We start from the raw sequence: 121031 nt of genomic DNA on the forward strand, positions 1-121031 counted from the left end.
CAGTATCAGTTATTGCTTGAGTTTATCGATAATTGTGGATATGCTTATATTACAAAACCCATGTTAAAGTTGTTAATCTTGAGAATTGTGTAATTATCCCCTGTTGTGTTAAATGGTCTCGTCTAATACCTTTATAAGGAAAGGGGCAGATGGTCTGGTTGAATCTGTTTCTCTTATAAGTCCTGTCAAGTCATTTCTGTTAGTTTGATGTTGTTTCTCTTTGTTTTATGTCTTGTCGTCTGGAGGAAGAAATAAATGATCAAGCGTCTATGAGTTGAGCTTGTGGATCACTTACCTTGACGTTGGTTCTCTCACATGCACATAAGAGTCCACACTGGAGAAAAGATGTTCACCTGCACTCAGTGTGGAAAACAGTCTCATACAAAGACCGACTGGCAAAGCTCATAAGAACTCACATTGAAGAGCGTCTGTACTCATGTGTTCAGTGTGGAAAGCGTTTCAGACACAATAGTGCGCTTACTGTCCACAAGAGAATTCACTGGAGAGCCCAAACACATCTTCAGTGGAGGAAGATTACCCAGTTAGCCTCAGACGTCTCACCCACGGGCCGTTCATTCAAAGCCATCATGATTCCCAGACCTTCAATATGTGCTCACATTCTGGAGAAACACCATTTATCTGTTATAAGTGATAAAACATTTATTTTAAATAAACAGAGAAAACCATGCAAAGCCTTTTTGTGGAATATGTTTTTTATTGAATGACGATGGTAAGAATTGCTAGTAAATCCATAATGAAGAGAAGTGAAGTGTTTGAGTGTGGTGTGAGTATTAGAGGCAGTTAAGCAGCATCACATAATCCATACTGGAGAAAGAGCGTCACTGGAGAATAAACTTCATAAGTATTCATATAGTGAAGAGTTTCACTCAAGTGTGTCATGTTTGGTGGCTCCTCCTCCTTCACAGGTAACTGCAGGTGAAAGTGAAACTATTACAGCAGGAGCCATTTTACAGCAAAGCCTCGTTCAAGAAAATAAATCATAAACAAGCTAAAAACACAGTAAGTATAAACAGCGTCATGTTTATTCAGTAGATTTAATATCGTCTTGATCTGAACATCACATTAAGTTTATTGGTTGAAGAACTGTCTTGAATATTGTGTTGTTTCTGGAATCAGGAAGTGTGTTTATAAACTCAAAAAATTCAAAGTGACGTTTTGAAAACTTAGTTTCTCTGTTAAGAGCAAATGTGAAGCTCAATGTTGTGGACGGACTGATGGGAAAGAAGTGTGTATTTCTGAGATGACACATAACACATCAGTATTTTGTTTACAGGTTTGAGATTAACTCTTTATATTCTGACACTGTGTGTTCATCATGAATCTCTCCAAAGAGACCAAAAGGTGAGAAATGAAAGATTTTAATAAACTTAAATGTGTTATTATCTATAGTTAGATGTGTTTTGGTCTGACAGATGTTAGAGTTTGTATTTAATAACTTACTTTAGTTTAAATTGTTTCAGTTTAGTTTCATTTATTATTTGTGGTTTTATAATATTTAAAATGTAAAGACATTTACTAATTATTTTGTTATGAATTATATTGAAATATGTTTTTATCATTTATATAAAGTATTATTATTGGGTGAAATATCTCATTAATACAAGTGCTTTATTGAAAAATGCATAAAACTGAACATGAAGTAAAGTGTTGTAATGTTGTTTTAGTTTGACTGGTGGAGAATCTCCTAAACCCAGCTGTGTGTCCATGAAGAGTGAAGCATCAATGGGTCAACCACTTAAATTCAGTTCAGGAGACTGTGATGATCCAGATGTGAGGTGAGAACAGTCTGATGGTTTAGACGAGTAAATCACTTCATCAGTCTTTATTCTCTGATCTGAGTCTGTGCTGTTGATGTTACTGCAGATATTCACTGAACACTTTACTGACAGATACACACATTAATCCAAGTGTTCACTGTATGAAACACATATTTCATTTATTGTTACATTACAGAAACACAAAAAATGTCTCAATCAAAGGGAAGCACATGGAGTCTGTTTTCCAGGTGAGTGTATGTGCACGCTAGTGTGTGTGTGTGTGTGTGTGTGTGTTTGTGTGTGTTTGTATGTGTGTCCGTGTGTGTGTGTGTGTGTTCGTGTCCGTGTGTGTCAGTGTGTGTTGGTGTCTGTGTGTGTGTGTGTGTGTGTGTTCGTGTCTGTGTGTGTCAGTGTGTGTGTGTGTGTGTGTTCGTGTCTGTGTATGTCAGTGTGTGTGTGTGTGTGTGTTGGTGTCTGTGTGTGTGTGTCAGTGTGTGTGTGTGTTGGTGTCTGTGTGTGTGTGTGTGTGTGTGTGTGTGTGTGTGTGTGTGTCTGTGCGTGTGTGTGTTCGTGTCTGTGTGTGTCAGTGTGTGTGTGTGTGTGTGTTCGTGTCTGTGTGTGTCAGTGTGTGTGTGTGTTGGTGTCTGTGTGTGTGTGTGTGTGTGTGTGTGTGTGTGTGTGTGTGTGTGTGTGTGTGTGTCTGTGCGTGTGTGTGTTCGTGTCTGTGTGTGTCAGTGTGTGTGTGTGTGTGTGTGTGTCTGTGCGTGTGTGTGTTTGTGTCCGTGTGTGTGTGTTCGTGTCTGTGTGTGTCAGTGTGTGTGTGTTCGTGTCCGTGTCTGTGTGTTCGTGTCTGTCAGTGTGTGTGTGTGTGTGTGTGTGTGTGTCTGTGCGTGTGTGTGTTCGTGTCTGTGTATGTCAGTGCAGGGACATGCAGAGGAATTTTGAGGGGCAGTTGCTCTGACCTGAAAAAGGGCAACCCCCCCCCAAAAAACACAACAACTCACAGGCTATATGAAGGACTGAGAATAACAGGGTCTTTATTAAAATATATATAAAGAAGTAAAACACTGAAATACAGCACTCAATCACCTTAATGAGTACTAATAATAACACAGAAAAACATGACTTGAGTCCCTACATCAATATCCCCATCAAAATGCCTCCCTGAATCATGTCTCCCTCTCCTGAATCCGCCTCTCTTTAGTGGGCATCTTGGCTTCAAACAATACCCAAAATAGTGATAGGATTTATGCATTTAACCATTTTGAATAAAATAATTAATGTGAAGCATTCCATCATTCATTCTTCTTGCTAAAACGAAACGTAAGAAACTAACTATCAGCAGACATGTAGCTTAGTTTGCCTAATGCCTACCTACCAAAAAAAATAGTAGCCTATTATTTAGGCTAAACGTGTCAATCATCAAGGGGTCAGTTGTGGCCTGGGGATTAGAGCGTTGGGCTTGTGATCAGAAGTTTTGCAGGTTCAAATCTCAGTGCCAGCAGGTCATGACTGAAGTGCCCTTGAGCAAGACACCTTACCCCTGATTGCTCTGCAGTAATGTGTCACTGTAAAAAACTACTTGTAAGTCGCTTTGGATAAAAGTGTCTGCCAAATGAATAAATGTAAATGTTTGTTATACATCACAAACTCACCTTTTCTGACAACGTAATGGTGTCCATTTCCATAACACCAAAAAGGAGGACACTCAGCATTTAGTGAGGCAAGAATAACTGCATCTGTTGTACTCGCAACTACAATTCAATTGTGTGCATCATATCGATGGTCTCATGATACAGTGATTCTGAAACAGTCTACTCTATTCATTGCCAGACAATTCTTAGAAAAATTATTTGACCTGAAGATGTTCCTGCAGCTCGTTGGTTACTTTGTTTCTCAGTGCTACAAACGTCCACTTCACAGCGACCTCCATGAAAAGTGTCTCTACAGCCTTTTTATATAAAGTTGTGCTCTTTTGTCCATTCCGGATTAAATGAGGTCTGAAGTTTCAGCAAGTTACCGTTATGATGTGACGAAGTCAACATGTGGACTCCACTTCCACGTCGTGGAGGCTTGTTTACGTTTTTAACCAATGATATATCAGATATTAATTTGACACCTCTTTCAGCCAATCATTTGTTTGACCGGAGATCTTACGGCGTCAGACGCGATGCTGCTGCGTCCCAATAAATGTTCTAAAGCGGGTTTTGTTTAGGCCGATTCAGCACAACTCCAAAAAGAAGGACAAATGAGTGTCCGGTTTGAGTTTACCCCGGACGCCCTAGACAACGCTGAGTCGTATCACCCGATAACCGTGACAATCTCCTTCATGCAGGATCAGCTCAGGTGCCGGTCGCGTGCAGCGCTGCAGCCACGTAAACAGAGTTTGCCCTTCCCCTTCTGACTTTCACTTTGGTTGCCCGAATATGGAAGTGAATGAGGCTTTGCGTTTTTTTTATCTAGACGTATGTGAAAAACAGCATCCATTGTTTTATTTATTTATTTTCCACCTTGGAAGGGCAACGTGAGTCGAGAAGGGCATATGGGAGGTTGCCCGGGCAACCTGAGTAACCCCCCTGTGCACGTGTCTGTGTGTGTGTAAAGTTGAGAAATGGAGGCGAAGCAACTACTGTGTAACAACCATGTATATATGAATATGAATAAATAGTTTTATCCCAAAATATGTTTATAAGCCCAAAATCAAAGCTGTATGTTTAAGGGGCGTTTCATGAGATTCTTTTACTGTCAGTCGTACTGCAGCTTTACACAGATTACTGTTATTATTACTGATGATTCTGAAACATGTTTAGATGTTTAGTTTCAAACTGATTCATTGTAGTAAGAAGTCACGATCATATTGATTTGAAATTGATCTCAGTGTGTTATCAATGCTGATGTGTATTTGATGCTTTGAGAATCATTTGAAGGCAAAATATGAATTAAAGAAAATATGATTTTGTTTGTGTAGTTTTGATGTGTGTTTACAGTGTTTAAATGTGTTACAGGTTTCATGAAATGAGGTTCAAGCTATTTAGAATAAAACTGTGTTCACTACAATGAGCATTAAAACCATTTTCTGCCCTCATAAGAAAACTAAATCATGTGTGTTTGAACAATGTTTTCAGGAGCTTGAGCACAAACTCATCTCTCTGATGAAGAAAGAGCTGAAGATCTTCAAGAGTCTACTGAGTCCAGATTACCCATCATGCTCTGAGAGAGAAGAGGAGGATGATGAAGATCAGATCAGAGTCAGAGAGATGTTTCTGAAGATCACACTGAACGTCCTGAGGAAGATGAAGCAGACAGACCTCGCTGACAAACTACAGACCAGTAAGAGCTCTCAGTCATGTGACTATGACATCACTTTACCTTCAGACGAACAGACACAATGTCTGTATTTACTGATGATTATTAGTAAAAATACATTTACAGTTAATAAATCAACACAATAGAACCATGAAGCTTTTTGTGTTCATCTAATGTCATGATCAGCAAAATCTTAAAACACTCTTAAGGTCAAATATATAAATGTTTTCTAATCGTAAACATGTATTTTTATTTATATTCTCTTTGTTTATCAGAATTGGCCCCTTTATACATGAAGAAACACAAATCCAGACTAAAAGAGAAATTCCAGAGAATGAATGAAGGAATCTCAAGTCAAGGAAGCTCAACACTTGTGAATGAGATCTACACAGAGCTGTACATCACAGAGGGAGGGAGTGAAGACATCAATAATGAACATGAGGTGAGACAGATTGAGACGGCATCCAGAAGATCAGAGACACAAGAAACACAAATCAAATGTAATGACATCTTTAAAGTCTCACCTGAACTAAACAAACCCATCAGAAGTGTGCTGACTAAAGGAGTCGCTGGAATTGGAAAAACAGTCTCTGTGCAGAAGTTCATTCTGGATTGGGCTGAAGAAAAAACAAATCAAGATCTTCACTTCATATTTCCACTTCCTTTCAGAGAACTGAATCTGATCAAACAGACAAATATCAGTCTGATGGATCTTCTTCATCAGTTCTTCACAGATACAACAGAACGGAGATCGACAGACTTTGATGATTATAAAGTTGTGTTTATCTTTGATGGTCTGGATGAGTGTCGTCTTCCTCTAGATTTCTCAGAGAATCCGAGTTTGTTTGATGTCAGAGAATCAGCGTCAGTGGATGTGCTGCTGACAAACCTCATCAAGGGGAATCTGCTTCCTTCTGCTCTGATCTGGATCACCTCTCGACCAGCAGCAGCCAATCAGATTCCTCCTGAGTGTGTTGATCTGATCACAGATGTACGAGGATTCAATGACCCTCAGAAGGACGAGTATTTCAGGAAGAGAATCAATGATGAGAGTCTGGCCAACAGAATCATCACACACATGAAATCATCCAGAAGTCTGTACATCATGTGTCACATCCCAGTCTTCTGCTGGATCTCAGCCACTGTTCTCCAGAGAATGTTGAGTGAAGCAGAGAGTCCAGCACAGATCCCCAAGACTCTCACTCACATGTTCACACACTTCCTGATGTTTCAGATCAAACTGAAGAGTCAGAAGTATGATGGGAAATGTGAGGTAGATCTTCAGCAGGCTAGAAAGAGTCTTGAGTCTCTGGGAAAACTGGCTTTTCAACAGCTGGAGAAAGGGAACCTGATCTTCTATGAGGAGGATCTGAGAGAGTGTGACATTGATGTCAGAGAAGCGTCAGTGTACTCAGGAGTTTGTACTCAGATCTTCAGAGAGGAGTTTGGACTGAACCTGGGGAAGGTGTTCAGCTTTGTGCATCTGAGCGTTCAGGAGTTTCTCGCTGCTTTGTTCAAGTTTCTGTCATTTCTTCAGCAAACATCAGAAAACTTCAGCGGATTGAGATCAAACATGAGGGATTTACTGAAGAGTGAAGTGGACAAGGCCTTACAGAGTGAGAACGGACACCTGGATCTTTACCTCAGATTTCTTCTGGGTCTCTCACTGGAGTCCAGTCAGACAATCTTACGAGATCTGATGACACAGACAGGAAGAAGCTCTGACAGTAAACAGGAAATAGTCGAGTACATTAAGAAGAAGATCAGAGAGAATCTCTCTCCAGAGAAATCCATCAATCTGTTTCACTGTCTGAATGAACTCAATGATCATTCTCTAGTGCAGGAAGTACAAACATATGTGAACAGAGGAGATGAGTTTAGTTTTACTGGAGTCCGTCTCTCTCCTGCTCAGTGGTCGGCTCTGGTGTTTGTGTTACTGAACTCAGAAGAGAAGCTGGATGAGTTTAATCTGAGGAAATATGATCCATCAGATGAAGGTCTTCTGAGGCTTCTGCCAGTGATCAAAGCATCCAGAACAGCTCAGTGAGTCTTTACCTGCAGTTTCACCTGAACATCTAACAGTCCACATTTACATTTACATTTAGTCATTTCGCAGACGCTTTTATCCAAAGCGACTTACAGATGAGGAAACATTAGAAGCAATTATAACAACATAGGCAACAAAATACATAAGTGCATCTAACTAGTCCATTAAAGCCTAGCAAAGTATACAAAGCTAAGAATAGTGAGGTTAGTAAGTGTGTTTTTTTTTTTTAAAGAAGGAAAGGGAAGAGAATTAGGAAAAATCAATCAGCGACGTGTTGACGGAAGAGATGCGTTTTTAGGCGTTTTTTAAAGATGGCAACCGAGTCTGCTGATCTTGTAGCAGCTGGTAGATCATTCCACCAATGTGGAACAGATCCAGTGAAGGTACGGGAGAGTGACTTTTTTCCTTTTTGGGATGGTACCACTAGTCGTTGTTCCTTTGCAGACCACAGTGATCTGGCAGGAACATAGCGAGTGGAGATACGATGGTGCAGATCCGGTGTTGGTCTTGTAGGCCAGGAGCAAAGCCTTGAACTTTATGCGGGCGGCAACAGGGAGCCAGTGTAACCTGATGAAGAGCGGAGTTACATGCGCTCTCTTCGGTTCATTGAAGACCACTCTTGCCGCCGCATTCTGGATCATCTGGAGAGGTTTGATTGTGCAAGCAGGAAGTTCACACAGAAGCGCATTGCAATAATCCAATTTGGACAGGACAAGAGCCTGGACTAGGACTTGCGTAGAGTGCTCCGATAGGAAAGGTCTAATTTTCCTAATGTTGTAGAGGATGAATCTACAGGACCGGGTGGTGCTGGCAACATGACTTGTGAGGTTAAGCCGATCATCGATTACCACTCCCAGGTTTCTGGCTGTGCTGGACGGTGTAATCGTTGATGAGCCTAGTTGAATGGCAAGGTTGTGGTGAATCTTTGGGTTGGCCGGGATCACAAGCAGTTCCGTTTTTGCAAGGTTTAGCTGCAGGTGATGATCCTTCATCCAAAGCGAGATGTCACTCAGGCATGCCGCGATGCGAGCAGCGACCGTCGGATCGTCCGGTTGAAATGACAAACATTACTGTAGTTAATGTCCTACAGAGACACAATAAAACATGATGGAATTGTTCACTGCATCTATAGAGTGAGAGCTGCTCTCTTGTGGCTTTTTTCAGATTTTCATTCATTTGTTTTTTATTTATAATTGTCTGTCAGGGTTCAGTTCTTGCAGTGATTCTCTATCAGGTGCAGATGTTGCTTCAGCTCTTGTGCAGATGATTCTAATTGTTCAAACATTATCTCTTGATGTGTTTATATCTTCACTGTTATCTTGTTATTTCTCTCTCAGTCTGAGTCGCTGTAATCTGACAGAGAAAAGTTGTTCATCACTGGCGTCAGTTCTCAGATCAAACTCCTCAAGTCTGACAGAACTGAACCTGAGTCTCAATAATCTGAAGGATTCAGGAGTGAAGCTGCTCTCTGATGGACTGAAGAATACAAACTGTAAACTGAAGACACTAAAGTAAGAAAATCCTTAAAGCAATAAAGTTAAACATGTGTATGTATTATGTAAATGAAGGTCTTCATAAGTTTATCAGAATCATCTTTATATGTAAGAGACTCAACAGTGACTGTCAGTCAATGACTCTCTGTTGATTCAGATTCATACAGAATTATCACCAAACTGAGATCATTTTAATAACTAACTTCAATATATTAAACTATTCATGATATTATTGTATAATGACAGTGATTTACAATCATTTAATTTATTACTTGTATCTTGTAAAAAGGGACATAATAATATTGAATAATTTTACTATTAATTATTGTCTAAATGTTATTGTCATTATTTCATTTATTTTCTTCTCTCTTCAGTCTGTGTTACTGCAGTATTGGATCTGAAGGTTGTGTTGCTCTGACTTCAGCTCTGAGATCAAACCCCTCACATCTGACACAACTGGATCTGAGAGGTAATAATCTGACAGATTCAGGAGTGAAGCTGCTCTCTGATCTACTGAAGGATCCACACTGTCAACTACAGACACTACTGTGAGTTGTAGTTGTGAATATTTGGTTTTGTAGCAATACTTGTGGATAAAATAAATCTGAAATGTCTTAAGATAATGAATGTGAGGAGTGTATTTTAATATCTGATCTCTCTGATGTATTACAGTGTTGAAGATAACAATCCTCTACACACCATGATGTTGCTACAAGGCCAATAAGCAGATCACAGCAGGCATCAAAGTTTGTTTTGTTCTTGGACAGGAAAATCTGTGCTGGGAAATCATGTCTGTTCGCTGTCATGATTCTGCCTTCTCTTGTCTTGATTTTCTGGTCTAGGGGCAGAATCATGACAGACTCACGTGTTTTATGTGGAGAGAAGCATGTTATTGTCAATCTGGATTTAATATGGATTCTCTCCAGTCTCGTCATTTGGCCCCGCCCCTCTCGTTCCTAGTATAGCTTTCCTCCTCTCATTACCCACACCTGCCCATCGTTATTTCCTTTGTTAGTCTCGTTATATAATGCCCTCTTGTCTATTGTCTTGTGCTCGTTTGTTGTACATGTTTTCTTACCTGTACTTGTCTCCATGCCTTGTCCACGTTACGGTTACAGTGTATGTATTCCCTAAAGTAGCTTGTTTGTTATCCTGTCTGGTTATTTTTGCCCCCCATGTGGGAAGTGTTTGTTTTCAGTTTTGTATTCTAGTTTATTCAGTTTTTCCCCCCATAGTGGGTTTTTGTTTTGTGATTAATATTAAAGCTTCTGTTGACCCCTTCATCCTCGCTTGCTGCACTTGGGCTCTCCCACCACGTTCACGACAGTTCGCTGTACTTTTAATATTTAATATTGCTTTCGGTTGCCAGGAGCTTTATCCAAACCACATAAGCTTGTTTCAAATATAATACGTTTATTCATTTTATAAAGCTGTATAACAAAACACGTCTTTTACTAAAATTAACCATGTTATCGTTTCGTTTTTGGTTTCTTTTCTAACCAAAGTTATATTTAGTATTGTACATGTTCGAGGAGACCACAAATGCATCAAGAATCCGACTGAATGAATGCATGAACATGCACAGAGACTTACAGATAACAAACCCTCATATCTCTTAAAATGTGTTTTCTAAAGCTCTACTGTTAATGTAGAAACAATTGTTTTTCAAACCTCCCTACCCCTTACCACACACTTGACTATTAAACACCTGCAATTTTTTGCTGAAAGTATATGCCTGTATGATCTAATATGCAGAGGCGGACAGAGTACACAGCTTCATTACTTGAGTAAAAGTAAAGATACCCCTTGCTAAATTTTACTCAAGTAAAAGTACTACAGTCAGAAGTCTACTTAAGTAAAAGTACTGAAGTACTTGTTATTAAAAGTACTTGAGTAACAAGAGTACATTTTCTGAATATTGCATTACTACTGCCACGGTGCTTAAATTTATGTACAGAAACGTCCTACATGGAGTTATGAAAAATATTAATGTTAATACCTTGGAGAATGTAAAAGGAATTGAAAGTCAAATGAATAGAAATGTTATTCTGTATGACTAAATATTTTCTAACATGTTATAATTAATATTAATCTCTTCAAATATGCGCACCATTGAGAAGACGAGAATGAATGTTTTATGAGTGATGATTTCTATTCAAAATAACGAACGTCACAGATTCATTATTTTTCACTCCTGGCATGAATTAAGAAATTAATGTCACTGCAAACCAGTTTAATCATAAACACAGTGGTCAAACATTGAAGCTGGAGACAGTTCAACAAACACTATTGTAATCCTGTCTAGGCCAACTGAACTGTTACATGTAAAGAAATGTAAGGAAGTTTATTTCAATGTACGTATCTTGACATGCTTCCGACTTCTTTTGTTAATTCTGCGCAGAGTTTCTTTCTTAATCTGCGGAATAGTTTTATATTGTTTGAAATGTGATATAAGTTAAAAAAAATTGTTAAGATTTGAGAGAATGGGCCTTTAAACTTTACTAAATAAAAGCATTTACAAATCAGCTGTCACAATTGCAATTAAACCTAAATAAAAACGATATGAACATGTTTTATAAACACAATTATTGAATATAGACCTACTTGTTTATTTATATACATTTTTCATGCAGAATGACATGTTTTTATAATGATGATCATGTAAACGCTGTTCATAGTTTTAAACTATGACGATCTCAGTAGTGTTTTTGACGACTTTAATGGATCTTTCAGTGATGCTGTTTCAGCACATGAGATGAATAAGAAAGGAATTAATGTAGAAAAAAACATAAGCGCTTTAACAAACTTCTTCGCTCATTGTTGTGTGTGAGTTTGCTTCTTAAACCCAAGTATAATGTGTAGGCTAAGCTTGCTTTTATCAACAAAAACACGTGATGCAATACGAACACGAGTCACGAGAACCATATCATGTAAGACATTAATATAGACAGGCTGCTTACTTTTGCTTTGCGTGAGGTAAAATTGGCTTGTTCTGTAATCTACTTTAGAACCGATCACGATCTATAAGATTCGCTTGAGAAGTAGACTGTGGATGTCTTTGGAATCGATCACGCCATAAAATCATCAGATCGCAACACTAAACAACAGAGAACTTGATGCGTACTCGATCAAATACACGATACTATATACTCGCGGACGCGGATTCCGTCTGGCCCTGCTGATAGGCTCCTCATCGTGCGCCTGCGCAATACAATCACGTGTGAGTGGGAAACTAAATGTTGAGGGTTTTTAGAAGTAACGGCCACTTCCGGTTATGGATAGAAATGTAGCGGAGTAAAGAGAACAATATTTGCCTCTCAAATCTACTTGAGTAAAGTCATGAGTACTCCCCAAAAATGATACTTGAGTAAAGCACAGATCCCTCAAAATTGTACTTAAGTACTGTACTCGAGTAAATGTACTGCGTTACTGTCCGGCTCTGAATACTATACAATACTCAAAGATCATTTACAGGACAGATACCAGCTCTTTCCATCTCTGCCTTAAGGAGATGTGTCTCCATCTGCATTTTTTTCTAGTTGGGTAAGCAAGATTTGTTGTTTACCATATCTCATTAGATGTGACATGGTTCATATATGCTTGAAATATAAAGAAATTTATATATCATCAGTAAACATTGATTTTGTGATCATTCATGTAAAAAAACTTTATTTTGTTCGAAAAATCACAACTGAATCCACCCTTCTGATGGGATAAAGATAATCCTGTTTTTTAGATGAAATAGATCCCAAACTTGCTCAAAGTTTTGAAAAACCCAAAGGGCAGGTTTGATCCAGATCAAATGTAAAATCGGATTACATGATCTGATCTTAGTTCAGAATCCCTCTTTTGCTTTTAAAAACCCATTTCCAAGATTTGATCCAATTCGTGAACCGAAATCACACAGGATTACTTTTGAAAGACTGGGCCCAGATGTCAATCCCCCTCATCACAGATTCATAGCGGACTGACTTTCCTTTTCATTACTGGATATAATGTTGTGAGGAGGCTTTTCAAGACCAGAACACTCTAAACACTTTTATACGCAAAATCTTGTCATTTATGAATTTCATAAAGTTCTGATCATATATGCATACTAGTGTCCTAGACCTTTCTGACAATATATAGTTTGTTATGATAAGATAATAATTTAAACTAAATATTGAAGTAAATGTACGTGTACCGCCAGACATTGAGCAGCACATAAATGTTTCTTATTCACACTCTTGTCATTTATGAATCAATTACTCTTCTTACATAAATGATTTGATAAAACAGTGATGAAATATTTATTTTAGAGTCTTAGACCTTTCTGACAATATAAGATTTGTCACAATAAGAAAATAATCCACATGCATAATATTGAGCTTCGTGTTAAAACACCGACAACCTTTAGTTTGATGTGTTCAGATTGTCATGTGTATGTGCGCCATCTTGTGGTCATTTTCAGTATTGAAGTTTGCGCAGTGTTGAGATTTAGATCGCGAACAAACTTTGCTTTGAGAAATATAAACCTGTAAGTTGATTTACTATCTGTAAGCGTTCATAGGTGAAGTGTGCAAGGGCAGGATTGTAAAGGGAAATGTCCCTCACATAAACTTTCTGTAACTGGTAAAAGTGTTTCTTGTTTGTAGTTCCGGGGTGACAAAGATCTGAGTCCGGACAGGAGCAAGGAACTTATGCGATCTTGGTTCCGCCGGGACGAGCCATCTACCGATGAGCCGGGGGGAGAATTCAACAACAGTTTCTCAAGCGATTGGTTTTTAAGCCGATAAATCCAGTATAAATTATTGATTGAGTTTATCGATAATTGTGGATATGCTTATTTTACAAAACCCATGTTAAAGTTGTTAATGTTGAGAATTGTGTAATTATTCCCTGTTGTGTTAAATGGTCTCGTCTAATACCTTTATAAGGAAAGGGGCAGATGGTCTGGTTGAATCTGTTTCTCTTATAAGTCCTGTCAAGTCATTTCTGTTAGTTTGATGTTGTTTCTCTTTGTTTTATGTCTTGTCGTCTGGAGGAAGAAATAAATGATCAAGCGTCTATGAGTTGAGCTTGTGGATATCTTACCTTGACGTTGGTTCTCTCACATGCACATAAGAGTCCACACTGGAGAAAAGATGTTCACCTGCACTCAGTGTGGAAAACAGTCTCATACAAAGAGCGACTGGCAAAGCTCATAAGAACTCACATTGAAGAGCGTCTGTACTCATGTGTTCAGTGTGGAAAGAGTTTCAGACACAATAGTGCGCTTACTGTCCACAAGAGAATTCACTGGAGACCCAAACACATCTTCAGTGGAGGAAGATTACCCAGTTAGCCTCAGACGTCTCACCCACGGGCCGTTTATTCAAAGCCATCATGGTTCCCAGACCTTCAATATGTGCTCACATTCTGGAGAAACACCATTTATCTGTTATGAGTTATTAAACATGTATTTTAAATAAACAGAGAAAACAATGTAAAGCCTTTTTGTGGAATATGTTTTTCATTGAATGACGATGGAAAGAATTGCTAGTAAATCCATAATGAAGAGAAGTGAAGTGTTTGAGTGTGGTGTGAGTATTAGAGCCAGTTAAGCAGCATCACATAATCCACACTGGAGAAAGAGCGTCACTGGAGAATAAACTTCATAAGTATTCATATTGTGAAGAGTTTCACTCAGCAGGTTCCTGGAGAGACGTCACACTACTGCCTACATGAGGAAGAACCTTTAGCGCAGGGGTCACTAACTAGTGGACTTCGGTCTGAATGAACTTTGATATCATCTGACTGTTGAACAAGCCTGTCGTGCCTGAGCCATTTTACAGCAAAGCCTCGTTCAAGAAAATAAATCATAAAGAAGCTAAAAACACAGTAAGTATAAACAGCCTCATGTTTATTCAGTAGATTTTATATCGTCTTGATCTGAACATCACATTAAGTTTATTGGTTGAAGAACTGTCTTGAATATTGTGTTGTTTCTGGAATCAGGAAGTGTGTTTATAAACTCAAAACATTAAAAGTGACGTTTTGAAAACTTAGTTTCACTGTAAAGAGCAAATGTAAAGCTCAATGTTGTGGACGGACTGATGGGAAAGAAGTGTGTATTTCTGAGATGACACATAACACATCAGTATTTTATTTACAGGTTTGAGATTAACTCTTTATATTCTGACACTGTGTGTTCATCATGAATCTCTCCAAAGAGACCAAAAGGTGAGAAATGAAAGATTTTAATAAACTTAAATGTGTTATTGTCTATAGTTAGATGTGTTTTGATCTGACAGATGAAAGAGTTTGTGTTTAATAACTTACTTTAGTTTAAATAGTTTCAGTTTAGTTTCATTTATTATTTGTGTTTTTATAATATTTAAAATGTAGAGACATTTACTAATTATATTTTTATGAATAATATTAAAATATGTTTTTATAATTTAAATAAAGTATTATTATTGGGTGAAATATCTCATTAATACAAGTGCTTTATTGAATAATGCATAAAACTGAACATGAAGTAAAGTGTTGTAATGTTGTTGTAGTTTGACTGCTGGAGAATCTCCTAAACCCAGCTGTGTGTCCATGAAGAGTGAAGCATCAATGGATCATCCACTTCGGTTCAGTTCAGGAGACTGTGATGATCCAGATGTGAGGTGAGAACAGTCTGATGGTTTAGACGAGTAAATCACTTCATCAGTCTTTATTCTCTGATCTGAGTCTGTGCTGTTGATGTTACTGCAGATATTCACTGAACACTTTACTGACAGATACACACATTAATCCATGTGTTCACTGTATGAAACACATATTTCATTTATTGTTACATTACAGAAACACAACAAATGTCTCAATCAAAGGGAAGCACATGGATTCTGTTTTCCAGGTGAGTTTGTGTGTCTGTGAGTGTGTGTCTGTGTGCGTGTGTGCGTGTGTGTGTGTGTGTGTGTCTGTATGTCTGTGTGTGTGTGTGTGTGTGTGTGTGTGTGTGTGTGTGTGTGTGTGTGTGTGTGTGTGTGTGTGTGTGTGTGTGTGAATTGAATATGAATTAAAGAAAATATGATTTTGTTTGTGTAGTTTTGATGTGTGTTTATAGTGTTTAAATGTGTTACAGGTTTCATGAAATGAGGTTCAAGCTATTTAGAAAAAAACTGTGTTCACTCAAATGAGCATTAAAACCTTTTTCTGCCCTCATAAGAAAACAAAATCATGTGTGTTTGAACAATGTTTTCAGGAGCTTGAGCACAAACTCATCTCTCTGATGAAGAAAGAGCTGAAGATCTTCAAGAGTCTACTGAGTCCAGATTACCCATCATGCTCTGAGAGAGAAGAGGAGGATGATGAAGATCAGATCAGAGTCAGAGAGATGTTTCTGAAGATCACACTGAACGTCCTGAGGACGATGAAGCAGACAGACCTCGCTAATAAACTACAGACCAGTAAGAGCTCTCAGTCATGTGACTATGACATCACTTTACCTTCAGACGAACAGACACAGTGTCTGTATTTACTGATGATTATTAGTAAAAATACATTTACAGTTAATAAATCAACAGAATAGAACCATGAAGCTTTTTGTGTTCAACTAATGTCATGATCATCAAAATCTTAAAACACTCTTAGGTTTATACTGCAGAATTAAGGATTTTCCTAATCGTATACATTTATTTTTATTTATATTCCCTCTGTTTATCAGAACTCGCCCCTTTATACATGAAGAAACACAAATCCAGACTAAAAGAGAAATTCCAGAGAATGAATGAAGGAATCTCAAGTCAAGGAAGCTCAACACTTGTGAATGAGATCTACACAGAGCTGTACATCACAGAGGGAGGGAGTGAAGACATCAATAATGAACATGAGGTGAGACAGATTGAGACGGCATCCAGAAGATCAGAGACACAAGAAACACAAATCAAATGTAATGACATCTTTAAAGTCTCACCTGAACTAAACAAACCCATCAGAAGTGTGCTGACTAAAGGAGTCGCTGGAATTGGAAAAACAGTCTCTGTGCAGAAGTTCATTCTGGATTGGGCTGAAGAAAAAACAAATCAAGATCTTCACTTCATATTTCCACTTCCTTTCAGAGAACTGAATCTGATCAAACAGACAAATATCAGTCTGATGGATCTTCTTCATCAGTTCTTCACAGATACAACAGAACTGAGATCGACAGACTTTGATGATTATAAAGTTGTGTTTATCTTTGATGGTCCGGATGAGTGTCGTCTTCCTCTAGATTTCTCAAAGAATCCGAGTTTGTTTGATGTCAGAGAATCAGCGTCAGTGGATGTGCTGCTGACAAACCTCATCAAGGGGAATCTGCTTCCTTCTGCTCTGATCTGGATCACCTCTCGACCAGCAGCAGCCAATCAGATTCCTCCTGAGTGTGTTGATCTGATCACAGATGTACGAGGATTCAATGACCCTCAGAAGGACGAGTATTTCAGGAAGAGAATCAATGATGAGAGTCTGGCCAACAGAATCATCACACACATGAAATCATCCAGAAGTCTGTACATCATGTGTCACATCCCAGTCTTCTGCTGGATTTCAGCCACTGTTCTCCAGAGAATGTTGAGTGAAGCAGAGAGTCCAGCACAGATCCCCAAGACTCTCACTCACATGTTCACACACTTCCTGATGTTTCAGATCAAACTGAAGAGTCAGAAGTATGATGGGAAATGTGAGGTAGATCTTCAGCAGGCTAGAAAGAGTCTTGAGTCTCTGGGAAAACTGGCTTTTCAACAGCTGGAGAAAGGGAACCTGATCTTCTATGAGGAGGATCTGAGAGAGTGTGACATTGATGTCAGAGAAGCGTCAGTGTACTCAGGAGTTTGTACTCAGATCTTCAGAGAGGAGTTTGGACTGAACCTGGGGAAGGTGTTCAGCTTTGTGCATCTGAGCGTTCAGGAGTTTCTCGCTGCTTTATTCAAGTTTCTGTCATTTCTTCAGCAAACATCAGAAAACTTCAGCGGATTGAGATCAAACATGAGTGATTTACTGAAGAGTGAAGTGGACAAGGCCTTACAGAGTGAGAACGGACACCTGGATCTTTACCTCAGATTTCTTTTGGGTCTCTCACTGGAGTCCAGTCAGACAATCTTACGAGATCTGATGACACAGACAGGAAGAAGATCTGACAGTAAACAGGAAATAGTCGAGTACATTAAGATGAAGATCAGAGAGAATCTCTCTCCAGAGAAATCCATCAATCTGTTTCACTGTCTGAATGAACTCAATGATCATTCTCTAGTGCAGGAAGTACAAACATATGTGAACAGAGGAGATGAGTTTAGTCTTACTGGAGTCCGTCTCTCTCCTGCTCAGTGGTCGGCTCTGGTGTTTGTGTTACTGAACTCAGAAGAGAAGCTGGATGAGTTTAATCTGAGGAAATATGATCCATCAGATGAAGGTCTTCTGAGGCTTCTGCCAGTGATCAAAGCATCCAGAACAGCTGAGTGAGTCATTTACCTGCAGTTTCACCTGAACATCTAACAGTCCACATTACTGTAGTTAATGTCCTACAGAGACACAATAAAACATGATGGAATTGTTCACTGCATCTATAGAGTGAGAGCTGCTCTCTTGTGGCTTTTTTCTGATTTTCATTCATTTGTTTTTTATTTATAATCGTCTGTCAGGGTTCAGTTCTTGCAGTGATTCTCTATCAGGTGCAGATGTTGCTTCAGCTCTTGTGCAGATGATTCTCATTGTTCAAACATTATCTCTTGACGTGTTTATATCTTCACTGTTATCTTGTTATTTCTCTTTCAGTCTGAGTCGCTGTAATCTGACAGAGAAAAGTTGTTCATCACTGGCGTCAGTTCTCAGATTAAACTCCTCAAGTCTGACAGAACTGAACCTGAGTGACAATAAACTGAAGGATTCAGGAGTGAAGCTGCTCTCTGATGGACTGAAGAATACAAACTGTAAACTGAAGACATTAAAGTAAGAAAATCCTTAAAGCAATAAAGTTAAACATGTGTATATATTATGTAAATGAAGGTCTTCATAAGTTTATCAGAATCATCTTTATATGTAAGTGACTCAACAGTGACTGTCAGTCAATGACTCTCTGTTGATTCAGATTCATACAGAATTATCACCAAACTGAGATCATTTTAAAAACTAACTTCAATATTAGGGCTGTGCAAAATTATCGATACAGCTAACTATTGCGATAATTTTTTTCACGATAGTGTATCGATAGTCCAACCTATAGTTTCAACACCTTAAATAAGTCATGTTTTGAACGGATTTAAAATGATGTTTCATCGCATAACCATTTTTTCCGTTCCTGTTGATGTCGCTGTGATTCGCTGTCATACGGCTAATGTTTCAAAAGTAAGCGGGTGCGAGAAAGCAAATGGCGTTAAGTAGATTCATTCATATAAGATCACCAACAAGCTTCCGTATAGCTTAGCTCGTGCAAAGAAAATAACAGAGTCGGTGGTATATTTTATTTGTAAGGATTTGCGACAGTGTGGTTGAAAACCCCGGCTTCGGGCATATGGTGAACACTATGTGATTCCGACTCGCGGGCAAATAACGGACGCAGAAGTACCCAGAATTTACGAAGAGGTAAAAACAAGGGTAAAAGAATCTCTTAGCTCGGCAGAGCGAGTGGACCTGACTTGCATTGCATGGACCTTGTCAGTACACGATCCGTTCCACCTGCACGATCCGTTTGCGCATGCGCACAACGACGTTGTAGAAACCGCTCTTCTTCTTCTTCTTCTTCTTCTTTTTATATGGCGGTTGGCAACCAGCTTTTTGGTGTATTACCGCCACCATCTGGACTGGAGTGTGGATCAAATGGTCACCCTACACTTTCCTAAATTCTTTTAAATAACCCAGTTACCTTCAAAAAAGAAAACAAAAAGGAAAAACAAATTTCACCTGATTCTCTTTGCAGTATATCATTCAAATTTAATTCTGGATCATCTGGATTTCCCCAAGTTGTGAAATAAATCTTTGTCTGGCTTGATGGTACTCAGGACAAAACATAGTTACATGCTCTATGGTCTCTTGACTATTACAATATTCACACATTCCATCAACATGCTTTTTCATGGTAACTAATGTTCTGTTTAATCCTGTATGTCCTAGCCTCATTCTGGACACCACATCTTCTTCTTGCTTGCTTCTGCATGTATTCCTACTCCTCCCCACCTTTCCTTGAATACTATGCAGGTGTCTTCCAGACTGTTCGTTATCCCATACAAATTGCCATTTTTCATTTATTTTAGCTTTGATTATACTTTTGACTTCAGCTTTACTGTATTTAATATTCAACTCTATATCAGACTTCCCTGCTGCTTTCTTTGCACATTTATCTGCTAATTCATTACCTCCTACACCTATATGAGCTGGTACCCATATAAATGTAATACTAATACCAGACTTAAGCAGATTGTTGGCTAATTGCATTACCTCATATACTATGTCCTGTCTAGACTCAGAGTGACAACGTTTAAGGCTTATTAAAGCTGAGCTAGAGTCTGACGCAATCACAGCTTGCTTGGGTCTATTGCTCTCTATCCACAATAGGGCCATCCATATTCCTATAATTTCTGCTGTATATACAGCTAAATCATCATTGATTCTCTTTCCAGATTCAATGTTTAATTGAGGGATAACATAAGCAACTCCCATTTTCTTATCAGTCTGCTTAGATGCATCAGTATATAAAATGACTGCTTCTTTATATTTGCTCGCAATGTAACTCTGGACCCTGTAATGATCCACTTCAACATCCTTCTTTTCCTCTAATAAGCCCAAGTCTACTGGAACCTCTGCCATCAACCAAGGAGGAACAACAGGATATGCCACTGTAGGGCTTATCTCAAGAGCACTGATTCCCATATTTATTACCTTTTGTTTTATTGTCCAACCAAAACTTTTAATAAGGTAACTCTCTCTCTCTTGACACTGCCATAAGACTGATTGACTCATGTGTTTTTCACTATGACCCCTTAGATTTGTCCAATACACAAGAGACAGCTGGTCTCTTCTAAGATAGAGCGGCAGTAGAAACCGCTCACGCGCAAATGATAATTTTGTGTTGCGACCATTTACGGCCCTGCACGATCTGTTCCACGCTTGTGCAGCTTTGTTTTACTTTGTTTATATTTTTTACTGTTAAATAAAATGAAATACTGTAATGTTTCCTCTGACTTTGTAGTTTGTAGTTCTTTCTTCATGTAAATTAATATAGTCTAGTTAGATACGTGTTATTGTTCCTTATTGGCTTTCTGTAAACGCCATTGAAGGGATTATTTTACAAATTTAGATTAAATGGAAAGATATATTAGCCTATTTAGACCCATACTAATAAATTACTACATTTAAAGTGAACTAGTAAAGTGAACTAGTAGCAGATTTTAATTAAAAAAACGACACAAACCGTCTTTGACAAAATATTAAATACTGGCGTAGGGGGCATCATAATGGAATTATGCTTAGGGCACCAAAAAGTCTAGCGGCGGTGCTGAGCATAAACATTGCGGAGTTACTGAAAACTGCACTGGTGGAGTGGGACATAAAATAGAGGCATACTGACAATTTCAGTTTTATGAATGAATTTTAATGTTCTTTGTTTTTTATTAACAACATACTGAAAAAAATATGTTTTTTTGTGGCATTTGCAATTAAGTGTTTACTGACTAAATATGCACTTTAAACATTTCCGTATATGTTTGCTGTTCAGTAACACTGTGCAAGCAAGATGACAAATACCTCTTATAAATAGCTTTGTTAAAAAAATCGAATGGAATCTTTTGTGTCTGCAGAGTTATCATGATAATGTGATGAACATACCAGAATACCATAGATTGTACACACCAACATGTATTTTTAGCTCACTCTTAATTTATTTAAAATAAATTATTGCAATATATCGAACGTTTGTATCGTATCGAATGTATTGTGATATATTGTATCGGGACCCATCTATCGTGATATGTATCGTATCGTGAGGCCCTTACCAATACACAGCCCTATTCAATATATTAAACTATTCATGATATTATTGTAAAATGACATCGATTTACAATCATTTAATTTATTACTTGTATCTTGTAAAAAGGGACATAATAATATTGAATAACTTTATTATTAATTATTGTCTAAATGTTATTGTCATTATTTTCTTCTCTCTTCAGTCTGTCTGGTTGCAGTATTGGATCTGAAGGTTGTGTTGCTCTGACTTCAGCTCTGAGATCAAACCCCTCACATCTGACACAACTGGATCTGAACTATAAAAATCCAGAAGATTCAGGAGTGAAGCTGCTCTCTGATCTACTGAAGGATCCACACTGTCAACTACAGACACTACTGTGAGTTACTGATCAAATTATCATTTAGTTATAAACGATTTTGTTTAATTCAAGTGACTGTCGATTATTTTTGCTGTTTCACTCTTGTTCTTGTGTAAATTTGATGTAGTCACTTTACTTGTATTATGTTTTCTCTTGGATAAACTCATTGTTCTTGTATTAAACTTATGTGTAAATCTCTCTGGATAAAAATCAGTTCCCAATTAATAAATGTAATTATATTATACAGAAGGTTTCTCTACATTTACATTAAGTTAATATGACATACTGTTCTTGTGTTTCTGGACACACACACATCATGTTTTACTGAAGTTCACTGTCACTTATAGAATTTTTCAAGCTTTCATTGAAATGAGATCCACTTGTTTTGTTTATAAGTGTCTTACTAACATTGTGACTCACTGTTATCTTGTTATTTCTCTTTCAGTCTGAGTGTCTGTAATCTGGCAGAGAAAAGTTGTTCATCACTGGCATCAGTTCTCACATCAAACTCCTCAAGTCTGACAGAACTGAACCTGAGTCACAATAATCTGAAGGATTCAGGAGTGAAGCTGCTCTCTGATGGATTGAAGAATACAAACTGTAAACTGAAGACATTAAAGTAAGAAAATTCTTAAAGCAATAAAGTTAAACATGTGTATGTATTATGTAAATGGAGTTCCCTTTCGAGAGCGGTCACTTCGACATTGCGGAGAACCGCATATGAAACTCCTCCTCTTTTCCACTTTTCCTTAAGTCTTATAGGACAACGCCAGTAAAAAACTGGCCAATTGTCACAAGACATGCAACAGTATGCAAATACTGATGGATCTAGACAGTATAAATACGGTGCATGTGACGACAATACCTCAGAATCTTCTTTTTCACGCTGCTATCGTTGAAGACGCAACTGGATACTTCTTCACCTCATCCGATGGCTTCATTCTGTCATCTTTGCGCGGGCCCCATTGGCCCGCAGGATACTCACGAGCACTGCATTGCCTGCCTGGGCCTCGCTCATGCGGAGGATGCACTCTGCGAGTCTGATTGCGCGCACTGTGCGGATCTGCCGGTGCGTGTTTTGAGGACTCGCAGGAACATCGCTCGTGGACTCATAGGGTCGAGGCTCACCGCCGGGCCCCCGTCCTCCGCCTTCCATCGCGAACACCGTTTCCTTCGGCGTCGAGGAGGACAATGATTCCATGTCCATATCAGCTTCGGACAAGGACTGGGCAGGATCGGAGTGAGATCGTCCCGATCCGGAGAGCACCCCGGACCTCCACGAGGAGTTCGTCAGGGTTCTCGAGAAGGCCGTAAGCGAGCTCGACATCACCTGGGATCCACCTGAGATGCCGGCGAAGAGTAAGCTCGACTCCTGGTACTTTCAGGCGAGTCGCCGCCAGGCCACGTCGAAAAGGAGTTTGCCGTTCTTCCCAGATGTCCACGAGCACGTGGTGAAGACGTGGTCAGCACCTCAGTCGGCGCGCGTTCACGCTGCTACGCCGGCCATGTTCGCCCACGTGGTCGGGGCCGAGGCCCACGGTTACGTGATAGATCCAACTGCGGAATATGACTTGCCGATCTTATAAATTAGAGTCTGGTTTCACTAGATCTCTCTCCTTCAGGAACTTATTAAATGCAGGAATATCAACTCCGTTGTGAGTCGATACCTAAACATAGCTACCAGGGAGATAAAGAGCTGAAGGGAAGAACAGCAGGCAGGAGAAGAAGTGACTTTAAATAAACTGAAAAATAATTAATTGAATCATTAATCATTGTGCTGTAATGCTCAGTCTAGGATTATCAAACTTAGTCAGACTAGAAACATATTCAATAGGTGTTGTTAACCATGCCAGATAACAGTATCAAAATACTGTCTCCTGATGTTATTATGAACCTTGAGATGGAGACCATTGGAGACTCATATCAAGTCAATACAATTCCTAACGAGGTAAAACAATATTGAAAATAAGGACGAAATGAAACAAATAATATGAATAAAAGTGAACCATAAAAGAAATGTATGAATACATGTGATAAATGAATAATGTAACGAATGAGATAAATGAAATAGAATAATTAAATGAAAGTTTCTATCCAGATCTCAACTGAAGTTTGCTATGAAAGGTAATAAATACAGTAACATTTGAGGGCAGTGATGTATGTGACTAATAAATTGTAAATGAAGTAACAATCCCTGTCTAATAAATATTCCTGCAATGAGTCTTAGTGCACACTTCTTGTTTTTCTTTAGTGTGATGTGGCTGGTTTCAGACTACTGGACTCGATCCACATGTGATTGTCTTCTTAATCAATTAGTTATGAATCCATCCAAAATGATATTCCTTATACATTAGATTCCCATCTACCCTGTGTACATTTAAAATGATGAAACGGGATGAGACAAGCTAATAGGTTCATTTTGTTTATTTTTATATCACACACGCAAGGACAACGCAGTTTCCACGTTTAAACGATTGAGATAAATTCACAGGTCAGGCAATCTAATGTGTATCAAGGATTGCTTAAGTAAGATCTGACGTAGAGCTTTCAGGAACGAAAATGTGCGGCGCTTCGATATCAACAGAGATGAAGCTTTCATCTAGCTCCTCCTCTCTGGATGTGAACTGTAGCTCCTCCTCTCTGGATGTGAACTGTAGCTCCTTCTTTCTGGATGTGAACTGTAGCTCCTCCTCTCTGGATGTGAACTGTAGCTCCTTCTTTCTGGATGTGAACTGTAGCTCCTTCTTTCTGGATGTGAACTGTAGCTCCTCCTCTCTGGATGTGAACTGTAGCTCCTCCTCTCTGGATGTGAACTATAGCTCCTCCTCTCTGGATGTGAACTGTAGCTCCTCCTCTCTGGATCTGTAGCTCCTCCTCCCCCATTTGCTCTGCAGCGAGCACCACATGTGTAACGTGTGAAAGTGAAACTGTTACAGCAAAAGACATTTCACAGTGAGAAGAATCGCCATTTTTATTAAAGAAGAAAATACTGTGAGTATCACATTTATTCAGTAGATTCAATCGCCAGTTTTACTTAATTAACATCGCGTTTATTGTTGTGTGTTGTTTTTTGTATTAGCACCTATTGAACAGCAGCCGCTGTTTCACATTCAAAGTCCAGAAAAATGCTCGTGTGAGATGTGTTTGCCAAATGAAATCAAGCATTTAAAGTTTAAATATGCTCTTTCTCATTTAGGATTCAAATTGTGTATTTTGCCAGAATATTTAGCATTTATTTTTGTCTTGTCTAATTTAGATAAATTGACAGATTTCCAGATGTTTAAATTGCACTAAAATGTTTAACCCTTGCCTGTCTTCTTGAACTGTGATGTGAAATGTTGTTTTCTGTTTTAAAACAAGTTTAAAATGAGCTGAGGACCAAAACTGGGGGTTAGAGCGTTGGGCTTGTGATCAGAAGGTTGTTGGTTCAAATCCCAGTGTCAGCAGGTCATGACTGAAGTGCCCTTGAGCAAGGCACCTTACCCCTGATTGCTCTGCAGTAATGTGTCACTGTAAAAAAACTACTTGTAAGTCGCTTTGGATAAAAGCGTCTGCCAAATGAATAAATGTAAATGTCTTGTCTGTGAACTTCCTCTGTGATGGCTCTATCAATTCTATGCATTTGTGTTAGGAGTAGGTGTTGTTAAATAAATATTGGATGCTTTGAAAGTCGTTGCTTATTTATTTTTTGTGACTATGTAGTGGATCAATTTTGCCAGATAATACTGATGCCGATGTGTTTTGTTTTCATAACGTCATGACTGAGTGGTCTTGACAAGAGTGCATTTGTAGTTCTATGAGCATTTGCACATCTGTACATCAAATGCACTTGACGGAAGTTAGTTATTGAAATATTGAGTATATTGACTGTATTACTGTAATTTATTCTGTATTTTGCCAGATTATGGTGATCCTGGGGTTGTGATGATGGGGCCCTTGAATATTGTTGCCCAGGGTACAGTGAAGTGTTAATCTGGCCCAGACACCCCCACCCCCCCAGACAGACGGTAGTCTGGGCTATTTATTTGGAAATGGCCCCGAAAAGAAAGCAGGAGTCAGGATCAGAGAAAAGAAAGAAGAAACTGCGAGATGATGCCTGTGAATCACTTGCAGGTAAGTCCATGTTTAATCAACTTAAATTCGGGAAATGTGGATGTGCTGCTTCTGATCGTAATGCGCCTCGAATTTGCTGACGTTCATGTTGGATTAGATTAGATTCAACTTTATTGTCATTACACATATACAAGTACAGTGTAACGAAATGTAGTTTAGGTCTAACCAGAAGTGCAATTAGCAAGTGCAGGATATACAGTTAGAATAAATGCAGAATACAATATTGAGAAAATATTATACAGTGGGCATGGATTAAGAACATATTTACAGTAGGTATGTTCTATGAAAATATGACAGTAGGTATGTACTATGAACAATATATACAGATGACTATATACTATGAACATTAACACCATGAACCTTAATGTACAGGTGGATATGAACAGATAATAATTTAGACTAAGCAATAGTGCAAGTGACTTAAGTGTGCATAGATTATTGACATTAGCTGTTAAAGTTGCAATGCAATAAGTGAGCCAATGCAGTTGTTGATGTAACAATGCAGTGGATGAGTTAAAGCAGTTATTGAAGTTACAGTGCAATAGATAAGTTAGTGCAGTTATGAAAGTGGTCCATTAGTGCAAATGAGCATTCAGTTAAATATTTCAGATGTGCAAGTGAGCAGTATAGAGTGCAAATGATGCTGTGCGTGTGTAAACAGTCCATTAGAGCAGATAACAAGTACTGGTGTGTACAGTTCAGTCATGAATGGCAGCCCTGTAGTGCAATGTAAACGATGTTATAGCAGCATTGGAGTTAAAGGTAAGAGATGTAGTGGAATCAGTGGGGGGCAGAGTTCAATAATGAAACAGCTCTCGGAAAAAAGCTGTTTCTTAGTCTGCTGGTTCTTGTCCAGAGGCCCCGGAAGCGCCTACCGGAAGGCAGGAGAGTAAACAGTCTATGAGCGGGGTGAGAGGAGTCCTTGAGAATGCTGCAAGCTCGACGCAGATAGCGTTTCTTCTGGATGTCCTCAATGGCAGAAAGTGTAGTCCCTGTGATGTGCTGGGCTGTTTTCACCACCCGCTGCAGTGCCTTGCGCTCAGCAACAGAACAGATCCCGTACCAGACTGTGACACAGTTGATTAGAAAGCTCTCTAACGTGCAGCGATAGAAGTTCACCAGGATAGTTGAAGACAGTTGGTTCTTCTTCAGTGTCCTCAGAAAGAAGAGACGCTGGTGAGCCTTCTTGACCAGGCATGAGGTGTTGGTGGTCCAGGACAGGTCCTCCGAAATATGAGTACCCATGAACTTAAAACTGGAAACACTTTCAACAGCCATCCCATTAATGTGGATGGGGTCGTGTGTGCCTCCTTTCGCCTTCCTGAAGTCCACGATGATCTCCTTTGTCTTGGAGGTGTTAAGGAGCAGCTTGTTGTCTGAGCACCATGTCTGAGCACCCTGTATGCAGTCTCATCATTGTTGCTGATGAGACCAATCACCATTGTATCGTCTGCAAACTTGATGAAGGAGTTAGATCCGTTCACAGGCCTGCAGTCGAGTGTGAAAAGGGAGTAGAGAAAGGGGCTCAGTACGCAGCCCTGTGGTACACCTGTGTTGAGGGTGGTGGTGGTGGAGCAGATGTAGCCTAACCTAACAAGCTGAGGCCTGTTCGTCAGGAAGTCCATAATCCAGTTGCAGGTAGGGTTGTTGATGCCTAGGTTTCCACGTTTGACGATTAGCTTGGAAGGGATGACGGTATTGAAAGCAGAGGTGAAGTCTACAAACAACATGAGTGCATAAGTGTCCTTATTGTCCAGATGTGTGAGCACGGAGTGCAGCGCCATGGACACTGCATCATCTGTGCTCCTATTGTTGCGATAGGCAAATTGGTATGGGTCCAGTGTGGGTGGTAGAGAGACCTTTAGGTGTGCCAGAACCAGCCGCTCAAAGCATTTCATAACAATGGGTGTGAGTGCTACAGGGCGGTAGTCGTTCAAGCACGTTAGGTTGTTTTGGAATGATCACAATGGAGGTGGATTTAAAACATGCTGGAACCACTGCTAAGGCGAGGGACAGGTTGAAGATGTCCGTGAAGACCCCAGCGAGCTGCTCGCACATGCCCTGAGTACACGACCAGTGATGCCATCTGGGCAAGCAGCCTTGCGCCCGTTGATCCGGCTTAGTGCAGTGTGAACATCAGTGGAGTTAAGGGTGATGATTGGGTGGTCAGCAGAGGGTGTGAGCTTGGTAGCGGTTTCCTTATTGTCTCTCTCAAAGTGAGAATAAAAGTCGTTAAGTTCGTTCAGAAAGACGGCATCGGTGGCTATGGGGCTGGAGTGGTTGGGTTTGTAATCACTGATGGCCTGGATGCCCTGCCACATGCGTCGAGGGTCAGAATTGGAAAAATGCTCCTCTAGCTTCAGTACGGGGTGATCTGCTTCTGGGTTGTGACACTATCAATGGTGGAATTGATGTAGTCCAATACAGAGGAGGTGTAACTGTCGATGTCCGTGTGAGAGCCACTGGTGGCCTGAGAAGCAAACAGACTCCAGTCTGTGTGTAGAAACCTTTCCTGGAGTGAAAAGTCTGCCCCCGCAAGCCACACCTTGATGGTCTTCACTGATGGCTTCACACGATTAATGAGAGGTGAGTACTTGGGGGTGAGGAACAAAGAAAGGTGATCAGATTGACCCAGGTGGGGGGTCGCAGCGTAAGCTTCAGCCATGTATGTGTAGACATGGTCCAAAGTTTTGTTTCCTCTTGTGTGGCAGGAAACATGCTGGTGAAATTTAGGGAGCACTGTCTTTAAGTTTGATTGATTAAAATCCGGTGTGTTGTAGCCCGCTAACTCAATAGCGTTGTCCGGTATCCCGCCGTGTAGCCATGTTTCCGTGAAGATTATACAACACAATACAATACAGTTTTATTTATATAGCATATTTAAAAACAACTTGCATTGACCAAAGTGCTTAACAAGGCCAAAAGATATAGAATACAAGCACATAAGCAACATAGTACATAAAAAGAAAAACATTTTCTGATAAACTAATGAAAAAAGGCGTTTTCAAAGAGGATTTAAAAAGTGACAGAGTTTGTGCTGATCTAATATAAAGCAGTAAGCTATTCCACAGCTTGGGTCCATAGGCTGAGAAAGCAAGGTCGCACCTATTTTTTAGTCGAGTTCTTGGGACGGAATTTGGGAATTTGAGTGCCCCGATCTCAGTGATCTTGACTGAGATACAGGGTGAAGCAATTCAGATAAGTACTGTGGAGTCTGATTTTGTAGTGACTTTAAACTGAACTTTAAAATCAATTCTAAATTTAACCGGTAACCAATGGAGCGAGATCAGAACTGGTGTGATGTGGTCAAATTTACGGTTCCCTTTGAGGAGGCGAGCAGCTGCATTTTGGACTAATTGTAGATGGGTGATGCATTTCTGTGAAGCACCAATGTATAGTGAATTACAGTAGTCCAATCTGGATGTTACGAATGCATGCATGGCAATCTCAAAGTGCTAAGCAGACAAGAATGGCTTAACCTTAGCTAAGAGACGGAGGTGAAAGAAACAGGATTTAACCACAGCACTAATTTGCTTATCCAATTTAGAGGTAAATTAAATGTGTTCAAATTAAAACGCTGAAGCTGTTTAAAAGATGAAATGTGCAGCTTAGCTGTGGATGACTGGTTTAAAGAAGTGTCTAACACAGTACTTTTATTGCAGGAACAATCAATCTCTCCAGAGAGTTTAAAAGGTGAGATGAGTAAAATATTTTAATATACAAATTTGTCCTTTTTAACTGTAATTGCGAAACGTGTTACATGTGTTTGGTTTGTCTGATAGCTGTCAGAGTTTATACTTTAAACTACTTTGTGAAGATTCACTTCATGCAAACTAATTCATTACAAATTAATATTAGTTTGTGTGGGGAGGGGTTTCTTTGGTTTTCTTTATTGTTTGTATTATTAAATTCTCTTTAGATAAGCAGGGTTCATATCTCACTATAGCACTGAATTACAGTGATTAATCTTACTGTATCACTTGAAGAGGGATTTTAAAAGGTTGGACTACATACAGATTTAGTTTTCTTGCTTCAAACAGGGATGCACAAGATTTAGCCAAATTTATGCATAAAATATATAATATTTAATGTACGCAATATAGTTGTACTTAAACTATTATAGTTCAACATATTTGTATCTTGGCAGAAATAACTTTTAACTTTATTTTTTGAATATTTTTTGTTGATATATCCTATATTTATTCTAATATATTATACAAATTTATCACATTACTGATAAATTGCATAAACTCATTATATAAATGTTGTTTTAGTTTGACTGGTGGAGAATCTCCTAAACCCAGCTGTGTGTCCATGAAGAGTGAAGAATCAATGGTTTATCCACTTCACTTCAGTTCAGGAGACTGTGATGATCCAGATGTGAGGTGAGAACAGTTTAGACGAGTAAATCACTTCATCAGTCTTTATTCTCTGATCTGAGTCTGTGCTGTTGATGTTACTGCAGATATTCACTGAACACTTTACTGACAGATACACACATTAATCCATGTGTTCACTGTATGAAACGCATATTTTTAGATTAGATTAGATTCAACTTTATGGTCTTTACACATATACAAGTACAGTGTAACGAAATGTAGTTTAGGTCTAACCAGAAGTGCAGTTAGCAAGTGCAGGATATACAGTTAGAATAAATACAGAATACAATATTGAGAAAATATAATACAGTGGGCATGGATTATAAAAATATTTTGCAGTAGGAATGTTCTATGAAAATATGACAGAAGGTATATACTATGAACAATATATACAGATGGCTATATACTATGAACATTAATGTACAGGTGGATATGAACAGATAATAATTTAGACTAAAATAGTGCAAGTGACTTAGGTATGCATAAATTATTGACATTGGCTATTAAAGTTGCTGTGCAATAGGTGAGTTAATGCAGTTGTTGAAGTTACAGTGCAGTGGATGAGTTAATGCAGTTACTAAAGTTACGGTGGAGTATACGAGTTAATGCAGTTAATAGGTTGCAGTCCAGAAGATGAGTTAAAGCAGTTTATAGGTTACAGAGCAGTAGATTAGTTAATGCAGTTAATAGGTTGCAGTCCAGAAGATGAGTTAAAGCAGTTTATAGGTTACAGAGCAGTAGATTAGTTAATGCAGTTATTGAAGTTACAGTGCAATAGATAAGTGAAAAATATTTCATTTATTGTTCAATTACAGAAACACAACAAATGTCTCATTCAAAGGGAAGCACATGGAGTCTGTTTTCCAGGTGAGTGTGTGTGTGTGTGTGTGTGTGTCTGTGTGTGTGTGTGTGTGTGTGTGTGTGTGTGTGTGTCTGTGTGTGTGTGTGTGTGTGTGTGTGTCTGTGTGTGTGTGTGTGTCTGTGTGTCTGTGTCTGTGTGTATTGGGGAGATCTAGGACTGTATGTTATTTTAGGTGGATTCGCTGGAACACCTCATCCACACAGACACTCCCGATTAGAGAGCGAGACTGGACACAGTTGACGTGGCTTTAATGAATGAATTACCACTCCAAATTACACACAGCACGATGTTTACTGTTTGAGCCTTTACATTGATCTGTACTGGTATATGCAATGAACAAATATAAATAATATATATAAGGAAGTGTGCTAACTTAATGAGCACATTTTAGCTTGAACTTAACATCATATAAACATCGCTACAAAATAGCGTTAACTTAAATATGCGCCGAATATCGCCCCTTCATTTGCACATCAAAATAACTAATATGCGATCATTAACGGATCGTAATAACCCACCAAGTAAGTCTTCTCCCCGACTTGAACCTCGGCCGACCGGACATGACCGTCTGCACTCTCTATCACCTTGACAATCCTCCCAATAGGCCACTGCGCTCTCGGAAGCTGGGGATCGACGATCATAGCGACTGTGCTCTGAACAAGGTCGTTGGTGGGCCACCGCCACTTCTGCCGGACTTGTAGTGAAGGAAGGTAATGCCTAAGGAACTGAGCCCAGAAGTGGTCCACCATCATCTGACAGTGGCGCCAGCGTCTTCTTGTGAGGGTGTCAGGAGCGTAAGAGACTTGGGGTAAGGAGGCGTCCCGCCGTCCCATCAGCAGCAGGTTAGGCGTCACAGGATCCGGATCAGCTATGTCTGATGAAACATAGCCCAAGGGCTTAGCATTGAGGATGCTTTCAACTTCGATTAATATGGTGAGGAGGACGTCTTCATGGAGGGATTGCGTGCCGATAACCACCTGGAGGGCTTTCTTGACGGACTGTATTTCACGTTCCCAAAACCCACCGAAGTGAGGCGCCGCTGGTGGGTTGAACTGGAACTTAATTTGATGGTTGGCAAGTCTCTCTTGTAGATCTGGGACCATAGCTGCGAACCCCTCTCTAAGCTCTCTCTCAGCCCCTCGAAAATTAGTCCCTTGGTCTGAGAGTATCTCAGCGGGGGTCCCTCTTCGTACTATGAACCTTCTCAATGCCAGGAGGAAAGTGTCTGTGTCGAGACCAGCCAGCAGGTCTAGGTGGACACAGCGTGTCGTGAGACACTTGAAGATCACCCCCCATCGCTTCTCGTTCCGGCGTCCAACCTTGATGACATATGGACCGAAACAGTCCATTCCTGTAGAGTAGAATGGGGGCTTTAGGAGTCGCAGACTGGACGGAGGAAGGTCTGCCATCATGGGAACCGAAGGCTTTCCTCTCCATTTGGTGCACTCAGGGCAGGTTCTCTGATGTTTTTTCACAGCCTGTCTCCCAGGTATAATCCAATACCGCCGCCTGAGTTCTGACTCTGAAAAGGCCCGGGTGCAAAGACTCTGTCAGGGCCCGGGTGTAGCAGACGTGCGTCCGCATCTCTGATGAGGAGTCTTGTGGTAGCATTGCTGGGATCAAGTACGACCGGTGGATGTCAGTAGGGCCGGATTCAATGCGCCTAAATCGACCTCCAGCTCGGATAAGGCCAGACTCTAGGTCTATCTCTGGAGCGAGTGAACTTAAACTGCTGCTAGGGGAGACAGGCCTATCGGCCTTCAGGCACTTGACTTCTTCAGGAAAGCTCTCTGCTTGGCTGGACTTCAGCAGGTGAGCCTCGGCACGATGGAAATCAGGAGTAGGGGATGATGGGTCTGCGGCCGGCCCGTGAAGCAAATGGTGCGTAGCCTTAACCAGATCCACCCAGTTGTTGAACAGTGAAATGTCAGGCATTGGGTCTGGAGGGCATATTCGCGTGAGGCCGCAGAAGATGGTCTGCTTGAGCTCAGAGGGATCTGCTGAGTTGACAGAATCTGGAGCTGAAGGCCATCTGCGCGATGGAGAGCGGAGGAAGGCTGGACCTTGGATCCATCGGTTTGGGGCAGCCAGTTCGGCTAGGGTCTTACCCCTTGTTAAGTTGTCAGCCGGATTGTTTTCTGTATCCACATACTGCCAGATGTGTGAAGCAGTCAGGTCTTGGATCTCGGAGACCCTGGTCCCAACAAAGACCTTGAACCTGCAGGACTCAGATGTCAGCCAGGTCAGGACTGTAGTTGAGTCAGTCCAAAGATAAGTCTCAGTGATTTTTAGAGTGAGCTCTCGCTGGATGAGGGATGACAGTTGAGCTCCAGTCAGAGCTGCGCAGAGCTGTAAACGTGGAATTGACTGTTGGCGCTTAGGGGCTAATCTCGACCTAGCCATGACGAAGGACTACTTGAACTTGGTTGACCGTCGTGGCAAGACGTTCCGAGGAGTCACAGAAGACGTGAAGAGTGTACTCTGTAGCTTCAGTGGCAGCTTCCAATGGAGCGTATGTTCGGGGAATGCACACACTTGCCAGTTCAGGAAGCTCTCTCTCCCAGCTTGACCAAGCCTCAACGATCTCTGGAGGAAGGTTCGGGTCATCCCAGCTCCTCTTCTTTGCCCACAGCTTCTGAACGAGGATATTAGCTCTCGTTGTGTAGGGGATGATGATCCCCAGCGGGTCATATTGCCGGGCTAGCACCTTGTAGACATGGCGCATGGTGAGCGTTTGACTCTCGGGAGGCTTAACTCGGAAGCCATGTCGGTCAGTTGGACAATACCACCGTAAGCCCAGTGCTGGCTCTTGTGGGTCGGGGCTTTTCTCTGCCAGCCATTGCTCTGCACTCTTGGCGCGGGCAGTAGAGGGTAGATGGGCGACGACAGCTTGGACGTTGCTTGCCCATTGCCGAATCTCAAACCTGCCTAAAGCGAGAACCTGCCTCAACTTGTCGATAAGAAGCTTTGCCGACCTAGGTGTTGAGAGGCTCTGCAGGCAGTTGTCCACGTAAAAACACTGCTCAATGGACTGCAGGATGTCCTCATTGCCTTCCACATGGTCCCTAGCGTGTTTTTGCGAATGTGGTGCAGCAGAGCTGCTAGTTGTCCCAAATGGCAGGACGCACCACTGGTAGACCTCAGGTTGCTGCTCCTGTTTGAGGCTCCTCCAGACGAATCTCGGTAGAGGCTGGTCATCAGGCAGGAGACGAACCTGGTGGAACATTGCTCGGATATCCCCAATTATGGCCACTGCATACTGACGAAAGCGCAGGAGGACACCGATGAGAGATGGACCGATGGTGGGACCTGCTAGGAGCTGTTCATTAAGTCCAAGCCCGTTGTAGGTGAAGGAGCAGTCCCATACAAGACGGTGCTTGCCGTTTTGTTGAACGAGGTGATGGGGTATGAACCACTACTCATTGGATGCCTTTGCCTCGTCGTCACTGAGCTTGACAACACAGCCTCCGTTGATGAGCTTTTGGATCTCGGCCTCGTACTGTTTAGCTAGAGCTGGATCTCTTCGTAATCACCTTTCTGTGCCACGAAGAAGGGGCATAACTGCTTCAGGTGTGGCTTTGAGTGGTGGTGCACCTTTGACACGGAGAGTGGGGTGGCGTAGCGCCGTATGTCACCCACCTTGACTCTTTCGGTGTGTGTCTCAAGGGTGTTTATGGCTTCTTGGTCCAGACGGGAGCGGACTGCCAGCTTCTCGTTTCTGAACGGAAGGATGTCCAGTTGCCATAGACGTTCGACATGTTGGTAGAGTTCATCTGGTGCTGGTGTGAGGGAGGTAAAGTAGCAGGAAGCAGCAGTAGAAACCGTACTTTCTGGACCTTGAAGTGCCCAGCCGAGGCTTGTGTGATTGCCTTTAGAACCAATTCTCACTGGCTGTTTAGCTGTGATCAAGTGTGTGCAATCTGCGCCAATTAGTAGCAATGGTTGCACTTCACTGAAGTCTGAGAGTGGGAGGCCCTGTAGATGCCCATAAAGTCTCTGTAAGGAAGGCATAGGGTAGGATTGCTCGGCTAGAGCTAGTTGGCCGGCTGTATAGGCATCTTTTATGAGGTGGCGCTCTCTCGGGTGTGCTTGAGAAGCTACATAGAAAGAGACAGACTCACCAGCAAGATGGGCGACATCTTGACGGATAGTACGTAGAGTGAGGGTCTCTGCTTCACCTTTGAGGCCTAGATGTTGGCCAGCAGCTGGTAGTAGTATTGTTCGTTCAGCCCCATCGTCCAGAATGGCATAGGTCTTCAGTGACTTGCGGCCGTGACTTATTATAATGGGCACCACCTTGAGATACACCTTTCTTCCTTGCTTGGAGTTGCTGACTGTGACTTGATCACGTGGAGTGATGAGGTAGACACTTGAGTCTGACTTTGCAACGTTGTGTAAAACGCTCAGATGAATCTCTTGACACTCGCTGCATGGTTTCTTTAAGGTGCAGGCTTCGGGTTGGTGGCTGGTCCGACCACAGTTACGACAGCGCTTACCACGTTCAAGCCATTTCCTGACGTCATTTGCTGAACGCTGTACAATTTCTGTGCACTGTGACAGATAGTGCTCTGTGCTCTTACAGAAGAGACATAACTTCTTGTACTTGGGATTATAGCGGGCTGCCTCCGCAGGATGACTGTCATCAGCTTTAGGTTTGTCAGAGCCATGATAAACGGACACAGACTGCCCTCGGGGCTTGGAAGCCGGAGCGTGTCTGTCTCTCCTCGAGATATGGGGCTCTTCAGGACGGTGGCATTGTGCCATTTTTGCAGATAGTCTTTGAGCTTCCGCCTTAACTTTGAGCCAATTAGCGAGGTCTCTAAGGCTGTAGGGGTTGAGTCGACTCGTGTTGAGACGGCCTTGTGTTTGAAGATGTTCTACAAAACTGTCTCTCATGTGCTTGGGCAGCTTGCTACGCAGTTTGTCGACATGACCGGTTGACATTATTTCCATCCCACTGGGTCCCTCTAATGAAGTGAGCATTCCTACCAGTAGGTCGACACTGAGAGCAAAACTCTGGAAGCCTTTGGTGTCTCCGGATTTAACATCAGGAGCATTTAAGATTGCAGCAATCTCACTTTGTGCGAGCTGATGTGATTGTCCATGCTGGCGCTGTAATGCTTCCATTGCAGCCATGTAGGGTTGGGAATAATGTCTGCAGGACTGAGCGATTAGCTTAGCTTTATCCAGGACTAGGTGCTCCATAAGTACACGGTACTTGTAGTACTCTGAGAGCTCTGTGTGAGGGCCAAGCAGGTGGTCGAGTGCCATCTTGAGGTCGGTGAATTCTCTCTCACTGTCATGGACCAGCTTTGACAGTTCAGGTACCGGAACAGGCTGCTTCAGCGGCTGGAAACTGTATGGAGACTGCGGAATGGTGTTCTGTGGTGGGAGAGTGTTGTATGCCTGGAGAGACAGACTTGGCATCATGGGCACTGTCTGGTAGACAGGCTGCACTGCAAAGGGAGGCTGAGGCTGTAGAACAGGTTGTAATGGCGGATCTGGCTGGTAGCTTTGGTGTGCAGTGATAGCTGATGGAGTTGCGTGTTGACGCCCCAGGTGCAGTGCTGGTGTAGCCAGGGGTTGGCATGTTGGCGTTATCACAGTTGGAGAGGGCTGGTATACTGGATAGGCTGGAGCTGTAGAACTGGGCAGGTATTGGACTGGCATAGGTGTAGCTGGGTCCCTATGCTGGACGTTTATAGATGTAGTCATGGGATGCATTATTGGATAGGCTGGTTGGTACAGTGTAGATGCTGTTGGCTGGACTGCTGCAAACTGTGAGATAGATGTTAATGTTGCTGGAAGGGACTGGGTTAGAATGTCCTCTTTGCCATAGCTGTGACTGGGGCTAGTGGTTATAGCTTGGGACAGTAATACTGGGCTTGTGGTGCTGGCAGTAAATGCAGCTGGCCGCATGCTGACTGCTGGTGTGCTTACCCAGGTTGTAATATCTGGCACTAAGCTTGGGTTCGCCTGTACTAATTGCGGTGAGGCTGGAGAACCTGGCTCACTGAGGCAGTAGTCTGTGAAGGTGTGGCTTTGCCAGCTGCACTCACTTAGGGCAGCAGATGGCGGCCTTCCACACACCGTTGGTAAGCTTGGATATGCGCTAACTTGTGGTGCTGTGGTCCACTGGCGCACCTTATCGACTGCTGCTGCTGGGAAATGACAGGGCGGGGGCTCGAGTGCCGAGAGTAGCTGGCCACCTGGAGTAGCAGACCCAGTCTGCAGGCTAAGTGACTGCAACTGCTGTGCACTGGCACTTAAGTTGTCATCCTGATGAGGAGCAGTATAAGGCATGAGGGACTGAGGAAGGCTGACCTGATAGCCCTGAAGGTAAGCTGGTAACTGCCGTGGGCGTCCTCTTGCTTCACTTGTAATAATTGATGCTCGCATTGTGCCCATTTTGCTGATATGGGTGAAGTAATTCGGCTCGAAGGACCAATATTCGGGAGATCTAGGACTGTATGTTATTTTAGGTGGATTCGCTGGAACACCTCATCCACACAGACACTCCGATTAGAGAGCGAGACCGGACACAGTAGAACAGCTGACGTAGCTTTAATGAATGAATTTCCACTCCAAATTACACACAGCACGATGTTTACTGTTTGAGCCTTTACATTGATCTGTAATGAACAAACATAAATAATATATATAAGGAAGTGTGCTAACTTAATGAGCACATTTTAGCTTGAACTTAACATCATATAAACATCGCTACAAAATAGCGTTAACTTAAATATGTGCCGAATATCGCAGCTTCATTTGCACATCAAAAGAACTAATATGCGATCATTAACGGATCGTTATAACCCACCTTTATCACAAACGCAAACAGGCATCAATGTGAAAATAAACTAAGCATCCGCGAAAGGCAAAACATAATGTTTCCAAGGACCCCTTAGCTGCCCAGCGAGGTGCCTGATGTAAAAACACTAAATTCAGCACTGCATCATTCCTTCACAATAAAATAAAACAGTAATAGGGAATTTACAACAGTGTGTGTGTCTGTGCCTGTTTTTCTTTTTTTTACCCCCAAATATGTTTATAAACCCAAAATCACAGCTGTATGTTTAAGGGGCGTTTCATGAGATTCTTTTACTGTCAGTCGTACTGCAGCTTTACACAGATTACTGTTATTATTACTGATGATTCTGAAACATGTTTAGATGTTTAGTTTCAAACTGATTCATTGTAGTAAGAAGTCACGATCATATTGATTTGAAATAGATCTCAGTGTGTTATCAATGCTGATGTGTATTTGATGCTTTGAGAATCATTTGAAGCCAAAATATGAATTAAAGAAAATATGATTTTGTTTCTGTAGTTCCCTTTCTGTCGGTCTCTCGACGTTGTGTCGAAGCCGACAGATGGGGTTCGCCCTTGAGAACCAGTCATCTCTGACTATTTTGAAAAGGCCAATGAAATTTGGCGAATGAAATTTGCATGCCGGGCCCCGCCCCCGGAAATCCGGGTATATAAGGGGAGCCGGCGTGCTCATTCATTTACCTTTTGTTCTTCGGAGCCTATGCATCGAATGACTACGACAGCTGATTTCCTGACGTGGTGCAGCGGATTGTCCCTTCCGAGCGATCATCCCCCCGGCGTTTCAGCAGTTCCAGAGGTGTTTCTGAAAGAGATATATTCTAAAAGAGCAAATTTCTAAGCGTGGCATGTCCCGCTGCTCTCGTGGTTGCGGTTCCCTCATTGAGGAGGGGGACGGACACGATGCTTGCGTCAGGTGTTTGGGGGTCCAACACGCTGAGGCAGCATTCGTGGAGTCATCCTGCCCGCACTGCGGGCAGATGGCGATACAGAAGTTGCGGTCACGGGTGGCTGCGCTCTTTTCAGAGCCAGCCACCACCTCGTCTGCTTCCCGCTCTGCGACCGCGGTGGCCACAGCCCCGCCGTCAGCAGCGGCGAGCAGCTTGGGTGGCATGGGGATTTCCGTGAGCGTAAACCCGTCAGCCGATGGCTCGCGGACCGTTCACGCCCCGACTCGCTCGTCTGGCCGTTCCCAGGAAGGCGGTTCCACACCGTCTTACTCCTTCGTCACGCAATCGGACTCGATGCGTGACGACGATGAGATGTCCCTCGCAGCATCGGAGGGCGACCTCCTGGCATCCGACCCTGACGATTCCTTCGAGCCGTCTCCGCCCGGAGATAGAGTTCAGGAAAAGGCAGACGTCGAGATGTCAGCCATGCTCTATCGGGCCGCCGCGAGCATCGGGCTGCAGTGCACCGCACCGCCCACGCCCCAACGCTCGCGGCTGGATAATTGGTACATCTGGTCCGAGCGCGGCTCCAAGCCGCGCACGCCCCCTGTACCTTTTTTCCCCGAGGTGCATGAGGAGCTCAGCAAGACTTGGAACGCCCCCTTTTCGGCTCGTTCCCGTCATGCTGACTCTGTCGCCCTTTCTTCCCTCGATGGCGGGGCAGCTAGAGGCTACGTTGATGTCCCCCAGGCTGAACGTGCAGTCGCGGTGCACCTGTGCCCGCAGACGGCGGCCACCTGGAGGTCTCGACCTAGACTCCCGTCCAAGCCGTGTAGGGTTTCGGCATCGCTGGTGTCGAAATCCTATAACGCTGCTGGACAGGCTGCCTCAGCTCTTCATGCCATGGCCATCCTGCAGGTCCATCAGGCCAAGGCACTGAAAGAGCTCCACGAGGGTAAGACCGACCCAAAGATTATGCAGGAGCTCCGCGCTGCCACCGACCTTGCCCTCCGGGCAACGAAGGTGACAGCGCGAGCTTTGGGTCGAGCGATGTCCACACTAGTGGTCCACGAGAGACACCTCTGGCTAAACCTTGCGCAGATGCGTGAAGCCGAGAAAGTTCGCTTCCTCGATGCTCCCATCTCGCAAGGAGGGCTGTTTGGTGACACTGTCGAGGACTTCTCCCAGCAGTTCTCGGCAGTGCAGAAGCAGACGGAGGCCATTAAGCACATCCTGCCCCGCCGCGACCCGACCGCCTTTCGGCCGTCGAGGTCCCGTGGAACGTCTGCCTCCCAGCAGCCCCGGCCTTCCTCTTCGTCAGCTCCGGCTACGGTGCCCCCTCCTCAGGCGGCCCCCCGGAAGAGGACGGACAGGAAGCGACCACCGTCTCGTCAGCAGCCGCCGCGGAAGCAGAAGCGTTCCTGACGAGCCGGACCCGGCGAGATCGAGATCGGGCCCGACCCCAGCCATTCCATCGCTGACGGGTCGGAAATGGACGGTCCCTGCCCCGTCCCAACATCTGCTAGGCCCTTTTCAGGGCCTAGCGCCCACTTCCTCACAAAAAGAGCAGTCTCTCTCTCTGGGTCCCCCTTTCAGCCGCACTCACCCTCCGCAGGACGGTGTTCGGCAACTCGACGTTGCGTTGTGGCGACACGCAAGGCCGAGTATAAAATTGCGCAGCCCTCAGCACTCTCACCTCGACGGTGCGTTGAGCTGCGCCGCCAGGCAGGCAAATCAGCGGAGCCGGCCCCCCCACGAGGCGGGGCCGGCACCGCTAGCCCACGAACCGCCCTCCCCAGGGGCGATGAAGCAGATCGTACCTCTAGTGCCCCTGTCGCAGTCTTTGAGTGCTTGGTTAGCACTCACCAGACCGTCAAGGTGGCTGGAGAACACGATCCGTCTCGGCTACTCGATCCAGTTTGCCAGACCTCCGCCCAGGTTTCGGGGCATCCTCTTTACCTCGGTCAGAGGCAGAGATGCTCCCGTGCTGCGGGAGGAGGTGGCAACCCTTCTGGAGAAGGGAGCGATCGAGTCCGTCCCCTCGGCCGAGATGTCCAGCGGGTTCTACAGCCCGTACTTCATCGTCCCCAAGAAAGGTGGAGGGTTGCGCCCCATTCTAGATCTGCGTGCCCTGAACAGGCACCTCCAGAAGCTGCCGTTCAGGATGCTCACGCAGAGGCGCATCTTGACGTCCGTCAGGCGTCAAGATTGGTTCGTGGCTATCGACCTGAAGGACGCGTACTTTCATGTCTCGATTCTCCCTCGTCACCGGCCGTACCTACGGTTCGCTTTCGAGGGGCGAGCATATCAGTACAGGGTCCTCCCATTCGGTCTGTCCCTGTCCCCACGTGCCTTTACGAAGGTCGTGGAAGCCGCCCTCACTCCCCTCAGGGAGAGAGGTGTGCGGGTACTCAACTATCTCGACGACTGGCTTATCTTAGCACACTCGCGAGAACTGTTGTGTACACACAGGGATCTGGTGCTTCGGCACCTAGACCGTTTGGGGTTACGGGTCAACCGAGAGAAGAGCCAACTCTCCCCTGCGCAGAGTTCCTTTTTTCTCGGTATGGAACTCAACTCTGTCTCCATGACGGCGCGGCTTACGACAGAGCGTGCACAGTCAGTGCTGAACTGCCTGAAACTCTTCAAGCAGCGACCAGCGGTCCCCCTGAAACTTTTTCAGAGGCTCCTGGGCCACATGTCGTCCTCGGCGGGGGTAATTCCCCTCGGGTTGATGCACATGAGACCGCTGCAGCACTGGCTACAGAGACGAGTTCCCTGGAGAGCGTGGCACACAGGCAGGAGGTTGATCGTCATTACACCTCTCTGCCGTCGTATCCTAACCCCGTGGTCATCAGTGACCTTTCTACGGACTGGCGTCCCCATGGGGCAGGTCCCGAGGCGCGTCGTGGTAACGACCGACGCCTCCTTACGGGGTTGGGGTGCGGTGTGCAAGGGGCACACAGTGTCGGGTCTCTGGACGGAGTCCCAGCTGTGTTGGCATATCAACCGCCTAGAGTTGTTGGCTGTTCTGTTGGCACTGAGGGGACTACGGTCCCTCGTGCAGGGCCAGCACGTACTGGTCCGATCAGACAGCACGACTGCCGTAGCGTATATCAACCATCAGGGGGGTATACGCTCACGACAGTTAACGCAACTTGCCCGACGCCTCCTCCTGTGGAGTCAACAGGTGACGAAGTCCCTGCGTGCCACTCACATACCGGGCGACCTGAACCAGACAGCCGATGCGCTCTCTCGTCAGTCGACGCCCCGTGGAGAGTGGCGACTCCACCCCCGTGCGGTCCAGCTTGTTTGGGTGCAGTTCGGGCGGGCACAGGTGGACCTGTTTGCCTCCCTGGACACCACCCATTGCCCGCTTTGGTACTCCCTGACCGAGGGCCCCCTCGGCACGGATGCCCTAGCGCACAGCTGGCCACGGGACAAGTGGAAGTACGCCTTCCCCCCAGTGAGCCTCATTGCACAGGTCCTGTGCAAGGTCAGGGAAGAGGAGCATCAAGTGGTACTAGTTGCGCCGTACTGGCCCAACCGGACTTGGTTCTCGGAGCTAATGCTCCTGACGACAACTCCCCCCTGGCCGATTCCCCTGACGAAGGACCTTCTTTCTCAGGGGAGGGGCATGTTGCGGCACCCGAGACCAGACCTCTGGAACCTCCACGTCTGGCTCCTGGATGGGACGAGGAGATCCTGAGTGGTCTACCCCCCGCGGTGGTGGAGACCATCACTCAGGCTAGGGCACCTGCCACGAGGCGGCTGTACGCCTTTAAGTGGCGCCTCTTCTCGTCTTGGTGTTCTTCTCGCAGAGAAGACCCACGGATTTGCTCGGTCAGGCACGTGCTGTCCTTCCTGCAGGAGAGGTTGGAGAGTAAACTCTCTCCGTCCACACTGAAAGTGTATGTAGCCGCTATCGCCGCTCATCACGAACCAGTTGCTGGAAAACCTTTAGGGCAGCATGACCTGATCATCAGGTTCCTCAGGGGCGCGAGGAGGCTTAACCCACCTCGATCGCGCTCCGTACCCTCTTGGGACCTCAATGTGGTCCTGGCGGGCCTCCAGAGGCCTCCCTTCGAGCCCCTCGGGGAGACCGATCTTTCTCATCTCTCGATGAAGACGGCTCTCCTGACGGCGCTCGCCTCCATCAAGAGGGTGGGGGATCTGCAAGCATTTTCCGTGTCCACAGAGTGCCTAAATTTCGGGCCCGGTGATTCTCACGTGATCCTGAGACCTCGGCCCGGCTACGTGCCCAAGGTTCCCACCACTCCCTTCCGGGACCAGGTGGTGACCTTGCAGGCGCTCCCCACCGGGGAGGAAGACCCAACCCCGTCCGTGTTGTGTCCAGTACGCGCCTTGCGCCTCTACGTGGACCGCACGCAGAGCTTCAGAGGCTCTGAGCAGCTCTTTGTTTGTTTTGGAGGTCAGCAGAAGGGGAAAGCTGTCTCCAAACAGAGACTGGCGCACTGGATCGTGGACGCCGTCACGACGGCGTACCGATCTCAGGATTGCCCGTGCCCGCTGGCAGTGAGGGCGCACTCCACCAGGGGTGTTGCCTCCTCGTGGGCACTGGCTCGGGGCGCCTCTCTGGCAGACATATGCAGAGCTGCGGGTTGGGCTACGCCCCACACCTTCGCGAGGTTCTACAACCTCCGCGTGGATCCGGTGTCAGCTCGAGTCTTGCAGGATAACACCAGGTAAGACCGGCGGCCGGCAGGGCGTACGCCTGCGACAAGCGCCAGCCCCCCTCTTGGGGGGGGTCAGTGCGCAATCATCTGCCTCCCTTCTTTCCCCGCGGGCGAAGAATAGGCATTCCATCCATCACTAAGCACTCAAGGCAGCGGGCTGGGCGGAGCAGCCTGCCACCTTTGGCGGGCACAAGTTGAGTTATCTACGTGTGACTCTAACCGACCTCAGTGCTCCAGACGTGGTAACCCCCCAGCAGGGTGGTTCCGTCTGAGATTCCGTCATGAGCTGTTCCCCCGGAACTCGTGACCTTCCCCGGGTGAGCATCCACCCTGCGGATTCTCGCACATACCTCCCATGAGTTCTTCCCTGCCGGTAAGACCATGCTGTTTCTCCACTGTATTCCCCCCGAGGGTGGGAAGTGGTCTCCGTAGCGCACCTCCCACTTGAGGGAATAGCGCTTACCCAGTGGTCCTAAGGCCGGACGGCTCTCGCCATTGGGGCCGTCTGAGTTGACAGAGGACAGGGGCTACCCATCTTTCTTGGAAGCTCTGGGTCCCCCTGTCTAGCTACTGGAAGGTTACAATCTCGCGAGAGCGCTTCGTCTGACTCGCCTAGGCTGGCCAACGTCGCTTCGCTGGAGATTGTGACGCGACTATTGCCGTGGCGTTTTCCATAGGAACCCCATCTGTCGGCTTCGACACAACGTCGAGAGACCGACAGAAAGGGAACGTCTCGGTTACGTATGTAACCTCTGTTCCCTGATGGAGGGAACAAGACGTTGTGTCCTTCTTGCCACGACAATAGCCGTCCGCTGCAGCAGTCACGAGATGCTTTTAGGCTCCTCAGCACACAAGGTAAATGAATGAGCACGCCGGCTCCCCTTATATACCCGGATTTCCGGGGGCGGGGCCCGGCATGCAAATTTCATTCGCCAAATTTCATTGGCCTTTTCAAAATAGTCAGAGATGACTGGTTCTCAAGGGCGAACCCCATCTGTCGGCTTCGACACAACGTCTTGTTCCCTCCATCAGGGAACAGAGGTTACATACGTAACCGAGACGTTTTGATGTGTGTTTATAGTGTTTAAATGTGTTACAGGTTTCATGAAATGAGGTTCAAGCAATTTAGAATAAAACTGTGTTCACTAAAATGAGCATTAAAACCTTTTTCTGCCTTCATAAGAAAACTAAATCATGTGTGTTTGAACAATTTTTTCAGGAGCTTGAGCACAAACTCATCTCTCTGATGAAGAAAGATCTGAAGATCTTCAAGAGTCTACTGAGTCCAGATTACCCATCATGCTCTGAGAGAGAAGAGGAGGAAGATGATGAAGATCAGATCAGAGTCAGAGAGATGTTTCTGAAGATCACACTGAACGTCCTGAGGAAGATGAAGCAAACAGACCTCGCTGACAAACTACAGACCAGTAAGAGCTCTCAGTCATGTGACTATGACATCACTTTACCTTCAGACGAACAGACACAGTGTCTGTATTTACTGATGATTATTAGTGAAAATACATTTACAGTTAATAAATCAACACAATAGAACCATGAAGCTTTTTGTGTTCATCTAATGTCATGATCATCAAAATCTTAAAACACTCTTAAGGTCAAATATAAATATTTTTTCTAATCGTATACATGTATTTTTATTTTTATTTGCCTTTGTTTATCAGAACTCGCCCCTTTATACATGAAGAAACACAAATCCAGACTAAAAGAGAAATTCCAGAGAATTTATGAAGGAATCTCAAGTCAAGGAAGCTCAACACTTGTGAATGAGATCTACACAGAGCTGTACATCACAGAGGGAGGGAGTGAAGACATCAATAATGAACATGAGGTGAGACAGATTGAGACGGCATCCAGAAGATCAGAGACACAAGAAACACAAATCAAATGTAATGACATCTTTAAAGTCTCACATGAACTAAACAAACCCATCAGAAGTGTGCTGACTAAAGGAGTCGCTGGAATTGGAAAAACAGTCTCTGTGCAGAAGTTCATTCTGGATTGGGCTGAAGAAAAAACAAATCAAGATCTTCACTTCATATTTCCACTTCCTTTCAGAGAACTGAATCTGATCAAACAGACAAATATCAGTCTGATGGATCTTCTTCATCAGTTCTTCACAGATACAACAGAACTGAGATCGACAGACTTTGATGATTATAAAGTTGTGTTTATCTTTGATGGTCTGGATGAGTGTCGTCTTCCTCTAGATTTCTCAAAGAATCCGAGTTTGTTTGATGTCAGAGATGAATCAGCGTCAGTGGATGTGCTGCTGACAAACCTCATCAAGGGGAATCTGCTTCCTTCTGCTCTGATCTGGATCACCTCTCGACCAGCAGCAGCCAATCAGATTCCTCCTGACTGTGTTGATCTGATCACAGATGTACGAGGATTCAATGACCCTCAGAAGGACGAGTATTTCAGGAAGAGAATCAATGATGAGAGTCTGGCCAACAGAATCATCACACACATGAAATCATCCAGAAGTCTGTACATCATGTGTCACATCCCAGTCTTCTGCTGGATTTCAGCCACTGTTCTCCAGAGAATGTTGAGTGAAGCAGAGAGTCCAGCACAGATCCCCAAGACTCTCACTCACATGTTCACACACTTCCTGATGTTTCAGATCAAACTGAAGAGTCAGAAGTATGATGGGAAATGTGAGGTAGATCTTCAGCAGGCTAGAAAGAGTCTTGAGTCTCTGGGAAAACTGGCTTTTCAACAGCTGGAGAAAGGGAACCTGATCTTCTATGAGGAGGATCTGAGAGAGTGTGACATTGATGTCAGAGAAGCGTCAGTGTACTCAGGAGTTTGTACTCAGATCTTCAGAGAGGAGTTTGGACTGAACCTGGGGAAGGTGTTCAGCTTTGTGCATCTGAGCGTTCAGGAGTTTCTCGCTGCTTTATTCAAGTTTCTGTCATTTCTTCAGAAAACATCAGAAAACTTCAGCGGATTGAGATCAAACATGAGTGATTTACTGAAGAGTGAAGTGGACAAGGCCTTACAGAGTGAGAACGGACACCTGGATCTTTACCTCAGATTTCTTCTGGGTCTCTCACTGGAGTCCAGTCAGACAATCTTACGAGATCTGATGACACAGACAGGAAGAAGCTCTGACAGTAAACAGGAAATAGTCGAGTACATTAAGATGAAGATCAGAGAGAATCTCTCTCCAGAGAAATCCATCAATCTGTTTCACTGTTTGAATGAACTCAATGATCATTCTCTAGTGCAGGAAGTACAAACATATGTGAACAGAGGACATAAGTCTAGTCTTACTGGAGTCCGTCTCTCTCCTGCTCAGTGGTCGGCTCTGGTGTTTGTGTTACTGAACTCAGAAGAGAAGATGGATGAGTTTAATCTGAGGAAATATGATCCATCAGATGAATGTCTTCTGAGGCTTCTGCCAGTGATCAAAGCATCCAGAACAGCTCAGTGAGTCATTTACCTGCAGTTTCACCTGAACATCTAACAGTCCACATTACTGTAGTTAATGTCCTACAGAGACACAATAAAACATGATGGAATTGTTCACTGCATCTATAGAGTGAGAGCTGCTCTCTTGTGGCTTTTTCTGATTTTCATTCATTTGTTTTTTATTTATAATCGTCTGTCAGGGTTCAGTTCTTGCAGTGATTCTCTATCAGGTGCAGATGTTGCTTCAGCTCTTGTGCAGATGATTCTCATTGTTCAAACATTATCTCTTGATGTGTTTATATCTTCACTGTTATCTTGTTATTTCTCTTTCAGTCTGAGTGGCTGTAATCTGACAGAGAAAAATTGTTCATCACTGGCGTCAGTTCTCAGATCAAACTCCTCAAGTCTGACAGAACTGAACCTGAGTCACAATAATCTGAAGGATTCAGGAGTGAAGCTGCTCTCTGATGGACTGAAGAATACAAACTGTAAACTGAAGACATTAAAGTAAGAAAATCCTTAAAGCAATAAAGTTAAACATGTGTATGTATTATGTAAATGAAGGTCTTCATAAGTTTATCAGAATCATCTTTATATGTAAGAGACTCAACAGTGACTGTCAGTCAATGACTCTCTGTTGATTCAGATTCATACAGAATTATCACCAAACTGAGATCATTTTAATAACTAACTTCAATATATTAAACTATTCATGATATTATTGTGATTTACATCTTTAAATGTATTACTTCTATCTTGTAAAAAGGGACATAATTTGATACATTGATGAATAATACAAATATATTAAATAATTGTTCTATTAATTATTGTCTAAATGTTATTGTCATTATTTCATTTATTTTCTTCTCTCTTCAGTCTGTGTAACTGCAGTATTGGATCTGAAGGTTGTGTTGCTCTGACTTCAGCTCTGAGATCAAACCCCTCACATCTGACACAACTGGATCTGAACTATAATAATCCAGAAGATTCAGGAGTGAAGCTGCTCTCTGATCTACTGAAGGATCCACACTGTAAACTACAGAAACTACTGTGAGTTACTGATCAAATTATCATTTTGTTATAAATGATTTTGTTTAATTCAAGTGACTGTCGAGTATTTTTGCTGTTTCACTTTTGTTCTTGTGTAAATTTGATGTAGTCACATTACTTGTATTATGTTTTCTCTTGGATAAACTCATTCTTCTTCTATTAATCTCATGTGTAAGTCTCTCTGGATAAAAACATTTCCCCAATTAATAAATGTAATTGTATTATACAGAAGGTTTCTCTACATATACATGAAGTTAACATGACATACTGTTCTTGTGTTTCTGGACACACATCATGTTTTACTGAAGTTCACTGTCACTCATAAAAGTTTTCAAGCTTTCATTGAAATGAGATCAACTTGATTTGATTATGAGTTTATTACTAAAGCTTTAGCACACTTTTGTTTTGTTATTTCTCTTTCAGTCTGAGTGACTGTAATCTGACAGAGAAAAGTTGTTCATCACTGGCGTCAGTTCTCACATCAAACTCCTCAAGTCTGACAGAACTGAACCTGAGTCACAATAAACTGAAGGATTCAGGAGTGAAGCTGCTCTCTGATGGACTGAAGAATACAAACTGTAAACTGAAGACACTACAGTAAGAAAATCCTTAAAGCAATAAAGTGTGTGTTTGTAAAATCAGTCGAGGTCTTAATAATTTTGTTTATAAACTCACTATTTTTTATAATCACAAGTGACTTTCAAGTATTTTTGCTCTTTCACTCTTGTTGTGTAAATGTGGTGTGGTAGCACTATTTGTATAATGTTTTCTCTGGGATAAACTCGATCTGCTTGTATCTAATTTGTAAATCCCTTTGGATAAAAGTTTTAATAATAAATAGAAATGTTATATATGAAAGTTGCTCTCCATTTGCATAAAGTTAAACATTACACTGTTTTGCTGTAGACACACATTCATGTTTTGCTGAGGTTTTATGTCACTCATGCTAGAAGTTAAGCTTTCATTAAAAATACATTAGATCAAATAATTTTGAGGATATATGTATTACTTAAATTTTAACTCACTGCTATTTCTCTCTCAGTCTGAGTGTCTGTAATCTGACAGAGAAAAGTTGTTCATCACTGGCGTCAGTTCTCAGATCAAACTCCTCAAGTCTGACAGAACTGAACCTGAGTCTCAATAATCTGAAGGATTCAGGAGTGAAGCTGCTCTCTGATGGACTGAAGAATACAAACTGTAAACTGAAGACATTACAGTAAGAAAATCCTTAAAGCAATAAAGTTAAACATGTGTATGTATTATGTAAATGAAGGTCTTCATAAGTTTATCAGAATCATCTTTATATGTAAGAGACTCAACAGTGACTGTCAGTCAATGACTCTCTGTTGATTCAGATTCATACAGAATTATCACCAAACTGAGATCATTTTAATAACTAACTTCAATATATTAAACTATTCATGATATTATTGTGATTTACAATCATTTAATTTATTACTTGTATCTTGTAAAAAGGGACATAATTTGATACATTGATGAATAATAATTGAATAATATATGAAATTATTAAAATATATTAAAGTATAATTAACAATATTAAATAATTGTGCTATTAATTATTTTCTAAATGTTATTGTCATTATTTTCTTCTCTCTTCAGTTTGGCGTTGTGCAGTATTGGATCTGAAGGTTGTGTTGCTCTGACTTCAGCTCTGAGATCAAACCCCTCACATCTGACAAAACTGGATCTGAACTTTAATAATCCAGAAGATTCAGGAGTGAAGCTGCTCTCTGATCTACTGAAGGATCCTCAATGTAAACTACAGAAACTACAGTGAGTTGTTGTCGTGTGAATTTGGTTTTGTAGCAATTCTTGTGGATAAAATATATCTGAAATGTCTTAAGATAATGAATGTGAGGAGTGTATTTAATATCTGATCTCTCTGATGTTTTACAGTATTGAGTGTTGAAGGTATCAATCGTCTTCACACCGTGATGTTGCTACAAGGCCAATAAGCAGATCACAGCAGGCATCAAAGTTTGTTTTGTTCTTGGACAGGAAAATCTGTGCTGGAAAATAATGTCTGTTCGCTGTACTTTTAATATTTAATATTGCTTTCTGTCACCAGGAACTTTACCCAAACAACATAAGCTTGTTTCAAATATAATACGTTTACACATTTTATAAAGCTGTATAACAAAACATGTCTTTTACTAAAGTTAACCATGGTTTTATTATTACAAGAACATTGAGAAGTCATTGGTAAAGAAACAAAGATTTTATTAATTTCATAAAGCAATTGATCAATATTTTGAACACAATATCAATGAATGAATGTACAACACAATATGATCGAACATCTCTGTTATAAATAAACTGTATTTAATCAGGCTAATAAGAGAATATAATCAGGTAAATATGAAAATAAAAATGATAATTTGATAACAGACAGAACTAATACGGCTAATATACGGCAGACGTTTGGAATGAAATAACTGAATACAAACATTATGAACAACAAAAAAGAACAAACAAGCAAAACCTCAACTTGAATCCTCACTTTCAGAGTGAAAGAGGCTGAAATTCATAAATCGAATAAAATAAATATTTTGTGTTTAACTAGCAAGATGTTTAATAAGTTATAATTTATACAATACATTAAATGAATGTACTGAGCCAGTAGATGGCAAATCGACTCCATTTATCAGTTTTCTCGGTCGCTGTGGCGCATTTCTCAGAAGCTATATTGTTATCTATCTATCGTTTATGCCATGTAGATCATAACACATAAGGCCTATAGGCCTACTGATTCAGTAGATTCATGAATGAATAGCTATATTTAAATACCCATAGATGCAAGATTATGGCAAAAATCATAATTCTTATTAATCCTCTTGATATTACAACATACTTTGAGGAAAATGCAACAACATTCAAAACAACTGATAATGAATAAATAGATTTCTGTTGTAGTCTCCAGTAACTGAAGTACGTACTTATTTTGTTCAAATAAAATGATTAAAAACGTAATTTCTGAAATAGTAAAAAGCTTAATGTACTTTGGAGGGATTGAACGATTCACTGGTTGTGTTTGAATCGCAATATATGTTTTGAACAGCAGAGGCCGCTGTTTACTGCAAACTTGTGTTCATGTTCTGGCCTCTTATGGCTCTCATGCTTGATTCATGAATTAATGAATTACGTACTGAATTTCGTCTTATATCAATTTTATAATATAAAATAATTATAATATACACAATATAATATGTTTATTTGACACAGAAGACTGTGGTAATGGTGCTGAAAAGAAAACATAAACTGAAAGAAATTGTTAAAATATGAACTAATTTTGTTACTGTTGTTTGCTCAGAAATGACCCAAAGTGTAATTTTATCGAAATGCTGCTTAATAAAACAAATACATTGTGAATAAGTATTAAACAAGTTAAACAAAATCGTGATTGTTTGTTTTATTAAATGAATCACCAAAAGAGTTTATGGCTCACAAGCAATATGTTTCTGATCCGGTCTAACAGTATTACATTAGAAAGAAGAAAAATTATATATGAGCTCATCATCATTTTATTTGTTATTTATTGTGTGTAAATCGTGATTTGTAAAAGCCATAGCATTGGTAAAATATAAAACCATGGTTTTGACAATAGTGCTCAATACTCAAAATAAAAGTGCTTACTACACTTTTACCACAAAACAACATTGTTAGATTGACTATTGCACGTGCTCCGTACTAAACAACAAGAGGCAGAACAAGTGTAATTGTTTGTTGTTGGAATTTTTTTTATTTCAATATAACACACCGCAACAGCAAGTGACTTTGCGTTCCCCTCTTTATGGCCCACACTGTGTGTGGAGCCCTGATATAAAAGACCCTTTTGAAGACTAATGAAGCCATAATATGAGATTAGTGAAGAGGGTTTAGCATTGAGACAGTTTGGGTTAAAGGTCAACACACTTAGCCATCTTGAACGACAGCTTCATCTAAATGCCCCACACGGAGACGAGGAACGAAGAGAATATGGGGGTTTCATATGAGATGTTTGGGTCACACATCATTTATTCTGCTTATTAACATCATCGATGGAGAATCAGTCTTATCAAAGCGTACATTGCAAATCTTCCACCTTTCACACTTGGCGCCAATTTCAATAAATCAAGGGAAAATGTTTGATGGATCAACTGTGTTTGTCTGACAATGTTTAGCTTCAAATCGCATGATCCACAGGGCTACCAAAGGACCAAATCCCTGAATAAGCTCAGGGTAGTGCTCGAGAAAGTGGTGTTTGGGGAGGAGCCTTGAGGAAAAACTTCCAGAAATCTGTTTCGGTGCTCAGATATTAAAGTGCCAAGGTAGCAGATGCTCTGCTCAGTATGAACTGGGGCCACTGCAAGTTCCTGTCTTTTAAGGTCATTAACATCTGCCATATTTCATCATCCTCAGGTACTTTCAAACCTATTATGAGAGGCAACAGACGCAACAGACACCAGTTTTCATGTGCATTACCTCCTACAGATCTTATCAAAATGAGCAGGAATCAAATGTGGACGATTTGTTTGGTCACTCCACTTATAAGGGAACTGTTGAATGCAAGTATTGAGCTCCACAAGAGAAAAATATTTCTTCTTGATGAAGGCTTGAAATGACAACGCCAGTTCCAATGGAACGACACCTTCAAGAAGGTCATGTAACACATCTGGTGGGTAACCAGATGTTACATGAAAATGTCGAAGTTTTTAAGACATTGCACAGTTTTTTCACACCATAGCAAGGAGTGGAAATAGGACTTGACAAAGCCGTCTCAACATGCAGAGTGTGCTGCTCTTTATCTCTCCTCTGAAAAAGTCCAGATCTTACTTCTGTGGTCTGAAACTGGGACCTTTCTCTGAGACAAAATCTGCTGACATTAGATCCTGTGAAGTTTTCAACGAATCCTCCCAAAGAATGGGCCCCCAAATTATCAGCCACCACGCTCACCACAGTGCCTTTCATGATTTTTCCTAAACTTGGAATAAAAACACCATCTTTTTCCAAGCTTTGAAGATCTGTACGGAGTGGCTCTAAAACTTTCTGAAATCCAAATCGCTTTGTGTCATCTGCTTTGCACAGAATAACTAAATGAATAGAAGCTAGTTTTGATCGTGCATATGCTGTAAAGTTTCCTAACAGACGGCCGTGACTTTGTGTATCTTGCGGGAAGTTCCCAAGGGGCTGCACACTTGAAAATCATCGATATACAGAATAAGACTTAATCTGTCCTCATCTCCAGCACAAAAATAATTTTTACAGAAGTTAGATCCATCTTGGAAGGACTGGTATTGTGATGGACATCCTGAGATAACCGCTGAATGTACTTCACAGTTATGTTTCTTCAAAGTGGACTCAACAACATCTTTCAAAACTGGAGCAGATGCAGAGGAAGATAGGAACTGAAGGTCATCTACAATATGATCAATACACTTGCCTGACACATTGAAATTACTTTGCAACTTTAGAAGAAGTTGTCCAAACTTCTTCTTTACAACTTCTCTCCTGCATCAATCATCAAGTTCTGTGTCATCATCAGAGACCTCTAGATCATTTTGAAAAGCAGCAGGATTTGGGTATTTTTTCAAGACTTCAGTTTTAAAATGTTCAATGGAGTGTGTATTGTGTTTCCTGTGTTTATGAGTCGCAAACGTTGAATAAATGTTTGTACTGAAGCTGCAGTTTTTGAACACACATGTCACTACCTCGTACCTCCTCATGTGGCTTCTAAGGTGCTCAAAATATTGCTTCTCCGAAGAGAATGGAATTGAACTGCATATTAGACAACTAAATGACAGCAACTCGCTTGGTTTGTCTGATTCCATGTGGTTTCGGGATAAGTGTATCTGAAGGGCATTAAATGTTTTAAATGAACAAGGACAATCAGCATAAAGACATGATATTGATGATTGACGGCCTGCATTTCCATGTTTGAGCCTTAAGTGTTTTAATAGCTGTAGTATTTACATAACCACCTCATGCTCTGGCACCTACAGTAAACAAATGATGTACATGTGAATGCATACTTATTGCTATCTATCTGTGAAGTGTGCTGTTATAAAGTATTGCCAACTTACCTTGCATTAGCTTGAATAGAGAGTGTAAAAGAATGTAAGAAATGTTCATGTCAGAATAAAAATTGTAACAATTGTAAATACATTTAGTGATCTTACTGAAGTACTTACTGATTTACTGATACATGAAGTATGCTTACAACTAAATTTACCTTTATAATTCATTGACTGTGGTTATGCAGTTATGTAAAGTAAAAAGTAATAATTTCCCCATTAATCATTTGCTAAACTTTCCGTCACATATTTTCCTCATTTCTCTGTACGTTGGTTTATCCACATACTTTTATTTCTGAGTAGTCTCCTACTCCTCAGACTGTTTAGAAAAATCTATTTGACTCACCGCTTTTCACTTTTGTGCCTTGCACTGAGTTCTTTTGGGATCACGTCAGCTTGGGGTCCGGAGTAGAGTTCTCTCGTCCCTGTATGGGGTCAGAGCTGGATTTGCTATGTCCAGGATGATCAGTCAACCCCAGCCCGTTCTCCGTCAGCCTTGTGATCCCATACCTCGTCGTCAAATTGTTGTGGAATTTTCTTATTCCTTAAACTAGGTGAGTCAGACAAACGCAACGCACAGAGAGGCATGAGGTACTTTGCAGGCCCTGTTTTCTTCTGCACCCAGAGTTTATATAGGATTTAAACGTGACACCCCCCCCACCTTTCCCCGCGAGCAAGAATGCTTCTGTGGTCCACACAATACGTGAGGACCCCTTATCTTACTTGTGCTTTGCTCGAGGACAAAGGCAGAGTGCAATGACGCGTATACACAAAAACATGATAAACACTTCATAAACAAAGACCAACACGTCATGAAGCAAGGTTAGAAAAAAATCCATTACATTGGTTATATTAACAATGTATTTAATTTATTTACAATCCTTTGTTTCACTTTCAAAGCGGCTTAGTCTCTTGCGAGGTCTTTTCTTGTCAATCTGAGAGTCTCCATCAGATCTCCTCAGCACGCTTCAGGTATTTCATGGCTTTGTGATATATATAATTAAATGGTGAACTAAACATTTAAATATGTATATACTGTGCACACGCACACGCACACGCACACACACACACACACACACACACACAGGACCATGTTTTGTTATTTTAGGTTTTTATATGTACATGTATTATATGGCCTATTTAAGTTAGTGATTTTTTCAAGTGACCAAAAATAATGGGAATGATGAATTTTTGTTGCATCATTTCCTCATCAATTAAACATGTTAAATGTCCCGACATTTATAATAGGTGTAGATTTTCATTTGAAAAATGTTGCTGTGAGCCCACATCATGTGGTTCAGGAAGATCTCCATGCAAGTGAAACTAAAAAATATTTTTTTATACTTATATCAAACTCCATAAGACTAATGGGAATACAAATTATGGATACGGCTTTGAATACATCATGATATTAGCAGGCAACATCTTAATAACAATTGTGTTCAGGCAGTGGGATTTCATTTCCATGCATGGCTTCCTAAGGCACTGGGTCTCTGGTGTTTTCTGCTCATTGTAATTGAAGACGGAAGCATCCTGAGTAAACCTTCACTTGTCTCATTATGGTGAAATATGCCATCAACCACCATGTTAAATTGACCTCCAGATTTTTCTTGAACCCGCCAGTGTATTATTCTTTTCTCAGGATGTACTAAATTGTTCATTTGGCCACTCTGGATGTTTTTGCTATCTGTCTCATGAATTTGATTTGTTCTTGAAACTTCTGTATCACTTGCTTCACAGCAACAGCTTCCAAATGCAAACACCAAACCTAGAATAAACTCCAGACCTTTAACACGATTCATTTATGAAGAAATGATTTCACAAGAAGCTCATACCCGTCCATAAAACAGCTTTTGATTCAGCTGTCACATTACTTTTGATCATTCCAAAGAGAGGGAGCTACATATTAAAGACCTGTCATTCCTAAACCCTTCAGCCCTTTTTCAGATGTGAAAACACTCTAAATAAAGATGAGACATATTCATTATATAACCAATGTGAATACATTTTGGTAAATAGATCAAATAACCAAAAGTGTGCCTCTGTCTCAATACTGGTGGGCCTGACTATATATGTTTTGAGGCAGTGACACACACACTCAATGAAAAATATATAATTATCCATTATTGCATAAGTGTGACAATAGCCTCGACATGCTCAACATAGAGATCTGGTCACTTTCATCTACGTGATAAAAAGAGAAAAAACAGACAGACTAAATCCATCAGATGTGGCAGTGTGTTTAAGATGCTTACCTGCAAAGTTACAGTTGGGTTGGGTATCGAGATCCGGACATTTCAAAGAAACGGGGAACCGAAAGGATGCATTTCGTTTCTTTTGATCGATTCCTGACTGTTTCAGTCACTCGCGAACGACAGTTTCATCTGCGATAAGGACCTTATCTCAGAAACTGAATTGTTTGCTGATCACTTTCTGTGTGTTGCTCATACATATAATCTGAGCCTTTAACTCTTACTTGTAAATTAATTTTCAATAATTCTTCTCTTAAAGAGCTTCCAAGTCGTCTTATCTGGAAGTTCTCCATTTTTTGCCTTCTTTGATGGTTCAGATGGGGTCAAAAGCAGCCTAAAATCTTTTTGGTCATTTACACAAGTACCACAAGGCATTGAAAATGTGTAATGGCTTCTGCACTATATATACTGTATATAGTCTTTGTTTTCACCATAAAATCTAAAAATACAATATTTACATTTACATTTCCCACAATCCATTTTCTGCAAACAACAGCAACAGTCTTCTCCTCTTCAAATTCAACCACAGCATAAGTAATCATCTGGAAAATATAATTTGGTTATTAAAAACTAATTTATAGGGCATATGTGGAATAGTTTAAATTGATAAACTTACAAATGTTTGATACAAAGTTGCAAGATTTCCTTAAATAAAGTCATAATATCCTAAATGTGAAGGATTTGACAAAATCATGATTAAGATTTTACTGATTGACGGAGGTGTTGCATGATTTTCTTGTGGTGTCCCCGTTCATCATTTTCACAGGATTGAGCTTTGTCCTTGATCTGTGTGTTATATGTAGAGAAATATAATCTTGTTCTCCTCCACACTGTCAATCAGGATTGCTTGTGGTTTAGGTCAGATTGGAATACCCTCAGAATTGTTGTCTCTCTTGCTTTGCCAACATATGAACCACCAATGCCAGAGTCACAGGGGTCTGTGTAAAGGGGATCCGTCTTATCGTAGACCCTACATAGGACTGCTTGTTTTTCAAGCCCATCATCTTCAATAACCTCAAAGAAAGTCTGCTCAGCTCCAAAAACATTGTCGGGTCCTGTGCACTTGATCTTCTCCTCCACCAGTGTTGTCTTGTGAATGTTTTGCCCTTCAAGAATCCTTCTTGTAACCTGAGCCAGTGGATTTCTTCCAGTGTGGACCATTCTTTTAAGCTTCTGATTGAAGTTTTCAAATGCGAAATCGGAAAGCAGGACACCATATCAATATTTAGCTGGTAAAGTGGAGTTTCGTGTTCCCCATCATGGTGTTCCTCCTGCTGCCTCTGTCTGAAAGACCTGTCGGTACGCAACTGTAGAGTTTCCACCTGCTGAAATGTCATGCGCCCTAGCCACTGACCTTTCTGAATGCATCGGTCACATCCACAATACCCAGAGAAGTATTTTATGGATTTGATGAAGGCCTTGGCAGGTGCATCACAGATGATGCAGTTCATATTTACTGGGAAGTGTTTTCCGTTGTATCACAGACCCTCTTTCTCCAATTTTTGTATTTCCTCAACTGTGTCACATAAAGAGTCAAAATTGCTGGGCTTTGAATTTCCACATGTTATTGCCACTTGGATACATCAGTAAGTTTCAGATTGGTGCTACAAAGAACTGGCCAAAGGCAAGTTTTTGAACTTTTAAATAGTGGGAGGCCATCAACATTAAGTCTTAACTCCAAGACATTCACCCTTTCAGTCATCTCTACATTGAATATTTGCATGTGGTTTTTTTAAACATTTTCTCTACTCCAAAGTAGAAATACACCATTCCTGGTTTCTTCTGAATATTCACAGTTTTTGGAGTGTCAAACAAGGTTCGGGAACAGGATGGAAGATCAGTTGATCCATGTTTCCTCAGCAGTTTCACAAGACTATCTACAGCATTACGGACCATTTCATTTCCCAGGCTCCCAGATGTAATGTCACTGGCCATATTTGAAGTTGAACTATCAATAATGTCAGAATCATGATCTGAAAACTCTTCCGCAGAATCTGAATCTTCAGAAATGTGTTCTGTTTCAAAGATAGGGTTTTCAATGTCAACATCCTCCATTGGTTCATGTTCCTTGTGTTTATCTATGGCTTCCCACATATTTGTGTCAGTAGTTTCATTCTCTGTGTGGGTCAATAAAAGTTCTGCACAGTTCTGTGTATTTTCCTTAGTTCTCTGTTGTTTAATAAGTCTTTTGAAAGTAACCCATTCCCTGTCATACTCTCTGTTCTTTTTCTTCCTGTCCATGTCTTAAATTAGAGAGAGGGAGAGAAAGAGAGAGAGAGAGAGAGCATAGCGTCTAAATGAACTTAAAGTATAGTTCAGTCACACATGGAAGTCATCATGAAAAGTGTTCTTTAGACTGCTAAGAAATGAGTAGTGCCAAAATGGTTCTGTGGTATTGCTTTGAGAAGCTTTTTGTTGTCATTTCAAGCCTTTTTGCTATTGACCAAGTGAAGTATATAAGTGTTGATGAAGAATTGATTAGAACATTAGTATTTTGAACAGCTAAAAATGTTTTTTAGTCATTTGTTTAAATGTTTTGCTATGGTGTGTTAGAAGGAAACATCCAGAAGAGCTGTGGCAACGTCTCCAAGATGCTTTAAGAAACCACCTGCAATGCTGCAGTATTGTTAAGTTTTAGGCACTTGTGTAAAAATGCTGTAAAATGATGATGCTGTCAAAAACATAAATAAATATAAAATAAATTGATTATCTTTATCAATTAGTTTATATTAACTAAAATAAAATCAATATTTGGTGTGTCCATTCTATGTGTTTTATGTTAAACTCATGGGTTATTTTTGGATTTCAGCCTGAATGTTTCATACCCAAATTTAAACGCACACTATACACATACTGTGGTGTAAATAACAACATTTTAAGTCATATTCCAGGAAACCCCTCCAGATGTCATAAAACACTGTTGAAAGGGATAAACATTATTGTAAGTGTTGTCAGTCCTATGAGAAACACACAAAAATGGCGTTTTCTTTGTTTATTTCTCTGCCCCGGTGTCCTCCAGGAACAAGCGTATAGCTTTACTTGATTCCAGCAAGTGTCTGCAAATAAGAGAAACTATTTTTTTTCCCATAGTATGGAAGAGTTATTCAAATGCACCCTTGGGAAGGCAAAGTGTCCCTTTTCTTCCACTTTCAGCTGTATTTGGATACCCAATCTTTGGGTTCTAATGTCTGTTTTTGGAGTGTATGATTTTGATTCCAGCATTAGAGTAGAAAGAATATGAAGAATGAGCCCCCGTAAAACTTTTTGTTATTTATTTATATGTACCAAATATAAAAATGTATGATTATCAGGGCCGTGCACAGGGGGGTGGCCCGGTGGCTAGAGCCACTGCCCCTCTGCCCTCATCGACTGAGGTGCCCCTTTTCCCATCCCGCTCCGTTCAAAGTATTCCGCTGATTCCACTATTCCGCTGAAGGTTTTCCAGCTCGCTCCGCAGCATCACTCACAGTGTCTGCGGCACGCGCTCTCTGTCTCTTGAAACTGAGACTGAACACGACAGTTAACGAAAGCTGTCGCATTAACAGGTCGGTTATGCAAGAGACTGTGGTTGAATCTGCAAAATGTGTAATTTGGTATTATTATTTTTTTTGTATGTCGGTAATGTTTTGCTCTTGGTCTTCTACTAAGTGCCAACAACTTGTACAACATATCCACGTTTTTAGAATTAAAGTTAGCTGCTTGTCTAATCAAATGATTGTACTCAACGATCAGATTTAAATAATGTCCTGTTGTTGGCACACTTTGTAGACAATCCCCCCCAAAAAAACAATGTACAACAATGCCTTCACAAATAAGAAGACAGAGAGAGAAAGAGCGAAGGGAGGCTGTTAAAGGCAGTTCAACACTGCAAACATGGATTCAAAGCTCCAGCAAGCCAGTAGGTGAATCATCATAAAGAAGTTAGAACAGTTAGCAGACACAGTTTGTCAGTTTAATTCTTGTTAATATATTTCCCATTGTAATCACTTGTCTTAGTTCTGAATAACACATCATCTTAGGCTCTAAATGAGTTGTATATTAGCATAGTAGGCTATATAGATTAATGCTGTATGCTAATATGAAATTAAATGTCTATTACTTATTACTCCATTGAAGATGAAGCAGAGGCAGGCTCAGAGAGTGAGGGAGTGCCCATTGAGCATCAGCCAATTCAATTCAATTTTATTTATATAGCGCTTTTCACAATCTGCACTGTTCCAAAGATGCTTTACAGGGGAAAATAAGAAAAACACAAAAAAAGGTAAAACACAGTACATGAATAGTTTAACTTGTTATATAAACACCTAGTAAATAATATCTACTGTCAGCATCTCCCGGTGGTTTATTTTGCATATTTGCTTTAAGTGAATGCTTGGCTGAAAAGATGTGTCTTTAATCTAGATTTAAATTGAGCGAGTGTGTCTGATCCTCGAATAGTATCAGGAAGGCTTTTCCAGAGTTTAGAGTTTCCAGGTGCTACGTATGAGAAATTTAGTTATTCTAGATGTTATCAAAAGTCCTGAGTTTTGAGATCTTAGAGAGCGTGATGGGTTGTAGTGTGATAGAAGCTCTGTTAGGTAGGTAGGGGCTAAACCCTTTAAGGCTTTATAAGTGATTAAAAGACCTTTAAAGTCAATACGATACTTAATGTGTAGCAAGTGAAGGGTTGATAACATTGGGGTTATGTGATGGTATTTTCTGGACCTGGTTAGAACTCTAGCAGCTGCGTTCTGAACTAACTGTAGTTTGTTTATTGATGATGAAGGACAAACACTAAGTAGCGCATTACAGTAGTCAAGTCTTGAGGTCATAAATGCATGAATAAGCTTCTCCGCATCAGCAACACACAGAATATTTCAAAATTTGGCAACATTTCTTAGGTGGAAAAAGCCTTTTTTTATCTGAGATGTGATTTTGAAATGACAGGTTGTTGTCTAATATAACGCCTAGATCTTTTAATGTATTTGTTGGAGTAACAGCACATCCTTCAACTTGCAGTTTATAATCAGAAATATTCAGTTTGCGTGTCTTTGGTCCGATAAGTAATATTTCTGTTTTATTAGAATTTGGAAGACAGGAAGAAATGGAGAGTGAGGCAGCCACAGCCATGTATACAAGAGAGAAAAAGCCAGAAGACTGAGTTTTTGCTTCAGTTACAAAATCCATCAGATCCTGCGCATTTAAAAAAAAACACAATATAACAATGTGGTACAATGAACAAGTACGTTCTTTTCAGGGACAGTGGTATGAAGAACACCCCTGGTTAGAGTATGTTCTATCAAAACATCTACAATAAAGTCTAAAATGTATTTGAGCGTGTGCTGAATTCTTTTTTAATTGTATATTTTCTAATAACTGGATAATTTGTGTTAACAAGCAAACACCCCCTTGGTGCCCCTTTTTTTGGTTTAGGCCACTGCCCCTCAAAATGTCTGTGCACGGCCCTGATGATTATAAAAAATACATATAAAAACTAAGAGGCGTGGTGTAGACAACAGTAAAACTTGTTAGTGTAGCTCAAGGTCACGATAACTCTGTGTGCTAATAAAAACACAGTTTTTGACTATAGGTCTGTTACAGAGGAACTCGAGTGTCTCTGACTAAAACTATAGGACACCAAAAGTGACAATTCTGTAATTCTGTACTTGCTCTCTTGTCATTTCAAGTCTGTACGACTTTCTTTACGCTGCAGAACACAAAAGATATTTTGAAGAATGCTGCAAAACCGAAACATTGGTATCTATTGTATAGACAAGACCAATGTCAAGTCAATAGTACAAAGGTTTTTTTGTTTCCAACGTTCTTCAAAATAGCTTCTTCTGGGTTCTGCATAAGAAATGAAGTATATTGCATCATGCAATATAAGCGGGTAACTGTAAGGGACAATAGGGATTCCCATTTCCACATAATAAAACTCGACATATCATCAAACTCATTGTAATGTACCAGATATATACAGTACAAGCGTTGCAATGATTGGTGCATATAAACTGTGGGCGGTCGCAGTATAATTCAACTCTAATCTCAAAGAAATAATTGTTATTCGCCAAATTTGATATATAAAAAGTATAAAACAAATGCCTTCCCTTTAGAAGGCAGAGCCTGTATTTGATTTGATCATTTATGAGTGAAAGTGGCTGTTATGTATTTTAGTTTTGGGAGAAATTCTGTCAGAGAAAATAAACTGAAACCTGTACAGTTACAGTAATAAGACGATTTTTTACATAAAATGAAATATTTCTAAATGGGTTATCAACATTTTCAAAGAAATTTCTGTTTAAATAAAAATGTTTCCGATCTGACTGGGATATAGCAGGAGCTGAGCTGTGCGAGTGCTGGGAACAGACCCCAACTCGTTTGTGGTTGCAGCGAATAGTCCCACAGGTCCAGAAGCCTTTTTGAAGGAGATCCTGGAACAGTGATGTTCTGGTGTAAAAATGATCCACATTCAGCCTAAAGCCTGTTCCTAGAACCCTGATGTCAATCCCCCTCATCACCGATTCATAGCGGACTGTCTTGCCTTTTCATTACTGGATATAATGTTATTTCTTGTTATTTATGAATTTCATAAAGTACTGATCATATATGCATACTAGTGTCATAGACCTTTCTGACAATATATAGTTTGTTATGATAAGTTAATAATTTAAACTAAATATTGAAGTAAATGTACCGCCAGACATTGAGCAGCACATAAATGTTTCTTATTCACACTCTTGTCATTTATGAATCAATTACTCTTCTTACCTAAATGATTTAATAAAACAGTGATGAAATATTTATTATAGAGTCTTAGACCTTTCCAACAATATAAGATTTGTCACAATCAGAAAATAATTCACACGCATAATATTGAGCCTCGTGTTAAAACACCGACAACCTTTAGTTTCATGTGTACAGATTGTCATGTGTATGTGCGCCACCTTGTGGCCATTTTCAGTATTGAAGTTTGCGCAGTGTTGAGATTTAGATCGCGAACAAACTTTGCTTTGAGAAATATAAACCTGTAAGTTTATTTACTATCTGTAAGCGTTCATATGATGTGTTAATATAATATTGATTCTTTAATAAATATAAAATCATTTTTGTTAAAATATGTTCATTATGTCCTCAGTTCTATATTTATGGAATGCTGTACTGTGTGTATGCCACAAGGGGGCACTAAAGTTTAAGCCACAGACGACGCGTTTGAGTTGTTATGTTTGTTCAAGTTGTTTTACGGTATTCTTACTGATGGCTGTCTGACCGTGAGACTGATGTGTCAGCAACGAAAAATAAATATGCCAAGAGCGGCTAAAGATGATCTATCTGTCGTTTATTTTTTCCCGAACACAACGCTAACTGCAACAACAGTGTTACAAAGTTCAACAATTTTAACACCTAAATAAAACGTGTCACAAAAGTTACCGTTTGGTCTGAATTTTTTTTTATTGTAAACACACATGATATTTATGTTTTACACTATAATAAAAAACATAAAGCACTTTGTAATTTTTTTAAGTTTTAAAACATTTTATTTTAGTTGCATATCTTTTTAATATGGGGTGTGGTTTTTAAAAGGTTTTTAAAAGGTTTTACTGCAACATTACCTAATTGTTACCAAAATACAACGTTGTTAAACCATTTAATGTCTCATCAACATCATTCTCATATGACTGATATGTAATACTGTATGTACAGGTATATGTCACAATAGACAGTAATACACACAAATAAAATATAAACTAGACGAACAAACCTGTGTCTCCTTTCTGGCCTTTTTGACCAGCAGCCCCATCTTTCCCATCTCTGCAGGGGAGCCATTGTGTGCCGGTATGCTGGGGACTCCAGGATAAACATTTACATTTATGCATTTGGCAAACGCTTTTAACCAAAGCGACTTACATTTGCATGATCCTATACATTTGTCTCTAAGTGCAATCCTCTGGATCGAGCCAAGACCTTGATGTTGTTACCACCAAACTCTTCCCACTGAGCTGCAGGAAAGCTGCACAACTCTTCTCTGTCGCAGCTCATACATGCGGCCACAACTGCAGCTGGAGCAGCAGAGAGACAGCAGGACTTTAACATCACCATCTTCTGCTCACTGTGGAAATAACAAGGTTTCTGTTTAAGCAGTATTTAAAGTGTCCACACTTGAGGGAGGGATATACAATATATATATATATATTTATTATGATTATTAATTTAGTTTGATTATTAAAGTGATAATTGGCTTCAGTTTATAAAATGTTTATCAGTTTCCAAACATAAACAGTTATCAAATGATTGTTGAAATATAGACTTTTTCACATCTTGTTGTCTTGATGTGACTTCAGAAAAATGTGTAGATAGTTTCTCTCTCAACTATAATAAATATAAATAAATAATAAAACAATAACAACATACTTTAGCTTGTTAACTTTAAGTTTGTTGTTTAGTTTTTAAACCAAATAAAATGTTTGAAAGAATCAGTTTAAAGTCATATAATCAGGATTATGAAGTCAGATACAAATGTATCAGAATATAAACATTACAGCCGACCAATGAAATCACATTTACAGTAGATGACATCACTTCAGGTATTTAGAGTTTTAAAGTTGTTATTAGATTTGCATTTAAATGAAACAGAAACTAATTTATTCAAGAATAATAAAAGGTAACAACATTTTATCATTAATCAATAGAAAAGGTAGTTATTAGAAAATATAATTTAATAGATTTTTTACATTTTTGAGACAAATCTCCAAATCGTCTTCTGGTCTGAGCCAGGTTTAATAAATTATAAGTTTATGAATTAAAGAGAAAAGTATAAATATGTGAACAAATACCTCAGGCATGAAGTGTCTGTTTTAATCAACCGTAATCACTATATGAATATCAATATCTAACAATGAAGAAACATTTCTCCCTTTTTGGAAATAATCCAACATTTGATAATTTATGTGTAAAGGACTGGACATGTAGGCAGGTTGAAAAACCATATGCAGAAGTTTATTAAACAACAGTCCAGAAAGGGACGGTCAAAATACCAGGGAAGGTCTACAATCCAAATGATCAGTTCAACCAAGCAAACAAGACATATATGATTCTAAAGGATAAACCAAAAGAACAGCCAAACTATTGTCATCACATAAGACATGCAATGAATAATGATATAATGCTTGGTACACAGGTGAACTGGCAATACCATGACAATGGAAAGCATGGCCACATACAGTATACATGAGACAAATATATAAAATGTTGAGTGAATAGTAAGGTTTTAGTATTTTGGAGAGAGCTCCCCCTGGTGGTTGGATGTGCATCTGTCCCACACATACACATGTCAATAGTGCAGAAGATTGTGACACGTTCTATCAGATTTTTATTTCACATATGACATGATGTAAATCATTACAACCAACATCATCCCATTCCCCAGAATCCACCACGAGGGCACCACAGTCTTGTCCACCTTTATAGTCATCAGGCTGACCTGAACCCCACTTGTTAAAAGTCAAGAGCTGTCCATCAAGGTCCATAAACTGCCCTTCTCTTTTTCTGTCTGTGACTCCAATGAACACCTTCTTACCACTCAAACCACTGGCAACAGATAATCTTAACAAACCTTGGATTTCAGCATCATCTTTTGGCAAAACGATCGTTCCACCAGCTGCATTGCAGAACTTAATCCCCTGATCAAAACTGTCCATCATAAATGTAATATTTCTGCCCAACCCTTCTAAAAGTATTAAATCCTGAAGCCTTCTCCATCATGGTCATTTTGGCAGTTAGCTGCTGGATCTCAGATTTGAGGGACATTGTGTCACTTCCAGGATGACCTGAAAATACATTTTATCAAGATGCTTTATTGATTTATAGGCTGATATTCTGGACCACAATTTCTGATGTTTGATACCTGGCAAACCAATTAAACCATCGTGACCTCGTACTCCTCGGGGTCCAGGTGGTCCTGCTTTACCTGGCGGTCCTTGCACATCCATTCCTGTCACAGTAAAGCAAGCAAATGCCTGAATCTTTATCTATCCCTCTGAAAAACACACTTAAACTCTCACACAAACCTGGCTCTCCCTTCTCTCCTTTAGGCCCAATGGCCCCGTCTTTTCCATCTCTACCGTCTCTTCCGGGTACACCATTGTGTCCAGGTGTTCCTGGTACTCCAGCAAGAGCAGGACAGTTCAGGTTCTGTGAACTCTGAGGTTCAGCTGCATGCAACAGTCCACACTGAAGCAACAGAAGAACACCGAGGTACAGCGCCGCCATCTGCTAGTGTACAGTGGAAAAACTTCAGAAAACCTTTCAAGAACCTGAAAACAAACAATGCTTCTGGGTAGATTATTTTGCATTGATCTTCCTAAACACAACCACAAACTGGTATATTTCACTAATTTAACAATTTAGAGTAACACAACACAATAATTGTCAACTGAAGTCAAGTCAGCTTTATTTATATAGCGCTTTTTACAATGTTCATTATTACAAAGCAGCTGTACAAGTAAACATTGTAAAAATAAATTCCTCTATGCAGTGTTAATGAAATAAAACTATAAAATTCTAGCAGCCAGGCAAACTAGTGCAATGCTAGTATGCTAACGGTGGCGAGGAACCCAAAACTCCATTGGAGGAGAAACAAACCCTCAAAGGGAAACCAGGCCTAACCAGCGGATCCCAGTTCCCCTCTGGCAAAAGCTGCAGCCTCTGCACAAGCTCGACAGTGCTGCACAACAAGGTAACATAGATTATCATTAATAATCTAATAGCGGCTAAAATGTTGTAGTTGTCACGTCCTTTGTCCAGCTCAATCATCACAGCTTTTGTCAGGTCTGGGTATGGACTGTGTCCTGCCCGCTCTGGTACCCTTGGAACAATGAGACTGGCTGAGAGTAGAGGACTGTTCTGCACTCTTGAAGCATCAAATGCATCAGTTGTTATTGGAAGTGTTCCTGGTTGCGGTTGATCTGACTAGTGCAGCCTAAACCTTCATAATATTTATATTATAATAGTGTAGTGTATGCAAGATTAGTCCCCAAAGACTACAAGAGGGCCGCCGTCCTCCGGGAATGATGAGATTTAAATATACAGGAAAACTAAACCAGACACAGGTGAAACTAATGATTCACTATATGAACAAACAGAACAATAAACAGAACCTGAACGTGACACTTATAGATTATAAATGTTATTTTTTCTGGAACAGAGAAACTGTTTGATACGGCACAAAGATTTATATTTTTTGTATTGGTTTCCGCGAAATGCCAACTTCATGCTGCAATGCTGCACATTAGTCTGATTTGAAAACATATCGTCTCATAGTAAGGTAGACAGTCAGAAGATACATACAGATATTCGGTGAACCATTTAAAAGCTTGGCATACTCTTTAGACAAAATTGCACGGATCAGATATTTACTGTCAACAGCTATATTACGCAATTATATTATCATGTAAATGTCTCATGCAATTTACATTTCTTTCAGTAAACACATTATAAAGCATTCAGTATTCAAAGATGGTATTTCTTACATGACTGACTATAATAACTGTTAATTATGTGATGTGATGGAAATATCGATCAAATGAATAAGCAAACATTCACTTTAAAATATTTCAGTTTTTATGTTGTTTTATGTTTGTGTTGTTTGGTACCGTTTCATTATTGTCAGCTAGAAATAACTTTCTAAACATACCTGGTTTAATGGAGCTGAGCTCAGATGATCGCCAGTGTCAGATGCATAAAAACACAAAATGGAAAAGGAAAGAGTCTTCTAGCTTTAAGTGTGAGAGGCTTGTGGTGAAATGATGATCTAAACAAACCGACTTTACTTTTAAGATGTGCTGCTTACACAACATGCACACGTCTGAAGATAAGCAGAGCAACTGTGTGCATGGCACCACAAGAATGAGACGAGAAACACTGAATGATACAAAGCAGATGGTAAAATTACATATCAGTATTTTATGCAGTTTTTTATTAAGTCCAAAGCTTATAGCATATAGTACCACAGCGTTATGTTCTCTGACCCGAATCACAGTTTGTAAATGTCAAGAGATTCACTTCTGTGTCCACAAACTGTCCTTCTGTATATCTGACTTTTCTCCAATAAATGGATTTATCACAATGTACTGAATTTAACATTGAAATGCAAAGTGAAAAACTGACCTCTTGTAATTGATGACAATGTTTAAAGAAGAAAACCAGCTGTGCTTTATTTTCTTTTTTGTTGCTTTATTTTAGTTGATATGTTTTAATAGGCCTATATCATTTACATTGTAAATAGAGAATGTGAAGCTAGGAGCATTGCATGCTGGGACAGCACCATCAGTTTTACAGGATCGCTCTCTGCTAGGTCTTGTTGTTTTTGTTACCTGCATTGATATTGATTACAATTTGGATTGAAGGAGCCGCTTCATCCAAAAGTAAGACCAACACAAGGTGTAAAAGCAAGTTTTGTGTGCTAGTACACACACACACACACACACACACACACACGCACACACACACACACACACAGAGAGATTGTTGAAATGGAGATTGTTAAGAGGAGGTTGAAGAGAAAAGTGATTCAGTTTAGATTCATGCGCAATGAAACATGAAGATACTGAGGAACAAACAGGTTACCCACATTTCAACAGTACAGCATATACAGATCCATAAACATGAAATACTCTGTGTATGTTTGTATCGTTGTTCTGTGTCTAAGAAACACTGGCGGGGAATGGTCAGAGAATGATTGTATTTTTCTTTTAAAGAACATGAAACATCGCTAAACGAATGACGTTTCTCATTTAATTTTAGATCTGTTGGAACTGAGAGATGAAAGTGATAAACTGGAGTGAAAGAAACACGTCAGTTTCAGAAAACTCAAAATGTATAAACGGGAGAAACATCTTCTGGATGCTCGCAGATGACAGACACCTCTTCAAAAACAGAAGTCAAGAAATGTTTCACTTTTCCTGTAATTGTGAAGATGTTGTATCTGGTCATCTGTTACCGTCACATGTACAGATCCGCTGGTGCTTGCCAAAGCAAAACCTACGTAAAGAACATCTACCTAAAAATTGTAGATGAAAGGTAGAATTGCTTAACGTGAAGCTTTTTTAAGACATCTGAACATCTGAATTTTTTATAATTTTATCAAAAGATACCTTGTGGGGGTGTGAACTGAACTGGGTGTCCCTTAAAATAAGAGAACATAATAAGCATAAACCATGAGATTGTGCAATATAAATACCTAATTAAATGTTTACTTTATGATAGCAAGAAATGGGTTACAAAACCTTGACTTACTGACAGTCTGTTCATGCATTGAACTCATGCTCGACATAGAGATGGATGAACCTGTGGGAGTCTAAGACATAAATAAAATATCCAACACACGGAACGGTTCTGCACGATGGTGGAAAAGCGGTCAATGTTCGGGGGAGAGCAGGTCTACCAGTAAACATGGTTAAGATAATACAATACAATCTACCTGACAGCTCTAGAGCGCGGTGTGACTGTGGAAAGTAAAAACACAACACATAAAGTTTAGTCTTTTAGTTTAATAAGTGCAGTTTATTTCTCAAATTATGAAGCGTTAGTACCTGGTGATGTCACAGCCACTGGAAGAGTCATTCTTGGAGTACCTCTATATATGGAAAGACGTGAATTATGTGAATGTGTGTCATAACATACTGTAACAATATTATGGCCACACATATGATCATAGACAATAATCTGTGTTTACCCATTAATCTGAAACCTCCCAGGAGATGTCTGTATGGGGCAAAACACATTAACATTAAAGAATGAGTCAAGAGCGAATACAACTAATGTAAACTGATATTTCTCACCCTCCTTTGAGAGAGAGGTTTCTTGAGCTCTTCATTCTCTCTTTTCAGCTCAGACACTTGCCTTTAATAAAACACAAATAGATAAAAATGCAGTTTTGAAGTATGACGGAAATATTTCAGATATTCAACAACAAAAGAGCACCTGTAGAGCTGATCATTGACATCTTTAAGCCTTCGCTCCAGCTCTGCAGACTTGCTTCTATAGAAAGCTATGACTCATTCCTTCTGCCTTTTCTGAAAAACGGCGACCTGAAACACGTCTGAACTTTCAATAGGTAGAATTGTGTTTGCTTAGGGCTTCATGTCAGTGTGGCATTTGATAATTTCATGTCAAGTAAAAAGAAAATAGAGATGTTATTCAATATCATGTTGATTATAAATGAATCGTAATAAAGTAAATTTAATAAGTAAGGGATAATGTACAGGCAGCCGGTTGTTATTGCAGAAATAAGCCCTGACAGTATGATCAGGTATCAGGTAGGAACAGACGGCTGCTTGTACATTATCCCACTTATTACACGGCTACTTGCCCCATGAGAAACATGATGAAATATTTGATAAGCTCATTTTACTGAATGCAGACCTTCCAAGTTTACTGTAAGAAACGACATTCAAATGTCACGAACAAGCGTTTGGTTTAATCATTTGTGAATATAATGTATGTTATTATAAAACGGTCAGTTCTGGTCCTTCATTATGATTGGTTGAGCCGAGTTCCAAGCCGTAATAAAATACCCGAATTGTAACGGCAGACCCTAAATTTTAGTGTAATTACTTCATTTTATGAAACGTATGCTATGCAAATGGAATAAGCCCCATGAAGCAGTGGGTTACAGTGCATTTTATAACAACTAAGGGGGTCATATACATATATATATATATATATATATATTCATATTTAATTTGTCAAAAAAAAACTAGCAAAATGATTCGCTGCATCCGGGTGACCGTGTGTTATTAGTTTTGAGAGGTTGTTATCTGGGAATAACAGACCTGCAAATGTCACGACTGGCCAATCAGAACCAAGCGTTCCAACGGGTCGTGTAATAAGTGTCTGATAAAACGACTGATACCTGTGCGATATGATCCAGTCGAGTCTGCAGGAGTTTCACTGGATCTGTGAAATACATCTTTTCCTGCGGTTTCATCTTCACAATAATGAAAGGAATATGCAGGAAACAAAAGAGACGAGAAAAGCTGATAAATAAACAAAACCTTCACTTGGGCTTTCAACTGTTTTGCCAATTTGCAACGATTGTCCCATGATAGCAAACTACACCTGACAGACGTCTGCATTCACATCTGGAAGACATTGTGTGCTCATCTGCAATACGTCTGATGTTAGATGTCACACAGACGTCTGTAATATGTTTATCATTGAGAATGGATGTTAAACTGATATCAAGCAGATGTTTTTACACAGCAGATGTTTTCCAGATCTTTAGCAGATGTACCTGTGCTAACCGGATCCTTTCCGCACCAGGTGAACTCTGTCCATACAGCACACATAAACTCAATGAACTCTCAATAATATCATATATGGCAGTGGCTTTATCTATAGAATGAGGGTCGTTGTCAATGAATGTGTTGTTGGTTCATTGTCTGCATTTAGCATCACAACTGGGGCTGATCATTGTTCTGCTGTAGACGCAGTTTCTGGGTTTAGTTTGACTCACCTGGTCAGATATTGTCAGGTAGTTACAGTCGGCCTGACACACTCTGCACTGACCACTAAACTCTGGAAGACAAAATGTTTGTTACCCGACTAAAAAAGGTCTTAAATAAAAGTGAAAATCTGTTATTATACCAAAGTAAATCCCGCACTCACTTGTATTCATGCAGTCCTGACAGAATATATGACCACAGCTGGACACTACAAATGGTTTCCCTCTTCTCAGAAAACACTTATTACAGTGAAACCAATCCATGTCTCTGCAGGACCAACAAAACTAATTCTCATATTTACCTCAGAAATGATTTCTTATATAATCGTCGTGTAAAGGTGAATGTCGCGTGTTAACACGTAAGAATGTTTAAGTTGGTGTTTGTGTGAAGTGTTTAGCTGCAGTTCACAGAGTAACAGACCGAAACTGAAGCGAAACAAGTCCTGTCAGAACCGGCTCGACTCGAGTGACGTGTCGTTGAGTAAAGTCTCCAGTAGAGGTCGCCAACGCCTCACGTTTCGATTGCGTCATAGATCTACTTAACACACGCGGTTGTTTATAAAATGATTCATATTTCAACCATTTAAAGTCGCTCATTACTATACAAATAACTATACATACTTTTATCAAGACAACAAAAATAAGTGGAGTAAAAAATGTTGTAGTTAATCCATTTATGATTACATCATCTGGGGCCAGACACACAAAACGAAACAACAGAGGACGATCTTGTCATTCTAAGCGGTTTATGCGACCGGCACCAGATTAAACACCATCTTTGTTTTCTTAACCAAACTAAATATATCTCACAAAAGTATTATTATAATAGCAGTAAAACTACCACCCAGATAGCAATGAGTCGGCGGCCCACCGGCGGCAGTAGAAGCGGCAGAAAGGCGTAAATGCAAACGCGTCTGACGGCGCCCCGCCGGCGGCAGCCGCTATTTAAAAGCGGCAGCCGGCGTGCTACCGCCTTCGTTCCGCGGATGGCCCGCGGGCCAACCGCCGTTCAGCCGCCGTTATATTGCAGGCGGCTCTTCCGCGGCCCGTCGGCTATTTTCGTGCGTTTTGCCGCCGCTTATTGTGTATATATATATATAAAAAAAAACTTATATATTTCTAGCGTGCAGTTTATAAAGAATGAATCATCAAACCAGTCAATTTCCCATTTGGCGTTTTAATTCCACATTTCAAAGTACAGTAACTGTGTAGAGCACTGAAATGTAAATAACTGAAAAATAAAATAAAGTACTAAAGAACATGCAGGTTTACAAAAACAATGTTGTTAAAAAAACATTACAGTCAAATTAGAACACTTACAATAATTGTTAATTTAAAGAGGTCAGCTCTGGGATGAAAATAATTAGGCTACCAGTAAACATTATATCAAGTAATGAGGATATTTGGCACCAAATAATTTGAGGTATAACATCACATTTACAAGTAATTTCTAACAAAAGGATAGTAAGGTACAATGGTCTTCAGGAACAGGTCTCTAAAACATGTTTTATTCTCTACACCGGTCCAGGTTGTATTAATGGAAAGGTGATTAGAGAAGATACTCTGAAGCATTCGCCACACGGTTGTCTTTAGGTCCCTCCCACATTTGATTGCCAAAAACCGAAGCTGAAAATTCAAGTGTTACAAATTAAATTTCTCTGAAGTTTCTCATACATAAATATGTGACAGGCAGTGTACAATCTTAATTTTACTTTTTAGATTAACCTACAGCGAAATTAGCAAACTTACCAGTCGTTCCTGGAGCTCTTTATCCTGCCTCAAAGTGTTGTCAAGCAACACCAAAATCTTCCTGGGTGTCTAGGGGGAGTTACACCCTGGCAGGGATATCTCTCCAACAGACACATTGGCACTGAAATGTTGCAGCATAGTGTCCATTTTGTTGTCCATGCTATGCACAACATCACCAAACTCTCCAAGACGTCGCAGCATTAGGGTCTGATCTGCACCTACAGGGGTTCCCAGAATAAAATAATAAAGTAGTCAGTCCTGGTTCATCAACTACTGAACTATGACATTTATATCTAGGTCTACGACATGAACAGGTGGCCCCAATGGGAATTAAATCAACAACCACAGGCGTTGTTTGCGAGTTGTACCTGATTGCCCAGTGCTAGCAAACGTCTTCAGCATTGTCCCAACTTGCTTCACCTGCTCTTGAAGCGAGCCGCTGTCATCCGAAGCTACAAAATGAAAGGCATATGACAATTTTGGACCTACATCACAGACAAAAAAAGTTACATTTAAGAAAGAGTGCATGTTCTCACCTGCTTGTGCATCCCCCGGGCTTGGTTCTCCTCCCTCAGGGCTTGGTTCTCATTCTTTAGTCTGTGAAAATCTACACATATATATATTTTTTAAACAACAACTTAAGGCACTATTTTTAATATGCACACTAAGACAGAGGCCTACAATATACCTTCGTAGCTGAAAACTTCATGCTGTACACGAGATGCCAGGCGAAAGGGGCCTATAACAGAGCGACGACTTTCTCCTATTGATAATCATTGACATTTAAAAAAATGTTTGAAGTTATAGCATACATTTAATGAATTGGACTTAAGTTTAGCACAAGGTATTACATACCTCCAGCGTTTTCACCCATAACAGGTTATGCTCTGGTCAAGTTATCTGAAAGAAACCGTGAACAAAACCACATTGTTAATGCCATTTTAGCTACAGGATTAGCAGCATACAGCAAATTAAGTTTTACTAACAACATTGCTTAACCTCAGTGTGTACTGTAACAAAGGCAAAACAGCACGTGTGAGCGCACACAGTTGCTAGACACATTAGCTACTGGAATAACAGCATACAGCAAACGTATTCTTACTAACAACATTGCTAAACCTCAATGTGTACTGTAACAAAGGCAAAACCGCATGTGTTAGCTAACACTTGCTAGCAACTTTAGCTAGTGGATTAAAAGCATACTTGTTCATACAAACAAAATAATATAGACATCGTTACTTTTGTAACAGAAAAAAAACTCAACGCCTGGAAGAAACCAAGTAGCTATTTCAGAAAGTTAATAGTTATAGCGACAACTTTATAAACAACGCTAATTTAGCTCGACTAGTTAGGCAAGAACAAAGATGACTAGAGATTTTATAAAGATAAACAAAAACAACGTACAAAATGAACATGTACTTACTTAAACGATCGTAGTCGATGACTATTATCTGAAATCTGTATCTTGATCCTCTTTTCAAACAAAAACGTGTGACGAGTGATCTTCCAGGATTTGCACACAAGCAACACAGACAGAGAAATGTTACCGGTAACTTCGTCTGCTGCCCCTTTCGACCGGTGGAGGTACTTCGTTTTATGTGCTTTAACTTTCTTAACAATTAATTTGTACAGGTCGCAATTGCAAATTAATCCCTTACACTTGTTAAAGGTCAAATACATTAAAAATCGAGGTGGGAAAAAAATGAGACATAAACGACATTTCCAGTCAGTGCATAAATCAAAGAAATGTAAAAATGTTCACCTAAGTGCATAAAATAATTCGATATATTTTACATATATTACTGTACTCGCTTCAGAGTTTCAAAGTAATTTAAATGTCATTTTCCAAACCTTACTTTAATGGAATCATAGTCAAGAATCTGTTATAAACCCTACTGACTTTGGAGCAAAACAACTATAGCCTGTTGGATATAATTAACATCTAGGCTATTATGATTTTATAACCACTTTAAGTGTGAAAGGTAGTTAAAATGCTGTCAGTTTTACTCTAACTCCTGCACATGGTCGATTTTGAAAAAATTTCAAAGCGGCTTGCCGCCAGCCCGCCGCAGTCCAATCGACGGAGGCAACCGCCAGAGAAAATGAAGCAGTCGGGCCGCCGGCTGCATGCCGGCGGCATCTCGCAAGAAATGGGAGTGACGTATTCGGCGGCAAACGTTTCATCCCCGCCAGCGAGACGCACCTATAGCCGACAGCTTAGGGCTGGCGGCAAAAAGAAGTCTTGCCGATATTTTTTGCTAGCTGGGCACTGTAGTTCAGAAGACAATTACCCGCAGCGAAAGGAAACACTACACACACTGCGAAATGCACAAATGTTTGTGTGTGTGTGTGTGTGTGTGTGTGTGTGTAACATTGTGTTTGAGCTCCTTCAAGGCTCCCCCTCCGTCATTACGGTCATCAGGTGAAAGTGAAACTGTTACAGCAGAAGACATTTTAAATTGAGAAGAATCGCCATTTTTATTAAAGTTAAGAAAAATACGGTGAGTTTCACATTTATTCAGTAGATTCAGTCGCCTGTTTTACTTCATTTACATCGCGTTTATTGTTGTGTGTTGTTTTTTGTATTGAACTATTGCTCCTGTGTGACATATCGCTCATTGCTCCCTGAATTCTTCATAAGTCGCTTTGGATAAAATCATCTGCTAAATGACTAAATGTAAATGTTATTCTTGTCATTAGGAAGAGTGTTTATAAACAGTCATATGTGACTTGTTTGCCGATTCTCTTGTGAAAATACTCGATATAATGTCTAAGTGAAAGTGGAAAGATTCATTCCTGCACAATTTTTCTGGCAACAGACCAGGGCGGATGACCACAAATCTCTTTAGGTTTCAAAAATGAAGTCACAATCCAGTCCGCTATTTAAACTCTGTATTACTCCACTCCAGTAACTTAACAGAGGAAGACCTTTAGATTAAAATAGAGGTAAATTAAATGTGTGCAAATTAAAATGCTGAGTATTCTGAAAGTTAACATGCTTTTTAAATCGGTCATTATTACAGTGCCTACATTTGCTATGTTATGGTTTCAAAATATAAAGAACACTTAGAAAATAGTAATATAGTCGCCATAAATGGGGAAAACCTCTCATTGGGGACCAAGCCCATAGTATTGGGTTAAGCCCCCAATGTCTGCAACATCTGGCTCCGCCCCTTCAGTCCATGTTAGAAATGTAAAGCACAATAGGGGAGTTCAACAATAATATGAGACACTTCACTGTTTAAAAGATGAAATGTGCAGCTTTGCTGAGGATGACTGGTTTAAAGAAGTGTCTAACACAGTGTTTTTATTGCAGGAACAATGAGTCTCTCCAGAGAGTTTAAAAGGTGAGATGAGTAAAGATTTTAATATACAAATTTTTCCTTTTTAACTGTAATTGAGAAACGTGTTACATGTGTTTGGTTTGTCTGATAGCTGTCAGAGTTTATACTTAAAACTACTTTGTGAGGATTTGCTTCATGCAAACTAATTAATTACAAATTAATATTAGTTTGTGTGGGGAGGGGTTTCTTTGGTTTTGTTTATTGTTTGTATTATTAAATTCTCTTTAGATAAGCAGGGTTCATATCTCACTATAGCACTGAGGAGGAATTACATTTTAATCTTACTGTATCACTTGCAGAGGGATTTTAAAAGGTTGGACTACAGACAGATTCAGTTTTCTTGCTGGGATGTACGAGATTTAGCTAAATTTATGCATAAAATATATTATTACATGTAAGCAATATAGTTGTCCTTACAAATATGTTCATTTATAATAGTTTATCTTAGCAGAAATTACTTTTTACTTTATTTTCTGAATATTTTTGTTCATATATCCTTTATTTATTCTAATATACAAATTTATCACATTACTGATACATTGCATAAACTCATTATAATAAATGTTGTTTTAGTTTGACTGGTGGAGAATCTCCTAAACCCAGCTGTGTGTCCATGAAGAGTGAAGCATCAATGGGTTATCCACTTGACTTCAGTTCAGGAGACTGTGATGATCCAGATGTGAGGTGAGAACAGTCTGATGGTTTAGACGAGTAAATCACTTCATCAGTCTTTATTCTCTGATCTGAGTCTGTGCTGTTGATGTTACTGCAGATATTCACTGAACACTTTACTGACAGATACACACATTAATCCATGTGTTCACTGTATGAAACACATATTTCATTTATTGTTACATTACAGAAACACAACAAATGTCTCATTCAAAGGGAAGCACATGGAGTCTGTTTTCCAGGTGAGTGGGTGTGTCAGTGTGTGTGTGTCAGTGTGTGTCTGTGTGTGTGCATTTGTCTGTGTGCGCTTGTGCGCGTTTGTCTGTGTATGTTTGTGTGTGTGTGCACGTTTGTCTGTGTGTGTGCGTGTGTGCGCGTTTGTCTGTGTATGTGTGCGCGTTTGTCTGTGTGTGTTCGTGTGTGTATGTGCGTTTGTCTGTGTGTAAAGTTGAGAAATGGATGCAAAGCAATTACTGTGTAACAACCGTTTATATATAAATATTTATTAGGGATTTTTGACAGTATTCTCTTTTGAAGAATGTGTCTTTTTTAGTATTTGCTTTGATTAACAATCATTTATTTTACTTTCATTTTTTGATTTATTTTCAATATCATGTTTCATTCACAGTTTATTCTGAAATGTAGATGCTCTTCTTCAAATGATGCTTTAAAATGTTATTATTACTGATGATTCTGAAACATGTTTAGATGTTTAGTTTCAAACTGATTCATTTTAGTAAGAAGTCACGATCATATTGATTTGAAATAGATCTCAGTGTGTTATCAATGCTGATGTGTATTTGATGCTTTGAGAATCATTTGAAGGCAAAATATGAATTAAAGAAAATATCATTTTGTTTGTATAGTTTTGATGTGTGTTTATAGTGTTTAAATGTGTTATAGGTTTCATGAAATGAGGTTCAAGCAATGTTCACTAAAATGAGCATTAAATCTTTTTCTGCCCTCATAAGAAAACAAAATCATGTGTGTTTGAACAATGTTTTCAGGAGCTTGAGCACAAACTCATCTCTCTGATGAAGAAAGAGCTGAAGATCTTCAAGAGTCTACTGAGTCCAGATTACCCATCATGCTCTGAGAGAGAAGAGGAGGATGATGAAGATCAGATCAGAGTCAGAGAGATGTTTCTGAAGATCACACTGAACGTCCTGAGGAAGATGAAGCAGACAGACCTCGCTAACAAACTACAGATCAGTAAGAGATTTATGAATTTATTCCTGAGGATTATTTTTTTAATGTCATTTCCTGCATTTAACTTATTTTGTTTTCCTTTACACAACAGAATTCACCCCTTTAAACATAAAGAAACACAAATCCAGACTAAAAGAGAAATTCCAGAGAATGAATGAAGGAATCTCAAGTCAAGGAAGCTCAACACTTGTGAATGAGATCTACACAGAGCTGTACATCACAGAGGGAGGGAGTGAAGACATCAATAATGAACATGAGGTGAGACAGATTGAGACGACATCCAGAAGATCAGAGACACAAGAAACACAAATCAAATGTAATGACATCTTTAAAGTCTCACCTGAACTAAACAAACCCATCAGAAGTGTGCTGACTAAAGGAGTCGCTGGAATTGGAAAAACAGTCTCTGTGCAGAAGTTCATTCTGGATTGGGCTGAAGAAAAAACAAATCAAGATCTTCACTTCATATTTCCACTTCCTTTCAGAGAACTGAATCTGATCAAACAGACAAATATCAGTCTGATGGATCTTCTTCATCAGTTCTTCACAGATACAACAGCACTGAGATCGACAGACTTTGATGATTATAAAGTTGTGTTTATCTTTGATGGTCTGGATGAGTGTCGTCTTCCTCTAGATTTCTCAAAGAATCCGAGTTTGTTTGATGTCAGAGAATCAGCGTCAGTGGATGTGCTGCTGACAAACCTCATCAAGGGGAATCTGCTTCCTTCTGCTCTGATCTGGATCACCTCTCGACCAGCAGCAGCCAATCAGATTCCTCCTGAGTGTGTTGATCTGATCACAGATGTACGAGGATTCAATGACCCTCAGAAGGACGAGTATTTCAGGAAGAGAATCAATGATGAGAGTCTGGCCAACAGAATCATCACACACATGAAATCATCCAGAAGTCTGTACATCATGTGTCACATCCCAGTCTTCTGCTGGATTTCAGCCACTGTTCTCCAGAGAATGTTGAGTGAAGCAGAGAGTCCAGCACAGCTCCCCAAGACTCTCACTCACATGTTCACACACTTCCTGATGTTTCAGATCAAACTGAAGAGTCAGAAGTATGATGGGAAATGTGAAGTAGATCTTCAGCAGGCTAGAAAGAGTCTTGAGTCTCTGGGAAAACTGGCTTTTCAACAGCTGGAGAAAGGGAACCTGATCTTCTATGAGGAGGATCTGAGAGAGTGTGACATTGATGTCAGAGAAGCGTCAGTGTACTCAGGAGTTTGTACTCAGATCTTCAGAGAGGAGTTTGGACTGAACCTGGGGAAGGTGTTCAGCTTTGTGCATCTGAGCGTTCAGGAGTTTCTCGCTGCTTTGTTCAAGTTTCTGTCATTTCTTCAGCAAACATCAGAAAACTTCAGCAGATTGAGATCAAACATGAGTGATTTACTGAAGAGTGAAGTGGACAAGGCCTTACAGAGTGAGAACGGACACCTGGATCTTTACCTCAGATTTCTTCTGGGTCTCTCACTGGAGTCCAGTCAGACAATCTTACGAGATCTGATGACACAGACAGGAAGAAGCTCTGACAGTAAACAGGAAATAGTCGAGTACATTAAGATGAAGATCAGAGAGAATCTCTCTCCAGAGAAATCCATCAATCTGTTTCACTGTCTGAATGAACTCAATGATCATTCTCTAGTGCAGGAAGTACAAACATATGTGAACAGAAGAGATGAGTCTAGTCTTACTGGAGTCCGTCTCTCTCCTGCTCAGTGGTCGGCTCTGGTGTTTGTGTTACTGAACTCAGAAGAGAAGCTGGATGAGTTTAATCTGAGGAAATATGATCGATCAGATGAATGTCTTCTGAGGCTTCTGCCAGTGATCAAAGCATCCAGAACAGCTGAGTGAGTCTTTACCTGCAGTTTCACCTGAACATCTAACAGTCCACATTACTGTAGTTAATGTCCTACAGAGACACAATAAAACATGATGGAATTGTTCACTGCATCTATAGAGTGAGAGCTGCTCTCTTGTGGCTTTTTTCTGATTTTCATTCATTTGTTTTTTATTTATAATTGTCTGTCAGGGTTCAGTTCTTGCAGTGATTCTCATTGTTCAAACATTATCTCTTCATGTGTTTATATCTTCACTGTTATCTTATTTCTCTTTCAGTCTGAGTGGCTGTAATCTGACAGAGGAAAGTTGTTCATCACTGGCGTCAGTTCTCAGATCAAACTCCTCAAGTCTGACAGAACTGAACCTGAGTCACAATAAACTGAAGGATTCAGGAGTGAAGCTGCTCTCTGATGGACTGAAGAATACAAACTGTAAACTGAAGACACTAAAGTAAGAAAATCCTTAAAGCAATAAAGTTAAACATGTGTATGTATGTAACGGTCACCAACTGGAGTGCCCTTGAAAACCACCAGAGGGCACTCCACATCAAACTTATCATTCACTCACAAAACTACATCTCCCATAACGCACTTCCCGGACTCATCAACACTGATTACATTCATCTGTATCTCATCACCCTGTTAGCCTCACTCTATATATACCCTGTTCACTTATTCACACACTGTGAAGTCTTGTTTTGTTATCACTGCATTTCTTAGCGTTTCTGGTATTTGTCTTTTCCGTGTATTACTTTGTATCTTGATATTGACTACGATTCTCTGCTGCCTGCCCTGTCCTCTGCTTGTGACTGTTTACGTTTCTGGATATCCCATACATACGTTACGCTGTCGATGATCTCTGCCTGTTTGACCATTCTGAGAATAAAGCTGCATTTGGATCTAACCTGCCTGTCCCGGAGCAGTTCATGACTGAAGACTTCGCCCCCCAAGATCCAGCAGCAACACACACCACAGACCCTGTCATCCGTCTCTTCCGCCTCAGCCAAGGTAACCGCCCGATAGAGGAATATGTTACGGAGTTTTGTGAGCTCTGCCATGGGGTGGACGAGAAGGACGAGGTATTAAAGGACATGTTCCGTTATGGGCTTGAGGAAATGTTGGAGTATCTTTTGCCTGACAACACTCCTCAATGGACTTTAGGTCAATATATTGACCTTGCCCTCCTGATAAGCGGCTCGCCCTTTACTGTGGGAGAGGCAGAGGACAGGGTTGAAACCCCAAATAATGTTTTTTGGGGGGGGCAACAGTGTCAAGCGCAGTTGGCAGCAGAGCCACTGCACGAGATGGCCGCCAGCCCAGAGCCACTGCACGAGACGGCTGCCAGCCCAGAGACACTGCACGAGACGGCTGCCAGCCCAGAGACACTGCACGAGACGGCTGCCAGCCCAGAGACACTGCACGAGACGGCTGCCAGCCCAGAGACACTGCACGAGACGGCTGCCAGCCCAGAGACACTGCACGAGACGGCCGAATCCACGCCTGTGTCTCCGGACAAGACGGCCGAATCCACGCCTGTGTCTCCGGACAGGACGGACGAATCCACGCCTGTGTCTCCGGACGAGACGGACGAATCCACGCCTGTGTCTCCGGACGAGACGGACGAATCCACGCCTGTGTCTCCGGACAAGACGGCCGAATCCACGCCTGTGTCTCCGGACAAGACGGCCGAATCCACGCCTGTGTCTCCGGACAAGACGGCCGAATCCACGCCTGTGTCTCCGGACAAGACGGCCGAATCCACGCCTGTGTCTCCGGACAAGACGGCCGAATCCACGCCTGTGTCTCCGGACAAGACGGCCGAATCCACGCCGGTTCCTGAACCATCGGATCCGCGCTATACCCCTGAACCGACAGGTCTGCCTGGTCACCTTGAGGGGACGGCTCCGCCCCGGCCGCCTGCACAGCCTGCTCCGCCCCGGCCGCCTGCTCAGCCTGCTCCGCCCTGGTGGGCTTCGGTCTCATATGCTCGATTGTGGTGGTCTTCTGCTCCGCCTGGTGGGTCCCAGATCCGCCCTGGTCGCCTGCTCCACCGCAGGCTCCAGGTTCTCTTCCACTCCACGGTCCTGGCCCTCCGGTCCGCCTCCGCTCCTCCTCCCTCCTGGACAGTGTTAGGAGCGTCTGGAATCCGCTCCTTAAAGGGGGGGCTATGTAATGGTCACCAACTGGACGGCCCTTGAAAACCACCAGAGGGCACTCCACATCAAACTTATCATTCACTCACAAAACTACATCTCCCATAACGCACTTCCCGGACTCATCAACACTGATTACATTCATCTGTATCTCATCACCCTGTTAGCCTCACTCTATATATACCCTGTTCACTTATTCACACACTGTGAAGTCTTGTTTTGTTATCACTGCATTTCTGAGCGTTTCTGGTATTTGTCTTTTCCGTGTATTACTTTGTATCTTGATATTGACTACGATTCTCTGCTGCCTGCCCTGACCTCTGCTTGTGACTGTTTACGATTCTGGATATCCCATACATACGTTACGCTGTCGATGATCTCTGCCTGTTTGACCATTCTGAGAATAAAGCTGCATTTGGATCTAACCTGCCTGTCCCGGAGCAGTTCATGACAATGTATTATGTAAATGGAGGTCTTCATAAGTTTATCAGAATCATCTTTATATGTAAGAGACTCAACAGTGACTGTCAGTCAATGACTCTGTTGATTCAGATTCATACAGAATTATCACAAAACTGAGATCAATTTAACTAACTTTAATATATTAAACTATTCATGATATTATTGTAAACTGACAGTGATTTACAATAAATTAATATATTATGTGTATCTTGTAAAAAGGGACATAAATTGATAAATTTGATTAAATTTAATTGAATAATATATTAAATTATTAAAATATATTAAATGAGGTATAATTAACTACATAAATTTTTTTTATCCATTATTGTCTAAATGTTATTGTCATTATCTCATTTATTTTCTTCTCTCTTCAGTCTGTGTAGCTGCAGTATTGGATCTGAAGGTTTTGTTGCTCTGACTTCAGCTCTGAGATCAAACCCCTCACATCTGACACAACTGGATCTGAGCTGGAATAATCCAGAAGATTCAGGAGTGAAGCTGCTCTCTGATCTACTGAAGGATCCACACTGTAAACTACAGACACTACTGTGAGTTACTGATCAAATTATCATTTAGTTATAAACTCACTTTTTTTAATAATCTCAAGTGACTGTCGAGTATTTTTGCTGTTTGTGTTTTGCTGTTTCACTCTTGTTCTTGTGTAAATTTGATGTAATTGACAGTGGCGGCGTTTCAACAAAACCTTGGTTATGGCAAAATTTCCTCCGGCCAAACAACAGCGAAATTCCAAAGTAACGTCACCATAAATGATACCACATCATATCTAAACAAATCCTTCACAAGAATCCAAAACACTGAATGAATGCATGAACATGCACAGAGACTTACAGATAAAAAACACAAACCCTCATATCCATTAAAATGTGTTTTTAAAGCTCTAACTCTGCAGCAAAAGTGCGACTCCAACAAATATCTACTAAAGCATCTGTCATTTATACTGTGTGTGACAATCACTTCAAACCCACAGACAGATGTTTCATAACAACCACAAACGACCACGTTCATCAGGTACGAGTCTAAAATAAACACCAAACATTAAATGAAATGAACAGCAAACATTATTAAATATAAAACATGTCTCACCTTGTCACAGTGCAGTTTATTGTTATTAAGCAGCGGCGAGGTTGAAGCTAAATCTGTGACATCCAGATAATCCAAAAAGATTCACCTGAACATCTAACATACAAGAAATACACAGCAGTCTAAAATATGAAGATGATCTTTAATGAGCATCATTATACACACTTTGTTTGCTGTCTGCACTTGGGTTCTCTGTCCTTGTTCCCTCAACACGTTCCTGACACCTTGATGCTTCATACGATATCCTGAAAAAGTGGTGCCTGCAGAATGATATAGTTTTTATAAATAACTGGAAGAGTTTTGAGGGCAGACCTGACCTGTTGAAAAGTGATGGTCTCCACCCCTCCTGGGCTGGAGCTTTTCTACTGTCTAGAAATATGGCACATAGTCTTAATGCTAAAACTTGACTCACTGGGGCCCAGGTCAGGGAGCAGACAGAATGGCTTAACCAACGGTCTGCTTGCCGTCTCACATTGCAGAACACACTAAATACACAACATGCGATAATACTTTCTCCCAAACATCATAAAATAGAGACTGTGTCTGTCCCCCGGATTAGCAAACATAAAATAATGCGTAAACGTCTCAAAGGTAATTTAATTAACGTTAAACTAACTAAACATGAACTTAATACAGATAATCAACTGTTTCGACTCGGATTGCTAAATATTAGATCTCTCTCTAATAAAGCACTTTTTATTAACGATATGATAACAGATCATAAAATAGACATGCTCTGTCTGACAGAAACATGGCTAAAGCCAGATGATTATTGTGGTGAGGAAGGCGGTACGAGAGCCTTGACGCGGGGCCGGTGGCGTGAGTGATAAGTGGAAGCAGCTGTGCGCGCACCGGTCCCGCATCTTATCACGGAGGAGATTGGAAGCTTAAAAGGATGTTCGGCAGGACTGTTGACGAGAGAGGACCGGGCCCGAAACTGTGTTTAGTTTGTGTATGTTTTATGGCCGGCAGTCTACCGTGAGGTGGCTGTCGGTCAGTTACGTCAGTGTTTATTGTTTATTTAATTAAAGTTTTTATTGTTCAAATGTTCGCCGGTTCCCGCCTCCTTCCTTCCCTTCTTACGAACTTTATTACACTGGTGCCGAAACCCGGGAGGAAGGAGGGACATGCTGTCAGAGAGCCCTCGCTGCCGAGGGTGATCGCGGTGCTGAGGAATTCGGGCAGCGCGGACGGGGGAAGTCCCCGAGTGGCTGCCCGAGGCGGTGGTGCTGGATCAAGAAGTCGGATGGGACGAGGACCTCGCTGCCGTGCTCCTGGGTCGAGGTGGGGTGGCTGCCGTCCAGGAGGGAGCCAAGGCCCCTTCGCCGTGGGCCGAGCCTGCTGCCAGCCGCCATGATGGGGAGGAGCAGGGAACAGAGGACCAGCTGCCCTCAGCTGGAGGGCCATCGCCGGCCGCCAGGGGGCGGAGGAGGATCGAGCCGTCCACCGAGCGTCCAGTACCATCGCATGGCACCGCGAGGAAGAGTTTCTCGGCTGGCTTGAGGACCGAGCGACAGCTTGTCAGGGAACCGGACAATTTTTTTTTCTTTTCCTCTCTCCCCTCTCTCGTCCCTGTCGCTCCGGGGGCTCCCGTCTCCATTCTTTCGTCTCGCCGGTGCATACCCCCAGGCGCCGCGGACTCCGCGGGCTCCCCGGGGGGGGAGTAGGTACAGTCTTGGTGGTGGCCCCCGGCCTGTAAGGGGTGATGGGGGTATGTGGTGAGGAAGGCGGGACGAGAGCCGTGACGCGGGGCCGGTGGCGTGAGTGATAAGTGGAAGCAGCTGTGCGCGCACCGGTCCCGCATCTTATCACAGAGGAGATTGGGAGCTTAAAAGGATGTTCGGCGGGACTGTTGACAAGAGAGGACCGGCCCGAAACTGTGTTTAGTTTGTGTATGTTTTATGGCCGGCAGTCTACCGTGAGGTGGCTGTCGGTCAGTTACGTCAGTGTTTATTGTTTATTTAATTAAAGTTTTAAAGTTTGAATGTTCGCCGGTTCCCGCCTCCTTCCTTCCCTTCTTACGAACTTTATTACAATTATATTGCGTTAAATGAGTCTATCCCCCAAGATTATATTATACACACGAGCCTCGCCTAAAAGGCAGAGGGGGAGGTGTTGCTGCACTTTACCGTAACTCTTTTAGCATTTCTCAGAAGTCTAATCCTAAATACAATTCTTTTGAAGTCATGGTACTTGATGCATCAATACCTAATACACAAAACATCTTTAAAATTTATTCTGGCTATTGTATATAGGCCTCCAGGGCACCACACAGATTTTATTAAAGAATTTGGTGGGTTCTTATCAGAACTAGTACTGGCTGCAGACAGAGTCCTTGTTGTTGGTGACTTTAACATTCATGTAGATAATGATACAGATGCTTTAGGAATGGCTTTTAAAGACACTCTTAACTCCATGGGCGTTAGTCAACATGTGTCAGGACCTACTCACCTTCGTAATCATACTTTAGATTTAATATTGTCTTACGGTATAAACGTGGGCGACGTAAAAATCCTTCAGCAGAGCGAAGACATCTCAGATCATTATCTGGTATCATGCTTGCTTCAATACCCAATGGTGGCAAATCAAACTCCAAGTTACAAATATTGTAGAACAATAACTTCGACTACAAAAGGTGCGTTTCTTGATAATTTGCCTGAATTGTCTCAAATCTCTAGCATGAGTAATAACGTTGAAGATCTTGACTTTACCATTGAAAATATTAATGCCACCTTCTCGGAAACGCTAGACATAGTTGCTCCCTTGCGCTTAAAGAAGATTAAAAATGACAGACCGACACCGTGGAATAATGAACTCACTCAGGCTCTAAAGAAAGCGGCACGAAAAATTGAGCGCAACTTTAAGAAAACTAAATTAGAGGTATTTCGTACTGCCTGGAAGGATAGTATTAAAGAATACAGGAAAGCCCTAAAAACGTCGAGATCTGCCTACCTTTCATCACTAATAGAAGAAAACCAGCATAACCCTAGGTTTTTATTTACATTTACATTTAGTCATTTAGCAGACGCTTTTATCCAAAGCGACTTACAGATGAGGAAACATTGGAAGCAATTATAACAACATAGGCAACGAAAATACATAAGTGCATCAAACTAGTCCATTAAAGCCTAGCACTGTATAAAAGCTAAGAATAGTGAGGTTAGTAATTTTTTTTTTTTTTTTTTATAAAGAAGGAAAGGGAAGAGAATTAGGAAAAACTCAATCAGCGACGTGTTGACGGAAGAGATGCGTTTTTAGGCGTTTTTTAAAGATGGCAACCGAGTCTGCTGATCTTGTAGCAGCAGGTAGATCATTCCACCAATGTGGAACAGATCCAGTGAAGGTACGGGAGAGTGACTTTTTTCCTTTTTGGGATGGTACCACTAGTCGTTGTTCCTTTGCAGACCGCAGTGATCTGGCAGGAACATAGATCTGCATTAGCGAGTGGAGATACGATGGTGCAGATCCGGTGTTGGTCTTGCAGGCCAGGAGCAAAGCCTTGAACTTTATGCGGGCGGCAACAGGGAGCCAGTGTAACCTGATGAAGAGCGGAGTTACATGCGCTCTCTTCGGTTCATTGAAGACCACTCTTGCCGCCGCATTCTGGATCATCTGGAGAGGTTTGATTGTGCAAGCAGGAAGTCCAGCCAGAAGCGCATTGCAATAATCCAGTTTGGACAGGACAAGAGCCTGGACTAGGACTTGCGTAGAGTGCTCCGATAGGAAAGGTCTAATTTTCCTAATGTTGTAGAGGATGAATCTACAGGACCGGGTGGTGCTGGCAACATGACTTGTGAGGTTAAGCCGATCATCGATTACCACAAGTAGAGTTGTGTGTCGTCCGCATAGCAGTGATAGGAGAAGCCATGCTTTTTATTTGATACAGTGGCTAAATTAACCAAAACTAAATCGCCAGCGACTTCTGATTCTGTATACCAGCATAGCAGTGAGGATTTTATGAACTATTTCACAAATAAAATCCAAGATATTAGAGAAAAAATTATAACTATGCAACCAGAAGTGAATCCCGCTGAACAAACGACTAACTACAGCGCCTCTAAGGAGAAATTACGTTTATTTTCTACTATAGATCACGATGAACTCTCTAAAATCATTAGATCATCTAAATCAACTTCATGCATGTTAGACCCTATACCTACAAATCTACTGAAAGAGATGCTCCCAGAAATTATAGATCCTCTACTTAGCATTATTAACTCATCTCTGACATTAGGACATATGCCTAAAGCATATTAGGTGGCTGTTATAAGGCCCCTTGTCAAAAAACCCCATCTGGACCCTGGAGAACTAGTTAACTACAGACCTATTTCGAATCTACCTTTCTTATCTAAAGTTCTGGAAAAAGTAGTCTCAATTCAAATATGCTCCTTCCTCCAAAGGAATGAGATTAATGAAGATTTCCAGTCTGGATTTAGAGCACATCACAGTACAGAGACTGTTCTGATTAGAGTTACAAATGATCTGCTTATGGCGTCTGACCGAGGTTGTATCTCCTTATTGGTGCTGCTAGATCTTACTGCTGCATTCGACACCATTGACCACAGCATGCTCCTACATAGACTCGAAAATGATGTCGGTATTAAGGAAATAGCTTTGAAATGGCTTAGATCTTATTTGTGCGACCGTTTTCAATATGTAGCAATATACAATGAGGTATCACGTAAATCGAAAGTCCAGTACGGTGTACCACAGGGCCCAGTCTTAGGGCCTATGCTCTTCGCATTATACATGCTACCTCTAGGAGATATAAAGCGACACGGAGTAAGCTTTCACTGTTATGCTGATGATACGCAACTTTATATTTCCTCGAAGCCTCATGAAACACAGCAATTCCATCGAATAGTGGAATGCATAGTCGATATAAAAAAGTGGATGAGTAGCAATTTTTTATTACTGAACTCGGACAAAACTGAAGTGTTACTTATCGGACCGAAAACCGCCCTACGTAACAACCAAGAATACTGCTTAACTATTGATGGATGTTCCATAAAACCCTCATCTTCAGCTAAGAATCTTGGCTTTATATTCGATAGTACTCTGTCATTTGAGAACCAGGTCGCCAACACCTGTAAAATTGCGTTTTTCCATCTTAAAAATATATCTAAACTACGTCATATGCTGTCACCATCAGATGCGGAGAAGCTTATACATGCCTTTATGACATCAAGACTAGATTACTGTAATGCACTATTAGGTGGTTGCCCTGCAGGCCTATTACAAAAACTCCAACTGGTCCAAAATGCGGCAGCTCGAGTTCTTACGCGTACAAAAAAGTATGAGCATATTAGCCCGGTTCTGTCAACCTTGAACTGGTTACCTGTAAAGCATCGCATAAACTTTAAAATCTTGCTTATTACCTATAAAGCCTTGCATGGTTTAGCTCCTCACTACTTGAGAGAACTTCTTACGTATTATAGTCCATCACGTGCACTACGCTCTCAGGTGTCAGGTCAGTTGGTAATACCTAGAATTTCAAAATCAAGTGCAGGCGGCAGATCCTTTTCTTATCTAGAGCCTAAACTTTGGAACAGTCTTCCCTGCACTGTCCGGGAGGCAGACACACTCTGTCAGTTTAAATCTAGACTAAAGACGCATCTTTTTAATCTTGCATACACTAGACTATCATAATATATATATATCAAAGATCTAGGCTGCACTAGTTAGATCAACCGGAACCAGGGACACTTCCAATAACAACTGATGCATTTGTTGCATCAAAGAGTGCAGAACAGTACTCTACTCTCAGCCAGTCTTGTCTCATTGTTCCAAGGTTACCAGAGCGGGCAGGACGCAGTCCAAGGTTACCGGAGCGGGCAGGGCGCAATCCATTCCCAGACCTGACAAATGCTGGACGAAGGACGTGGCGACTCTACAAAACTTCAGTCGCTATTAGATTATTAATGATAATTTTAAATCTAACTTTGTCTTTTTATTTTGCCTTGTTGTGCAAGCACTGTCGAGCTTGTGCAGAGGCTGCAGCTTTTGCCAGAGGGGAACTGGAATCCCCTGGTTAGGCCTGGTTTCCCTCCGAGGTTTTTTTCTCCTCCAATGGAGTTTTGGGTTCCTCGCCACCGTTTGCATACTGTCTTGCACTGTTTGCCTGGCCGGGGGGGCTGCTAGAATTTGATAGTCTTATTTAATTAACACTGCATATAGGAATTTATTGTGTGTCTGATATTTGACCTGTGTTTTGACTTCCATAACCTTTTATGTTTTACTTATAGTCAATGTTTTCTTGTACAGCTGTTTTGTAACAATGAAAATTGTAAAAAGCGCTATATAAATAAAGCTGACTTGACTTGAAAAGAAATGAGATCAGAAGTGATCATTAACGATCCATCTGTTAATGCTTTGCCTGCTATTCATCTCTGTGGCAAGTGCAGCGTTATTCACATCAGAAAGATCCATCATGCAGTCAGAAAACAGTCATAAGTGTCTTACTAACATTGTGACTCACTGTTATCTTGTTATTTCTCTTTCAGTCTGAGTCGCTGTAATCTGACAGAGAAAAGTTGTTCATCACTGGCGTCAGTTCTCAGATCAAACTCCTCAAGTCTGACAGAACTGAACCTGAGTGACAATAATCTGAAGGATTCAGGAGTGAAGCTGCTCTCTGATGGACTGAAGAATACAAACTGTAAACTGAAGACATTAAAGTAAGAAAATCCTTAAAGCAATTGTGGCGGGTCACCCCTTGCGCAATCAGCGTCGCCAGGGAAACGGATGAGCCACAGCTGCCGATCGTCAACTCTCCAATCAAGTTGGCATAAAAGCCAGCGAGCCAGAAGACACGGGGAGCTACCACTCCCATGCAAGCCAGGGTTAATGTATATGTCTTCTGTCTCGCAGGCTCGGACGACTGACGATCGGCACCGCGCTTGGAAGCACGCACAGAGGAAACACAGGCACACTCGACGGACACGCCATTGGGCACGGAGAGCACGAACCAGCGGGGGAATTAATCACGGGACACGCCTACGCCACACCCACGGACCCATTGGACGTTTCACCGAGCACCCTACACGTACACATCTAAATAAAAGGTCCCCTCCGGGGCGGTAAAACGACTTTCTGTGTATGTGTCATCTCTCCCCCTGCTACATTTGGTGGAGAATGCCGGCATACTAGAGAGATTGACGCATACACAGGACATTACCCACAAGGTTTTTTTTTTCCTTGCCTTTCAGACACTCTCTCTCTCATTCTCTATCGGCCAGTGAACCAAGATGGAAGAGATCGTGCGCCGGCTTGCGGAGGTTTCAGTCCGCCAGCAGCAGTTGAATGAGCAGATGACACAGAGGCAAAACCGTGCAGACTTAGCCATGGATCAGATGCGAGAGGCGATCACGGCCCGGAGTCCTCTTCCGGAAGCTCGATCGGCGGCCCACCACCTCCTAACAAAGCTAACGGACCAGGACGACGTGGAGGCATACCTCCACACCTTCGAGGTCGTCGCCGCTAGGGAGGTGTGGGACAAGTCCGAGTGGGTAAAGATTCTTTCCCCCTTCCTGACTGGGGAGGCCCAACGGGCCTATTATGCTCTCCCCACGGCTGCAACGGATAATTATGATGTGCTGAAAACGGAAATCCTCGCCAGACTGGGGTTGTCCCCCATCAGCGCAGCTCAACTTTTTTCCAAATGGACATATGATGAGAACACTCCGGTACGAGCCCAGGCAGCACAACTCTCCCGCCTGGGACACCAGTGGCTTCTCTCGGACGGACCCACGGCCTCCCGAGTGGCAGAAAGGGTGGTGGTGGACCGCCTCCTACGGGCCTTACCGCGCCGATACCGCACTGCGGTCAGCATGAGGGGTCCCACCACGCTGAGTGAAGTGATCGAGTCGGCAGAGCTGGCCGAGGCATCCGCAGCCCGCGATGCGGGAGAGAGAGTGGTGCTGACGCCCCGGAGGATGAACCCAGCCTGGCGACCACCGGAGGGCATCTCCCGACCAGGTAACAGACCCGCGGCCCCCTCACCAGTGGATGAACCCATGCCCACGGAACCCGGACCTGCGGCTCCCCGAGCCTGGATGGCCGGTTGTGCGGTACATCGACAAGCCCACCCTGGAGCTCCCCAGCGGGCGATCAAGGTAAATGGGCAGGCCGTTACAGCAACCTTAGATTCCGGTAGCGCTATCACCCTGGTCCAGCCCAGCATAGTGGCCCCCTGTGTGGGGGGAAAGTTCACAATCCCCATTACCTGCGTCCACGGGGACACCCGGGAAGTCCCCGCCCGTCGAGTCACGGTGGCCGCCACCCAGGGGTCATGGCCTCTGGATGTAGGGATTGTGGATGACCTACCAGTGCCCGTGCTGCTGGGTCGCGACTGGCCAGGGTTTGACCAACTCCTGGCAACCGCTCTACAGTCAACCGGCCGAGGGGGCCGACCCCGGAGACACCACCCTCGGAGGAACCAGACCCCGCGTCGGGCCTGGATGGCCACCGGAAGCGAGGCAGAGGGTGAGTGTCAAAATCCTAACCTCTTTTCTGACCTCTTTCGACAGATCACGGGGGGGGGATCTTTTGGAAGAGAACAACGAGAAGATGAACGGTTGCGAAACTGCTGGGACCAGGTACGCATCGTCGAGGATGAGGTTAGGATACCGGGGCCTCATCCGGTCCCTCATTTCATCATTAAAAAGGGTCTGTTATACTGTGTCGGTCAGAGGCGGGGGGAGGAAAAACAGTTGCTAGTTGTCCCAAAGGGAAAGACGGATTCCATCCTGGAGTTGGCACACGCCCATCCTATGGCTGGACACCTTGGGGCGGCCAACACAATACAGAGGATTCGAGACCGATTCCATTGGCCTGGTCTGGACGGAGAAGTTCGGAGGTTCTGCCAGAGTTGCCCCACATGCCAGAAGACCTCGCCGAAACGGCCCCCCCCCAGCCCTCTTGTCCCCCTGCCCATCATCGAGGTGCCCTTCGAGCGTATAGGGATGGACCTGGTAGGACCGTTGCCTAAGTCTGCCCGGGGGCATGAACATATCTTGGTGATTGTCGATTACGCCACCCGGTACCCAGAAGCAGTCCCCCTGAGGAAGGCCACCTCCAAGGCCATTGCCAAAGAGCTCTTCCTCCTCTTCAGCCGGGTGGGAATCCCCTCGGAGATCCTGACTGACCAGGGAACTCCTTTCATGTCACGGCTGATGGCGGACCTCTGCCATCTCCTCCAGGTGAAACAGCTGCGCACATCCGTCTACCACCCCCAGACAGACGGTCTGGTCGAGAGGTTCAACCAGACGCTGAAACGGATGTTGCGCCGGGTGGTGGCGGAGGACGGGCGTGACTGGGACCTCATGCTGCCGTACGTGCTGTTCGGCATCCGAGAGGTACCACAGGCTTCTACTGGCTTCACGCCCTTCGAGCTCCTCTTCGGACGACAGCCCAGGGGACTCCTAGATGTTGCTAAGGAGGCATGGGAACAACAGCCGGCCCCCCATCGGACCATCATCGAGCACGTACGGCAGATGAAGGACCGCATCGACCGGGTGATGCCCCTCGTTAGGGAACATCTCTTTGAGGCCCAGCGCGCCCAAAAACGGTTGTATGATCGGCCTGCCCAACCTCGAGAGTTCCTGCCAGGTGACCGGGTGATGGTACTCATTCCGACAACCACATCCAAGTTTCTGGCCTCCTGGAATGGACCATACACCGTTGTGGAAAGGGTAGGGCCGGTCAACTACCGGGTCCGTCAGCCGGGGCGGCGAAAGGAGGAAAACCTGTACCATATCAACCTGCTAAAGAGGTGGATAGCCTCACCGGCCCAGATGGCCGCCTTCGCCGACACTGAGCCAGCTGTAATCCCCATGGGCGACCAACTGGCAGCTATACAAAAGCAAGACCTTCGATCTCTGGTCAGTCAGTTTAAGGACGTCTTCTCCGAGAGGCCTGGGCAGACCCGGATCATCAAACACGAGATCCGGACCCCCCCAGGAACCATCGTTAGGCAGCGTCCTTACCGGGTCCCTGAAGCTCGTCGGCTGGCTATAGAGGAGGAAATCACCCGCATGAAGACATTAGGGGTGATAGAGCCGTCCCGCAGCCCCTGGTCGAGCCCCATCGTCATGGTCCCAAAGCCGGATGGCACCCTCCGCTTCTGCAATGACTTTCGACGCCTTAATGAAGTCTCCCTCTTTGACGGATACCCCATGCCCCGAGTGGATGAACTTCTGGACCGCCTGGGGAAGGCTCGGTACATCAGTACGTTAGATCTGACGAAGGGGTACTGGCAGGTACCCCTAGCGCCGGACGCCCGGGAGAAGACTGCATTCAGCACCCCTTCCGGTCATTGGCAGTACCGGGTCCTCCCCTTCGGCCTGCATGGGGCTCCGGCCACCTTCCAGAGGATGATGGATGTCCTCTTGCGGCCCCATCAGGCCTATGCGGCGGCCTATATTGACGACCTAGTCATCCACTCGGAGAGCTGGGACGACCACCTGGATCGGTTGCGGAGGGTGCTAATTGACCTACGGAAGTCGGGACTCACAGCAAACCCTCGGAAATGTCACCTAGGGCTCGACGAAGCTCAGTACCTGGGGTACCGCGTTGGACGAGGACTAATCCAGCCCCAGAGTAGGAAGGTGGAGGCAGTGAAAGATGCCCCCCAGCCACGGACCAAGACCCAGGTACGAGCTTTCATGGGGCTGGCGGGATATTATAGATGCTTCATCCCTAACTTCTCCTCAATAGCCAGTCCCCTGACTGACCTGACCAGAAAGGGGCAGCCAGAGAAGGTTATCTGGACCCAGGAGACGGAGAAGGCGTTTCAAGCGTTGAAGACAGCCCTGACATCGTCTCCAGTGTTGTACGCCCCGGATTATGGTTGCCCCTTTACACTCCAGACCGACGCCTCAGATGCGGGAGTAGGGGCGGTGTTGTCCCAGACTCGGGAGGGTGAGGAACATCCCATTGTGTATATCAGCAGAAGGCTCACCCCCGCCGAGTCCCGGTATGCAACGGTGGAGAAGGAAGCCCTAGCCATAAAGTGGGCAGTCCTGGAGCTCAGGTATTACCTGCTCGGGAGGAGCTTCACCCTCGTCACGGATCACGCCCCCTTGCAGTGGATGGCAAGGGCCAAGGACACAAACGCCCGTGTGACCCGTTGGTTCCTGGCGCTCCAGGACTTCCACTTCACCGTGGCTCACAGGGCTGGGGCCTCCCACGGCAATGCAGACGGTCTGTCGAGACTCTGGTCAGGTTGGACGTCCCGGTCAGGCACAGTCCCGCACCCCCCACACCCACCCAGGTCGAAGGTTTCCGGAAGGCCTCTACTTCCCACGTCGACGCCTAGGGGGGGGGGATGTGGCGGGTCACCCCTTGCGCAATCAGCGTCGCCAGGGAAACGGATGAGCCACAGCTGCCGATCGTCAACTCTCCAATCAAGTTGGCATAAAAGCCAGCGAGCCAGAAGACACGGGGAGCTACCACTCCCATGCAAGCCAGGGTTAATGTATATGTCTTCTGTCTCGCAGGCTCGGACGACTGACGATCGGCACCGCGCTTGGAAGCACGCACAGAGGAAACACAGGCACACTCGACGGACACGCCATTGGGCACGGAGAGCACGAACCAGCGGGGGAATTAATCACGGGACACGCCTACGCCACACCCACGGACCCATTGGACGTTTCACCGAGCACCCTACACGTACACATCTAAATAAAAGGTCCCCTCCGGGGCGGTAAAACGACTTTCTGTGTATGTGTCATCTCTCCCCCTGCTACACAATAAAGTTAAACATGTGTGTGTATTATGTAAATGAAGGTCTTCATAAGTTTATCAGAATCATCTTTATATGTAAGAGACTCAACAGTGACTGTCAGTCAATGACTCTCTGTTGATTCAGATTCATACAGAATTATCACCAAACTGAGATCATTTTAACTAACTTTAATATATTAAACTCAACTTGAAGTTGAAGTTTACAATCATTTAATTTATTACTTGTATCTTGTAAAAAGGGACATAATTTGATTAATTGATGAATAATAATTGAATAATATATTTAATAAAGTATAATTAACTATATTAAATAATTATGCTATTAATTATTGTCTAAATGTTATTGTCATTATTTCATTTATTTTCTTCTCTCTTCAGTCTGTCTGGTTGCAGTATTGGATCTGAAGGTTGTGTTGCTCTGACTTCAGCTCTGAGATCAAACCCCTCACATCTGACACAACTGGATCTGAGCTGTAATAATCCAGAAGATTCAGGAGTGAAGCTGCTCTCTGATCTACTGAAGGATCCACACTGTCAACTACAGACACTACTGTGAGTTACTGATCTAATTATCATTTTGTTCATTGTAGTATCTTCCATAATAATCAGACTACTACATGAATAGTTAACTTCAATACTTTACTTTCTGTTTGCAACAGTAACAGCAACAGACATAACATTCCATGTCTTATGCATGGCACATCTTCTTCACAACACACCACAGTGTGGAACACAACACTTGTAATACAATGACACCTAGTGGTTACTCCAGGATACTACATCCCCTCCTTCTTAAGCTAAATACCCATAACCTTACTTACAGAATATAACACTGTAACAATCACAATCTCAATATTTTAATGATTAGTATTTTCTTTTAGAAAAAGAAGAACTCTTCAACAACTAACTCAATTATATTATTGATTGTCTTTTACTGACTTTACTTATGTAACATAGTCTTTCAAGTGAGCTGGAGAACGTATCTCTCTTGCAGACCTTCTCAGATTTGTAGGTTGTTTAGTCTCTTTTTCAACAACCGTCACTTCTAGCGATTGTCCTGTTTCAAGGGAAGACATCTCCTTTCCTGCTGATGCATTGACAACATCTGCACTAGGCAATGCCGAAGTGTCAACATCCTGTTCATTTTCTCTGGGTAGTACAGTCTCAAGCATCTCGTCTGTTCTGCGATTTCTTATTTGGTCCACATGTCTTTTCACAGTTTTTCCATGCCCTAGAGAAGTCTTGTATGAAAGAGGTCCTGTACAACATTCCACTACTGCAGGAATCCATTTGGGTCCACCACCGTAGTTCCTCACGTACACTGAATCTCCCACTTCAAAACTTCTGAGTTTCCAGCTTTTATCATGGCCTTCTTTTTGTTTCTGCTGTTTTTTTAGAACTTTGGACTTCACATCAGGCGTGAGTAAGTCAAATGTAGATCTCAACCTCCGTGACATTAACATCTGAGCAGGCGACAACCCAGTTGTTGCATGAGGAGAGATTCTATAATTAAACAAGAATCTTGCTACTCTTGTCTCCACAGTGTCACCTTTCATCTTTTTCATCCCCTCCTTGAAAGTTTGAACAGCACGTTCAGCTAGGCCGTTCGAAGAAGGATGATAAGGAGCTGACGTGACATGTTGAATGCCATTCCTCTTCATGAAATTTTCAAACTCTGTACTGGTAAAACATGTTGCATTATCAGACACCAACATTCTGGGTAATCCATGTGTACTGAAACACATTCTCAGTTTCTCAATTGTAATTTGGGAAGTGGCATGTGTGACAGGATAAACTTACATCCATTTAGAATGAGAATCTACCAGAATTAGGAACATTCTTCCTAAGAAGGGCCCTGCGTAGTCTACATGAAGTCTTTCCCAAGGTGAGCCCGGCCACTCCCACGGGTGCAAAGGAGCTTGAGCAGGTGCTTTTCTGAAACTTTGACACACCTCACAATTCTGAACCACTCTCTCTACATCCTGATCCATACCAGGCCACCACATGTACGATCGGGCCTTGTGATGGTATGATGATTCTCGCTCCCCAGGCCACACATCCATCTTTGACACTCAGAGCATCTCTCCTGTGATGGTACAGTAACACTTGTGGCTCTACCTTCTCAGGCCAACCCTGTAATATGTACTTATGTACCGTGGAGACTGTTATGTCGTGTGATGTCCACTTCCTAATTTGTGCTGCACTTACAGGCGAATCATCCATTAAGTCCATCATTAACACTTGATCATTAGTGTCATCCGGTTCTCCATCACCTGGCACTGGGAGTCTACTCAGCGCGTCAGCATTTTGGTGGTACCTTCCTGGTTTATATACAATGTTGTACTGATACGCTTGTAACATCACAGCCCACCTTTGCACTCTATGTGATCCCATTTGAGGAACTGCCTTCGTTTCATTGAACAAATGGATCAAGGGCTTATGATCAGTGCAAATTGTGAATGCACGACCATACAAGTACTTATGAAATCTTTGGATGCCAAAAATCACAGCTAAGCCTTCTTTGTCCAACTGTGAATTACGCTTCTCTGCAGACGTTAGCGTTCGTGACATGAACCCAAGGGGTTTCTCCACACTCTCTCCTTTTTTACGTTGCGAGAGCACTGCACCAACCCCGTATGGTGAGGCATCACAAGCCAGAACCAGTTCTGAATCTGATGAGTAATGGACTAGCACCTCTGCTGATTTTAGTAGAGCCTTAGATTCCTTAAAAGCTTCTTGTTGTGGCTTTTTCCACATCCACTGAACATCTTTTCTCAGCAGCAGATGTAGGGGGGCTAGCAGCGTTGCCAGGTTTGGAAGGAACTTATTATGATAGTTCAGTAACCCCAGATATGCTTTAAGTTCTGTGACATTCCTTGGTTCTGGTGCTTCTTCAATGGCTTTCACTTTAATTCCTAAAGGATGTAGACCCTGTGCATCTACTTTGTGTCCTAAATATTCCACCTCATCTGCCAGGAACACGCATTTTCCCCGTTTCAGTCGCAAACCAGCTTCTTTCAGTCTCAACAGCACTTTCTCCAGTGTCTTCAAGTTATTTTCTTGGTTTACTCCAGTCACCAATATATCATCCAGATAAACAACTACTCCAGGAATACCTTGCAACAATCCCTCCATTGTTCTCTGGAAGAAAGCAGGAGCTGAAGCAACTCCGAAGGGCAGACGATTATATGTGAATAACCCTTTTTGTGTATTCTCTGTCAAGTATTTCTTGGAGCTTTCATCCATGATGATTTGTTGGTATGCGTGACTCATGTCCAGTTTTGTGAACTGCTTTCCTCCATCCAGCAGAGCAAAAAGATCTTCCACCCTGGGTATTGGATACTGTTCCAAAGTTGACACTCTGTTGACTGTGAGTTTGTAGTCACCGCATAGTCTTATACTGCCATCTGGTTTCAAGATAGGAACAACAGGTGCTGCCCACTCTGAATACTTAACAGGTGAGATGATTTTGTCCTGCAGCAGACGATCAATCTCTTCCTCCACCTTTGTTTTCAGGGCGTATGGCACAGATCTAGGTCTGAAAAACCTTGGTATGGCATCAGTCGGCACATGAATAGTAGCAGTAGTGCCCCTTAATGTACCAAGCTCCTCTCTGAACACTTCCTCATGCTCGGATAGCACCTGCTGCAATGTCATCATCTCCGACTGTATCAGCTTTATTTCACTCCATTGCAGTTGAATTTCTTCCAGCCAGGCTCTGCCTAGTAAGCATGGTCCTGTTCCCTTCACTATAACAAGTGGCATTTTCTTTTCCTGCTGCTGGTACTTTACTTGCACATCAGCCACACCCACTATCTGTAATGGCTCTCCTGTATACGTTCTCAACTTGATTTTTGTGAGTCTCAGTTTGGGAGCTTCTGAGTTTTTCCAGATGTCCTTGTACATTCCCTCATTCATAAGGCTGACACTACACCCGGTATCAATCTCAAAGGTTACCAGTCTGTCATCCACATCTAACTCAACAGTGAGTGGTTTCACTTTCTTCAATGCATCCGTTTTTACACATGCCAAAGTGAAAGTTTCTTCAGATTCATCACTCTCATTATTTTCACTTACATTAAATGCTCGATGCGGACGCACTCCTTTTCCCTTTTGTGCGTATCCACTCTGTTTGCTTTTGTTGCGACAGGCCCTTGCAATATGGCCTATTTTCCCACACACATAACATTTGTCCTTCTTAAATCTGCAGTCGTCGGCGTTGTGGTTTTTTCCACTACATCTGTAGCATTCTCTGATTTCATTTTGTGCAATCGTTTCTCCCTTTTTCCAGCGATCTGGTTTCCTCGCTTTAAACATGACGCTGTTACATGCCTGTACGCTGGATTTATTTTGCAAATCGAGCACGTTTTTGCTTGCCGCCTCTGTGGCTACTGCAATTTTAAGAGCATTTTCAAACGTCAGATTTGTTTCTGAAAGCAAACGTCTCTGAATCCGATCATCATCAATGCCACACACAAGTCGATCCCTCAGCATCTGGTCTAAAGTTGCTCCGTAATTACAATCTTTTGCTAACCGACGCAACTCTGCTACATATTCTGTCAGTCTCTGTTGGCTTCTTCGTTCTCTAATCAAATTTAAATATCTGTACAATCTCACTTGGCTGAGGATTGAAATGATTTTTTAGCATCGTTACCAGTTGCTGATAAGTCTTTTCACTTGGTTTTGTAGGGCTAAGAAGATTTCGCATCACACTGTAAGTTTGTGGTCCCACAACACTTATGAGAATAGCTCTTTGCTTACCCTCCTCTTCGATGTCATTAGCCACAAAAAATTGCTCCAGTATTTCAGAATACTCTTCCCATGTTTGAGCTTTTGCATCAAATGCTGCCAGTGAGCCAATAGTTCCTGTAGCCATGATTAATCCTCTTCACTTTTTCCTTTAGAATCGTCTGTTTCCACTACAACCAGTTATCAGCACTCTGCTCATTTTCATATCCTCAATCCGTTGTCATCACAGGCTTCCCGCTTTATCCTCATCGCCAAAAATTTAGTATCTTCCATAATAATCAGACTACTACATGAATAGTTAACTTCAATACTTTACTTTCTGTTTGCAACAGTTACAGCAACAGACATAACATTCCATGTCTTACGCATGGCACATCTTCTTCACAACACACCACAGTGTGGAACACAACACTTGTAATACAATGATACCTAGTGGTTACTCCAGGATACTACATTCATAAACTCACTTTTTTTAATAATCACAAGTGACTGTCGAGTATTTTTGCTGTTTATGTTTTGCTGTTTCACTCTTGTTCTTGTGTAAATTTGATGTAGTTGACAGTGGCGGCGTATCAACAAAACCTCGGTTATGGCAAAATTTCCTCTGGCCAAACAACAGCGATATTCCAAAGTAACGTCACCATAAATGATACCACATCATATCTAAACAAATCCTTCACAAGAATCCAAAACACTGAATGAATGCATGAACATGCACAGAGACTTACAGATAACAAACACAAACACTCATATCCATTAAAATGTGTTTTTTAAAGCTCTAACTCTGCAGCAAAAGTGCGACTCCAACAAATATCTACTAAAGCATCTGTCATTTATACTTTGTGTGACAATCGCTTCAAACACACAGACAGATGTTTCATAACAACCACAAACAACCACGTTCATCAGGTACGAGTCTAAAATAAACACCAAACATTAAATGAAATGAACAGCAAACATTATTAAATATAAAACATGTCTCATCTTGTCACAGTGAAGTTTATTGTTATTAAACAGCGGCGAGGTTGAAGCTAAATCTGTGACATCCAGATAATCCAAAAAGATGCGCAGATATTTAGTGCAAAGAACTGCGACTGCGCAACACTGGCACATGGAGAACAGTTTTAATTATTCACAGTTAACGTGACAAATATTATTAATCTTTAAATATTTATACATCTGACTTGTGCAGATGAGATTGTTATGTGACTGTTAAAATAAAAAATAATTGCCAATTTATTGCCATTTGTCAACATTAAAGACCTCACTGCTACCCCTTACCTCACCATACACTATTTATTAAACACCTGTAAGGGATTTCTCAAATAGTTTCTTCTATTTTAATGAGCATCATTATACACACTTTGTTTCACTGTTTTGTCTGAATGCTGTAGGGCAGGGGTCTTACATACAAGTTCCTAGAGGTCCGGTCTTTATAATTTCTTCCAACAATAATCCAGACAATGTTTTCTGAAAATTTATAAATATTTAGTGAATTAAGCCCCCTTGTGTTTATATATATAATCTTTCATCAGGCCATTTATTTAATATTTTGATATCCACAGTATGTATCTCTGTATTGTAGGTTCTGTGGCGAGGGGAATGTCCTCTTAATAGAAGTCTGATAATTGATATCTGTCAATATAAAACTACTGACAACATTCAGACAACAAATGTAATGTAACTATTAAAATGCTCTCATCATAAACAGAAAACTAATTTACTTACTAAATAAGCCTTTTCATGCCCTTCATACCAGAACTACTTCTGTCTTTAAATCGTTTCCCTATTAGATCCTTGTTCATTACAAAAGCAAAATTTATTTCACTGTTTTCTACATAAAATCATGAAATTAATGCTTGAAATTAATATTTGATGCTTCTAAGTTAGATATTGAGACTTTAATTTGGGTTTTCACAGGGTCACAAATGTTTACATGCTGATCAATAATGCTAATGCTCAATATAGATAAAAAGGTTGTGGTTCATAAAATATCACAAATCTGGTGGAAAGGTTGGAGACTTTTAGCAAACAGTAAACAGACTGACAGATACAAATCCTTTAAAGTTGCTGTATTTAGTTTATTGTTGTGAGTCTATTGACCTGCTCTGCGTGTCTGCACTACTGTTGTTAACATGAACACGTGTCTGCTGCTCTTCATGCGGCGTGTCTTTGATGGAGAGAAGCAGCGCACGCGGATCAGAAAGGGTTGACCTCTGACCCCGATGTCTGCACTTGGGTTCTCTGTCCTTGTTCCCTCAACACGTTCCTGACACCTTGATGCTTCATACGATATCCTGAAACATAGAAATGAGATCAGAAGTGATCATTAAAGATCCATCTGTTAATGCTTTGACTGTTATTCATCTCTGTGGCAAGTGCAGCGTTATTCACATCAGAAAGATCCATCATGCAGTCAGAAAACAGTCATAAGTGTCTTACTAACATTGTGACTCACTGTTATCTTGTTATTTCTCTTTCAGTCTGAGTGACAATAATCTGAAGGATTCAGGAGTGAAGCTGCTCTCTGATGGACTGAAGAATACAAACTGTAAACTGAAGACATTACAGTAAGAAAATCCTTCAAGCAATAAAGTTAAACATGTGTATGTATTATGTAAATGAAGGTCTTCATAAGTTTATCAGAATCATCTTTATATGTAAGAGACTCAACAATGACTGTCAGTCAATGACTCTGTTGATTCAGATTCATACAGAATTATCACCAAACTGAGATCATTTTAATAACTAACTTGAATATATTAAACTATTCATGATATTATTGTGATTTACAATAAATTAATTTATTATGTGTATCTTGTAAAAAGGGACATAATTTGATACATTTGATGAATAATAATATATGAATAATAAAAATATATTAAAGTGTAATTAACTATATCAAATAATTCTGCTATTAATTGTTGTCTAAATGTTATTGTCATTATTTCATTTATTTTCTTCTTTCTTCAGTTTGTCTGACTGCAGTATTGGATCTGAAGGTTGTGTTGCTCTGACTTCAGCTCTGAGATCAAACCCCTCACATCTGACACAACTGGATCTGAACTGTAATAATCCAGAAGATTCAGGAGTGAAGCTGCTCTCTGATCTACTGAAGGATCCACACTGTCAACTACAGAAACTACTGTGAGTTACTGATCAAATTATCATTTTGTTATAAACTCACTTTTTTTAATAATCACAAGTGACTGTCGAGTATTTTTGTTGTTTGTTTTGCTGTTTCACTCTTGTTCTTGTGTAAATTTGATGTAGTTGACAGTGGCGGCGTTTCAACAAAACCTCGGTTATGTCAATTTCCTCCGGCCAAACAACAGCGATATTCCTAAGTAACGTCACCATAAATGATACCACATCATATCTAAATGTAGCACGAGGGCACTATAAACACTGGAAAATTAAGATGCCCGATCAACATCGCCTGACTACGCCACCCTGAATCCCTCACAGGGAGAGTGAAGTTAAATTATAGACACAGATTCATTGTGTGCCTTATCAACAGAAGGAATAGAGACGAGTTTCTCAAATAGAACAAAATTCACAATTTATTGACAGACATCTTATAGAAAAGGACACGCCCTATTAATCACCATTGGAGCAGTAATCTTAAAATAGAGAACACCAACTTTAAGAGACGAAAAAAAACCCAAAGACAAACTAGCGGACACTCGAGGAGGACTGACCGTCCACTGGCATGGGCCCACACTATTGCCCCTGTGATATTCACCAGTACACGTAAAAATAAAAGGCGCACACACGCGCACACGCACACGCACAGCTCAGGAAGCAGACCATTGTAGTTTAAATAGCCCTGATGCAGACTAGAAGAGTAACCATATCCAGCCGTACTAGACAGGTCACAATATTAAATAGGTAATTATCAAAAAAAACCTTAACCAGCAAACCCCCCAAAAAAGCAAAATAAGTTACATAAAACTGAAAGGGGAGGAAAGACAGCAGTGGCAAAGAAACTGGAATATTCAAAAATAGACCAAATGTTACATCAAATAAATATAAAATCATCTAAACATCAACTACACAAATAAATATATATTGCCAGTCCCCCAGCTAAATCACTCCCAATACATGAAATCATTCATTCTAACTATATACAAGGAAAGGAGGATAACAGCCTTCAAACAAGGCGCACAGGTGTACTAAAGTGTGTACATCACTTTAGAGGCAATAAATACTGAATGAGTGAAAGTAGCAACAATGATAACCTTCTTGAGTCTCAACCAGCAAACAAAGCCCATGCAAACAACTGCTCCTCTGGTCTTATAAAGCACCTGGGAATCTAATCATGTGCACAACTCCGCCCCTAAGGAAATGCTCTTAAAGGGGCCCTGTCACTTTTCCCTGCTACATAAACAAATCATTCACAAGAATCCAAAACACTGAATGAATGCATGAACATGCACAGAGACTTACAGATAACAAACACAAACCCTCATATCCATTAAAATGTGTTTTTTAAAGCTCTAACTCTGCAGCAAAAGTGCGACTCCAACAAATATCTACTAAAGCATCTGTCATTTATACTGTGTGTGACAATCGCTTCAAACCCACAGACAGATGTTTCATAACAACCACAAACGACCACGTTCATCAGGTCCGAGTCTAAAATAAACACCAAACATTAAATGAAATGAACAGCAAACATTATTAAATATAAAACATGTCTCACCTTGTCACAGTGAAGTTTATTGTTATTAAGCAGCGGCGAGGTTGAAGCTAAATCTGTGACATCCAGATTATCCAAAAAGATTCACCTGAACATCTAACATACAAGAAATATACAGCAGTCTAAAATATGAAGATGATCTTTAATGAGCATCATTATACACACTTTGTTTCACTGTTTTGTCTGAATGCTGTAGGGCAGGGGTCTTACATTCAAGTTCCTAGAGGTCCGGTCTTTATATTTTCTTCCAACAATAATCCAGACAATGTTTTCTGAAAATTAATAAATATTAAATAAATGAAGCCCCCTTGTGTGTTTGTATATATATATATATATATATATATATATATATATATAATCTTTTTTTATGTAGTGAAGTGAAGTGGGTGGCGCCCTCTCTGCGTGTGTTGACTCCGCCCTAGAGGCTTGTAGTTAATCAGCGTCTCATTCATCCGGGTATATTAAGGTGTCTGTTTTGGACATGGGGTCAATGTGCTGCGTTGTGTTTATCTATCGCGTCATTATTCTGCTATCAGTCTGGTGCCCTGGCTAGAGGTGGTGGGCTGTTTGCGGATAAGCACACGTTGTGCTGAGTGTTTGGGTCGGATTGGGACTTCCATGGCTGCTGTTCTGTTCCTACTATTCTAACATTTTGTTTCTATTGTTTTGTTTCATTAACCTGCTGAGTGCAGTTGTTATGTGAGCACACTTCAGCCTTGTTGAGTTATTTTGCTTTTATTATGGTGTGATTATTTCACTTATTATTTTCACTTATTAACCACATTTGGAAGACTGTTCCATCAGGAAGGAGTTGTGAAGGAGAATGAGCATGAAAGTGATTTTCTGCCCTTATGAGAAGACAATACAAGATGCCGCTGGTTCGCTGAACGTAGGGTTCTTGATGGGGTGTAGGAGTGTAGTATGGTGTGGAAGTATGCCGGCGCAGATCCTGTGATAGTCCTGTAGGCAAACATCAGTGACTTCAACCGGTAGCCAGTGGAGAGAGATTAAAGGTGGTGTCACATGAACCCTTTTGGGCTGTTTTGAACCAGCTGAAAGCCTTTGCAGGAAGACCAGTGAGGAGAGCATTGCAGTAGTCCAACCTTGAGATCACCAGCGCCTGGACAAGAAGTTGTGCCGCATTCTCCGTGAGATAGGGTCTAACCTTTCGGATGTTGAATAAGGCATATCGACAGGATCACGTTGTGATTATTTAGCTTTCATTGAAAATAAATGAGATTTTTTTTAATATTTGTGTCTTTCTCTTGGAACATTGTTATATGTATTACATTTGTGATACGGTGAGACTTTAAGTATCACATGAACCTTGTGTCAGCGTTATTCAAATCAGAAAGATCCATCATGCAGTCAGAAAACAGTCATAAGTGTCTTACTAACATTGTGATTCACTGTTATCTTATTTCTCTTTCAGTCTGAGTTTCTGTAATCTGACAGAGAAAAGTTGTTCATCACTGGCGTCAGTTCTCAGATCAAACTCCTCAAGTCTGACAGAACTGAACCTGAGTCACAATAATCTGAAGGATTCAGGAGTGAAGCTGCTCTCTGATGGACTGAAGAATACAAACTGTAAACTGAAGACATTAAAGTAAGAAAATCCTTAAAGCAATAAAGTCAAATGTATGTTTGTATCATTAATTCAATGGAGGTCTTTATATAAAGATGATTCACATGAACTTTTATAATGTTGTTGATCATAGTAAGAGACACAACAGTAGTTGCGTTGCCATTACCCTTCAAATTGCACATGAGGTGTTTTTCAGGCAATACAATAAAGGAACATTTAGCTAAACTGCCATGGGAACACTTGTCACGTGGCATAAGTCCTTGTTCATGGTCCGGTCCACTGTATGTATTGGTTCATTTACCCAGTGTTTCGTGTATGGTTATTTTTGCCCCCCATGTGGGAAGTGGTTGTTTTGATATTTAGTTTGGATAGTGTTTTTGTTCTTGTTTATTAAAGTCTATTTGTTAACCCCTTCATCCCCGCTGCCTTGCACTTGGGTTCTTCCACACACGTTCCACGATCACGACAGTATAAATCTCAATTTAGAAAAATTGACCCACAAGACGGGTTTTGTTTTCCAAGGTCACATATGATAATGCATGAAAACTAATGAGTGTGCAGTATGGAGCTTTATTAGGAAAAGTGAGTAAATATAAAATAGCGCAAAATACAGACATTTGTCTTTCATAACAGTAAATGACATCATGCACCTCTAAAGTTGGTTCCCAACCCACCAAAACACCTAAAGAAGATTGAATGACTTATTGCAGGAAGAAAACAACACACTTCAGTTGCATAAAATTGTTAAATGGAAACGCTGTCATTTATTTTAATCAAATTAGTTTTTTTAATATCGTTTAAAGTTTTAATATTGCAAAAATCTGTAATGGAAACCCGGCTACCTAATGCTACTTTCTGTGAGAAATAACTGAGACACTTTAACAGAAAACATACTGTTATAAATCTTTAAACAAATAACCTGAATATTATACTGAACTATTCTTGGTATTATTCTAAAAATGACATTAATTTATCTCATTAAATTTTCTTCTCTCTTCAGTCTGGCGTTCTGCAGTATTGGATCTGAAGGTTGTGTTGCTCTGACTTCAGCTCTGAGATCAAACCCCTCACATCTGACACAACTGGATCTGAGCTGTAATAATCCAGAAGATTCAGGAGTGAAGCTGCTCTCTGATCTACTGAAGGATCCACACTGTAAACTACAGACACTACTGTGAGTTGTTGTTGTGTAAATTTGGTTTTGTAGCAATACTTGTTGATAAAATAATTGTGAAATGTCTTAAGATAATGAATGTGAGGAGTGTATTTTAATATCTGATCTCTCTGATGTTTTACAGTATTGAGTGTTGAAGGTATCAATCGTCTTCACACCGTGATGTTGCTACAAGGCCAATAAGCAGATCACAGCCGGCATCAAAGTTTGTTTTGTTCTTGGACATGAAAATCTGTGCTGGGAAATAATCAACGTGTAAAAGAATCCAACTGAATGAATGCAGAACATGCACAGAGACTTACAGATAACAAATCCAAACCCTCATATCTCTTGAAATGTGTTTTCTAAAGCTCTACTGTTAAAGTAAACTATTATAATTTAAAAATTTTGGCATATATCATTAGTAAAGACCTGGGGCCTCATGTATCAACCTTGCGTTCGCACAAAAACTTTGCGTACGCCAGCTTTCACGCTCAAGGTCGGATGTTCTTACGGTGAACTTCATGTCTGGCGTACGTACATTTCTCATTGTTTTTGTCCGTTGGCGACTCTTACAGGCAATGAAGTGAAGTTGTAAACATTACACAATAATTTGTTCTACAAGTCTATCGCACCACCACCTGTGGGAAGCATTGCTATTAATTAGCAATTTATAAATAATTGACATATATTGTCACACAAGCCTTATAGGATTATATTAATTATATCAATTATGCAATTAAATAAGAACATATAAAAGCATACCGGTATGCAAATTGACACAACCCTTAGTCTATGGCAATGGCAGCTTTGGCTTTATTAGAGGACATTGCTAATGGCAGAATCCGAAGAGAACGAGTTTTTAGGGACCACAATGATTTTCTTGCTCAGGATGATGACTGGCTTATCAGCCGTTTCAGATTTCCAAGGGCTATCCTCTTGGAGCTCTGTGCTGAGTTGGGTCCGAATATAGAGAGAGAGACAGCGAGGAGCCACGCAATACCCGTTCCCTTGCAGGTGCTGACAACACTTGGTTTTCTGGCAACTGGTTCTTTCCAAAGGGAACTGGCAGACCGCTCAGGAATAAGCCAGTCGTCTTTGAGCCGCGCAATGCCAGCGGTATGGGACGGGATCATCCGCATGTCTAACAGGTATATAAGGTTCCCATATGATGCAGTTGACCAGCCAAACATTAAAACGCAATTTGCAGCGATAGCCGGTTTCCCTAATGTAATCGGAGCGATCGACTGCACACACATTGCTATAAAGGCGCCATCTGAAGAAGAATTTGCATATGTGAATCGGAAACATTTCCATTCAATAAATGTGCAGATAATTTGTGATGCACAAATGCGCCTAACAAATATTGTGGCAAGGTGGCCTGGGTCAACCCATGATTCATACATCCTTACAAACAGCTTGGTTCGGATGAGGCTCCAAACTGGCAGGGTGCGTGATGGGTGGATTCTTGGTAAGTGATGCATTTAAAGTTATGCTTTATCTTATTGTATATTATATATTTTTTTTTGCATTTAATTATTGAATAACCCTTCAGGAGACCGCGGTTATCCACTAAAGACGTGGCTTTTAACCCCCCTCACCAACCCACAAACTGACCAAGAGCGCAGATACAATAATGCCCATTCTCGCACTCGGTCAGTTGTAGAGCGGGCGATTGGGCAGCTGAAATGTCGGTGGCGCTGCCTTGACAGGAGTGGGGGGATGCTGTTATACCGCCCTGACAAGGTGTGCCGCATTGTGCCACTTGGTGAGGTGGCAGCACCGCCAGATGACCCTGACCCAGGACCAATGTATGTGCAGCCAAACCAACAAGCTATTCAGGCCCGTCAACATGTGATTGCAACAATATAAATGGTAATCGGAGACAAAGTTCATTTTTTGACCAATTCCTTTAATGAGTGGCTTATGTCTGTGAGTGCGTCAGTGATATTTTTAAGGTGACTGTTGATTTCTCCGATGGCCATTACGATTTGCTGTTGTGACTCCAAAACAGCATGCGTCAAGACGCGGCCAGACGGACGGGCGTCAGCACTGGTGGGAGCACTGGAAACACTGGGCACAGTGGGCGCTGGCTGCTCAGGAGGGGAGGATTCCGAGTGCGTGCCAGTGGATGTTCCGGCTATTGCACCATATGAGTCTAAATAAACACAGGCACATGTTAACTTTGATTTGAGTCCGAAGTTTCGTTTCTTGCCGCTTGCTTTAGCCATTTTCTTACTGCTATCGTTTGCCAAAGTGAACTCATTACCATATTTAAATTGATTTAATTAGGGGAGGAGACTGGGTGGGGAGTTGTGCTCATGCATGTGCGCTCAATTCTACGTTAATTGGGATGTACAAAGAGAATATGCGTGGGATCCTTCGTACGCAGAGAATCATACATCTGTTTTTTTTTGTGCGTACGCACATTTACAGCTTTGTCCGTACGCAATGTTATAGTATGAATTCAACGCAAGTCTTTGTACATGAGGCCCCTGCAATTTTTAAGTTTCTTGATTTTGTTGAAAGTAAAGGCCTGTATGATCTAATATGTGATGTGAAAATGTAGACAAGCTAAAGGTGGATTTGAACCCACTCATGTTAAAACTATACAGTGGTCTGAAATATGTTGATGATCTTTAGTGAGCATCAATATGAAAACATGGTTTCCACTGTATTGTCTGAATGCTTGAGTTTGGCACCTGCTGTTCTCTGCCATACGCAAACACCGACCCTGTTGACAGCACTGATTTGTTAGGGATCATTGAGCCACGTGACCACACGGCGTTAAGATCAAGTGTTGCCTCCACCTCTTCACAGAGGATGACAGTAAAAAAGAGAGAGAGGTTTTGTTATTGGACTGATTCCTGCTTTATGCCGTCTAGACCAGGTGTTACTATCTGGAGGATTCCTGCTTTATTTCTCACCCTGAGTGTGGTGTTACCGGATCATTCCTCATGAAGATAGGGGGGTGCCGTTCTCTAACGCTTCCCTTCGTGGGTATGAACGTGTTTCAGGAGGTAAGAGGGAATGACCTAACAGAGTAACACCCTGCTTGTAGGTCTACGGATGGGGTGCGTATCATAAATAACAGGGGGTTTCTGCACTCTTTTGGGCAGCGTTGATGTTTTGTTTCCATTCAGTGTCAGATTCAGTCAGATCCTTACATTCTTTTAGTCCTTATTTTGGGTTTCAGTGCATTTTGGTTTATTGTGTTTTTTACATGTTTGGTTCATTTTTGTTTGCAAAATTTGGTTTTCTCGAATTATTTTTTTTGTTCATTTATGATTGTATTTATTTGTTTTCTTTTCACTGTTTTTGTATATTATTTGTGAAACCAGCATACACAAGAGCTGTAAGCACTGTATTTAATTCAGCACATGGAGCAATGCTATGAGGGCATTCTGCTCTTCTAAAGTGTTCTGTTGAGACCCTGTTCTCTTTGGGTTCTTGTTTGTTTTATCCTCGTAATTTCTCTTTTTTTAAATACAGTTTGATTTGTGTTTAAGTGAAGTGGTGATTTCCTTTATCAAGTTTAATTGTTTTTTGTGGTAATGAATGAAATGGTGTTTGTGTTATTTCTTTATCCACTTAATAAACATATTGTACTTTATTTCTCTGACTGAGTAACTTGAACCTGTGTTTGTCCTTGCGGGAAGAAACTCTAGTTTAACGTTAATCTTTGTGTAACCCAGGTAAAATGTGGTGCTTAAGACAAATAAATATATAATGTTATATTCTAATTCGTTATAGTTTTCATTAAAAAGTTGAAACGATGTGTTAACAAACATTGTGAATAAATTATCTATAAATAAAATGTATGATAATTGAGCACAGAACATGTGACGTACGTGAGTTGTGTATGACGTAAACGGATGACTCACGGGAGTTCGAGAGACGCGCTGAACACGACACGAGTGATGCAGATGGGATTCAAAAGGTTTATATTGTTTAAATCGTTATAAGTAACTTTATTATACTTACTTTATGGTTAATGATGATGGATCATTTTAGAATGATGATTACTGATTTAATCGCGGATGTTGGCCGATTATGATGCTCTGAATCTGAACTGTTACTCTCAGGATTTGGTGAGTTTTTATGTTTCACTCCATATTGTTCATGTTGTAAAGATCGTTTGCATAACTTCTGAATGTTTATGATTTATTTTGAAACGTTAAGCGATTAGCATGGATGAATAGTAATTTGCACATCCTCAATCTGTCATGAAAGTTGAGATGGATGTTTCAACTCTCAGTTTAAAGAAAATAAGTTATAAAGAAATAATGTTAATGACACAGTTTTGGTAAAACAGTGCAGGTTTATTGTTTGAGTTGGAAAATTCTCCTATGGAATTGAGATGGCGAGCCACCTGTGGCGGATGTCGATGATCCTGGGTCGGGTCAGTTTATCTTTTATTTATTGGAATGTGCATTCTTTACTGAAATCAAAAGACATTCATTTGGGTTTAATAAACTTTATTTAACTTTCGTTTAGATTTAAGTGTATGTTCTCTTTAACGTTTAGTTTGCTGAATGTTTGCTTACCGATCTCTTTGTTTGCTTGACTGTTATGGCTGAGACCGGTGAGCTGGTGTACCGTCTAAAGGGGTCCGGGCGGAAATGTCGGATGTATATATATGGTTCCAGCCAATGATTGGGCCGCAACCATCCCGGTTTCTACCCTGGGGTACTCCATGGACTATTTCAATGATTTCTTCCTTGTTTAGAAATGGGAAGTTAATTTATGAGTGAAGTCGTTTGACTGTGCTAATTGAAGTGCTTGTGTGTGTTTATTTTGATGTTTTCATATTTGTTTGTTGTGTATAATGGCCATTATGTGTTATGTATTCTCCTTTTTGTAGTAATTGGTGCTGGCCACCAATATATAAGTTGGTTAGTTGTGTTTGTAGGGAGGTTGGTCTGGATGAGAACAGGGGCCCGTTCTTCGTACGTCGCTTATTACATCCGAGATCAAAAGACACATCCAAGATGACATCATCGTGCTAATCATGATCCGGCTAATTGGGTTCTTCGAACACACCTGCCGCTTATGATTAGTATCGCTGGATTGAGTTATCTGAGATCATTGCACGTTCTTGCGTTGGTTTAAAAGGGGAAATGTATCGATAGTAGAAACAATGATCAGCAACGCTGTGATTGGCCGTTCAGCATGGCTAAAGAACACGCCCAGTTTTTCTCTCAAGCAGAACAAGAGCTTTTAATGGAAGGTTATGCCCAATTTGAACATTTATTTCAAACAAATTAAATGCATAAATGGTGTCCATGTCAGATGTTTCTATCAATCACTTTCTACAGTATGTATTTTTTATTTATTTCATATTTACATATGTCAGAGCCACCACGGGACCCACTAGAACATGGGAACAAGTAAATTTGAAGTACAAGAATATTCCACAAAATGGTAGCCTTCACTTCTTATACAGTCCTTATGTAAAAAGCCACTGTTAAATGATGTGTCTATTTATGACAGCCACAAAGAAAAAGGCTGAAAGATTACAGGTGGTGGTCCTGCACCCCCACAATATACCCCAGCAGAAGAGCTGGCCCTTGGGTTGGATTCAAACCAACTCATTGTGGAGGGCATCCCTGGGGGCAGCTCTTCCTTATACCCAAAGCCAGGGACCAGTAGCAGCAACACCTACATTACTTTTAGGCTAAATTAGCTTTTATTTCTCTGAGTATACTGTAAAATGGTTTGTTGCTGCATTAAATGAATCTGGTACAGTCATTTCAAATGTTTGTGAAAGTGAAAACTAATAAACTTTGTTCATATAAAATATGTTGCCATGAGTTATTGATCACATTATTTTTTTACAGTGTAGTTAATTGTAATGACATTATTTCCCCCCCCCCCAAGAGTGCAACACATTGTAATACCCATTTATTTCCATTGCACGTCCTGTGAAGAAATCCTCTCAGATGACTGTCCTTTGGAGGAAGAACCTGTTAGTGCATAAATAACTTAACTATAATTTGTATATACTTTTGTACCTATACTTTCTGTCTGCAACATCAGTTGCAGGAGTCCACACCTAGAGAAAGGTCTACAGAAAAGCTCACAGAACAGTCTGCACAAAGAACTGCTGATACAGAGGTGGGCAGTGTTTTACTTTTGTTGCATGAGAATCAGAATCAGAACAAGCTTTATTGCCAGGTGTGCTTACACACACGAGGAATTTGTCTTGGTTGCAGAAGCTTCCAGTACACGAGTAAGGTTACAAGACAAGTAACAATCAACAAAGGCAACGAAAGTACAGAATAAAAATAAAAGTTAAGCACACAAAGGTGAAAGTGCAGTGTGACAGAAGAGCTCCAGAATTTTTGTTTAGAATATACAAGTTATAAGTTTATATACATGAGTTTATATATGTGAAAATGTCCGAGGGAAAGTATTGCACACATTTATTGCACTGTAGGGTGTATGATATGTATATACAGATTCTATGAGATATATACGAAGAATCTGGCACAAAAAAATATTGCACACATTTATTGCAAAAGGTGAACATTTAACTGTTCATGAGGTAGATGGCCTGAGGAAAGAAGCTCTTCCTGTGTCTGGATGTTTTAGTGCTCGGTGCTCTGTAGCGTCGACCAGATGGTAAGAGTTCAAACAGAGAGTGTGCTGGGTGTGAGGGGTCCAGGGTAATTTTGTGAGCCCTTTTACCCACTCTGGATGAGTACAGTTCTTTAGGTGTATGAAGAGTAGTGCAAATGATTCGCTCTGCAGTCCGGACTATCCGCTGTAGTCTTCCGAGGTCAGTTTTGGAGGCTGAGCCGAACCAGACGGTGATGGAGGTGCAGATGATGGATTCAATGACAGCTGAGTAGAACTGTACGAGCAGCTCCTGTGGCAGGTTGAACTTCCTCAGCTGCCGGAGGAAGTAAAGTCTCTGCTGGGCTTTTTTTTACAATAGAGTCGATGTGGGCGTCCCACTTCAGATCCTGAGAGATGGTGGTGCCCAGGAACCTGAATGACTCTACTGCAATCACAGTGCTGTTCATGATGGTGAGTGGGGGAAGTGCAGGGGGGTTTCTCCTAAAGTCCACTATCATCTCCACTGTTTTGAGCGTGTTCAGCTCCAGGTTGTTGTACCTGCACCATAGAGCCAGCTGCTCCACCTCCTGTCTGTACGCAGACTCGTCACCGTTCCGGATGAGACCGATAACAGTAGTGTCATCTGCAAACTTCAGGAGCTTGACGGAGGGGTCTTTAGAGGTGCAGTCGTTGGTGTACAGGGAGAAGAGCAGTGGGGAGAGAACACATCCCTGTGGGGCACCAGTGCTGATGGCGCGGCTGTCTGACATGATTTTGCCCATTCTGACTAACTGTTGTCTGGCTGTCAGAAAGCTGGTGATCCATTGACAGACAGAGCTAGGGACAGAGAGCTGGGTCAGTTTGGTCTGGAGCAGTGATGGGATGATTGTATTGAAGGCAGAACTGAAGTCCACGAACAAGATCCTCGCATAAGTCCCTGGTTTGTCCAGATGTTGTAGGGTGTAATGCAGTCCCATGTTAACTGCATCATCCACAGACCGGTTTGCTCTGTAGGCAAACTGCAGGGGGTCCAGCAAAGGGTCAGTGATGACCTTCAAATAAGCCAACACCAGTCTTTCAAATGACTTCATGGCAACAGATGTTAAAGCCACAGGTCTGTAGTCATTTAGTCCAGTGATCTTTGGTTTCTTTGGGATTGGGATGATGATGGAGCGTTTAAAGCACGAAGGGACTTTGCACAGCTCCAGTGATCTGTTGAAGATCAGTGAGAAGATGGAGGCCAGCTGGTCAGCGCAGGTCTTCAGACAGGCTGGTGAAACACCGTCTGGGCCTGGTGCTTTCCTTCTCTTTTGTTTTCTAAAGATCTGGCGTACGTTATCCTCACTGATCTGAAGTGCAGGGTGGGAGGAGAGGGGGATGGCTGGAGGTGTTGATGGCTGTGTATAGAGATGGTCAGGGTGGGTGTAAAGTGTCTGGTCTAGGGTCTCAAATCTACAATAGAAGTGATTTAAATCTTCAACAAGCTGTTTATTGCTCTCGATGCTAGGGGATGGTGTCTTGTAGTTGGTAATGTCTTTCAGGCCTTTCCACACTGATGCAGGGTCGTTGGCAGAAAACTGGTTTTCCAGCTTTTTGGCGTAGCTCTTTTTAGCCACCCCAATCTCCTTTGTCAGAGTGTTTCTGGCCTGATTATACCAGATCCTGTCCCCGCTCCTGTAGGCATCCTCTTTGGCCTGACGCAGCTGTCTGAGTTTTGGTGTGAACCATGGTTTATCATTGTTGAATGATAAATAAGTCTTTGTAGGGATGCATAAATCCTCACAGAAACTGATGTATGATGTAACAGTTTCTGTGAGCTCGTCCAAATCGGTGGCAGCAGCTTCAAAAACACTCCAGTCAGTGCATTCAAAACAGGCTTGTAAGACCTGCTCTGAGTCGTTGGTCCATCTCTTTACAGTCCTTATTTCTGGCTTAGCAGTTTTAAGTTTTTGTCTGTAAGTTGGTAGCAGATGAACCAGGCAGTGGTCAGAGAGTCCTAGAGCTGCTCGGGCGACAGAGCGATATGCACCTTTTATAGTAGTGTAGCAATGGTCTAAAATATTATTGTCTCTTGTGGGGCATGTGATATGTTGTTTAAATTTAGGCACCTCACGTGTGAGTTTTGCCTGATTAAAGTCTCCTAGAATGATAAAGACAAAATCCGGGTGTTGTTGTTCTGTGTCTGTGATCAGATCAGCCAGCTGTTGCAGCGCAGTCCGCACGTGTGCTTGTGGTGGAATGTAAACACTTACGAGGATGACTGATGAAAACTCCCGCGGCGAGTAGAACGGTTTACAGTTAATGAAAAGCGCTTCCACATCAGGACAGCACATCTTCTTTAACACAGTTACATCCGTACACCACCTTCTGTTGATGTAAAAGCATGTCCCACCACCGCGCGTTTTCCCCGTTGTCTCCGTATCGCGATCCGCTCTGAACAGCTGAAAGTCCGGCAGATGTAACGCGCTGTCCGGAATGGTTTCGTTCAGCCAGGTTTCCGTAAAACACAGAGCAGCAGAGTTTGTAAAAACCTCGTTTTTGCTTGAAAGCAGGCGAAGTTCGTCCATTTTGTTAGGTAGAGAGCGGAGATTCGCAAGATGAATGCTTGGCAACGGCGTTCTTAGGCCGCGCTGTCTGAGCTTGACGAGCGCGCCGGCTCGCTTCCCGCGCTTGCGTTTCTTCCGGCGTCCTCTCCACGCGACTGCACTGACTAAAATATCCAGCAAAACGTCAGAAAAATCGAAAACTGGTTGCAGATTAGTTGGTATCCACTGCCGAATGTTCAGCAGTTCGTTCCTTGTAAAACTGATAGTGTTTGACAGACATAAAACAGGACAAACTAACAAAAACAGCAAGACTACTGGAGAGCTCCACACCGAGGCAGCCATTCGCGGCGCCATCTTAGTTAAGAAAAGGGAGCAAGAAAAGGGAGCATGAGGCATGTTTTGACCCTTTTTTTCACAAAATTACACCGGATGACATCTGTTCCCTATATAAGGGGCATCTTTAACCAAAAATAAAGTATTTTGAGGTGAAAAAAGAGAAATTAGAGGAGAAATTGAACTCGACAACTTGAAAGAGAGAAAAATTTCACTGGAGATAGAGTTGCTTCAGAGTAAGTGCTAATACACTATTTCACACATAGTAGCAGAGGCGGACAGAGTACACAGGTTCATTACTTGAGTAAAAGTACAGATACCCCTTGCTAAATTTTACTCAAGTACAAGTAAAAGTACTACAGTCAGATGTGTACTTTAGTAAAAGTACTGAAGTACATGTTTTTAAAAGTACTTGAGTATCAAGAGTACAAGAGTAGCTACATTTTCTAAATATTGCATTACTACTGCCACAGTGCTTATGTACAGAAACGTCCTACATGGAGTTATGAAAAATGTTAATGTTAATACCTTGGAGAATGTTAAAGGAATTTAAAGTAAAATAAAGTAATTTTAATCTTTTTACCATGCTTTATTCTTTTCACCTCTGCTAGAGTTTTAATGGATTTTTTGCACCCACATTTGAACCGAACAGTTTTAAACAACAGACCGCATACTCAAGAACATCAAAGCAAATACTCGGCTTACATTAATGAGTAATATTAGAAAATACAATTCAGCTAACAATTGTGTGTACATGTGAGTTTCTCTGTTTTTTCATCAATCAGTAGTGGCGTTTCATCAAAACCTAGGGTATGGCGAAATTTCCTCAGACCATACAAAAACGAACCACAATGAAACCAAATGATACCACATATATGTAACCACAAAACTTAAAGTAGTAAAAATAACCCAGCCAGATGTTGTCATAACCACCACCAACGACTACGTTAATCGACTATGAGACTAAAATATAAACCAACCATTGATCAGATTCAGCAAACAAGATTAAATATAAAACATGTCTTACCTTGTCGCAGGGTTGTTAAGCCTTGATTCTTTTCATTTTTAAGCTAATCCTGGCATAGCTAGTGGCAAATCGCAAAATACATAATAGCCTAAACTGCGACTGCACTACAAAGTCTTTCCGTACAATATATATTTTTAATTTTTCACAGATAGCGTTGTACATTATGAATGAAATACAATAACAATAGTGTAAATTATTCGATTTATTAAAATTATTAAATGGATGCCAACTAATTGGGAAAATAAAGACCATCCCCACTACCCATAACCTCACACTTGATTCCAAAACCACTGTAGGCATTTTGTAGACAGTTTCTTTGTTTTATTGAAAATAAATGCCTGTATATGATCTTAAATGTGGAAAATGCAGACAAACGAGTTTAGCCAAAAAGAGCTTCGAACCAACATTACGATGATGTCACGTCAAAACTACATATCTTCGGTCTTACCGACTATACGTCAATGACGCTATGTGAATTAACGGTGTTTATACATTCTCAAATACACATGCTTCCGACGCCTATGCTACATGTACACATCAGTGTAAAGTAGTTTAATTATCTTTAATGAGTCTCATTATGCACACGTACTTTGTTTCAACAATGTTTTCTGAACGCTAGGGCCATACACAAACGCCGCCCCTGAAATCAATAAACCTAAAACAGCAAAGAAGGCGATATAGCAATGTTCTGACACACCTCTGAACCTGACCGTGTTATACACGCAGCATAGAGCAAAGAAGAGAAAATAATAATGATTAAAGAAAATCAGCTGACCGGTCGCGATGTTTTCAAGTTCATTTCATGTTATATTTACCATTTTATATGACGCTATTGGCTACTCTTCCATTACCTTTATTCTTTATTCATATAAAAATACCCCCAAATCGCATGAAAATACACACAAAACACATATTCTTCAATCGTGCATTTATTAGCTTCTTGTTTTCGTGAAGAAATGTTACTTTAGCTTCATCGCGGATGTCCTGAATGAGGAAGTGTACACAGGACGTGTCATGCAGACGTGAGATGATTGACAGCTGTGTACAGCAAATGATAGAGCTCTGAGGTCTGGGTGATTGTTGCTGATAGGCTCGCCCAATAAGTGGCGCCTGCACAATCCAATCACGTTTGAGAGGGAAAAAACAAATTGGTGGTTTCCGAGATTTTTCTTTTTCCTTTTTAAAAGTAACGTGTACTTACGGTTATGGATAGAAATGTAGCGGAGTAAAGAGTACAATATTTGCCTCTCAAATGTACTTGAGTAAAGTCATGAGTACTCCCCAAAAATTATACTCAAGTAAAGTACAGATCCCTCAAAATTGTACTTAAGTACTGTACTCGAGTAAATGTACTCCGTTACTGTCCGGCTCTGCAGCTCATACATGCGGCCACAACTGCAGCTGGAGCAGCACAGAGACAGCAGGACTTTAACATCACCATCTTCTGCTCACTGTGGAAATAACAAGGTTTCTGTTTAAGCAGTATTTAAAGTGTCCACACTTGAGGGAGGGATATACAAAATCTATATATTTTTATTATGATTATTAATTTAGTTTGATTATTAAAGTGATAATTGGTTTCAATATATAAAATGTTTACCAGCTTATATCCAAACATAAACAGTTATCAAATGATTGTTGAAATATAAATATAGACTTTTTCACATCTGAAAATGACAGGATCGAGGTCCCCACCCTATAGTTTTCTATAGCTATTGTCTAAGTATGTTTTCTCTGTCTTGATTGTTTATGTTTTTTCTTTTAGTGATGACCTAGAGTTTGATTCAATTAATTTCCTTTTCCCGTCTACCAGCCTAGAGGACAAGAGGGATGTCCCTTCTCCAAGGAGACAGTAGACTTAGAATTATTTACCTTAATGTTCAGTAAAGAATAAACAAAAAACACACAATAGTCATGAGATGAGAGAGTCGTGAGTACGGTTTCACCACAACCAAATGTACAAACAAAAATAAATAAAGCTTTGTTCAGATTCACTCTTCTGTTCGGTCTCTTTTCTTCAATTATGCTCAAACCAAACAGAAATAGGAAAACAACAACAGTTCTGAAAGACCGTTCAGAAGGTGCTCGGTACACTCAAAAGTAC

The 121031-nt window shown here is 41.6% G+C and overlaps 7 protein-coding genes and 2 long non-coding RNA genes across 10 annotated transcripts; 6 read left to right on the forward strand and 3 right to left on the reverse strand.

The window, feature by feature from the left end:
- The first annotated feature begins 934 nt into the window (after positions 1-934).
- On the forward strand, positions 935-11195 carry LOC306891720 (NLR family CARD domain-containing protein 3-like). Its single transcript, XM_079452208.1, has 9 exons — positions 935-1020; positions 1295-1362; positions 1686-1796; positions 1975-2026; positions 4904-5108; positions 5360-7127; positions 8469-8642; positions 8999-9172; positions 9297-11195. The coding sequence occupies exons 2-9, from the start codon at positions 1337-1339 to the stop codon at positions 9346-9348; spliced, it is 2562 nt and encodes an 853-aa protein (XP_079308334.1). The 5' UTR covers positions 935-1020; positions 1295-1336; the 3' UTR covers positions 9349-11195.
- A 3192-nt stretch (positions 11196-14387) lies between these two features.
- Positions 14388-25991, forward strand: LOC306891718 (NLR family CARD domain-containing protein 3-like). Its single transcript, XM_079452206.1, has 10 exons — positions 14388-14483; positions 14758-14825; positions 15149-15259; positions 15438-15489; positions 15838-16042; positions 16300-18067; positions 18384-18557; positions 21773-21946; positions 22374-22547; positions 25830-25991. The coding sequence occupies exons 2-10, from the start codon at positions 14800-14802 to the stop codon at positions 25837-25839; spliced, it is 2694 nt and encodes an 897-aa protein (XP_079308332.1). The 5' UTR covers positions 14388-14483; positions 14758-14799; the 3' UTR covers positions 25840-25991.
- On the forward strand, positions 25930-50656 carry LOC306891703 (NLR family CARD domain-containing protein 3-like). Its single transcript, XM_079452177.1, has 12 exons — positions 25930-26041; positions 29704-29734; positions 30316-30426; positions 31236-31287; positions 44920-45127; positions 45380-47150; positions 47466-47639; positions 48009-48182; positions 48606-48779; positions 49225-49398; positions 49803-49976; positions 50100-50656. The coding sequence occupies exons 1-12, from the start codon at positions 25960-25962 to the stop codon at positions 50110-50112; spliced, it is 3138 nt and encodes a 1045-aa protein (XP_079308303.1). The 5' UTR covers positions 25930-25959; the 3' UTR covers positions 50113-50656.
- Positions 50657-65458: 14802 nt separating this feature from the next.
- Positions 65459-68346, reverse strand: LOC306891732 (uncharacterized protein). Of its 2 annotated transcripts, none has more exons than XM_079452235.1 (4): positions 68174-68346; positions 66549-66750; positions 66386-66472; positions 65459-66308 (listed from the first exon to the last, which is right to left on the reverse strand). In XM_079452235.1, the coding sequence occupies exons 2-4, from the start codon at positions 66748-66750 to the stop codon at positions 66166-66168; spliced, it is 432 nt and encodes a 143-aa protein (XP_079308361.1). In that variant the 5' UTR covers positions 68174-68346; the 3' UTR covers positions 65459-66165. The 2 variants fall into 2 exon arrangements, with proteins under 2 accessions (XP_079308361.1, XP_079308360.1); XM_079452234.1 differs by having other exon boundaries at positions 66549-66794.
- Positions 68347-69967: 1621 nt separating this feature from the next.
- On the reverse strand, positions 69968-72247 carry LOC306892449 (E3 ubiquitin-protein ligase RNF212B-like; the record flags this gene model as incomplete). The annotated part of the gene is made up of 6 exons (XM_079453576.1): positions 69968-69983; positions 70071-70114; positions 70320-70380; positions 71343-71467; positions 71996-72057; positions 72148-72247. 6 exons carry the CDS (start codon positions 72245-72247, stop codon positions 69968-69970), a joined length of 408 nt encoding a protein of 135 aa, XP_079309702.1.
- Positions 72248-73141: 894 nt separating this feature from the next.
- LOC306891734 lies at positions 73142-75292 on the reverse strand. The gene is made up of 7 exons (XR_013786386.1): positions 75156-75292; positions 74588-74632; positions 74421-74495; positions 74269-74339; positions 74101-74184; positions 73733-73950; positions 73142-73609 (listed from the first exon to the last, which is right to left on the reverse strand). It is a non-coding gene; the product is annotated as an uncharacterized lncRNA (long non-coding RNA).
- An 860-nt stretch (positions 75293-76152) lies between these two features.
- On the forward strand, positions 76153-109215 carry LOC306891695 (NLR family CARD domain-containing protein 3-like). The gene is made up of 14 exons (XM_079452169.1): positions 76153-76233; positions 77049-77079; positions 77650-77760; positions 77939-77990; positions 78756-78960; positions 79049-80816; positions 81085-81258; positions 83797-83970; positions 96650-96823; positions 103504-103590; positions 103994-104167; positions 107155-107328; positions 108308-108481; positions 108606-109215. The coding sequence occupies exons 2-14, from the start codon at positions 77054-77056 to the stop codon at positions 108616-108618; spliced, it is 3306 nt and encodes a 1101-aa protein (XP_079308295.1). The 5' UTR covers positions 76153-76233; positions 77049-77053; the 3' UTR covers positions 108619-109215.
- On the forward strand, positions 109131-112072 carry LOC306891724 (putative nuclease HARBI1). Its single transcript, XM_079452213.1, has 3 exons — positions 109131-109931; positions 110016-110335; positions 110475-112072. Exons 1-2 carry the CDS (start codon positions 109256-109258, stop codon positions 110330-110332), a joined length of 993 nt encoding a protein of 330 aa, XP_079308339.1. The 5' UTR covers positions 109131-109255; the 3' UTR covers positions 110333-110335; positions 110475-112072.
- A 257-nt stretch (positions 112073-112329) lies between these two features.
- On the forward strand, positions 112330-114257 carry LOC306891740. Its single transcript, XR_013786394.1, has 3 exons — positions 112330-112400; positions 112475-112551; positions 112776-114257. It is a non-coding gene; the product is annotated as an uncharacterized lncRNA (long non-coding RNA).
- Positions 114258-121031: the final 6774 nt, after the last annotated feature.

Source organism: Barbatula barbatula, assembly GCF_947034865.1.
Source record: "Barbatula barbatula genome assembly, chromosome: 3".
Classification (NCBI taxonomy): domain Eukaryota; kingdom Metazoa; phylum Chordata; class Actinopteri; order Cypriniformes; family Nemacheilidae; genus Barbatula; species Barbatula barbatula.

What these genes read in the sequence shown, in the direction of transcription:
- LOC306891720 (XM_079452208.1), top strand. Translation starts at nt 1,337, where the DNA reads ATGAATCTCTCCAAAGAGACCAAAAG. An exon ending in CGCTGACAAACTACAGACCA is followed by an intron (nt 5,109 to 5,359) that starts GTAAGAGCTCTC and finishes TTTGTTTATCAG; the next exon opens with AATTGGCCCCTTTATACATG. An exon ending in TGTCAACTACAGACACTACT is followed by an intron (nt 9,173 to 9,296) that starts GTGAGTTGTAGT and finishes GATGTATTACAG; the next exon opens with TGTTGAAGATAACAATCCTC.
- LOC306891718 (XM_079452206.1), top strand. Translation starts at nt 14,800, where the DNA reads ATGAATCTCTCCAAAGAGACCAAAAG. An exon ending in TGTGATGATCCAGATGTGAG is followed by an intron (nt 15,260 to 15,437) that starts GTGAGAACAGTC and finishes GTTACATTACAG; the next exon opens with AAACACAACAAATGTCTCAA. An exon ending in TGTAAACTGAAGACATTAAA is followed by an intron (nt 18,558 to 21,772) that starts GTAAGAAAATCC and finishes TTCTCTCTTCAG; the next exon opens with TCTGTCTGGTTGCAGTATTG.
- LOC306891703 (XM_079452177.1), top strand. Translation starts at nt 25,960, where the DNA reads ATGGCCCCGAAAAGAAAGCAGGAGTCAGGATCAGAGAAAAGAAAGAAG. An exon ending in ACATGGAGTCTGTTTTCCAG is followed by an intron (nt 31,288 to 44,919) that starts GTGAGTGTGTGT and finishes CAATTTTTTCAG; the next exon opens with GAGCTTGAGCACAAACTCAT. An exon ending in TGTAAACTGAAGACATTACA is followed by an intron (nt 49,399 to 49,802) that starts GTAAGAAAATCC and finishes TTCTCTCTTCAG; the next exon opens with TTTGGCGTTGTGCAGTATTG.
- LOC306891732 (XM_079452235.1), bottom strand. Translation starts at nt 66,750, where the DNA reads ATGGCGGCGCTGTACCTCGGTGTTCTTCTGTTGCTTCAGTGTGGACTG. An exon ending in AGGAGAGAAGGGAGAGCCAG is followed by an intron (nt 66,473 to 66,548) that starts GTTTGTGTGAGA and finishes TTACTGTGACAG; the next exon opens with GAATGGATGTGCAAGGACCG. An exon ending in TGGTTTAATTGGTTTGCCAG is followed by an intron (nt 66,309 to 66,385) that starts GTATCAAACATC and finishes ATGTATTTTCAG; the next exon opens with GTCATCCTGGAAGTGACACA.
- LOC306891695 (XM_079452169.1), top strand. Translation starts at nt 77,054, where the DNA reads ATGAGTCTCTCCAGAGAGTTTAAAAG. An exon ending in ACATGGAGTCTGTTTTCCAG is followed by an intron (nt 77,991 to 78,755) that starts GTGAGTGGGTGT and finishes CAATGTTTTCAG; the next exon opens with GAGCTTGAGCACAAACTCAT. An exon ending in TGTAAACTGAAGACATTACA is followed by an intron (nt 103,591 to 103,993) that starts GTAAGAAAATCC and finishes TTCTTTCTTCAG; the next exon opens with TTTGTCTGACTGCAGTATTG.
- LOC306891724 (XM_079452213.1), top strand. Translation starts at nt 109,256, where the DNA reads ATGGCAATGGCAGCTTTGGCTTTATTAGAGGACATTGCTAATGGCAGA. An exon ending in GCGTGATGGGTGGATTCTTG is followed by an intron (nt 109,932 to 110,015) that starts GTAAGTGATGCA and finishes ATAACCCTTCAG; the next exon opens with GAGACCGCGGTTATCCACTA.